Here is a 131,924-nt window from a genome sequence, read left to right as displayed (position 1 = left end):
ATGAAGAGTGATTTCCAAGTTTTAATAGCTTTTGATTTGACAATTCTATTCACTCTATTCTCTTTATTATATATTTTTATCAATATAACCTTTATATTTATTTAATTAGATATTAATATTATATTTTTCAATACCTTATTTTATTTGATATTAACAATATATAAGTACAAATAATATCTATTCACCAGCCCTAGGTATATAAAATAAAGAATATAAGTATGTAATAGCTAGCTAATAAAAAATAACAAATGAGAAACGGCTAATGAGAAACAACTAATGAAAAACGACTAGTAAGAAAACTGTAAAGTTTAGTCTTTCAAGGTGTAATATCCACTAATAACAAAGATTGCCAGCTTCATTATTCTTCGAAGAAAAATGCTATTTGTGTCTTTAATAGTTTGCCTTTTTGTATGAAATATACAATGTATAGTATTATAAATTAAATCAATAATCTATTTAATTGATAAATAGAAAGAATAGAAAACGCATTCTCAAAATGAGTAATTATAAAGAATTCAGTTGTCTTTTGAATTGCTACAAGAACAGCAGCATTCTACCTTTAATATTCTCTACCAAGTACAAATTGATCCGAAACCTTTTTAACTAAACATTGAAAAGGGGCTTTTTTCAAAACAATTCGGTCGATTTTGATACTTTTTAATTTTTTGTAATATAATTGCTATACTTAATTAATAAGAAAAAAACTTATAAATCAAGAAAAGATTTATTTACTCCCTGTTTTCCATCGGTAAGCTCTTTTAGCAACTTCTGCTTTTCCTTTTTTAGGCTGCTTTCTTACACTTTGAACCTTTGCTTTCAAAGCTTTCTTTATACTTTTATTTTTAAAAAAAGGTGACCTTCCACCTACACCTAACTTTTGTTTATTCATTGATTTCTTTCCGATATTAATATGTGATATAGCTTTTCTATATAGTGTGTTTGTAGTTTATATTATAGCTACAGGATTTCCTGGAATGTAGTGCTTTCAAGGTCTAAATTTGAATCATTTCAATCTATTATAAAAAAGGTTTCAAATATTCAAGGGGTGTATATCTAAAAAGCTTCAAGAATGGGGGCAAAAGGAATAAACATTGAAAAATTAAATGTTTAGAAACACGTATTTGTGAATTAATATATCACGTATTGCGTAATTCAATTAATTATACTACTTATTTCTCATGGAATATAGTTATTTCGAATACGAAAATATTACAAACAGCACAAACAACGTGCTTTTAGGAATAACAATAATAACAACAATAATAAGTATTATATTTATAATATTGAATCTCTTCTAAGCTTCAAAGAATCAAAAAGATGCCAATAATAACTAAATCTAATAAGAAAAAGCTACAGGGAAAGCAAAAAGAATATTTGCAAAAGCGAAAAGCTAGAAATGCATACAATCGAAAGGCAAGAATAATACCTAAAGAACTAGAAATCGAAAAAGAGAAAGATAAGAAAAAGCATCAGATTTCCTATACTTTGAAAATACTTTGTAAAACTTTTGATTTTTTAAAGATATCGAAAAATAGATAAAATGAAATAATTATACAAACTCGATTGAATATCCAGGTCTGTTCAAAGTCGTGGTTGACGTATTATATCGATACCTAGCATTGAGCAATACGACGATCATAACAAATCATATTGAAGGAATCTTACAACACCATAATACCATCAATATGCGGTCGTAAGCGACCTATTACGCCGCCAAGCGTATCGGGTCGCGACTCAATCGCTTCAACGATAACAATGACAATTATATCGATAATTGAAGTGAGTGGAGATGGTGATATATAGTCTATCTACAAAACAATAACCAATCAATTCTATAAGGAAAACGGAAAACAACAAGTAACTCTAAAGATCACAAGCGTGATCGATATATACATTAAAACCCTGAACAAGATGGAATTGAGTTATGCCGATGTGCTGAGATCTGTGTGTATCGATAGTATGATCAAGATTATAAAACAAGCTGAGTTTATACAGAGAACCCCTACATCAATCACAAGAGCAACCCCAAAGGGAACTGCTAAATCCTATATTGATGTGCTCAAAACTGGAAGGGTACCTTAGATATTAAAGAGTGCTAAAGCGAGCACGCCCAAAATGATAGAGACGATACAGGAGTATGAACAACAGAAGCGAAATAGCCGTACAATTCTTATAAAGATAGAAAGTAAACAACAGATAATCACTAATAACCTCTTTAAACTATGACTAAAGATTATAGAAGTAGTTTTTAGATTAAGGCTTGAACTAATCCCCTTGCTTTATTGCAACAAAACGGGGTGGACTCTGGAATACAAAAATACTAAAGGAATACAAGAACCTTTTGTAAAACAAAAATCGTATACGGTTGATCATTACATTTGATATGAATAATGCTTAAACCGCAGAAACCTGATATAACTATATTGTACCTCAGATCTCTTACAATACACTAAACATACTTATAACACTTCTAGATATAATTATTCGAGAAGAGATCAAGGTACAGGTAGAAGAGGAATCAATACAATACAGAGTCTCTAATACAGGGTGAATCCTTTTACAAAGAGGGTTAATTGGATTATTAGTTTCAAGAAAACAATAAAACTATTCTGGCTATTTAATATCAATAAATACTCAAAGCCTCTTAACAAATCGCGACACTCTCAATCACAACAGTACTCCAACGGGTGCCAGTTATACTGTAACCTGTATATATTATCGCCTGACTCGCTACTTAAGTATAGTGAACTGACTGCTAAATACATTAACGGAAAGATTTATAAGTAATACCAAAATAATACTTAATATACAAAATACCTAAAACCTTTCTAATCCGTATATAGCAATTATCCAGTAGCACTATAATCAGTTAATAGAAAACTGATTAAACTCACTCACCAATAAATAAAAGAAGTCAGAATTGCTAATCAAAGGAAGACTCAGGAAACATGTAAGGGAAAGGTACCTGCTCCAACACTAGCCAAACAGTCTCAAATAGTTATCCCCAGATTCTCTATATCAGGGGCTTGCATTACTATCTACAAGAACGAATAACAACTAATAGACCAATCACCTAAACAGACCCGATTAGAAAAGAGCCCCTTAATAATTCGATTTATATCCCAGATTATAACTCTTTATGTTATACTAACAAAGGGATAAACTATAATGTAGTAGCTATAACTGAAAAAACCTTCTCACTTCCCAATTCTAAAATGAATAAGGGGAGTGAGTTAAATATTGATGAAACTACCATTACCCTTATATAAGTTATACAATCAGTATGAACTCAACAGGGAGAAGGGGGTTTACAATCACATAGACAAATATAGGATACGGATATTCTAATCATATTATCCTTCTACAGGTTATTGGAAAGGCTGATATGGATATCATTTGTGTCCAAGAACCCTGATTATATGATAACTCAATAATCCAAAATCATACTGTATATAACTGATACCAGCCAATCGATATCTAGGGAGTAGCTGATAATTCTGAGTATAAACTACAAATGATTATCTATATACGAAAAGAAGGCAACTTGAAGATTAAACAAATAAAATAAACTGAAAGCAGGGATCTATTTTGGATTAATATTAACAGATATTTGATTCTCAATACCTACTGTGTTCCGCTCGATTCGCTGATAATAGAATATATACTTGGACTAGAGATTGCCTTAGGGATTGATATAATTATTGAAAGTGATTTCAATACTAAGTATAATCTATGGGAACCTGGAGTAGCAACTGTTAATCAAGGTAATACGCTTGTATAATAGACTGTCGAACAGGGAATGGAGTATATCGGGACTTCTGGTGCCTTTATGTATGTAAGGGGATATATTCTGGATCTAACCTTTTCCAATCTGATTATTGTTATGATGGTAATCAATGATGATCTGTATAGCGGCTCCGATTATATTATTCAAGTTACTACTATTTCGGATAAAGGAATCTCTAAATACAAGCAAGTGTATATCCGGATATGCGATTCAGATTTATTCTATCTAGCAGGCATAATAACTAACCGCTTAGCAAATCTCCAGAATCCGGATCTCCGATTTACTTATAATGTTAACAGACTGATTATCAAACTTATAAGCACATTAAACACTTTTGTAGTAGTTGTGGGGTAGAAAGGCTATAAATCCTATTGATTATTTCTATAATAGATTGACAAGTATAAGAAGGTATACCGAATATATACATAAATCAGGAAAACTGAAATTGTTAATAGAATAACAATTGTTCAATAGGATTTATAGAGAGTTGTATGAGTATCGAAATAAGTCTATTGAACTAAACACTTGGACAATGTATAGGACAATTAGGAATTATATAAAGTTATAAATTGGTATAAGCTGATTCTAGAAGCAAATCTCAAAACCCCTTTTTTAATAATCAAAGGCTAAAAGATCACTAATACCAGAGAAAAAGCCGAAGCACTTTTTATAACAATATTCGATCGCTTCAAAGCATCGAACAATCTATAGTACAACCTTTTACAGGAATAAGGTTATCAGATAACCTTATTATAGAAAAGAACGATTATTGCAGAGAAAATAGAAAAACATATAATAAAAGTCAGGAGTATATCATCCGAAGTCGATTGAATAATTGTTTGTTTTCTTAAGATATATTAGTCTAATATAAAGAGTGTAATATATGAGATTTTCGCAATCTACTTTAAGCTTAACTATTATTCTAACGAATAGAAACTTGTTGAAATAGTTATACTGCTCAAGGTTGATAAAAAGGACAGAACATCCCCGAGATTGTGAAAATCGATTATATTGATATTATATATTAGAAAAGGATTAGAAAGGTATATCGCTAGTCAAATTGTATAAACGGCTATGAGATACAATGTTATCAGCCCTCAGCATTACAGAGCACTGCCGAAAAGAGCCGGTATTAATCTCACAGTTGCCTTCACTTATAATACTAAGCTTGCTTTAGTAACTGACAAAATGATTATACTAGTAATAATGAATATTCAAGGTGTTTATGATATACTCCTTAAAAAACAGCTTTTATAATATATAAAGAAGTAGAATTAGCTTATAATGCTTTTACAACTCATTGATTCATTTCTGACTAGGAGATATATATATATAAGGCTTGAGGAGATCATAACACAGGATTTCCTGATTGCATACAGTACCCCCCAGGGATCGCTATTTTCCCCTATCCTATATATTCTTTATCTTGCTAAGCTTTTTAATCAAAATAAAGCACAGTGCTTTGGATATACTAACGATATAGCTATATATCATACATTTAAGGATCTATCCACAAATATATATATACTCTGCCAAACCATTCGATATATCCTATGATGGGGAGATCAGAATAAGGTCTTTTTCGCTTCAGAAAAGTTTGAACTACTTCACATATCGAGAAAATATGAAATTACAAACCCGGCTATAAGAATAAGTCAGGATCTAATCATCATACCAACCCCTCTAAGGCTTACCAACAGAGTATAACCAATCTTATACTGGCTTGACATCTTTTTTAATCAATGCTTAATGTTTTTATAGTATATCAAAATACATATTGCGAAAGCTATACGTATTGTATCCTATATTCAATTAATAGCTCATACAGTCTACAGACCATCTGCAGCCTGCTTGCGAAAAGCGATTATTATCTGTATACTCTTTATCGCCCTTTATAGCTCCAAAGTATAATTCGATAAGCTATACAAACAACGCCCAAATATAGGCTATATTCCGATCAGCACTAGAATCAAAAAACATATCAACCTAGTCAGCAAGACGATTCACAATACAGTACAAGGAGCTTTATCTATCTACAAGATAACCCTGATGACTACACTTCTTGTAAAAGCTGATCTCCTAGCTAGAATTATTGTATTAAAGCAAGCCAAACTGAGATTCGCATTTTGACTTCAAATAATAGATATACAATATCTACTTGTAAACCGATTGAAGCTATATATCAGAAAGAGAGAATGAGGTATAGATACTCTAAAAGATCCTAATACAAAACTATAAAGAATAGGATAAGCAATCCCTATTATCGAGTGCTCCAGACTTTTACAGTCTCATTTCTCTTTTGAATGCTATACTAATCCAATGAATAATATGAACAAAAAGAACACTGTAAAAGCATTCAAGGAATGATAGGATTTAATCCCCTAAGAAGATTACTCTATATTTTCAAACAGATCTGAACAATACAACGAATACAATCACTATATAGAATACGGCTTTGCAATCTACTACAACAAATAACAGATCGATACCGACTACAACTATATATACAAACAGTCACATGTTTTTGATGCTGAGGCAATCGGCGTGTGACAGGGATTAGAACGCCTCCTGAGCATCATTGATCACCCCTACCAGGGACGAATATGATTATGTATTGATAATACCTCAGTAATCTAGGGAATACAAGGAAGTGCTACTGCCTCCTCTCAATAGGCATACTACAAATGCTATCAAGCAATACAACACTACGATATTATAATCAAGTAGTCCCCTGGGCATATTGAGATTGAGGGCAACGAGGCAGCCAATCGCCTCACTGATTAGGGCACGACTGGGCCGCTTGACCCTGACCCATCCTGCCTCCCCACAATCAGCAGCTCCCGCTCTATTCTATATACCAAATGTCGGCGCTCCGAAAACAAATAATAAAAAAAAAAAAGGAATCTAATCTCTGAAACATACAATACATAGAAACCGGTATATAATACCTCGAAACTGGAAAGCCTTAAGCTCCCTTACAGAGTACTATACAGACTTATAACAATATAAACTGGATACAGTAACTTTGCAGCCTATTATATCAAATTCAATCACGAAAATAACATGAATACCTATACATATGGGATTGAAAAAAGCCCATTGTATTTCTTTCAATATTCAATCAATAATCAGATATACAGTAACTAACCACTTATACCAAATCGATTTCGATTCGAATAAAATACAATAATATATATCAACCATATCCTGCAAATACAATATAGCTTTACTGACCTTCTCGCTAGATTCAGATTCTATATTAAGATATACTCAAATTATACAAAACTATACAAATTCCAACCTATTCTAATATCCTAAGGATAAGCTCTCTATTCCAATCAACCTAAGACCCGCATTGAACAGCTATAAGCACTCCGAGCACTTTCCCGATCAACAGCGATCGATCTGATTATTCGCTGATATCCAGATGGTATACGAAACAAGGCCTTCTGAAACAGGACTATAAACCCTTAAACAGAACAGCTACAGGACCGCCATAAGTGGTATTGAACGGGGGAATACCAGAAGCAACAAGCCCCTGATTAGCTAACATTACACTACTATAAGCAGCTGGAACGCTAGCGGCCCGTAAGCCCGCTCCTTAGTACGTCTAGAATACCCCTTGGGAGGTCAGATATTAGACATTAATCACTATAAATAAATAAATAAATAAATCGATTGAATATCGAAATGCAATAATCCCAATATATAGATCTAAATGAAAATCTGATTTTAATTAACTTTATTTAGAAAAGTATTGAAAACAAAAAACCTTATTCAAAACAACGATAACCTTGTATTAGAGTCTAAATCAAATAATTCCGAAACAGATTTTGAGAATTGGGAAGTCGATATTGATAAGAAAAAGGAAAAGGAAAAGAAGGAATTTGATAATAAAGAAAAGAACAATAAAGTTAGAAAGCTTGAAAAGATTGATTTGAAAGATTTGAATATCAATCAAGAATTAAAACAAATATAAAGATATAATGTTTATTGGTTTTATAAATACTAATATATAAGTTTAGACAATTAGACTTTCTGGGATTTTGATTTGGATTAAAGTTTGGAAAGTTAGTATAAAACAGTTTATAACTAATTTAAAAAATCTAAACGAAAAAATTGATAAAGAATTTTCAGATTTTTTATAAGTAAAAGATTCGTCTAGATAGATTTATTTTGATTTTTTCTTATTAGCTATTTCTTCTTAGCCATTTCTTATTTACTATCCCTCACTTATTATTATATCAAATTATTAATATATTAATAGAGTATATTTGTATCCTAATAAACTTCCTTATAAAATATTCAGTCATCGACAACATACTGTTTGAAGAAATCTTGCTTCTTGGAGCTTTGATATTTTGAAGCTAAAAGGAGAGAGTGATATCAAGCTTCCTGAACCTGAAGAATAATGGACCTCTAATAAGAGCTATAATCCAAAAAGATATGGATTTTGGATTCCTAAAGATAGGGTGAGATATAAGCAAACTTAGAATCTACTCCATTATACAGAATGAAAAAAAGATCTCTTTCAATTCCTTAAAGAATTCGAAGAAACGTTAGAAGCTATAGCAAAAGATAATAATAAATGGAGAAACCCTAATAATTACTTTCTATTCTAATTACATGTATTTATCAAATTCTATTTCAATATAGTGTTGCTTTTCTTTCTCTCATACTTTTCGAACTCTTTTCACCTTGCAATAATCTCTCCACATAGCCTTTACAATTCCTTGTCGAAAGTAATCTATAGATTGTAACGAAATAGAATCTAATTTGTTACTGTTTGAATTCATTATTGTATCATCTATAGTGCTTGAAATACGATCGATGATACAATCAAATTGAATTTCGAATGGATCTTTTTCGAAGCTATTTTGTTGAATAAAGTTATGTAGAGTGTATAAAGCATAAACTATACATATTTGAATTATATATAGGTATTTTTGTTGTTGTGTTAGAAATGGAAAGCGTATTTTGAATATTCCAAAAATTCTCTCAATCTCATTTCATAAAGAAGAATATTGAAGGTTGAAAAGCTTTTTTGGTGTTTTGGATATCTTATTAGATTCCAATTGCTTTTATAAATAATATCTTACCCCTTTGAATAAAATAAAAACCTACCCAGTATTTATATATCCTGTATTATCTAGATAATAATAACCTTCTGAAATTTGTAAACCTTTTGAAATCAAAACATCTGAAAGCATCTTTTGATTATTTGCAAAACCTTCCCAACCGACTAATATATAATAGAATTGTAAATTGAAAGTAACTACTGCAAGAACATTTTATGCAATATACCCTTTTCGATTGAAATAAACAGATCGATCTTCAAAAAGTATTGTTGCTGGAATAAAGGTGCCATCGAGAACTCCTAGGCAATTTACAAAATATATATGATATTTTTTATTTTCTACTACTTAAAAAAAGCGAATTGTATAGTTGGATCTGATAGCTTTATTATTAATAGATATAATATTATTATAATATCTAAAACTTAATAAAACTATTTTAAAGTATATTAGAATAAACCAATAAATAGATTTATATAAAATGTTTTTCGTATCTATAGATTATTTTTTTAGAATGAGAAAAGGCTTCAGCTGTACTACGTATAGTTCCACGCTGGCCTACAATATAGAGAAATATATATAGCTTTTGATTAATTGAAGTATATTGAAAGTGTTGTAGCTTTGTTTTTTCGTAACAAAACTCGATCAAAAGTCGAAAAGTGTGTAGAGGTATACACAGTTGTTCTTGACAACGTTGAGGGTGTTTAGAATCAAGAAGAGATTGTGTTTTAAATTCACCAAAAGTATCAATTCTTTTTTTCGAAATTGGAGTACAATAAAAAGAGCCAATAACAATAGCTAAATTATAAATCAAGATAGAAATAAACTGTTCAGAATCATCAACCTCATCGTCGCTCATTGTAAATAAGAAAAAGGCAGTTTACAATCTAAATCATTAATAGAATCTAAAGCTATAATAGAAAGAATATTGAAGAATCTACTTTTAAACTAAGTTATATATATTCTAATATATAAGAAATAGAAATGTAAAGTAATCTAAATCGAAATCAGAGACGATTTGAAGAAAAATAAAGATACCCTATAAATTTAGGTATTTGAAGCACTAATATCATTATAATACTATATGGATATAGGGTGAAAGGCCTATAAGAGCCTATAAAAACGCGGATTATTTGTCAGATTGAAAACGAGAACTGCTTTTTCTAGTCCTCGTTTTCAATCCGCACCCTTGTTTTCCCATACAAATTTGGTGAAAAACGCGGATTATTTAGTGTCATTTTAGAGTGATCCACCTCCTCCCCACCTCGAAATACACTAAATTCGTTGAAATGCGGATTATTTGATGGAATCCGCGATTTGACGTCCAAACATGAATTCAAAATCCGCTTTCAAAAAGAGCGGAATATTCAGCGGATCCAGCGCGGATTTGTACATCCAAACTAGCCCTAAGCTCCTTTCCTATTGCTTTCTCTGTTTTGTTTATCAAGAAAATCAATGGAGGTCTCCGATTTTGTATAGATTATTATACTTTGAATAACTTATTAATTAAGAATCGATACCCCTTGCTATTAACAAAAGAATCTTTGAATAATCTAAAAGGAATAAAGTATTTCAGTAAGATTGATATCATTTCTGTCTTTAATAATATAAGAGTGAAAGAAGGACAGGAATACCTAATTACATTCCGTACCCGATTCGGACTATTCGAATCTTTAGTTATACCGTTCGGGTTAACAGAAGCTCCCACAACTTTCCAGAGATTTATCAATGATTCCCTACAAAGATACCTGGATATATTTTGCACTGCTTACCTGGATGATATTCTGATATACAACCAAACTCGAAAGGAATATATCCGCTATATCCAGAAGGTTCTATAAATACTGAGGAAAGCCAGCTTATTTGCTAAATTCGAAAAGTGCGAATTCCTGAAATCCGAAATCAAGTTTCTAGGCCTTATTATAGGAAGCGATGGTATTCAAATAGATCCAGAGAAAATCCGAACAATTGTGGATTGGAAACCGCCTATTAGTGTAACCGATGTTTAAGTATTTATTAAGTTTTCAAACTTTTATCGATAGTTTATTAGAGATTTTTTGAAGATTATCAATCCGATAGTAGATCTGACTAGAAAGAATGTTCCATTCCTATAGAACTCTATCTATCAAGAAGCGTTCGATTGATTGAAGCGAGTGTTTATCGAAGCATCTATTCTGGCTTTCTTTGATTGGGAAAAGGAAGTGATTATAGAAATTGATGCCTCTGATTATATATCCATCAGAATATTTTTCTAATACGATAATAATGGAGTATTTAGACCTATTGTATTCTTTTCTAAAAAACATTCGATAGTTAAATATAACTACAAGATTTACAACAAAGAACTGTTAGCTATTATCCGTTGCTTCGAAGAATAGCATCCCGAATTGAAAGGCGCCGCATTACCAATTCAAGTGATCACTGATTATAGGAATCTGGAATACTTTATTACAATAAAGCTATTGAACCGCCATCAAGCCTGTTAATCCGAATTTCTATCTTGATTTAATTTCCGAATTATTTATTACTCCGAAAAGCTAAATGCTAAACCCAATGTACTAATCAGGAGATTAGAAGATCTCCTTAAGGAGAGGAATGAACACCTCCTGCATCAAAGCCGTACTATCCTGAAACAAGAGAATCTGGATTCCGACCTGTTTCCTACTGCTATTATTCTAATCGAATCTAAAATTATTAAAAAAGTATACTTCACTATAACTACTTATAACTAGAGAAACCCTGATCCTACCGACACTACCGACCACTTGGATTCCAATAATACTATAACTTTACCAGAAAATAGCAAAGTTATAGAGCCTACAATCCCACATGCTATATCTGTACCCAATCCTGCAATACAATTAAAGAATCCAGAAAACCCTTTAAACCTTTTTGCCGACCTGTTTACCCTATTCTACGAAGACTATTAAGTCAATCCTGTATTTGAATCTGTCCTGAAATCCCTACGAAAAGGATCCCCGAAATACCTGAAAATCATTTTTACCGAGTGTATCGAAAACAATAACCTACTGTATTATCGAGAAAAACTATACATTCCTGACCACAACCCCCTGAAAACCTACCTGCTTTGCCTGTACCACGAATCGCCTGCTACTAGTCACCCATACCATACCCAAATCTTCAAATTACTGTCCTGAAATTATTACTGGTCTGGATATTATGATTATGTTACACAATGGGTTTGTAACTGTTATAGTTGCTACCGCACTGCTCCGAATCGCAGAGATTAGAAGAGAGTTCTTTGTCTGCTTTTGATTCTGCAGAGAGCTTGGCAAGATATCTTAATAGATTTCATTATACATCTGCTCGAAAGTATCGATTTCGATACTATTATAATAATAATCAATCGATTAACGAAAATAAAACATTTCTTATCTTATTATAATACCTATAATTCCGAAAAGATCGCTTATTTGTTCCGAAAGAATATCTGGAAGCTTTATAGCTTACCCCTGACTATTATATCTGATTGTGAAGCTTAATTCGTTTTTGAATTTTGGAAATATATTTACAAACACTTGGGTATAGCCATTAAGCTTTCAACTACTTATTATCCTGAAACTAATGGACAAACCGAAAGGGCTAATACAATACTAAAACAATATCTCCAGTTGTATATAGCCTATCTGTAAGACGATTGAACAGAGTGACTTCCATTCACCAAATTCTCTATCAACAATGCTTGATCTGAAAGTATCCGAATGATCCTATTCTTCTCGAACTACGAGTTCCACCCCCATCTAGACTTCGAGCCTGTATTGTCCCAGAATAACTGTTCTATTATACAAGATACCAAAAAATTTGTTATTAAAATGAAAGCCATCTTTTTATACCTACAGATCGAACTAATTGTTAGTCAAGCCCGATATTCGAAGAATGCCGATATCCGTTATTCCCCTGCCTGTAGATATTTGCTCGATAATCTGGTCTGGCTGAATGCCAGAAACATCAAGACCTTGTGCCTACAGAAAAAGCTCGATTGAAAGAACCTCAGGTTCTTCAAAATCCTGAACCCGATAGGCCCCTATACCTATAAATTGGAGTTTTCAGCTTCGATGAAGATTCATTCTGTTTTCCATATCAATCTATTATATCCTGTATACGATGATCTTGTTTTTGGATAGTATAATTTGCCATCACTTTTTGTAGAAGTAAACGGCCTCGAGTGTTTTGAGATTGCCGAAATCCTGAACTCCCGTTAGGAAAGAAAAGGTTGTGGAGGACTTTGCCTGAAATATATTATCCGTTGGATTGGCTATGATATACTAACTGAAGAATCTGTAAGCTATCTAGAAAATATACAAGAACTGATCTGCAACTTTTATTATAGATACCCTAACAAATCTGGTCCCATTTGATCGGACTTCGTTTGCTTGTAGATTATAAACCGTAACATACTGCCTCGATAGAGCTCGACCTTTAGAAGAAGGGTAATGTTATGGTGTAAGCTTACGTAATATACTAATCCTATCGGAAAAAACCAAAAGGAGTGCTTGCATTGGAGTGCAAGCGAGCTAGGGCCCGATCGGGCTAGCTCGCTGTGAGAATTCCGTATATCTTCAACTCAGAAGATCCTGTATTGTAGCTCTTTGAGCTACATCTTAATCCTCAATCTAAACCTATTACCCGAATCAATATAGCCTTGCCAGATTAGGGCAAAGTTATTAGAACCCTATCCAGCCCACCTGCCCCGTGATATAAGTATTTTAAATTGAGAATTGAATTAATTATAATTAATTGAAGTTTCTAAATATTTAAAATTCTAAGCACAAATTATGCTTAAATTCAAAATAAATCTAATATTCAATAGATTATAACTTTCGCTATAATAATCTCAAGATAATAAAATTTATATTATTAAAAAGCTTATATTCGAAATATTTTGTAATATTCATTTCAAAATTTTATATTGATATATAATGGAGCTAGCTAGGGGCTAAATATATAGTCTAAAATCCCACCAAAATTTTGGTGGGGAAATTATGTTGTGTGTGCCACTTTTCGTGTCACCCGCGAGGCACCTTAGGGGATAAAACCATATACAATGAGTGTGTGTCATGCTCATAAGCCTGTTGAGTCTGCATCTTTCCTTACTTGTCAGTCTTGGTACATGATAGCTTTAGTGTGCTCACAATACTGTCATCTCATGTAGGTAATCAATCAGTAAGAATATAATATTGCCCACTTATTCTCATTGCCAAGGGTCTGATAATACATCTATTGACTATTCGGTATATTGACTTCGTTTGTCTCACATTACTTTCATTCAAAAATGAATGAACCTTCACACAACTAAGAGCCAAAGATTGTGCACCCTCTCTCTGAATTTCCATGAGCAAGATTGATCCTAAACTCTCCCAAGTCATAACCCACATGAATGTCAACCAGTACAATGGTTGACCTCACAGATTCATGTTCATCAAAGAAAGGATCAAGCAGCAAAGGAGAGTGTCTAGGGATCTTTCATCGAAGCCTGTCAGAAGTGATAGAGCACTTAAACTTCCATGCTGGAGATTTGCATGCTGAGTGGGCATTTGAGTCTTTGCTACAGCGACTCGATGATGCGAAAGGACACCCCTCTTTCAACAATGTAGCAAGATCCAGACAGCATTTCCTATCATATCGCTGACTTCAACGTTATGATCAACTTGCTACGATGTACTGGTTCGCGCGACGTGCATTTGTGACGCAATACTCTGAACCGTCTGAAATTTTTGCTTCACTCCAATAATGGCTGGAGGTTTTATTTGGGTTGTCAGAGACTTTTGTGGTATTCCCATTCCATTCTGGAACACCACCCTTTCGTTCTACCAATAGTTGGATAAACGGGGCTCGACCATCTATCTCACTGCGAGTATCTAGTATACGTCATCTGATGTGATGGCCGTGGCAAACAGGAACAAGCTCAAATACCCAGCTTTGACCAGATGGATCTCGGGAAAGCTTTGGTGGTCATTGTTGCTATAATTCCTTCGCCCGATTCTGTCTATCTTGATGCGAGTCCGAGTTGAGACATTTGCCTCCACTGTGACTTGCATTTCTGGAGGCACAATAATGTATGAGAGATAGCCTTACGGTCATAAAGTTTTGACACTCTTAGAGGGAAGGGTTTTCACAATAACAGTATGAACAAGTCGTCAATTCCTTCCTTCTCGCATGCATGCTTGTGTATCCTGTTCTTTTCAAAGCTCCAAAGTTGTTCATTTCGGTCTTGAGATCGCAAACAAGTCATCGCTCTCAAAGGAAACTGCGTTATTGTTTTGATATCTGGTTCACCATGAGGGGTTTTGATCATGGCCTGCGACATGAGTGTTGCATCTAAGGAAGACATGAATCGTGGGGATCACGGTGCTAATTGAAGGCTAGCGTCCGGCAAATAGCCCGGGATATCTAGCTTCTTATCTTTTTCAAATCATTCCATGAAACAATCCAAAGAACCCCGAGTTAACAACGAAGCCATTACCAACCAGATTTTCCAGTCAATTGGCGCAATAATATGAAATCCTTCCTTATCATCAGTTCATGATATACACACGCATGTCAATTAGGCCTCGAAATCGGAAATACTTCGTTCCCGTCGCTATTAGTAACGGTTAGTGGCCGAACCTGGTGGACCAATCATATTCGATAATTATAGAGATAAGAAAAAAAGCACAAGTATGGTCCGCTCGGAGCCACCAAACGTATCTCATTCAAGCCCATGGCTACTGATGGGTATAGATATGGATACAGAGAAAGGTTTTCTTATCTTCTCTGCATAAAAATAAAGAGACATCCGCGGAAATCCTCAAAGATCGTACTTGGCTTCAGGATATGCAGCATTCACGATATCGTGGCTTTTAGGAAAGTCATAGTTCGACGTTAGATGATACCCTCTGTAAATTTTGTGATTGATACACTCGTCTGGAGAATCTCTAGTGGGATTTCTGCCGTGGGACTTATTGATTGAAATGATTTCAAATAATTGGTGCACTGCGCTCCATTGCTCCTTGTATCGATCTGGGTTTTGCCTCTAGACTTCCCTTGCATCATCACTCTCCATTAATGTTACCCGCGGAGAAATTTATATATTCACTGGCTTGAAACCCTCGTCGAATATTGTTTCCCTCATTTATCTGAGCGCAAGAGGATTTCACTGGATCAATACCATCATATCCTACAAGCCCTTCAGTTGTAAGATTTTACCAGCTTTTCTATCTTATTCTTATGATTTTGATATCTTGAACGAAAAAGGGAATTTCAATGGCTAGTGCTCAATTCATGAATAGACACTCTTCCGAGGCTGATGCGGAGATGTCGAAGGCAATTCTTTATTTGCCACAGACTCCGCCAGATTCGAACGAGAACAGTGCAGATGAGCTGGGTTCTTTATCAAGTCGACCTAGTTCAACCTCATTGTCATCACAGCGATACACTCTCCCACCTCCAACAAATCCACCGACGGAGATTCTCAAAGAGGATTTGAAAACACCAGACAACCAAGTACCCCGGGACCCTCGACTTATTCGGCTGACTGGAATTCATCCCTTTAACGTTGAACCTCCATTAAGCGCTTTATATGACGAAGGATTTCTCACATCGCCTGAATTGTTCTATGTTCGGAATCATGGAGCGGTACCTCATGTTGAGGACTCATCAATACCCGACTGGGAATTTTCTGTTGAAGGACTGGTCAAAAAACCATTTACTCTCACACTCAAAGATCTCCTGAGAGAATACGAACAAATCACTGTACCTATCACACTTGTCTGCGCCGGAAATCGTCGTAAAGAACAGAACCAAGTCTGGAAGTCTAAAGGTTTCTCGTGGGGAGCTGCAGGCGTGTCGACGGCATTATGGACAGGCGTACCAATGTACGAGCTGATTAGAAAGGCGATGCCAATGAGAGGAGCAAAGTATGTTTGTATGGAGGGTGCCGATAAGCTTCCCAACGGTTACTATGGAACTTCCCTAAAGCTTAACTGGGTTATGGACCCAAATCGAGGAATCATGGTAGCCCACAAGATGAACGGAGAAATGCTTCGACCCGATCATGGTAAACCTTTACGAGCTGTTGTTCCCGGGCAAATTGGTGGCCGCAGTGTGAAATGGTTGAAAAAGATTATTGTTACCGCAGCTCCCAGTGATAATTGGTACCACATTTATGATAACCGAGTCCTTCCAACTATGATCAGCCCAGAGCAGAGTGCCAACGAACCGAAGTGGTGGACAGATGAGAGATATGCTATCTATGATCTGAGTACAAACAGTGCCACCGCATACCCAGAACATGAAGAGCGAATATCTTTAAAAAGCGGAAAACAAACATATCGTGCAAAGGGCTATGCGTATGGTGGTGGTGGACGACGCATTACTAGAGTCGAGGTAACACTTGACAAAGGAAAATCATGGACGTTAGCTGATATACGATACCACGAAGACGATTATCGAGACCGTGCCTACGAAAATGAAACGTTGTTCGGTGGTAAACTAGATATGGAATGGAGAGAAACATGTTTCACATGGTGTTTTTGGGAGGTTGATTTGGAGATCCAAGACCTCGCAATGTCAGGAGATATCATGGTAAGAGCCATGGACGAGAGTATGAATGTCCAACCGAGGGATATGTACTGGAGTGTGCTTGGCATGATGAACAACCCATGGTATCGAGTAACCATTACCAAAGAAGGCGATTATCTACGCTTCGAACATCCCACACAACCAGCACTTATGCCAGGAGGATGGATGGAAAGAGTAAAAGCCGCTGGAGGGAATCTCGCCAACGGATTTTGGGGCGAGAAGATGGGTACTGAAGATGAATTTGTCGATTTGGTCGCAGTCAAGCAGGAGATAAAAATGACAAAAGACGGCCTGAAACGTGAGATATCCATCGAGGAATTACGTCAACATGACAACGAAAAGGAACCTTGGTTTGTGCTCAATGGCGAAGTCTACGACGGTGCCCCATTCCTGGAAGGTCACCCAGGAGGCGCAACAAGTATTACTGGCGCCGCAGGTCAAGACTCCACCGACGAATTCATGGCCATCCATTCCGAAATGGCAAAAGCAATGATGACCGCCTACCACATCGGTACTCTTTCCCCCTCAGCCCGTATCTCCCTCCTCAACCCCGAGTCCCTATCCTCCACATCCCAATCACTCCGTCCCATCTTCCTCCAACCCAAAAGCTGGCAGAAAGCCATCCTCACCGCTAAGAAAGTCATCTCGAGCGATACGCGCATCTTTTCTTTTACTCTCGATCATCCAGAGCAAGTCATTGGATTACCGGTCGGTCAACATCTCATGATGCGTTTACGGGATCCCGTTACCAGGGAAGCGACCATACGATCCTACACGCCTCTTTCGCTTGGGACCGACAAAGGTATTCTAGAGATACTGATCAAGATCTATGTGAAAAATGAAAAGCGACCAGGAGGAAAAATGACAATGGCGCTGGAAAGTATCCCCGTGGGACATGCAATTGATTTCAAAGGACCGATTGGAAAGCTCGAGTACCTGTCGAAAGGGGAGTGTGTAATCGGGGGTAAAAAGAGGAGGGTAAGGCGATTCGTGATGGTTTGTGGAGGAAGTGGTGTGACGCCTATCTTCTCGGTGTTGAGAGCGGTGCTTAATGAAGAGGAGACAGCAGACGGACCGAAATGTATAGTGTTAGATGGAAACCGGAGGATGGAAGATATTCTCTGCAGAGAGGAATTGGATAGTTTGGTGAAGGGAAAGGAGGAGAGATGTAGATTAGTATATTCACTAAGTCAGCCAACAGAGGAATGGAAAGGATTACGAGGGAGACTTGGAAAAGATGTTTTGGAGAAGGAAATCGGGAGATTTGAGATGAGCGATGAGGATCATGGATATGGGGATGGTGAACAATTGGTTTTGATCTGTGGACCGGAAGCCTTGGAGAAGAGTGTACATGGTATCTTGTCGGATTTGGGGTGGAGGGATCAGGATTTACTCTTCTTTTGAGCGTTTAGGGATTGGGGTGGGGTGCGTTAGATATGCTTGTATTTACTGTTGAACGTCTGAAATTATGGGAGGGAATTGTTTAAATACGGTGGCAATGGAGATGGTAATAGAATATGATTATAAACTACTCGTAGATGCCTAACAGATGTATCAGTGAGTCCACTAGTGAGTATATGAATTAACGGGATGATACTTCACAACACTTGAAATTTTCAACAGATTCAAACTCTAATGATTTAATATCAAAAATTATCTTTTCATCGTTCAATTCTTGATAAATTATTGAGATCATTCTTGTGATATACAAATCAACAAATTCATTTTCTAATAATTCGATATCAAGCTCTATCTCTTCATTGCCCAACTTTCAATGAATCATTGAAATCATTCCCGAGAAACACAAATCGATATTTCAAGAAATATTCTCAAGTTCATTTTCACTGCATCCCATCAGTCTGAACACTCACTGGTGATCCGAGTAAGAGAACATTTCAGGATTTGAAAGTTTTACATATTTCCAAAGCTAGCTAGCTCTTGCAACTATTTAGCTTCGGCTAATTATTGTGAACGCTCTATTTTGTCAATCTTACTAGCGAACCCCGCGTTAGCAAGATTGATATTTGATGGGTATGTTCGATAGCTTTCTCTCGCTTAGCAACAATTATTAATCCAATTCCTGTATCTATCTACCGAAGCCGAACCAACCTTTCTTCTGCTGTTGGTGCTGCTCCTGTGGTTCCTCCGTCTCTGTCTCCTTCACTTCTTCCTCCACAGCAGCCTTTTCAGCAGCTTTCTCGGTTGTTCTTCCTGGATAATCAATATAGTTCCACGCAGAATCGAAGAATAGTGGTTTGACAGGTACAGCTTCCAGCTTTGGAGGATAGTTCACGAGATTCTTGAGATCAACAACTCCATCAGCTGGGTACTCATGGAGACGTTCAACTAGGGGAACTTGTTGTACGTTTTCATCGCCTGGTTTAGGGGTAGTAGAGGTGAGATTAGATATCTCGACCAAGGCGCGGTAGCGTTGAAGTTCGCATTGAAGATAAGCAAGGAGGTTTTCGGTTTGAGAGGGAGAGACGGTTAAATTAGGTGGACTATCTGTGGTCGTTGTGTCCATTGAGGAAGAGAGCTTTGAGTGGGCTGCTGCGCACTTTTCTGCTGCGCGATTCAAGAGAGCCAGTGCATTTTTGGGATTTGAAAGGATTGCGTGAGAGCGGGCTATGATCAAACATCTATTCTAGAGTCAGTTGTGTGTATGTTAATGCAAAGCTATTAGACTTACTTAAGGGCTTGGAAATAGCTATATTTTGCATCTAGCTCTTCCTGTAGACTAGAATCTGCTGCAACGCCGGGAAGCTCGCTAATTGACTCGACACTTTGCAAGATTGCGTCATAGAGGACAACCTTCTCGCGTAATTTTGCGAGTTTACGTCCTATAGGCTCATCTTTGGTGGATCTCTTGCCCTTCTCCGCGGGAAATGATTGAACGTAGTCGATAATACCGTCTTGCTGCCCTACCATGACTCTGTTTCTGCCTATACGCCAGCCAATCATATCATAGCTAACAGCGGTCCTAGTCACTAATAGGCTCTGCATTCGCTTATCGCCTTGCCCAACACCTTCCGAAACTAGCTCGTCAATAGCATGCTTCGTAGCGTCTACTACCTCTTGACTAGCGATTAAAATATCGTCGTAAGCGAAACCCCTATCCTTAGGACTGGATGACGAAAGAGCGTCGGATAGTTTCGTCGTAGCTGCCTTTACTGACCCAAGGGCAGTAGCGATTGCCGCATCCTCTAAAACCACTGTCCGGGATCGCCAGACAATAGTTTTGATTGTCCCATCTGATTCCAGACTTTCAACTTCTGACAATGTTCCTTCGTCTTTCAAACAATGGGGGTCTAGCTTTTCCACCTGGCTTGTCAACTCTTGATCCTCCGAAGGGAAATTCTTGCGTGCAATGGCAGAAATAGCTAGTGTTCGAGGCAGCCCCATCTTATAAGCTCCGTATCGTATACTGGGATCAACAGGGTCGGTCAAAAGATCCTTGAAGATATCCGCTTTGGTGACCTTAGAAAGTGCAGTGTATATAATCCTAGCCTCAGCGTATCTCTTCACACAAGCCTCCCAACTTTGCTTCTCGAATTCCATTGCTCCAGCGAGAGCAGCAGCATATGCTCTAGCTTCCAATATATCGACATCGTTTGCATTGGTGGTCGATTTATCGGACAGTAATCGAAAAAGATCGTTGGCATATATCGTAGCTTTGTGTAATCGAGAAACAATGTGCGATCGAGTTGAACCAGTTATTCCTTTTGTATCGACAGTGTGCATCTCTTTCATTGACATAGCATGCGCCCAGGCTCTTTCGGAGGTGAGTAATAAGAGATGGATATAATCATGGCTTTGACTAATATCTTCCGCAGTTACAGGCTTGTTTGAGTACTTTGCGCGGGGTTTTGTGGTAATTCCAAGCTTCTTTCTCAAGGTGTGAATGCGATTTGAAAGTCGAGTTCGATAAGCAGAAGAATCACCAAACAGCTTAGCCTCGTCTCGTCCTTCGAGGACGAATTTGGTTATTTCCATTGTTTGAAGGGGTTTGGGAAGAATGGTTGGGTGGATTGCGGGATTGTGGGGTTGTGGAAGAGGTATAGATCAGTTGTAGCTCGAAATTTAATCCTGGCAGAATTACTTAGGTGTAAGGAAAGCGGTAAGCGAAATACTGGGCTGGACCTTCTTAATGCCACCTACCAGGAAGGTACTTTCAATACTTTCAATGACCTCCCTTTACGTTTGGTAGAAAATGCATCTATTGATAAGACTCAGGAGAATTCGAAGGTAACGATCGTCTGGGTGTCTTGAGATTTATATGACTTATTGGTGGTTGATTTACAATTCAATTAATTGAAGGCTTTAGCAAAGATTTAAGTGGTCAAATGCGGTCTCTTCTAATGTGCCCGGTGATGTCTCAATGTCTTTTTCTTGATAGACTGAATGGGTCGAATGTATACATACACATCATCCCCTTGAGATAGCTAGATAAAAGAAATACCTAGCAGTGGGAAAGAACAAACTACCTAGAACTCCCTCCCGAGGTCATATCTTTCTCTCTCTCTATTCCAAGTAAGCTTTTCAAGTCGATCCATTTTGAAGACCTTCATTATCAAATACAATTCGGAACAATGAAATGGTGATATCATCACTCGAGTTTTGGCTGACGGAGAATACTACCGAGACCACCCCTCCATACAAAACAAATACCGCCTGCTTACTTAAGCAACCGGAGCAAAAATAAATAATGATCCGACCCAGCTAAATTTATTGCCTACGTTGATATGTGAAGTTTTTGCCTCTTTTCCCTTTATTAGACTTGATATCTCACTGAAACCACCATAGATTGGCAGATTGACAAATTCACAGTATCTTCTCCTTATCATTTCAACTGCAGTCTAATTTTGACTGTGCAAAGCATGTTCTACGGTGAGTACAGAGCTTGTGTGTGATCTTTTTCACTTACAAAATCGGCTGATCTCGACTTAGATTTTGATTTTCACGTTAGAGCCGCACACCGGTGACGATTAAACCTCTCTTCTACAAATTCGCATACGATTCCTGTCTCTCTTGGTAGGGCATGCTCGAGCGCACGGCGGGATGTCTTGAAACAGGCAGTCTGCGGCGCCTTCTACCAGGACCAAAACACTTAGCCAAAAGTCGTCGCGCACTTCATTCGGGATTCTGGACCCACGGTGCAATTGAGCTTGAGCTCTCGCCGTTATGGCAGCTCATGTTACAGGGACCTGATTCTATCGAGGGCTCGAACTCACGATCGCCCAACGATGGAACTGTGAGCGAGAATCCTGGCATCTTCTTGGATTTTCTCTATCCAGCCGGTACCCTCAAATTCCTACGGCAATATCCAGGGATGGGCGTTGATAGACAAGATGGGAAGAGGGCCAGATTGGGATTGAGAAGTCATGGCTATCGGCTCTACTCATCTTCTGCTAAGAAACCTTCGTTAGCATTGGTTCCAGTAGATGCAGAGACGAAAGGATCCACCGAGATTAAGAAGCGTCCTATTATACATGAGGCGCCTGACGATGCAGCAACCATTGCAACTGTTCTAGGAATAACAACATCATCCCGATACGAAGAGGTATGGCGAAAATATCGGCGTCTGGAATTTGGGAGCTGGGCCGAGGAGCGAATTCGAATCCAAGTCTTAGAATATATGGCTGCTTCAAATCGGATAGTAGATGCGGAGAGGGCCACTTCATTATTCGAGCGATCTGATGAACGTCGAGAGAAACCAGAGATATACGAGATTGTGATTCGTACTTATTTGAGACTGCAGAATTTTTCGAGAGCGAATGAACTTTACCACTACTCCCTCGAAAAGTTCAACACAACGGCTGGAGGATCAGATATTATGTTACATCTCATGACAAATAATTTATGGTCGCAAGCCTTCGCTCTCTGGACAGAAGTGCAGCTGCATGAGAATCTTGCCGGTCCACGTTATGATATGTTTAAAAGTCTACATCACATAGAAGATCTTCCAAACAAAGCTTTACTTCTAGCAAAGTATATCAACAAGTCACTCCGCCTTCCCTCGGAAGTTGAAACTCTACCATCTGAAGCCCTCACGAAATTTGCCACGGCAGTGATCACGTCAGCTCTACTAAGTGCCAAACACTTTTCATATGCTACATTCTGGCCTCTTCTAAGGCATATTCAGGACTGGGGAACTGAGTCTGTTCCTCTTTATACACAGGCAACAAGCATGCTACTGTCTCTTGGTCAACTAAAAGCAGCAATCGTTCTTTACAGGCAGGCCCGAGTAAGCCCAATGAAGAATCTCTTACTTCCAAGATCCATGTTACAATCCGTACTGCAAATATTCTTCAAAAATCATGATTTGATTGGGGTCCAAGAAGTGTTTGCGGATATATTTCGCTTCAATCAGACTTTGGATCGAGCGTCGCACAGGAGATGCATGGATGAATTCGCACGCCACGGAGATGCTGACACTGTTCATGCCTTGTTTGAGCAGTTTGCAGAAAAGTATATGCGATTAGAAAGTGAATCTGCAACAACTCCTAATCCTCTGGCATCAGCCGACGATATGGCTCCTCTCTTACATGTTCACGCAAGGCGGGGAGAGCCCAAAATAGTCCTCGAGGTATTCAAAAGTATTCGAAAGAAATATCGTCTTAAGCCGACCATAACATGCTGCAACATTCTCATCAGTGCTTATGCACAGGTTGGCCAAGTTGATGATGCCTTGGAGACTTTTGAATCTACTGTCACAAAACGAAAACTTCAACCAGACGACTACACATTTGGAACACTGATGGGGATGTGTGCCTCACGTGGTGATCTCGAAAACACCATTGAGCTGTATCGGGTGTCTGCTACTTATGGAGTTGAGAAGAGTGCAGCTATGGTTAGCACTCTCGTGACTGCCTATTTGGCAGGCGATCGATTGGAAGAAGCTGAAACCATATGCGAAGAGGCCGTGAATTTAAAGTTCTCGGATTCACGAACCCGCATGTGGAATTCTTTGCTTGTTGCTTGGGCGTTGCGTTATGACCTCATCAACGTTAATCGAATCCTTCAAAGAATGTCTAAGCTTAACATAGAGCATGACGGTGATACTTATGCCGCTCTCATGCAAGCGCTGGCCATGGTAAAACAACCTGAACGTGCCTGGCAAATTTTAGCAGAAGTTATGCCAGAAGCTGGTATACCTGCCACTAGTCTTCATTATGCGATTGTGATGGGTGGCTATCTTGCTGCTAAACGCTACAGGGATGTTTTTGTAATCCAAGATCGAATGCTTGAGCAAAAAAGAATGAAAACTGCAAGTACAAAATTCTTGGAATTAAGAGCTGCAATTCACGCAGCTAGGCTTACTTGGGGAGACCCACACGGTGCCATGGAGATTTTTGAACAAGTTGTCCAAACAATCAATCCCCGCGACATAAGTGACAAAGTCAGGAAAGGTATCCAGCATGAGCCACTTGATATCGCTTTTCCTACCACGTTCTTTGGGTATATTGTATTCGTGCTTTCCAAAAACATGGAGATAACATCCGCCAAGGATATGCATCAACGTTTCTTAAGATTGCTACCAGCCGATAGAAGAGACACACAACCCGGGAATGTTACCACTGCTTTAATGTCACTAAAACTTCAAGAGCTGGATTATGACGCCGTAGAAGATCTATGGCAGCAGTTCGTGTCCGATACTAGAAAGCGAGCTCAATCTCTTCGGCTTTCAAAATCACTTTCTCGTACCAATGATTCCGAAAAGGCAGAAGTGGTTGAAGGCGAGGCCGGCCATGCACCTGGAGAGGGCGTTTTGGAGGATACTAAAGTCGATGAGAGCAAGGAGCCAATTAAGGCAGCACATAGACTCGCTCTGACAAAAGCCTTGCATTTCTACATGATGGCTCTTGTAAGGCAAGGGAAAATCAACGTTATGATACGAACTGTCAACGAGATTACGGATATGGGATTTCAATTGAGCAATCAAAATTGGAACGAATATATTCAACATCTTACCAAGTTTCGACATTTAAAACTAGCATTTAAGATATGCGAAACGGTTCTTATGGATCATTGGAAGGGATGGGCGAAGCTGAGAGCTCTAACAAGCGAGAAGAACAGATTACCTTTGGAAATCAGGAGGAAGGGAAAGCTACTGACGTCTCTACGTCCAGAATACCGCACATTCTTGTACCTTACGAAAGGATTTCTTAATATACAAGCTATGGCGGCGGAATCAAGAGCTAATCGGCTTTTACTAAATGATTTGGAGCATGATTGTTCAAGGACACTGAATGCTATCAAAACAATGGTTAGAACGGGAGATTCTCTAGAACGAGAAATTTTGGGGTGAAGCGTGTAGATACCTTTTGTACAATTATGTATTCCATGTACGATCCATAGATGTAGATTTTGTGATAGATTATTACATACAAACAAACTCAACTTTGTTAGTCTCAAGACTTCAACAGCACATATAGACAATATTTTATCTCTCATATTCTTCCCATTCCACAATCTTGAAATATTCAAGATATCCCATCAACTCCGCTAACTTTCCTCGCACTCGTGATGCCCACATCCGCCAGCCCACTCAACGCAAACATGGCAGCAGTTCCAGCATTTGCACTGTATTCCAAATGGGCTGGTAGTATGACATCTCCACCTTTACAAATATCATCTTTAGGATCACAAATCGTCATCACTTTACTCGAATCGATACCCGCCAACGCAGTACCATTCTTTGGATCTCCAAACATCACGACGGATTTCACGCGTGATGTGGTGGTCGTGGGGAGCGAACTCATGGCCAGATGAACAAGTTGTGCTCCTTGAGAGTAGCCGGATACAGTGAGATGTGTATTGGGACAACTGGTTAGAGTATTGGTTATTAGATCGGCCCTGGGGTGTGTTAATGATGAGTATGGGTTCGAGGAGTAGGAGGAGGAGGAATACATACATAGTTTTTGCACCGGCGGGGTCACCGCCCGCGAGAAACCCGGACACGCTCGCGGAATAATCGACGCCTTGGATGGACATGCTTCCTGTTTGGTTCATGTATGCGGCGAGGGCGGTGAAGAATGGAGGCCCGGTTAGGATTCCCACATTGCCTGGTTGTTGAGTTAGTCATGTTGATTCGCTTCCTGACTTCCCGTGTATTCATTTGACTCCGAGAGAGAGAGAGAGGATGGTTAATGAATCAGTAGGTAAGTGAAATAAACATACCCACTTCCCCTGTTCCACGCGCAAATAATACAGTCATCGTAGCACAACTCCCATTACTATCCAGCACATCGTTCTGCGTAATCACATTTCCTCTGTCGCCGAGAAATGTTTTCAAAGTGCTGGAGTTCTGGAGATCGCTTCCTAGAGTGCCGAGTTCACTGGCTACGGCGGAGAGATCGCGAGTTTCGATAAGATTGCTTTTGAGGCTGAGGGGGAAAAAGGGATATGAAGAGATGGAGGTGATGTAGAGGGAGATGATGAGTGGGAGATAAAAGAATGTTCGGGATGTCATGGTAGGGAGTGGAAAGGAAGGACCGGCCTTCGAGAATTGATTGGGATGAGGGAAGGGAAGAGAATGTTCTTGGCATGTGTTTGTGGAAGAGATATGGGATGGGATGGGATAGGATGGGATGGTCATAAGGAAGAGTAGGAGAACAATATGAAACTAGCTCTTTAGTCAATGAATGGTGAAGATTTAGTTTGTTAGATGCATGGTTCCCTAGAGACACATTCAGCCACGATTCTGGAGCGAGGTGTATCTGATGAAATCATGGTATTCCTGAGCAGGTTACTTGCAGGGAGATTGGTTCAAAGTGTGTAAATTCATTGTTTTGCTATCCGCATGTGGTTGCTGTCACGAATGGTGTTTGAGAGTCTGGGTGGTGTATGGGAATGATGGTTGTTTGAAACAGTCTGAGAGGTTGTGTTGTTATGTAAGCCGATATTTTCATTCGCTAATGGATGAGTGATCGTGATATATATACTCTTCGACTTGAAATTTATAATTGAAATAATCTCAGATTGACTAATTGATTCTATAATCTACAATCTATTAAAAGAATTTATGGATTCGTAGAAGCAAACTAAGTTTTTATGTACTCTATATATTATATAATTATATATCTCTATAAGTTTACTATTTTTATTAATTGATATATTTAAAATCTCTTTTAATAGATTATAAGCAATTTTCAGGATCTTAAAAATCCTGCTTGCCTATTTACGAAAGGTATACAAAAACATGATGTCCGAATTGCAGACCTCGCACATCTATTCATACCAAGGTACTACTTTCCAGCTGGCCTTTGTCTCCATCGGATAGAAACACTTCTTGGATTTGCCATTTGTAGAAGTAACTCCACGTTACTATCTTTGACAGTGTCCAAAGTTCGCTTCCTAGCTGCGTCGAGGGATTCGCCTTTGTTGGGCACTGGCTCGGCAGTATGGCTTCTGAAAAGTGCTGTCAAGGTGGCAACAAATTCAACTTGCGCAAACCTCTTGCCGGGGCAGTTCCTAATCCCTTCGGACCACGGAAAGTAAGTGCCCTTGGGTGGATTAAATAGACTTTCTTTCTCAAGATTGCCAGAATTTTCAATCCATCTTTCTGGGCGCCATGTCAGGGAGTCACCACCCCAATGATGGGGGTGTGTATGCAAAGCTTGCAAATGAGGAACCACCAAATAGTTGGCAGGAATGTGATAGGTCTGGTCATTGACTACCAGGTCGGTAGATTTGGAGCCGGTATATTTTGGTATACCGGGAAGAGGATTATAAAGACGTAGTGTTTCAAGCTGAGGCAAGTAATTAGCTGACCATCTAGATATTTTTCCCGAGAAATTATTCTTACCAAAACCGCAAGAGATCGCTTGAGCTTCGGAAACAGCTCACTATATGCTAGTGTTTTAGGATCTCGACCCCCAACATAATACTTGATTTCTTCGCGAACCCAATCCTGAACCTGTGGGTTCGCCACTAAAAGTAGCATGGCGTAGGAAAGCGATATAGCAGTCGTATCATGTCCAGCAAAGTTGAACACGAAGATGTTACCAAGAATTTCGGCGTTTGTTAAAGGCTTGAGCTTATTGTCTTCGCCGGGATCTAGGCTAGTAGAATGACTTTCGTTCGAGGCTCGGACCAAGTTACTGACCAGGTTCCCATTACCAGACTCGCCATTCTGTATTAATCTCCTCTCCGCTGCCACTTGGAAGCCATATAGTTGCGGAACGAACTGATTGCCCACCCAACTTGCTGAGAGCTGCGTGGCAAGAATGGCAGATTTAAACAGCTTCTCGGGAAGAACCATTATGAGCAGGGCATTCTCCAGGATGATCGAGATAGAATCCCGATAAGTCAGAGAGTCTTGGTCCTGAATTGTGTGGTGAGAAATGCTACCGAATGGGTATGACTTTTGAAAAGCAACATATGCAAGCACGTGTAAAGCTAAAGTTCTAGTATCGTCCGGCGTTGCATTTGTCCCATCCCTACTTTGAGAACACCATGACTGCAACATATCCTCCGCTTGGCGAAAAGATTCGTCCCACACCTGAGGGCTTTTTTGTTCATTGAATGGAGTAGCAGTGAGTTTTCTTCGTCTCTGCCAATCGTGTCCTTCTGCCTAAAACTTGTGAGCTCGTGGCAGTGATGTTGAGTTGAAGATATCTTACAGTCGAGATATTTGGTCCAAAGACATTGAGGGCTTCTACTTCATATTAGCCCATTCTCAGCAACAAATTATGGGAGAATTACCCAGCATCCATATAGGGCGTACAAAGTCCCGACCACGAGAAAAGATATCAGTAACAGTGGCAGCGTTTGCTACAAAAATCCAGTTTCTTGTGGGCGTTACCAGAACCCAAGCGTCTCCAAGACGTACGTGAGTATGGAACTTATCGTGGAATTCCCATCCCAGACGGGTGTGTCTCGTGAATGAAACTGCACCGAAGGGGAATTGCCGTACAACAGTCTTGAATATCGTTTGGAGTGCAATCCACAAAGGGTTATCAGGAGTGATAGGGCTGATTACGCGGGGCAAGCCCAATGCCGATGCATCTTTGTAATTCAAATACAGCGAGTACACGTTGTAGAGAAGAAACGATATTAGAAAGAGTATTGAGTAAACGAAAATCATTGTGTAGAAAAGAAGGTTTATTTCCTCGTTCTGAAGGTTCTATTGTGGTGACCAAGTAATTGAAGAGAGATGCTCGAAAGACTCGATGTGGAAAAGTCCAATTTGATAAAGACTTAACGGGGCGGAAAGCCTGGACGAGCGGCACAGCACGAGAAGGCTGGTTTCCATTCAAATTTAAGTGGCCCCCCAAAGGCGGGTAATTGTTGTAGCAAAATTAACATCAAACAAATGCAAGTGTAGTATAAGGGATATTCATCTTGTGTAGTTGTAGGCGGCTATCTATTATAACATTTGCGAAACGGTAAATCGCTTGAAGTTTGAAGTAGCGCCAACAGACTACTAGTTATCAATTAAGTAGGCATTGATTATATTCAATAGGAATACTAATTGATAATATCATTTTAACGTGAAAAGAATTTATATAAAGTACTAGTAATATATTCAAACCTCGATTAAAATTTGTAGTTATTATATCGTTTCAAGTTGAAATTAGTAAATTTCTAGTAAAATATAATGTAAATTTTGTGATCAAAGTAGTGTATATTGAGTCAAATAGTAGTATTTCATAGAATCTATAAGTAAAGAATACTATAGATATCAGAGAGAGAGACTTATATATATGAATTGAGCGCTAGACCTAAGAGAGAAGAGAAGAAGAAGGAGTTATTATCTAACTACTAGTTAGTAGTAGTAAAAGAGTCTTTTTTGTTATCAATTTCTAGTAATTATAAAATAGTTTTAAAGGATTTAAAAAAACTTATTAAAAAGTCTATTAAAGAATTTTATATAAAAAACTTATTAGAAAAACTTATTAAAAAAACTTATTTAAAAAACTTATATATATAAAATTTTAGTTTTTCTATAATGAATTATATTATTATACTTAAAGATATTTAAATTTGAATTTAAAAGATTATCGCAAATTTAAATCATATAGTATTCGATCAGTCCCGTACAACTACTGCCGCGAATCTTTGAGCAGTATATTGAGATTCGCTAGGCATACAAAGTCAGAATATCTAACAACCATCTGCAGTCAATTTCTGCTAGGAGTCCTTAATCGTGAAGAATGATACGTCCACCAATCTATACAAAAGAGGATGGTCTGACTGTTTCTTAACGTCAGCTACCAGGCCAAACCAAAGCTTGCACTTTGATACCGTAATGAGCAGTATTAGTCGTTCATATCAAGCTCACAAAGTATCTCGCGTCACTACAACCTCTTCTGTTCGTCGAATACCAGGCTCTTCTTTCTCCTCCTGATGCGCGGTCACTTGTTGGTACCTGCTGTAATACCCTGTCTAAATTCGACGAGAGGAAGACGAGGCATTTGACACGAAGGTCGGAGATCTTTGGCGATTAACTGATGGCCTAAAACAGAATAGCACGTTAGTTGTCTTACAAAGTTCTTATACTAGTGTGATTAGGCTCACTGCTTTCCAGATATATCAATTTCGTTTTTGCGGACGAGTCTTTACCAACTGTCTATGGTGATAATGTTGCCAGACTCCAGAAACCGAAACGGAAATATGATCCATAAAATAGTTTTGATCAATGATTCCCGCTCAATCAAGCAGCCGAGAGTTGACAGGATATCTAAAACTAGACTGCATTACTTGTCTTGATTAGAGCCACTCGTACCGGTATCTGTATGCTCCAGCTAGTTCAGATGGTAATAAGCTATAGCTAATAAAGGCCTCAAAGCTCATGTTAAATTTGCTCTTATTTATTCCTATTGAATACATCGCAGTGATTCATATCGAGGCATGGCCAGTTGCGTTTTCGGTCCTGCTTATTTCATACACACTACAGATGGCTGGCATTTTAAGATTGATTACCATACTACCAGTACCCATTCATACTCATGTCTTGAAGCGAATCTCTATGTGTCATCTTATAGCTCGGTGACGACTGGGTTCCTTCTATGAATAGGGATTTTAATGGGCGGGCTGGGATTCTATACTTTCTCCAAGCCCTAGAACCCATATTGTAGAACTGGATGGTGTTGCCAAGAATGGTAGTAGTTCATCTCCTTCTATATTGAGTAGACGAACAACGTGCTCGATGATACTAAAATCAGATGGACCTGTACCTCGAGTGATACAATCACGTTCGATTTAGGTATACTGGGTTTAAATTGTTACATTGATCCCACTCGCCCTTTGTACCTTTCATGAATCTCATTCTGATGACGGTGTCAATTGTATGAGGAGTAATGTTCTATGACTTCATATTTGCCATATGAGTTGAGAATTCCCTCAAATATGCGAGTAGTATCAGATTGAGCTTCAGTGTGCTCACTGATTTAGCTCATATGATTATTTGTTAAGAGTTCCTTCCATCATAATTATTGGCATCTGCTAATACAGCTAGAAGGCTGATGCTAGTCCACCAGGCCTTGCATAGTTCATGGTCTTTGAAGAGGAGTAACTTTTCTTAAAGTAACCGTCATATGATACGAATAGTATATTCTCCATTCCCATGAGATTCCTCATAGAACTCTTCCCCGATCAGTTTATCACTCTCCGCATCAAAGGCGACATTCTTTGCAAGGTTCAATAGACAGCCCACCCTCACCAAACTTTTCCGAGTACAGCTTGGCTTTAGAATGAGAGCACGAGAGCTCCGACTAGTCTCGAAATTTAGGGGGAAAACGAACAACATCCCTTCTCTAATCTCCCTCAGGTCGTCATCAGACTGCAAACGATCAAAAACCATGGGAGAAAATAGCGGATGAGATCTACCGAGCACCTGGATGTAGTGAACGTTGTTGTTATTCCAGGTCGCTGCATTCTGTTTAGACAATGTAAAAGAGTGACGCCCAACCTTCAATTGACCACGAAGTCGAAGAAATCCCGAAGTGACGGATCCAAATGGGTCTTTGCTAGAAATAGTGGTTCCGACATCAAGGATGGCAAATTCAGGAGGCTGGGTCCGATTTAAATCCAAAGTCATGTAATGTTTGTATTCTGCTGGAGTCCAGTCATACCAGCGCGTAGAAGCCTTATTATATTGACCGTTATCCCATGCATTTGTGATTGACCTGCCTGTTGATGAGGCCCACTAGACCATAGGATCGTCAGCAATTGCCTATCATGGAAATACTTGCAAAGGATGAATATGTTGGTGAAGTTTTTACAAGGAGAAAACGAAGAATGAATCAGGAGAAAAGAAACTAGTATCAGAAGCTATGATATGAAGGAATGAATTGCACTCACACTCCAAGATGGTGCGACGTTAGAGCTCGGGCATTCTCGACGATCAAGATCATGTCTAGAGCCAGGAATGGTTGCTAACCATCCCAATTGCCTCTCAAGCTCGAATTGCCACATTCCGGCGAGATATATCTTGTTTTTGGTCGGTAAGTATTCCCCAAATTGACGTGCCACACCAGCCATTGCCATAAGTATATCGTCTGGATACGAAAGAATAGTCTTGCTATAAATATGTAAGAGTTGACTCCAGAATCTTCGGAAAGCGAAGTTTGCGGTAAGAGAATGGGGAAATAGAAGATGATCATCGGATATCTTTAAACAAGATGATATGACAGGAAATGACTCTGATGCCATTATTTGTTGACATTTCCACATTACTTCCCCATCAAAAAACTGTAATGTTCTTTTGGTTAGAGCCCTCTCTTGCACAACCCAACCGCGCTGGTTTAGGGGTGCCTCTCGAATGATCTGAAGCCACTTGTCCTTGTTGAGAATTGTTATTCTTACTGGGTTCTGCAGACGCGGATATTTTGCTCTATCAAGATTTATACATAGTACGTCATCCACTAGAGAGTTCCTTGGAGAGAAAAGGCCCTTTGATCCATCGGTCGCAGCAGAGGCTGCGATGCAGCAAAAGGCATTCCCATAGACTTGGGACATTTTTGGTGCTTCATTCTCCCAATCTGGTTTGGAATCCTGGATGATGCAAAGACTGTCAATCCAAAGATATCTTACATTAAAGTCTCGTAAAAGTCTTTTTCCTACATCGATGGCATCCTGGAAAGTTCTACTTAAATGAGAAATGGGCAACCCTTGTTGAAAAGCTTCCAGATTTTTCGTCGTCAAAGTAAGGATCGGTGCTTTGCCCCAGCAGTGACTTAAAGTCGCGTATGAACTTGCAGGTTCTACGTTGGACGACAAGATTACACTTGGAGGATCGCATTTGACATCAATGAGACGTGTAGGCAAGCAATGCGAAGTCTTCTCAGATATTGACGCGGAGTTGCATAATTCGTGAGTTTCTTGGCACCTTCTTATTGATGAATAACAGAAGTTCCTCCATCTCTCTTCAGAAAGATGATTGGTGTTTGTAAGAGACTGTGACGCTTTATGGAAGTCTTGATAACCTGTATTGAGATTTCAGCAGATATGCTTCAACTCTCCATGTCTACCCTTGAGCTGTAACTCAGGGATTGGACACTATGAAAAGTGCTTTACCGTTTAATGTGTCTAAAACTAGCACCAAAACGCCACCGCCCTTCCATTTTGGCTTCTCATAGGTTGTTTTGTAGGACAGCTTGTAATAGCCCACAGAAATCCCCTCCTCAAGTTCAAGAGACAAAGAGCTTATGATGAAACGTTTTGCAATATCAGTCAAGGACAACGAATTAGTATTATTGTTTGAATAGAAATTCCGATAACTTCCCTCATCCCTAAATGCTCTCCATACCACGGCGCAGAAGCGACAGCCTCCATGTGCGCCGTTCAAGATCAACAACATAGTAGGTGTTTCTTCTTCGGATAGCTTTAACCCTAGCATATCCTCGATTTCACTTCCAATCTCTGTGTTGTGGAAGAGTATGCTGTTGCAAAGCTCACAAATGGTTGTGGTTTCATCTCCTTCGAAGGATTCGGAGAGACCAGGTATTTCCAGGTTGCCGCTGGCCATGCTTTCGAAAGTCTCCGAGATGTATTGAATAGATTCTCAGCTTTTGTGGGAATTGATGAGATGTTAGTCAATAGAGAATATGAATCAAGATGGACGATAAAGCCTGATTGCGGCGCACTTTTGAATGAAGATGGTTTGGACAGATGATATGAAATTGGGTGTATGGTTCTGTAGTGTCTAGGATTCTTTTATTTGCTCCAGGACTAGTGGACCTCGGACTCCATGATATAAGCAACGGATATCTAATTGGTGCTTAATAAGCTCCACAATATTTTGGACGCACCTTGTCTTCTATCAGGATAACGCTTACGCTTCGACGAAAATACAGCTTCATCTTAAAGTTTTATAGAAACAAACGTTTACTTGACTGTATTTTACACTAAGCCTTGGTATTAGTGCAAGTGAATGAAAAGCCCCAAAGGAACCAAACTTTATGCTCACCGGGAAGGACTTCCCACTTGAAAACTCAAGCAACAGCCCTTGTATCTCATTTCATAACTTCTAAAACTTTTGGTTTATTGGTATCTTTACATGTACACTCAGACTCCCTATTCTACCTCTACTCCTCCTTCACAGCACCTCCTGCCGCAGCTTGAGCAATATGACTTTGCCACCAATTAACCCAATCACTTACAAAACTAGCCTGAATCTTCACACCTTCGACATCGCACTTTGTCATCGTGTGCAGGTAAACCTTTCCAATCTTCTCGAATTGACTCTTATCCGCTCTATATATACCAGAGGCCAAAGATAAACTAGCTGTACTGGCAGCTTTGGCGAAGACCTTAGACTGGTCCTTGAGTACTTCTTCGTGGATACCCTTGATCAAGGCGATTTGTGCCTTGAAATTGACCTCTACCTCGGCTTCCGAAGACGATGCCTTCGATTTGGACTTTGCGAAAGCTTGAATTATTGAGAATGCCTTGTCACTCAAGTGTTTGGCTTTGGTAGTACGGATCAGTCGTAACAAAGGTAATAGAATTTCAGCGGCCAAGGGATCAGACGCTTGCTTCTTGGCATATATATCAAGAAGATCCAAAACTCTGCTTTTGAAGTTGACCATATTTTCCTTGGCGTCCTTTTGTTCTTGTTTCTTACTAGGCCCCTTCTTTTTCATTCTTCCGAGAACCTCCTCTAATTTTGGTGTTAGAGCATCCATCCCTGAATCGGTCATATCGGAGTCGCTATCGCCATCCTCGTCTTCGTCATTTTGGTCTAATGCTGAGGTGCCGAGAATCTTTGCTAGAGCGTCGTTGAGCTCTTTGTTAGCCTCGTCGTCTCCCTCATCTTCATCGTCTTCTGATTCTTCTTCATTCTCTTCCTCGTCGCTCTCTTCCTCTTCCTCTGCAAGATGTGCATTTAAGTGACCCTCCTCGCCGTTCATGTCAACAACTTCGACATCCGAGTCCATTTCATCATCTTCTTCATCAACGTCCATCGCATCTTCATCATCTGGGTTCTCGTCAAACATTTCCTGCTGTCCTCTCATGTTTTCGCTAGTTTCCAGCACGTCTGTCATGAGTTTTAATCCACCTTCAGTCATCTCACTCATGAAAGCCGTAAAGACATGTTGAGTGACTTTTCGGAGAAGAGCGGATGGTCTAGAAAGGAAAGACAGTAAGAGCTCCACGAGAACCTCGAAAGGCTCAACTTCCGAATCCTCTGTTGATTTGTGTTTGATCAAGTTGTCGTAACATAACTTCAATTCATCCAGAATGGACACAGCTTCAACATCTCCGTTGTACAACTGAAAGATTACTAAAGCATATAACAATGACAGGGTTTGGAAAGTTGCCTTATCCTTTCCTCCTTTCTTTGCTTTCTTCATGAGTTTCTGCAATGTACTGAATGCAGCATCTTTAGCACCAGTGATAAGCCCGTCCATGGCGACTGCATCAGGTGTGCAGGAAATAACTAAATCGCAGGTGTAATGATAACCATCCATATTAGATAATAGATGAGTAAATGCCGATGTCAATCGGTTTCTGATTAACGTTCGGGTTCCTTCAGAAATGGGAGGTTTGGCTTCTGAATTATTCGAGTATGCTAATGAGGCAAGCTGAGGTAACGCAGCGGTTTTGATCCAACTTGAGTTTTGTGATGCTTCTGTGATATCAACATGTCGAATTGCGGTTAAAACATAGTCTCCAAACATTTGTCGACGTTTTTCGGCGTCATTGGTTTCCGAGCTTGGTACGACCATAACAGGAGAGGTGAGAACATCGAGAACGGCTTCACCATTTGTGTCATCAACCATACTCAGCAATTTTTCTATTGTTTTTGTCTTTGTGACCCGGTCAAAACTGTATGCACCGTTGCCGTCAATCAATCCTTGAAGGACAACAACCAATGCTTCAGGATTCTCTTCCACTGCGTGTGTAAGAACCTTTAGCGACTTGTCGGCAGCCCGGTTTAGGAAGCGATCTTTTTCCTGAACGTGATTGATAAGGCAGCGCACGAGGTTGTGACTGAAAATACTAGTGATGAGTGTTGTACACGAAATATGGCTTTGAATCATTCGTTGAAAGACCAAGAAGCCCCAAAATTTACGCTCTCTTGATGCAGATGCAGAAAACAGGTTTTCTAAGGAATAGTCAATAATGGGTCAAAAAATTGAATGTAAATAACGTACCATCAACAGTAACCTTCCAAAATTTGTCGAATTCAGACATAATGTTCTTGGCCTTGCTATTAGCTGCTTTAACATATTGACTCAAGACAATGTCCCAAACAAAATGTAACTTCGCATTCCATGTTCCAGTTTGCTTGGCTTGTTGTCCTTTGCTCGAAGTGTCCTCGCTGGAAGAACTCTCCTTGAGGGCTTTTGCAAGGGAGTTGAGGTGCTCCAATGGGTTACCACTCTGTCCCCAAGGGTTGCTTGGAAACTTCATTTTTGGAAACTTGTCCCTTGCTCTAAGCCAGATACCAACACCTTCTGGTGAGAGTCCTAATCCAACATCGCACAATTTCTTCAAGGTAGATTCCGCATGGTCTTGGTTCATCTGCTCCAAAGCTTCCATAATAACCCAACCGCATTCCTCCCGAGTCCAGGACTTTTTGCTGGATAAATCCAATAGCTTGTCCAGAATCAATTCCCATTTTCCATCGATCGAAAAGAGTATCTTAGACCTGACAAAGCATTGCAGTCCAAACAACAATCCAAGAGCATGATCTTTCTGTTCCTGTCCACTAAGATCGCCCTCGGGTTTCGTTTTGAGGATCAAAAATTCGAAGACGTTATCGAAGGTCAATCCAGGATATTTTGTCGCACTTAAATTCGCCGAACCGAAAAGTTGGGCCAAGAGCTCCGAAAGTACAATGCTGAAGCCCAATCGCGCACCCTTTCTGCCACTTGCAAGTCCCCGAAACAATCTTCTCTCCAAGTGCTTTTGTAATGTTGATTCTTCTACTCCATCTCCACCTAACAATCCGGACACAATCGCATTGGCGGCATCAAGTCGTTGCGAATCATCCTCACTACTAAGCATATCGTAAAGATTGACTTCACGCTTCAAATCGTCCCCTCTTGGGTTGTTGACAAATGGTGATGTATCGAGAGGAGCGGGAGTTTCCACGGGCTTCTTGGTCGCTGGCTTGGAGGTTTTTTGTTGCTTTTTGGCAGCAGGAGCTGCAACTGCAGCATCTTGCGCTGAACGCTTCCTTTTGCTACCCATCTCGAATTATAGCTTGATAGTTGCAGAAATTGTAAAATTTGAAGAGCTCAGTCTAAAAACTTGACCAAAAATTAAATTCTGCCATAAGGCGGTAAGACTATGGTTCTCGGACTGGCTTAATATATTTATACCTTGCTAGCGTTTTAAATGTGGGCACGAGAGCTCCCCATGTTCTAGAGCACGCAAAAGTTCAGATGCTCTCAACTACAAATAACCAAAGTTCTACGAATTACATATCAAGAAGGTTGTCATCCAATGTCCGGAACTGAGCAGCATATACATCCACACCATACTATATCTCGTCTCCTCCTCTGCACTATTAACAAACTCACTGCTCCTCGATTCCAAGAAACATGTATGGTATCTCGTAGATGTATCACTATTGCAAAATGAACAAAACAGGGGTATAATCATTTGACTTTTAAGTAAAGCATGTACATTGAGGGGCAAAGTTTAAATGGCTCATGTATAATACACACAAATATCCTTTTCACCATCTACCATTAATCCACTCAAGAGATATCGAAAAGTGGCTTCAACTTCAGGATCAGCGCCCACTCATCTTTCTTGACTTCATCTCTGTAGAACTCCTTCAAGGTATCGATACTCTTTCTGCTAATCAATGAGTACAATGTATCAGATTCCTCCAAGTGTCTACCATATGTCGGTTGTGAACTGCCCATTTCGATTTTGATAGCAACGGAAGGTTCTCCTCTCTTGCACTTTTCAAGTTGCTTGTGATCACGTTCAATGGATGTGACTCTTCCAATACCCACGATCTCCTTGCTACCAGTGACCGAGTTATGTTTAACAGCGGCTATAGGGGTGTGCAACCTGAGATTTCCTTCAACAACATCGACACCGATAACAATAGGGCCGGTTTTGTTAAAGACAGCTACTGGTTTAAGAACGCAAGGGAAGACGGCCAAAAGCTTAGAGGCTTCCTTCTTTGCCTCAGCAATAACCTGCATATGCTTGGTGAAGGAATCGAAAAGATGATAGATAATATCTGCAGTAAAGATCTTGATGCCTTGATCATCGGCGTATTGTTGTGCCTCCTTATCAATCTTAACATCGAAACATAACATGACCGCGTATTCCTTTTGCTTCTCAAGCATAGTACCACAATTCATTACATCTCTCCTGAAAACTGGACCAATACCGACGTTGGCAACAGGAATCTTGGATACCTTCAAGAAATCTAAAAGAGCTTCCAAAGATCCAAGAGTAGATGCTTGAACGGTGACACCACGTCCAGATTTCTCAACTCGACTAAAGAGTGCACCAAGATCGGACTCAACCTCAGCCTCGACATCCGACTCGTCATCGTCAGGACCAACAACCATCAATCTCGAACCTGCAATAGCGCCTTCGAGACCGGGTGCAGAGATCTTGACACCGAGAGCTGCCTTGACCTCCTTGTTGTGGACATATTGAGATTTAAGACGAAGTTCCTTCATCTCAGCTGGTGTTAGGAGAGCTCGAATATTTGTGGTAATAGCTCCATCTACACCGCATACGACAATACGATCACCCTCTCGAAGGATACCGTTGGATAGAATGACATCGATAGTCATACCGAAACCTTCGATAGCCTTGACCTCAAGGACAGTACATTGAACTTCTGAAAGGTACATCAAAGCACCAACCATACGCTCTTGGGTGAGTTGGAGAATCAACTTGAGCATATCTGGAATACCCTCACCAGTGTGAGCTGACGTAGGAACCAAGGAAACATTCTTGGCCATAGATTTGTTCTCGTAGAAAACTTCAGCGTTAAATCCTTGTTCGGCAAAAGCAACCTTTGTATCTGCGAGACGCTTTGCGAATTCGTTTTGTACACCCTTGTTTTGAAGTGCCAAACTCTCTTGGAATCCGTTGTTATCGACCTTCTTCCAGCCATATAGACGATCAATTTTGTTAAGAGCAACAATGAAAGGTGTCTTTCTATCCCGAAGAAGTTTCATCGATTCCAAAGTCTGAGGCTCGAGACCGTGCATAATATCGACGACAAGAATGGCAATGTTACAAAGTGATGAACCACGGGAACGTAAATTAGAGAAAGACTCGTGGCCAGGTGTATCGATCACCAAGAGACCAGGAACCTTGAGATCGAAGCTCTCATCTCTGTTCACTACTGCAATCTTCTTCCTGATAGCCTCAACTGGGAAGTAAGTCGCACCAATTTGTTGCGTGATACCTCCAGCTTCTCCTTCCTGCACGTTGGTTTGTCGAATCTTGTCCAAGAGCTTGGTCTTTCCAGTATCGACGTGTCCAAGAATACAGCAAATGGGGGATCGCAAGTTATCCTTTGATCTAGCCGCCAATGCTGCTTCGTGTGCCTTTCGTTTTCTTTCCGCGGCTTCATTCTTTCTTTTGAGTTCGGCCAATTCTCTCGCTGTGGCTTCTTCGTCATCGGATGAATCTTCGTCTTCTGAATCAGATTCAGAATCAGAATCTTCTTGCTCCTTCTTCCTAACTGGTAAGGAAGAGGCAGCCTTCTTCTCGCCTTCTTCCTCAGAATCCGCATCCCAGCTATCTTTGACATCCTCATCTTCTTCGTCAGCAGCTACCTCCCAATCTTCTAGCTCGCTGTCCTCTTTAATTTGCTTGGCGGCTTGTTCGGCAGCTTCTTTCTCTGCTTTAGCTGCGGCCTCAGCAGCGATTCTCTCGGCTTCCTTCTTCGCGCGTTCAGCGGCCTCGGCAAGGGCTCTCTCTTCATCTGCCTTAATCTCGGCGGGATTCTTCTTTACGCCCTTCTTTTTGTTGCCATAAACAACCTTCTTCTTTTCTCCGCCCTCTCCACCTCCAACCTTTACACCGGCATCGATCATTTGCTTTAGTTTCATTTCATTTCGCAATTTCTCTTCTCGTTGAGCCTTGGTGAGATAGGTACCCTCTCTCTTTTGTTGTTCAATCTTCTCCTTCTCCTTTTGTTTTCGCAAGGCTCTGGTCTCTTCACGCTTCTTCTCCTCTTCAGCTTCTCGGCGTTCCTCTTCTTCGATTCGAGCCTTCTCCGCTGCAATGGCAGCGGCTCTTTCAGCTTCCCGCTTTCTCAGTTCCTCTTGTTGTTTTTGTAGCTTTGCAAGAGCAGCTGGAATCTTTTTGCCTTTCCCACCTGGAGCGGGAGTCGGTGCGGCCTCGACGGGTTTCTCTGCCTCGACTGGCTTCTCAGGCTCGGCAGCCTTTCCACCTGGAGTGGTCTTCTTTTTCAAAGCCGCCTACAAATTTTACAATTAGCAAAACTCTTAAAAGAACCTTGAATCAAGAAATTCACATACTTGTTCCTTTTTCCTCTGCTTTTCTCTCTCCTTCTTCAACTTTTCTTTTTGCGCTTTTGTGAGCATTTTTCCATCCGCACCCACTTCATCATCTCCTGCATCGTCATTCTTTGCAGGCTTGGCTTGCGCATTCTTTCCTTTTCCTTTCTTCTCTGGCAAGGCGAATTCATCGTCTATTGAAGCTTCAACGGGAGCTTTGTTGGCGAAATCATCTTGAGGTTGTTCATCGGCGGCTGGTGGGTCCTCTCCCTCAACGAAATCTTCCATCTGCTTTCCCTTTTTGCCTTTCTTTTGCTTCTTGCGCATCATAGCCATGAGACCTCCTGCAGGAAATTCCTCCTCAGGATCAGCCTCTGCAGCGTCGGCATCGGGTTCCGCTGCCTTGACAGGTTCAACGGTCTCTCCTAGCTCCGCCTCCCAGTCATCGTTCTGCTTCTTATTGTTCTTCTTCTTTGGTGCCATCTTGGTGTTTGATTTTGTCGTCAATTTCAAGAACGAAGAGTTGGAGAAGGTTGCCTTATTATAGTGGGAATTACGTGGCGAAATCAAAAATCGAGGTTAATTAGATCGAGGATTTAATTCGAGACGATCCCAAACAAATCAGCTAGCCTTAAAAAGATGAATGACAGCTGTTCAATGAATGTTAATTTGACAATCTAGTGAAAGAGTGCCAAAAAAGATGATAATTGAATAACTTTCGAGATTCACTATATCGTGAATGTATGAATGTTATTTCGAGTGGGATTGAAGATTTTGAGGTATGCGCGGGGCATTTTAATGTGCGTTCGGTGGTTTGACTGATTTGCGTTCAAATTCACACTAAGCAGGGATCTAAACGAGTTCACCCCCCCTCCTTGGAATTCTTTCACTTCATCTCATGTCTCTGGGTCTCTTTCGAATCTTTCTCTTTGTACTCTTCAGGATAACATTGTCGAGTTCTTGATATTGTAGTCTTGGTATATGGATTGTTTGGATCGGGAGTTTTTGTATAATAATTCATCTCATCTTGGGCGCCTGAATCTTTTTTCATCTCAATCTATAATCAATCATGCCGACAGGTCTCGCCTGCTTCATACTTCATTACAAAACTCTGGAAATATTACACCGTATGTGGTCTCTTATTTTAAGTCAAATTATATGGACTATTGAAATAAATAGTTTTTATGATTCATACTATCTAAAATACCATTGAGCCGTATGAAACTATTAAATGACTGGTCTCAAAAATGCTCCTAAATCGTCATAAGCCTGCTCTATATAGACATTAGGGTCATGACTAGTTTCCAACTTTCCCTCATGCATATTCTCGAGTAGCATGCAAAACCGCTTAAACTGTCTCTTGTTCTCATCAGTTTGACGATGCCCAATCCCAAACATTGCTTCGAGTTTGTCATTTTCTAAAACCCTCTTCAGAATATCACCGTCAACTTGCATACTTGTTCGACCGTGTTTTGGTTCCAAGTCTGCTGATCCATCCCATGGTCGTCCTCCAACAAGACCAGCACTCCTTGCAAGATTGGCAACATAACTGAGAAATTGCCACGCTCGGACATTAAGGGTGGTGAAATGGTACAATGATCCATCAATTCCTAATCCCAAGGTCTCTGAATTCATTTCATCATTGAAGATCGCACCAAGACCATGAAGACGAGTAGAATCCACGACAGAATCCCCGGCTTTGTGAACTTTCCAACTTGAATCCCATACAGGACGACAATTCGCAGATCGAAACCGGATTACTGAAGCCGGTAGTTGTGCTTCAAATACAGTATCGAGTGTATCAACTTTCAAGCCCGAACTAGCCCATAGACCAACGACAGATTTTGATCTGTCCGAGACAAACTCAATTTGATTGCTATCGGATCCTGCAAGAGGATTTGGTCTGCCAATCATATGGTGGAGAGATTCATGTTGAAGTTGATCAGTATGCGTATGACGAAGATGAACAGCTCCATCAGTTTTGATGACCTCTAGAATTTGTAGAGAATGATGCCTGGTGAGAGCGTATATCTTTCCAGAATCGTAAGACAGTGAAATAGCCGGTGAAAGTAGTTTGGCTTCTGCCACGTTTTCATTAAACTTTCTTTCCGCCCTGTTTAGCGTGCTATAGTATAGTTTGACCTCGTTGCCGCTTTGTGCACAGTAGTACAAGCCTTCAGAATCTCCAACGACTGAATACACAGAAGTGAAATTTTTAAACTGAGTCGTTTGCCAAAATGATATCTTGGGTCGACCAGGATATGCCACCGTAGTATCATCACTGTTGGTTGAGATAATCACAACTCTGCCTCCACTGGTACATACGACAATAAAATTCCAAATGGAAGTTCCATGACAGTACAGCCACTCATAAATGCAAAGGATTTTCTCATCAAAACGGCCCAATCCTGCTACAAAATTTGTTTGTGGCCCATTCTTCTTGACCCTTGGATCAGATAAATCTTCGCCAGTTTCGGGGTCTACAAAGTAGAGTGTACTTCGACCGTCTATAGAGGCACCAACGACAAATGCATTGCGAATCTCCGAATGGATGATTCGATATGGTGTTCCTCTGATTGGGATGCGGCGAGGTACCGTTTTTTGTTTCGTCCCCATTCTGGCAAGTAGAAGCCGATTGTATGATATCAGAAGAAGGTCAGTATCAGCTAGTGATTCAGATTCGAGCGGTAATATGGAGTTAATATTCGGTTGTTGTAGGGTAGTATTCAGTGCATCTACCAGCCAAATTTGATCCGCATTGATAGCCTTTCTCGATGTCTGCTTCCTTGGAGATTTTCCATCAGTACTTAGAGTACTTTGATCTATCTTAAAAATCTTCTCATCGCAATTCACAAACAAGCAGTTCGATTGTTCGGCTTGAATCAATGTTGCCACACTACCTCCGAATCTAATACAACAAGACCTGTGGATATCGAACTTCTGTCCGGTTTGAGAAATGTCCAAAGAAATGACTAAACCGGTGAGTGTTCCACACAGTAACGTAAAGTTTTCGGGAGTTGACGAGGGTATAACAAGAATACTGGCTAGTGCTCGAAGGTCATAGCTACACCCTTCGTAGATGGTAGGTACGCGTAAGTGAAAATTTCCCCGCCCAATGAACATCAAGAAAATTTCGCCATCCTTTCTCTCTCCAGTAATAATAAGCCCTTGGGCATCTTGTGGGTGCAGATACATCGCAAGGCACGTTACTTCTCCAACTTCGGGGGTCCACTTAATAATTATCTTGGGGGTATACAATATGGTAGGTGGCGAGGTACTATTATCAATGGCGGTATCGAGTATGCTAAGCAGACGCTGTTCCTCGTGATGTGTGGTAAACAATACTTTTCCATTGCAGATGATTGCATTGTTAATGAATGAAGTTGAAATTGGTAAGGCTTGAGGATAGCCCATCATATTCAAGCTGTCAAGTGTAGTACTAAGGAAAAGGTTAGACGGCTTGATCACATCCACACAATTTTTCAGAGTATAGTTAATGATATGAGAGACTGGAAGACATACCAATTGCCCGAGTCGAGAACAACAATGGATCGTTCTGTTACTTGTATTGCACGATTTCCAGAGACGCTGGTCACAATAGTCCGACTCATCAGGTCTAATGGGATATGACTTGGGTCAAGTTCTTCTGCATTCGTCCGGTCTAGAGAAATTTGTAAAATAGCTGATCGATCCTCGAGCGAAAGTAACAACCAGTCGTCACCGCCAGCCGAGCCCGAGTATACTTCTGAGGGCAAAATCCATGCTTTCGTAACCGCAGAATGAAATTCAAGATCCAGGCCAAGAATAGCTTCAATACCAGACCTCAATTCTGTTATGGATGATAGTGCTCCTTTTCCGCTGCAAACAAATATCGAATCTGACGAAGGAACGAAGCTCTGGGTTCTAGTATTAATGTCTAAGTTAGATTTCGAATTTTTCCTAATTACTACAAGATCCATAGCTGGCGACCAGTTTTGTGTGTCTTTTTTAACATTAGGTTGTGCTCGAGCCGTAATCTATGATGAAAAATAGTCAGTGAAGTTCCCAGCAAATTCTTTCAACTCGCCGTTGCAATAAGATACCACATTTGATACTCACCAAATAAGTCCCCCCGATACTAGCGTCACCCGCAGAAACAAGCACATCACCATGGCGGTGAATATCCGGATCGAGTGAATAGTCTGCACAAGCAAAAGCTTTCCCGATATTGCATTGCATCTCGCCAACATCGGTTATAGAAAGATCAAGATCTTCTCTACTGTGATTCACCTGCAATAGACAGATCCATCCATCCTCTCGGGCAAGATATACATCATCATATTCCGCTGTATAGTGGGGCAACCGAGTCGGTTTTGCCCATGCTATCCATAGGGGCACATCTGAGCCTTGATAGAGGTCGAGGGGCATTCTTTGACCGCATCCAATTGGTATGCATTCAGGTGCACCCTCCAAAATACCTTTGTAAGCCACCATGGAATGCTTGTTCACTAGGACAAATGCGGCTTGGAAGCGTAAAGGTATGAACAATAGGGGGATCTCCCTCAAGGCATAGCCTTTTTTGCCTCTAGAATTTCGTGATTTAATGGCTGACAGAGGTTCCCCAACTCTCCATGAATATATGAGCATCCTTATCTTGCCATTCATGGTTACTATCAGTAGCAGGATAATATCATCGTCTGATCCAGCTGGAGGATGAAGGAATTCCAAGTTCAAAATTGCTCCTTTACAGAGAATAATCTTCTCAGACTCGATATACTGAAGTTCCTCGCCATTGATATATTGGCGATTCAGCTCCGTTCTTGACTCCAAGGCCTGGACTGTGAAACATTGTTCAGAACAACCTATAACCATATATCTTGAGCTGGGGTCAACAGATAAATGCGTTCCAGGCTGGAGCTTATCCATCGCTTTGGATAACCGTCGCCTACTGGACATAAACTTCCACGATCCGTCGCCGGATTGGTGTAGCGTTAAAAAAACTGAATCGCTGGACGTGTCCGCTTCGAGTTGTAAGACTAGAATTTGAGGTGGCAAAAGCGTCTTAGAGGATGACGGGTTATCTGACGACGCCGAAAAGTTGATCATGTCAACGTCTTCGCATTCCTCCTTGACACGCACTTGCTCCTTTTCGTACTCTTCGAGCGATCCCAGGACAGTCGCATTGCGAATTCTGGAACCGAAGTCGTCCTTTCGGATGACTTCAAATAGATGCGGACCAACCCCCAATCGTCGAATCTCGACAAATGTGTCCTGAGTTTGTTAGCGGTCATTCGAATGAGATGGGTATCATGATAAAAATGAAACGGGTGCCGGCATTCGTAGTAACTTATCAATCTCTTCATACATGCTCAAGATAGAAAGTATACAAGGTACTACATATACCTGCTAGGCCTCAAACGTTTGCATTTGTATGAAAATCCACCAATACTGTGAGTACATTGGGTATCATAAATGTGTGTTACAATTTGAGTATATTAGGTGTTTAGAATTCCTGATAGGCTCTGTGTCATTATCATCTTATGATTCTCTCCAATACTTGCAGAATTTCAGTGATAACAGTTCAGTTCCTCCACAAGTAATAAAGGAACTAACAACAACAATGAACAAAAGCAACACAGCTAACATACAAAACAACAGCGTGACAACGAAAGCTAGATTTACTTACTCCAATATATGCTACATCATTGTACTCCTGACCACGAAGTCTGATGGGCAGAATCCAATGTACAAGAGGACTGGGAATGATTGTTTGAGTCAGAACACCACGGACCGGAGGTCGTATCGTTTCCATGGTATGATCGATTGCCCTGTCATCCATTCGATTGTAGCGTTGAAGCAGTGTATGGGTATCGACAGTCCTGGTAACCCATTGTCCGTCAACCAAGACTTGTGTTTGCAAAGGAAATGCCATGGGGACAATTCAAATAAGATTGATTGCCAATTAATTATCATCCGAATTAGGAAGACACGGCGTGCCTCGTATATGCAAACCTAATCGAAAGGTACTTGATAATAGGTATTGAGTAAAAGGTGGAATGATGAATGATCGATGACTTTAGGTTTTGGATGTGAACTTCGAGAGGACTGATCAATGAGATTGGACAGATATTGATTGTGTCATTACCTAACCTCAGGAACTCTATTTTTTTTATAGACTTTTAACCATAGGGTTAGGAGGAGAATAGTGATATTAATAGTTGGAGGTGCCTCGGAATATCAATAGTCCAAAAATGATACGCAGGTAGGTGAACGACATGAAAGTTTGGCCTATGAGCGAGCGAGCCTATTCATCCATGACCACCTGGTAAGGACAATATTGGTACTTGGGGTTGCTTCCAAATGCCAGTACTCCGATCATGCTCCTCAGATGAACCGCCTAAAAGTTGTATCTACCACTGGAGAATTTGAAATTCCGTGGCCAGCACCAATCGCCGTATCAATGTGAGTTTACCGGTCCAATATTTGATATATGACCTTGATGCTAGCTAGGTATGTGACCTTGATCGTGACTTCTGTATTTGTATTTAGCCTTTACAAAACAAGGCTGATTGATAGACCTCTTTCGGCCCGAAATATCATAGAAAATGTAAGACTTCAGACATTTATCTATAGACAACGTAAAATACTCTCTGAGAAAATTCATACCCTTTTCAACTCGATAATGTATTTTGGTTGTCATCAAAATGAGTTAATTGAATATATCATATTTTATTTGACATGGATGGAAAAAAATCCCTGACTGAAGACGGGAAACCATCAAGGTCGCTTCTGCTCTATTTCTACGCTAAGCTATCAAACTGGTTAACAATGGAAGGGATACTCTACGAGCCGGAGCCTTACTACAAGTGATTTATTGGCCCTTTGTCGGATTTCTTTCTCCGACTTAAAAGAGGCTATCATGATAATTCGACTCTCCAAATTTCATCATACTCAATATGGAGTCTAATGAGAATCCCATTAAGAGAGAGAAGTCCTCGGCAAGCTCCTCAAGAGCCTCGTCCCGCTCCCCCTCGCATTCCATCAAAGTGAAGCAACCACGAGAGCCTACCGAAAAGGAAGTAAAGATCTTGGAGGCATGCAAATGGAGAGATTTGGATACGATTAGAGAATTGGCAACATCGAAAGATGGCTTGGTCTCAGATGAAGTTCGTCGTCAAGCGTGTAAGATGTTCAAGCTCCCGAACAAACCTCTCGATTCGAATCTGACAATGATCAATAGGGCCTATACTCCTCGGTTGTGACAATGAACACGGCGACACAAAGGGCGATTTGACTAGCTGGAGGGAACTGCCAAAGCATGGGGACGAGGACCAGGTTGCGCTGGATGTCAATCGGTCTTTCATATACTATCCAAATGGTATGGTTATGGAAAGACAATGAAGCAGCATGCATAGCACAAGCTAATATATTTCCCAGATCAAACCTCGAAAGAGATCGGCCATAGGAAGGAAGAACTATCTGACCTCATCATCGAAGTCCTACGTCGCAATCCTTATCTCTGCTACTTCCAAGGTTACCACGATATCTGCCAAGTACTCCTTCTTGTTCTCCCACCTGCTACTCGCACCCCCTCTGTTGCCCGGCTTTCCGCACTTCGAATTCGCGACTTCATGCTTCCAACACTATCCCCAGCTCTCGCACAACTTCGCCTTATTCCATCCATCATAAATACTGTCTCTCCTGCTCTTCGCACTCATCTCTCACAAACCCAACCATTCTTTGCTCTCTCTGGCACCCTTACAATGTACGCGCATGATATACAAGAGTATGGTGATATCGCTCGACTTTTCGACGTTTTATTGGCACGAGAGACTGTCTTTTCCGTCTATATGTTTGCACAAATTGTTCTCTCACGCTCCGAAGAGCTTTTCGAGACACCCGCCGATGAACCGGAAATGTTACATTCTATACTTTCGAAACTACCTAAACCTCTCGATCTCGAATCTCTCATTTCCAATACAGTCAAGTTATTTGAGGAGCATCCACCTGAAACTTTACCCTCCTGGAGATCGATATCTTCATCTAGCGTCCTCAAAACCGCTCGTTGGTCTGATCAGATCACAAAACAGAGCCTTTCAGATGGCCAGAGGTATTTCGTGGAACAAGTCAAGGAATTACAGTGGGCTGCAAAGCGTGACGAATTGTTAAAGATGATGTGGAGATACAGACGGCCTGCTAAGGCTATTGGTATTGCAGTTTTGGTCGGAATTTTCTCATATCATTGTTTACCTAGGTCGAATGTAGTAGGAAGACGCTGGACGTCTATATTTGGGGTCTTTTGGGAATTACTGGGCGGGGGTTACAATGGCTATTGAAATATAGGTTGGGCGATGTCTACTGACTGTGTATAAGGTCTCTGGGGTATCAGGGTATCGGTAATGGAGTATAGACGGGTTCATGGATGGTTGGGTGGAGCATGATTTCTTCTACGGCGTAGATTATTTCTGGCTCTATTCCTGCCATAATAAAAGTTTTTGTTTTTCTGCACAAGTACAAAATGGATGATCAAAATAACACGCCTTGATAAGTGTACACGCTCAAAAACTTCAAATCCAATATCAAAAAGAAGTGACGGGTCAGATACCCTCTCCGAAAGCGTTCTTTAACCCCTCAAAATGCGCCCTTTGTTCCCCGGCTAATTTACCCTCCACATCCCCTACAATTGTCAAAATCAACGAATAATTATTAAACAAAAATCGTTCCTTCTTCCTCTTATCTGGCATGACCCCCGCGCACTTTGTCAAAAAGGCTTCCATCTCGCTTCTCAGTCTTGCCAGACTACTCGCTACAGGTTCATCATCACCTGCCTCCGTACTTAATTCCAAGATGCCCTGTAGAAACTGACCGAAACGTTGGGTCATGAAGTGTGGCGCTGCGGACTGTTTAGCTTGTTCTGAAGCTGAGGGTTTGCGGGTAGGAAGGGCGGATGTGAGGGTGCGGACGGATTCGCAGTGGATGTCCATTGTGAGTTGAAAGCGTGGCCAGAGGAGCATGGATGTTGCGTTTATGTAGGAATCTACGGCGGGGATCTTGCGGCGTTGAAGGGAAAATGCAAAGTGTTGATTCAAGCGCACACATAGGAGGAGACCTAGACAATCATGGGACTCGTGGACGAGAGACTTGGTGAGAGACTGGCCGAGGGAAAAGGTGGGTTCGAAGATGTAGTTGAAGTGTCGGGAGATGGTAGCGTATGTTAGGGAAGGAGAGAAGAAAGAGGTAAGAAAGGAGTATTCGGCGGAAGCATTGTCAATCAGTGCGAGGTTAAAGTTGCGGAAGGGAAATTCCATGTAATGGGTTTGTTTGTCTTCTTCAGCTAGGAAGGAGGGAAGTGCAGTTTGGTTTGGGGTTTTGAGAAGGTCGATTCGTCGACCTAGATTGAATGCGTCATGCGGTGGACCTGTTTGTTTGGATCCCGAAAGAAGGGTAGCCTTACGAGACCCATCATCTGATCCGAGCACATCGTGTCTGTCTAATACATGAAGCTTGATCTTTTCCAACGCCTTCAGATACCTCGTGAACTGATTAAGAAAGTACCATCGCATTGTATTCATATATGCTTGGCCAATCTCCTCAGCCAACTTTGGGTGATGTCTATACAAGAATGCATATAAATCTTTGTAGCGAAGGAAGTGCTGTTGTTGAATAATCTGTGCATTTATATTTGGCGATCGCAATGCTTTCACTTGAGCAACGAGGAAATCTCTGATTCTTTCCAGTGCCTAGATGTAACGTCAATATATTTGTAGGAGGGATAAGAGTAGGCAAGTCTACCTTGGAAACTAAATTCTCCAGTAAAGGCTTAAGATCGTTCACGCCCTTTATAACGCGTTGCTCCTTTGATTTAGCATCCATTGCCTTTGATCGTTTTTCAACTTCCGCTAATGCTCGAACCCAAGCTTCATCTATAGCTCCATCCACGATTTTTTTAACGACAGCTGGAGAGACACTGATCTCTTCCACTATAGGCCCAAGTCCGTTCTCTACTACTTTGCGATTTTCCAACCTTACGCTCAAAGCCGTTGATCTTGCTTGTAGAGTTTCGATCTCTGCAGAAACCATAGCAAGATCATTTTGAAAGCTGGTGAGATTTATCTCAACTGAATTAAGAACGTCATCGCAGGCGCGAATTGATCGATGGAGGTCTTCGAACTTTTCTTTATCGCGCTCATCTGTTGAAGCTATCAGCAATTGCGCATTGTGATTTAAGAAGTAGTATACATACATTCCTCCAGTGTTTGAGATTTATATACATGCTCAACCTCAACATCGAGAGGTTCTCCTGCTACAATGTCTTGTAGACTTAAACCTCCGAAATCCCATTCACCTTCATCGTCTTCCTCTTTAATAGGAGCAACTGTCCCGTTTGCAGTCCCCGGGCTCTTCGTTGATGGCAATTTTGTGCCTTCTCCATTGTTCAAGAGTGTTCCCAAAACCTCCAAAGGGTCTGGCACATTCGGAGGTGTAACTGTTTGTTTGAGGTTCGAACCATTGGGTCTCCGTGATGATAGCAAAGATGAATTAGAGTCATTGGAGACTAACGATAGTGAAGACGATCTCGGATTGAATGCTGGTCTACCACCAACTGGAGATGGCACAAGATGACTCGGTCGACGAGGGAGATTTGGGATCCTATTTAATGGGGGAGGTGGAGAGGCAGAAGGGGTTGTATGTCCGGATAATCGATCTAATGACCACATTCTGATGGTTGAAATGTAAATCAGGTAATTTCTCTCCCCATGCGCCAATAATAGATCGAAAGGGGAAAGATTTATATTTTAGACGGAATACTCGAAGTGTTACTCCTGGTGTAATCTGAATAAAGCAGTTAAGTATAGGTAAACAAAAGGGAGCTTCAGCTTATCGATATAGAACAGACCAGATTATCGAAAATGGCATCCTCAGCACCCAAAGCTTTGTAAACAGTCAACAAAGCAAAGTAATGAGAATGGTTACCTCAATTGGAGAAGTTATATCAGGAAAATGACTGAAACATTACATCTCAACACGAAAAAGTACCTACTCAAGCTGTTTTTGAAAGCTTTGTATAATTGTTGAAGGGAGTGGAATACTACCCGGTGGTACCTAGGTACCTACCTATTGTATGTACGAATAGATAGCGATAGCGATAAGGAATACGGTTTTGCATCTCAAGCCACTTCTGCTTCGTGGCTGGTGTCCGTGGCTAGGTACCTACCTACGTAGTGGAGTACCTTGATGAGAAGACTGGACGATAAAGTTGTGGATACACAAGCAAAATGATTGCGAACTTGGATATACTAATGTACTAAAATGTCTAGTATTCTTCATTCAACACACTCTTTCCCTCTTTGATCAGTACTACTTATCTTGGAAGCAATGTCACGTGATCAATATTCCCCTCACTTTGCACCCAAATCTGCCCAGGTGGCTTTAAATCAACCCGAAAATACAACTAACAGCAATAGTTGATCAAGATAGCCAATCAAAATCGGAGAAGCAGCTTGGTATTTTTCAGCCACTCCTCCATGCCCGGTTTATCCAATAACCGTAATAGGAATGAAGTTCAAATGAATCAATTTAACTGGTTGAACGGTCTCCACCCTCGACTTTTTTTCACAAAAAAACTGGAACTAATAATCGCTAAAATCTACCAATCTTTCCAGGACCAGATTCCCTTCCACACACCACATTCTATTCTTCCTCGAATTTATAAATTCTTCCACATCTCCTAATCTTTTCGCAATCATTCTCATCACGACTCCTCAACTCCATCAATTTTATTCTAACTCCCCAAATCCCCCCGAACACCTCTCAAGATGTCTGGAGAAGCCCCAGTTGATGACTCTCAAGTAAGATAGAATTTTGTCCTTTCTTTCTGTGTGTCGATTTCACCCCGCACATGAACTCTTTCCCCCCACCAAAAATCGCTTTGCGTGCATATCAACCAAAATCAACGACGACGAAGATGATAGAAATCTGATAGCTGACCTTTTTTTTCTTTCTAATAGCATGAGCACACCTTTGATTCCGCCGATGCTGGTGCATCCACCACTTACCCTATGCAATGTTCTGCTTTGAGAAAGAACGGATTCGTCTGCATCAAGAACCGCCCTTGCAAGATCATCGACATGTCTACCTCCAAGACTGGTAAGCACGGTCACGCCAAAGTCCATCTCGTCGCCACCGATATCTTCACCGGAAAGAAGCTCGAAGAACTTTGCCCATCCACCCACAACATGGATGTCCCCAACGTTTCCCGTGTCGAGTACCAATTGGTAAGAACATAAATACATGGTCAATTGTTGGGCGCGTTCGCTAACGAATCTTTAAAGCTCAACATCACTGATGATGATTTCCTCTCCTTGATGTCTGAGGGAGGTGATCTCAAGGAGGATGTCAAGTTGCCAGATGGAGAGGTCGGACAAAAGATCCGTGGTCTTTTCGACTCCGACAAGGACACTAGTAAGTAACGCATATTCGGAAAAATTCAACACATCACTGACAGGTCCCTCTTCTAGACGTCATTGTCCTCACTGCTATGGGTGAGCAACTCGCTATCGATGGAAAGGAGGCACCAAAATCTGGTTAAATATCTGAAAAGTAATATCACCGAGATTTTCGCAATAGCATGGGTTGTTTTGCGTGAATATCTGTTCGCTCGAAGGTCCTTTAAATCCAGAGGAATATGATGCTTTCGGATATCTGCATTCTTATGGTCTACGTTGGGGCGATTTGATCTACGAAAACTTGGTCATACTGGTTATCTTATCTCTCCTAGTATCCCCAGTATCATAATTTTATAGCTGAATGCTGTTTTATGATATTCTTGACCGGCGTAGTCAAGCGGACATGCTACATAGTCTGTTTTCACGAAATAAAAAATTATCTCCCAGTTATCAAGAATCTATGTGAGACGCATGAATCTATAATTTCCATCAGTGAAGTACCTGCTACGATAGTTGTATGTTAATATAAAAAAAGTTGAAGTGCTTTGTCCACCCGCTTCTAGCGCCAATTTTTCCACGTAAACGATTTCGGGAAAATGATGCCCGATTCTATGTACTGAATATGTCACTGAAGGTCATGATTCCAAAAATCTCAAAGTGCTAATCTCTGCTATAAGCTATGTCATCGGCCATTGATTATCATAAATTTCGCAGAGGGGAGACATGTAGCGAAGAAGGATGCCGCGCTCGAAAATTCTATATTGAAGATGGTAAAAAGTTTTGTCAACGAGGTCATGAGCAAGCAGTTTGTAAACGTTTCCAAACCAAAATGTTCATAAAATTAACCAATCTAGGGTTTTACACAAACTCAACAAGATGAGGATGACTGGAATCAACAAGGGAAGAAGTCCAGAAAGCGACGAGAGGAAAAAGAGCAGGTGGAAAAAGTTTTCGGGGGTCGTGATGCGACACAACTCTATTTACAATGTTACCAATTAATCCTTTGGAAACAAACCCACTGGTTAGTGACAGTGAAGGGCTTTCCAAAAGAACTAGAAACTATCGTAAGAGATTTGTGGGAATTGAGATTGAGAGTCTTACAAGGTTCGGGAGATGAGAGAAGTGAGTATGGGACAGAATTTGGGTCAACGACGGAAGGGGACGAGACGGATACGGATGGGACGGGGTATAGAAGCACGGCTTCGACTGTTATGAGTAGGAAGAGAGCATCTAGGACCAAGAAACATCTTCCAAAATTAATTGAGACTCTGGGGTTTTGCTACCTTGGAATATTACTTTTGCGACTGCCTACAAGTTTAGGAGAGATATATAAATGGGCAGCTAGGGATGAGATTATCTATACACGAGCGGTAAGTGAGGTTCGTAGACATAGTTCCATATGTACTAAACGAATGCAGATTAAAGAAATTCCTAAAGATATGAGAGCTCGATTACCAGGTCATTATTTCAGAGCACTCGAAATCCACAGCATCTTGAATGGGCATAGACTTCATCAAACAGTACTCGATATGGTTTCCTTTTTCAATTTCAATTTCGAAATGGTTTTCCCCCCAATAAACCACAAACTACTTCTATACAAGAGTATTAGAGATCTGGGTCTTCCAGGTGTGTTCTCAAGCTCAAATTCAGGGTTCTGTCAAACTCTAACATCTCTCAGTTGACATTTACATGGCTGTAAATCATCTTGCTGAGATTCTGGAATACAATTTTTCATACCCGATCCATAACAAGCGGCTACATGGAACAACTGGGTATCCAGAATATCAACTCACCAGTCTGATAGTTATTGCCACAAAGCTCAGCCAGCCATTCGATGACATACACCGTCATCCAGAAAGCAATCTAGATGCCACAGCTGCAAGAATCAACTGGACCAAATGGCAAAGTATTATGCTCGACAATACGACTGAAGGCTTGAAGCGTGGAGATGAAATCAAAATTACAGATGCAGATGTTTTTAAAATGACTGGAGAACAAATGGATGACTGGATGAATTGGTATCACAAGACTTGGATCGATGATAGAGATCAAAAAGGTGAGCAGGTACTACATTGGTTGAACATACTTTTTACTAAGATTGTGAACAGCTCCGCAGCAAATTTTGGAGCTCTTCCCATTGACGGATATCATATCTGAGACGACAATGGAAATAGTTGATCCGGATCCAATCAATCGGGCCAAAGAAGTTCACAAAACATTAACCCTTCAGAAGCCAGTAGCACGTGTGGATGATGAAGAATCCCAAGATATTGTTCGCCCAGGTGAAAAGTATAGAAGGTATCGGGCAATTGAAGAGTTACCTGAAAGTGCTAAGGCCTTTTTTGAGATTGCTGGTAAGTTGTTCTTGTTAGATGGTGTCTTCATGCTCTCATTGACTGGTATAGCGAGAAATATTGGAACATCTATTGAAAAATTGGTACAGGGTGTTTTTACTACCGAGGTTCGATTGGAAAAATGGATGTTAGATGAGCGTAGGAAAGAGTTGTTAGAGCAGGAAGAGAGTGAGGAAGAAAACGCTAATCAGGAGGAGATGATACATGGCGACGAGGTGGATGGCGACGTCGGGAAGGAAGAATTCGACGAGAAAGACGTTGATTCTCCTACGATAGAGTGAGGATGAAGCAATTAGGTTCCCTAATTCGTGTGCAATTTTCGTAAGACGGGTACGGGTAATAGTTCTGGTTCGGACGTATTGGAAAAGGGTGCGATCTTGCTTTGAATAGGTTCATTGGTGTTTAGGATTTATTGTAGATACCCAGAGAAATGATTGAATGAAACCTTCAGACTCATAACGTTTACATCAATGGGATCAATTCTATTCTAACATCATCCTATCATTTTCACCTTGATGGCTACCTACTTGATGAGTACTAGGTAGGCAGCCTCAAATTCGAGGGTTAGCACCTGGTCATGTCATGTGACTAAATGCGCTAGGGTTTTTCTCGCTTCCCAACCCACATTCTTTGCAATATTCGATCTGAGTTGGGACTTCGAAATTTAGATTTCCACGACAAGTACGACAAATCGAAGAACCTCAGCAACCAGTAAGTATATACAGCCCTTGCGGTCATTTCGAATGTTTGCGAGTAATTACTGACCTTGTTTGCGATTTTAGTGCAGATGTAAGAACCCCCGATATCCCACCCGCCACCTACCTTAAGATTATACGATTTTCGGAATTATTTGCGACATCGATACACGAATTTAAATGATAGGAAACTGATGATATAACAATAGCTTCGTCAAGACCCTTACGGGCAAGACCATCACTCTTGAGGTCGAGTCCTCTGACACCATCGACAATGTTAAGGCCAAGATCCAAGATAAGGAGGGAATTCCCCCCGATCAACAACGTTTGATCTTCGCTGGAAAGCAACTTGAGGACGGACGTACTCTCTCAGACTACAACATCCAAAAGGTACGATTATCTTACACTCCAGGTTGAACCGACAAGTTTGGATTGGATGTCTTTGGAATCTATTGGAGCTGGAGGGTGTATATGAAGGGGATAACAAGATGGAAGTTTCGGAATTGGTTGATTGACATTATTTTGCCCACAGGAATCCACTCTCCACTTGGTCCTCCGTCTCCGTGGTGGTATTATTGAGCCATCTCTCAAGGCCCTTGCCTCCAAGTTCAACTGCGAGAAGATGATCTGCAGAAAGTGCTACGTACGTTTTTCGATCTTTCTCATCAATTCATAAAATACTGATGGACGAATTTAGGCCCGTCTCCCTCCCCGTGCTACCAACTGCAGAAAGAAGAAGTGCGGACACACCAACCAACTCCGCCCAAAGAAGAAGCTCAAGTAAATGTTTCGCTCCTATGGCGTTTGGGTTCACAGGGAGATTGTGGAAGGGAGGATTGGTGCGCGGATGTATCAATGGATTCTTTGCGTGGCCGGCTCTGTATCTGAGAACAATAGCATGAGGCAAATGAAGCAATGAGACGATTATTCAGCACACCAATTACAAATATCTTCAAGAACACTCTTTCGTGTGCAGTTGAATTTGAAGTCGATATGTGCCTGCCTGTCTGAACTAATTTGATTCAGCTTTCTAGTCGATTGTGGGCCTTGAGCCAATATTGGAGGACTTCTTGCTTTGGACAAATGGATGCATCACGGGAACGAACTATCTATTCTACATAATGTCCAGTGTTGCGGCAAGCAATGACTTTGTGACAAATGGTACATTGCGACATTCTTTCTCGAGCCGGCATAATCTCCAGACGACCTAGTCGCTAAATGAGGAATACAAAAGACACAGATAAGATTCATTTATTGCCTGGTAGGCAAGCCCCCTTCCAACAGAAATCTAATCAGACTTGAACGGTGTAGGATAATGAATCTCTCAGTACGTAGTAGAACAAGGGTAATACAACAATCGGTGGTTATCTTCAAGGGTGGATAGGTATATAACAATAGGTAGGTAGTTTTTAGTCTTATTATCGTGGTGGATCAGCATAAAAGTCTTTTCAGCACTATGGCTACTGTGAAAGATATAACGTTAAGCACAAGAGATCTATTAGATCAATTTTGTTGTCATCTGAACGAATGTATCTAAGTGACTCACGTCTAGTATAACATGAAGAGGTGTCTTTGTGTGAATTTGGAAATATGAATAAGAATACCTACATTTTATTCGTTTTGGACTTTTTGATATCTCATCTCATCTAATCAGCGGAATGAACGCTCGCTTTGCAGGGATGATATCGCCTGCATCTCTTAGCGCGTCTATCTCCAGATTCGCAAGCTGTCCCAAGCTACAACATAGAACACCACTCATGCAAGAATCCTCACAACATTAAATTATTCTAGTTGCAGCAAAACAAAATGTCAGGAGCTGGATATGATGTCGTTGTTGATGTGGATGAGGAGGTATGTTTATCACTTACTTCCCCAGGACTCATTTTTCTGTCTTGAATCCAAACCCATTTTCTCATACTAACAAACCCAGGGCGATCTAGGCCACACTGATCTCCAAGAAGATCTCTCCTTCCATAATTCCAATTTCGAAAACAATCCCTCCTCATCCCGCAATAAGCCCACATCGCCTGGTCTGCCCGCTCCAGCGACTGCAGGTGGTCCCAATACCTCGAAACGTTACCTCTGGTCCCTACATTTCTACTCACAGTTCTTCGATGTCGATACTTCTTCCGTTCTAGCACGATGTTGGGCAGCTTTATATCCTCGTGCAAATTTCCTGGATGTGTTAGAGGGGAATCCGGATTTGTATGGTCCATTTTGGATTGCTACAACGGTCATTTTTATTTTATTCATGGGAGGAACGGTTAGTTTGTATCTGGCGGAAAGAGGAGAAGGAAGATTTGCGTACGATTTTGGGTTGTTGAGCGGTAGGTTATTCTCTCTTCTTGCGTGGACATTGAAGTGCATTCGTGGCTAGAGAGAATGAACATAATACTAACTTGGATCCTTCTACAGGCGCCGCGGGTCTAATCTATGGATATACATTCGTAATTCCAATCCTTCTCTTCCTAGCCCTCAAATATTTTGGCAGCGAATCTGCCAATCTTCTCGAATGCGCCGCTCTTTACGGCTACTCCAATCTCGTATGGATTCCTGTCGCATTGGTCTCCTGGTCATCCCTTACAATCATGAATTGGGTATTCGTAGGAGTTGGATTCGGGTTGAGCGTTGCTTTCCTCCTTAGGAATTTATATCCAGTTCTCAGCGCTACGGATAAACAGACAAGTAAAATATTACTTATCATGGTAGTTGTTCTACATGCAGGTTTGGCAATTGCTATTAAGGTGTTGTTCTTTGCCCATGGAAGTCCGGTAGCTAAGAAGCCTGAGGGGGAAGATCCTGCCAAGGAAGCCAATCCAAGTAGGATGTTGTTTTAAATTGGAGGTATCCCGAGGGATAATTTTGCCCCGGGTTGAAAGGTTGAAGAGAGACTGAGTAAAGGCTGGCCCGAACTAAGGGGGGAGGAATATGTTCAAGGAGTACAAGTCATTTCAAATCAAACAAATAGATCGATACCCATTATCATGTACAATTTATCGTGTTAACCTGTTATTCATCGTGTATCGATCTTCGTTTTTGGGTACTATGGCCCCTTCTATCATGGATCTATAATACACTTGAATTGCAACAGCTGTTGAAGTGTCCGAGAATTAAGATTCTAGCTCCGAATTTGGTTTTTGTAAAAAGATCTGATGTGTTTTTGTGACTCGGCAAATTATCGACTCTCTAAAACGGAGAATATTCATGTGCTTTTAAGCTCTTACATGGCAAGTTGTTCCTGGCGAACCCCTGGTGAGCTCCCGGTGAGCCCGTTTGAGAACGATGTTTAGCTATTTGTTACTCCCGGCGAGCCGCCTTGTAAATTAATGGATAAACCCAATTACTCTACAATCGCAAAATCCATGAAAACATCTTGGTTGAGTAACTTGCGATTTGGTTCTATGCCCTTTGTTTTCTTTATTTTGATGTGAATTCAATTATTTCTACGAGTTGATAATGACATGACGAAATCAAACAAGGATCGCTAGACGTACCTAAAATCCAGGGTAATAATTCATCCCTTCATTCCATCCCACCATCAAAACCACACCTCGAATAGCAAGAAAGCCTTTCCATAACCCGACCGTACACACCCTCGCAGTCAATTGAATTACTCCGCGTCGAACACAGATTTTGTTTTCACTACTTCGGCACCAAAAACCAAGAATATGTCTACCCCTCGAGTATCTCGCACCTTAGCCCGCGCGCTCCGAACGCGCATGGGAGCTTCGTCTGTAAAATGTTATTCCACATCGCAGTTGTCCACGAGCCGTCGCAAGAATTTCAGTATCCGGGTTCGAGATGGTGGGTTGATGAACGCGGGGATTTTTGGTCGAGAGTCGGCTCGAGGATTGAGATACGTTGGAAGATTGTATTCGCAGGAATCGGAGACGAAATCAAAATACTACACTTTTGAAGATGTTTGTTCTCCTCTCCCCTCGCTGTTTCTCCTGAAATGAAATGACTGACTTATTCCTTCTCTCTCTCTTCCTCTAGATGCAAAAACTTGCTTCCGCTCCACATCCCGATACTCATATTATCGATGTCCGTACACCTCTCGAAGTGCAACAAACAGGACGCATTCCCGGCGCGCTGAATATTTCTATCACGACGGATCCGGATGCGTTTAGTATTAGCGAGGAAGAATTTGAAGATCGCTTTGGGTTTGAGAGGCCGGGGAAGGACGTGGAGTGTGTGTTTTATTGTAAGTCGGGGGTGAGGTCGCGGGCGGCGGCGCAGATTGCAAAGGGGAATGGGTGGAGGAAGGTGGGGGAGTTTGAGGGGAGTTGGGGGGAGTGGAGTGGGAAGGGAGGGGAGGTGGAGAGGTGAGGATGTTGTGAGAGATGGGGTTGCTGGGGGTGTGGTATTTATGGTGATGTGGTGAATAGATCATTGATGGGCGACAGTTCGTGGATTACATATGCATTTATGGTGTACTCTCAAAGCATAGCTCCAAGATGGATTCTCTTACAGAGGAATGTGAAGTTACTGCAGACCTAGTAGTCGCTCACAGAGTAAAAGTAACTCTATGTCATGAAGCAAAGCACCTGTATTTGTATTAATCTTGTATTCAACTTTAAATGGTCAATATATATTGTTCCCGTCGATTTGCACAACTATCGCTCCCAAGTATTTCATGATGGACGGTAGATATCTATGGGAAATACAAAATTCGATAGGAAATTGGATGGTACTTGCCCGTATTACTACATTCCAAATCCTCAAGTCTTAGAAACGTGATAATTGTTCTTGCTCTCTTGATGTTTCTTACATGCAATAGGATGCGATATCTTTGCTCCCTTTCTTCCTTTATTCATATATCCATCCATCCATCCATATATTTATTTATTTATATATCCATATATTCATATATCCATACATCCATATATCCATATATCCATATATCCATCCATGTATCCATCCATACCATTCCGCTTCATCTCATGTTGTCACTCTATTTCCACAAATCTACCCATCCCCTATCCAATACATGCTATCGTCTGGCAACTTTATATATATATATATATATATATACCCATCTCATCTCATCTGATCTCAAATCCCTCCTAACTCCCCACTCCCCAATACTTACTCGCTTATCAAAAGGAGACTATCTACCTAGACCTCGGGATACTTAGTGCGCATTTACTAGTTTTTCATACTCACTTCGTATTATATATATATATATATTATATCATATTATATCATACCATAACATACCATATCATAACAGACGACAGCTATCCCATCCATATGATATAGAATATAATTGAAGATTGGTAGAAGTGGAGTCTGTTTAATCTGTAGATAAGCTTTGAGTTGTTGGGGTGGATTTTGGATTTGATATGTTTAGGTGTGGAATGTGGATTGTGGATTTGGGGATGGGGATGGGAAAGGGGGTTTTTGAGGGTGGTGGGATGGTGGGATGGTGGGATGTTTGTTTTGGAGTTGGGGATATGGATGTGGATTTGGATATGAGGTTTGGATATGAATGCAATAAGGAAAGAATAAAGTTTACACAAACGCAATCCCAATTCATGAGAAAACAAGATTCTAACCTAGAGCGAAAGACATGCATGGAAACATACATCTAACATCGTCTTTCATAAACAACCGTGAATGTCTAGGTACTTAGGTAAACATATAAAACTGTAAAACAAGAAACCATTCCAGTTCGATTAGAAATCCAATTTCAATTTTCAGATATCAGATAGGTAGGTAGGTAGGAGGGGTAAAAGGGGTAAAAGAGTAGGGTAATCAGATTAGTGGTGGTGAGTTTATATTATTGTATCTTGATTATCTAGTAGGTATCTGATTTTGTGTTTTCTTGTTTTCTTATTTTTTTTTTCGGGGGAATGAGGGGATGAGGGGATGAGGGGAGAGAAAAGGGGGGGAGGAGATGGGGAGGAAATGTTGGTTACTTCTGACTTCTGACTCTCAGCTCTCACTCTCAACTCGTAATCCGTACACGTATATGTATGCTTTTCGCTTGAGGATTGTTATAGATATTCGTATTCAAACTTGTCTTCATCTTCATACTCATCTTCATACTCATCTTCATACTCATCTTCATACTCATCTTCATCTTCATCTTAACACATATACACCCACCCCATTATATCACAAGCCGAAACCGAAACCCAAACCAAACCCAAACCCCTAAATTCCTCAACAAAAAAAGTTAAGAAACTATACCTCTCCAGCAATTCCAATAATATAATTCCAAAAACTCCCTCCTCTCCCTTCCCCTAAAACCTTAAAAGCCATCGAGAGACTCGAGAGTATGGATACCCAGCGAAGCGAGAATGAATTTTTGTGTGTAGTGCCACTGGTGAGTATCTATAGTGATTGTGAGTGGGTATCTGATTTTATGATGAATGGGGATTGGGGAATGAGATTGAGAGAGTGAGATCGGAGGGGTGAGATGTGATGGTATGGTGTGTATACTAGGGAGAGGGTTGAGAGGGTTGAGAGATTCAGGGTTGGAGTGTTTGGAGATTGTGGGGGTGGGTATTTATATATATATCTACATAGCATATTTAATTCCTCAGTTAGTAAGTAAATAAGTAAGTAAATAAAGAATATAATATAATATAGTATAGTATAATCTTATATATACATCTATATATTTTGATGAACAGATAGATAGATACCTACCTTTTTTCAGTTAAAAAAAAAGATAAAAGAAAAGAAAAGATGACAGAGAATGGAGATAAAATGAAATCAACAAATTCCGAAGAAGTGAATATTGAAATAAATACATAACTTAAAAAGTATTTGAAGAAGAAGTATTTGAACAAAAATGCTTTTATCTTTTTGTACTTTCTAGTTGAGATTGGTATATAGAAAATTTGTTGTTAATACCTAGGTATTCGTGGATGATAATGATATGATGAATTAGTACTAGGTAGTCCTATATATCTTTCTAGCAAATTATATTCAAAATTTCTATATGATGAAGATATGATGAAGATACGATGAAGATGCAGAGAGAGATATATACTTTCCGTGAGAGATGAGAGATGAGATATTTGAATATTTAGCGAGGGGGTCTGGGTGAGTCTATGGGATTGGGAAGGAATGAATGGTTTGTGTTTGGATATTGTGTATGTGTGTCTGTTTGATTGAAGATTGGGATGTTGAGGTGGGTTGGGTTAGGTTTGTGGATATTAAGTGAAAAGGGAGTATGAGATATAGGAAGTAGTTCTGGGATTGATGGATTGACAATCGATTTTTATATTTTTTAGTGTATAGTTTATAATGTATAATGTATAATGTATAATGTATAATGTATAATGTATAATGTATAATGTATAATGTATAATGTATAATGTATAATGTATAATGTATAATGTATAATGTATAATGTATAATGTATATGTATAATGTATAATGTATAATGTATGTATAATGTATAATGTATAATGTGTAATGTATAATGTATAATGTATAGATATTATTCTCAAATCAAGATATAACTGATATCCCGATATTCTACTTATAGAAATGAGAAAGTTGATGATGCTTTGGATATGATTAGATTCCATATGCGGATTTTCTGACTATTTAGATAGGAGATTTTGGGAATTGTGTAGATAGGTACCTAATGAGAATTTAAAAATCTAAGTGAAAGAGGCTTGAAATGGGATGATGGGTTGTTTATGCGGTTTGGAATTTAGAGGGGTATTATTGGGTTATTGGAATGATGGATGATGGATAGTGGATGGTGGATTGGTAGATGTGTGAGTGTGCTTGTAATGGGAAGGAATTTCTGACGTGTGGTGATGATGAATGGTCATTCGTTACATGCTTGTATTGATTTTTTGGATCTTCTCAATTCTAGAAGAAAGATTGTGGGCCGGGTTTGAGGGAAGAAAGCGGAGGGATCAATAATGGGAGATGGAAGATGGATGTTAGATCCTACGTACCATGTTTCTTGAGATAGATAGGAAACAAGATTTATATGAAGATGTGGATGAAACATTATATTTGTGTTTGACTTAGATCCGAAAATACGAATGACCATATGCAGGAGTGTTGTTTCAGGAAATTTGCAAGATACTTGAGAACTTGAAGGCACATAATGAAAATGAAGTTCTTGAAGGCATACAATGAATATGAAGTTTTTGAAACGACTGAGAAGATGAAGGAGTTACAAGAAAAAAAAGAGTAGCAGCGGAGAAAAGCAGAGAGAAAGAGAGAGAAGAGAGTAAGGAAGAAATAGGAGAAGGGAGAGGAAGAAGGATAAGAAAGAAATGAGAAATGGGAAGAGAGGAGGTAAGATGTTTTTTCATTGACTACAAGATTGTGAATTTGATTCATTCAAAGATGACGTTTAGGAGGAATGAGAAAGTGGAGGTATGTGGATAGAGGTGATACTTGATTTCATTATTGGAGATCCAATCTTTGTGTAATGATAATGGTGTGTATAAGTGTATTCAAGAGGTAGATTTTTTTCTCTTCAAATCTTCCTGGTGTGAGATAGAAAGGTAGAACTGTATTCATTGTATATAACTCAGATTGGGATATAGACCAGTACAAATTGAATCCGAGCACAGCTGGATTGAGAATCAATCTTCTGATATCTGCGATTGTATGTGAGTGAAGGAATGCGTATTTAGCAATGCGATAGGGATGTTTCTGCGAGTGTTTGGACGCGTGGAATTGACAGACAACCCAAAGTGAAGCAGAAAGGGCAGAAAGGGTAAGAATATCAAAAGGAGAGAGATGAAAAGACAGGAATATGTTATTAAAACATATCTCGTACTGAAATATCCATATGAGGGCCCGTCCCAAGAAAATCAAAGTAATGACCAAACGCCTAACAATGCACTTCAAAATATATGAGAGTAAACCAAGGTTACCCGCACCCAGTAAATACCAAGTCTAGAATCTCCCACTAGAGAGATAATTGACTCGTGATCAATATGTCACCTTCTAATCATGATGAAGGATTCGACCCCTCTTCTTCCGAGAAAGTAAGCCCATTTTCATGGAAAATGCTCCGTGGAATAGCTCGGCTATATATTCCTTCACGTGAAATTCTAGCTTGATTTGTTGATTCTCGCGATTGCTATTGAGGGGCGGGGGCTGGAAATCAATCATGGCGTAGAGAATGGATTGTGTGAAGAGGATTGAATAGATTGAGATTCTACTTTTCCTGATAGGTAGATAGATGGTTTTACTATTTGGAGGTTATTCAAGTTGGATGAAAATGGGGGTTTTGAGTCCTTGAATTAGAGATGATGTGAGTGGAATACTGGTACTGAGGTTTGAAAATTTGAGGTGGTTGTAAAATATGTATGTTGGTCAATGCTGCTGACTAGATTTTTAGACAAGACAGGCACAGAACTGACTCGAGATAGATATGTACTTCCCCACTGTTATCATTATAATATATTCCGTTCTGCATCTATGTAAGTGTGTAATAAATATACGCGTATAAGAAAGCATTCGATTCAATAACATTGCTGGACTCCTCGGTGGACTGAGCTAACACATGTTTTATTTATGAGGTGATCTGAGAAGTTGATTCAGATTAGGTTTTGGGTGGATTTTTGTGGAGTTTGGAGTTTGGAGATGGTGCGGAGGGTTTTGTTTGATGAGGAATCTGGCGTGATATGATATTTCCCGTATGTAGATACCGATTGATATATGTGTTTTGTGTTTTGAGTCGGAGGCCCTGGTGTTCATTGAAGTTGTTTGTGCTGCTTTTGGGAGAATTCTGTCGGGGGATGAAGATATATTCTTAATAGGGGATGCATGCATGCCAAGACTTGTGTTTGTTGAGTTGGTTGTACCTTATAACCAGCCACCAGTTTTGTTCACTGGGTATGGAGTACTTCATACAGATTGGGGGATCCGAGTATAGATGGATCTCTCGTGATTTAGTCAGAAATGGAGATTCATGACATGCTTTTGATATGTAGAATCTAACAGTGGCTTCATCTAGGCGTTGGCCATCAAAGTCTGTAGGATGGTTAGAACAATATATCATATCTAACAATATACAAGTATGTCGTTCCAGAATGAAATTTACTGCAAATCCTCTTCCTCCCTCCAACTTAGTATGGAAGCTTCGGAACCTTGGCTGTGGAAAGTGGTTGGTAATACAAGTATGAGTGAGTGACGGATTATATTATTTGACAAGGATTCTCCCGTATCTACAAGGTACCTGCGAAGTAGCATGTACATCTTTAATTTCTCGTGGTGGTGGGACGGATGATATGATGATGTCGATATTGGGCTCAGAAACAATAAATCAGGTCAGCAAAGGGTCACCACCACAATGGCACCAACAGAAAGCATCCGGCACATACTACGAGAACCAACCACAATCATTTCGTACCTGCTTGCTTGCTTGCTTATGCTTTTCTTTATACAAACTTTTTACTTTCTTCATTCAAATGCTTGACCTATGAACATCAACCCACAACCCTTGAACTAGGTAACATCTAGCCCTATTGTTTGCTTCCGTTATCTATTTAGGTACCTCCCTAGAGAACCTAGACACCTGAATAAATGAATTGAAAGAATCATGACGTCTTTGTGATAGGATGAGATACCTTTCTTTAACTTCTCTTTTTTGCCCTCCTTTATCTAATGCATATAAAAGATTACCGAGTACCGGTATAGAAAAAGTGAATGTGTAACCAACTACCTAGGTACCGGTACAATACGCGCATTCGCTACACTCCTCCTTTTTGAGTAGATTCTAATTGTCTGCTACTTCCAAGGTCATTACTGACCACTGTGAGTATCTCATTTCCTACACATCCTTCCTAAATTCACTCAATAATACCTAGGTCTTTTCTAGTATCATTATTATGATTAATGGGCCAGATGAATCCACCAACATCTCGCGCCACTAGTCAATAGATCATAGATGGCCTTTTTTCCCTTCTAGTTCCTCCCTAGTATGATTAGCTCTTCGAATTCCACTCCACTGATGTTCATGTTCATGTTCGAATTTTCTTTCCTTTCTATCCTTTCTTGCCGGGCGGATTCACCCTTGTTGCAAAGGTCTCTCCTCTCGAGGGTCTTTAGTGAAATCTAATCCTGGTACAATCCAATAGCAAATACGTTAGATGAATTTTTCAGATCGGTCTATTCACCCGATTGTGTCCCAATGTGCCAATCTAACCAAACTCATCAAATTGGATCCAAGATGATTGGGTCCGGTCGTCATTCAGGTCACCATGGTAGCTGGAGTGGATTACTTAATCAAATTCCGTAACTTCCCAATTGTTCCTTACGGTAATTAACTATTACCTAGTAGAGTAACAACCTGAGGTAAAAGTTCTGGTGCGAGGGTGCTTCATAATTCAATAATAATTCCCGTCTTTCCCATCCCATCCTCCCACCCAAAATTCTTCCCTTCTCTTCCTTCCCCTGCCTTCAATTCTTCTTAATCCTTTTTATTCAACAACTTGTCCTATCGTTCAAGTACCAGATATCTTCCAGATATCTTCTGACCAGAGACTTGCTAGTCCACCGTCAGATTGTTCTTCTTATAAGATTGTTCTTCATATCAACCTTCTTTGAGTGTAATTGTTACTTGCGACCATTTTCACCACCTCGTTTGGTACAGATACCACAACGAACAAATCATGGCGGACGTGGTACAAAATATCACTTATGCCTCACCTGTGGCAGATGCAAAATTTGCTCAGATTATTGGGCATCCTCAACTCAATGGTTATCTAGCCAAACTGGCAGAAGTCAGCGCATGGCAGATTGTGCTTACAATTCTTTGCCTCATGGTAGCTTATGATCAATGTAAGAAACTTCTCGACGCGTCAACCAACCAATTGCACCACCCACTAACAACTTTCAAGGTAGTTATCTCTGGCAAAAAGGTTCAATCATCGGTCCAGCATGGAAAGCCCCCTTTATCGGTCCATTTTTACAATCTGTCAATCCAAAATTCCACGAATATCAAGCAAAATGGGCAAGCGGTGACCTCAGTTGCGTATCTGTTTTCCACAAGTAGGTCAAGACTATTATCTGCCACTCCAAAATCAGGCACTAATCTCTATCAGATTCGTTGTTATTGCTTCTACTCGGGATATGGCCAGAAAAGTTTTCAACTCCCCAGCATACGTCAAACCATGTGTAGTCGATTCAGCACATAAATTGTTGGGCGAGACCAACTGGGTTTTCCTTGACGGAAAGGCTCACGTTGATTTCCGAAAGGGTCTCAATGGATTATTCACTCGCAAAGCTCTCGATTGTTATCTCCCAGGGCAAGACGACGTCTACAATCAATACAACGAAAGATTCGCCAAGGTTACCGAGGAAGCTGGAGGAAAACCCGTTCCATTCATGTCCGAATTCAGAGAATTGTTGTGCGCCGTTTCCTGTCGTACATTCGTTGGTTTCTACATCTCAGACGAAGCTATCAAGAAGATTGCCGACGATTACTACAACATCACTGCCGCCTTGGAATTGGTCAACTTCCCAATCATTCTTCCATTCACCAAGTCCTGGTATGGAAAGATTGCTGCTGATATGGTTCTTGAGGAATTCTCCAAATGTGCCGCAAAGAGCAAGGTTCGCATGGCTGCCGGTGGTGAAGTTTCTTGTATTATGGATGGATGGGTCAAGTCTCAACTCGAGTCCGCGGCTTGGCGCGAGGCAGAAGAAAAGGGTCTCTCAACCAAAGGAATGACGAAGCCAACACCATTACTCCGTGAATTCACCGACTACGAAATTGCTCAAACCGTCTTTACCTTCTTGTTCGCTTCCCAAGATGCTACGAGCAGTGCCGCCACCTGGTTATTCCAAGTTATGGCCCAACGTCCTGAGGTTTTAGATAAGGTCCGTGAGGAGAACTTACGCGCTCGTGGTGGTGATAAAAGAGTTAGACCAAACATGGACATGATGGAAAGCATGAAATATACTCGTGCCGTGGTTAGAGAGTTATTGAGATGGCGCCCTCCTGTTCTCATGGTTCCATATGTTGCCAAGAAAGCATTCCCAATCACTCCAGATTATACTGTTCCCAAAGGTATGTCAAGCTGATAAAAAACGAAAATCCAATTCTAACCACTGAAATAGGAGCCATGATTGTGCCAACAACATACCCAGCTTTACGCGATCCTGATGTCTATGACCGACCTGACGAATTCGACCCTGAACGTTATTTCTCTGGTGACGCAGAAGTAAAGGGTGCTAAGAACTATTTGGTCTTTGGAACTGGTGCTCATTATTGTCTGGGACAAGAATATGCACAAATGAACCTTGCTCTTATGATTGGAAAGGCATCGATGGAACTTGACTGGGTTCATCATCCGACTCCAAAATCAGAAGAGATCAAGGTCTTTGCTACAATTTTCCCTATGGTTAGTACACATTCACATTGAATGGCTCTTGATCATTACTAACACAAATTACAGGATGATTGTCCATTGACCTTTACAAAGAGACCTTAATCATCTTGATATCTCTGTTCGAAATTTCGAAAATTTTCATCAATCTTCAAACTACCTTCTCACCATTTTTTTATTATCGGAACGCCAATCTCCGCATACTAGGGGCAAAGTTGCGGCAGTAAGGTTATGATCATTTTAATGCATTAGACTGGGCGTTCAAATATTTCTGTCCATTAAATTATAGGGGAAGGATAGGCGTTATTCATGAAAGTAGTAATGAAGATAGGAATGGAAGAGTGGGCTTGTGTAATTTCTTCAACCTTTGACGAAGAAAGCACATGAAACTCACCAAAGGGTACTTAATCAATTGTAATTAGTCATCAACTTTTGTTTTTTAAAAGAGATGAGAAGGGAAGCATGAGAAATGAGAATGAAGATTCATTTGAATTGCAATAAGTGGCTTGATGAATACTCTGATGAATTGATTGAATAGTGTGATATGTGATTTGAATGATAGGGTAGTTGGATTTTTCTAGATGTAGAGAAGATATTGATCAAAGTTGGTCAATTGTACATTCTGTTCGTGATTATAGCTAGCCCTGGAGGTACTTGGTTGTATGGTTTGTTTATTATTTCATACCTAGGTATCTACTTTTGCTGTACTCTTTATGGGATGGGATGGGATGGGATAGTGAAGAGGCGAAGCGAAGCGAAATGAGATGAGATAAGGGAAAGAAATGAGGGGAAGAGATGAGGGGAAGAGATGAGGGGAAGAGACGAGGTGGAGAGTTGGAGAGATGGAGAGTTGGAGGGATGGAGGGATGGAGAAACGAGAAACGATGGATTCAGGGGGAGAGAGGGACGGGGACGGGGATAGAGATCAGGATATATAGGTATATTCATCAATACAGAAATAGATGGATGCCACGGGTAGTTGGCAGTTAGTTAGGTGTTTGAAATTTGGGGATTTATTTTTTGGGTTGATGGGTGGTGGGTTGGTTTGGTTTTATTTGAGGGATAGATATTGAGAGGGAGATGGGGGGAGGGAGATGGGGGGAGGGAGATGATTAGAAAGGGGGGGCAGTGGGAGTGGGAAATCGAATCGAGGGATTTCTGCTGTGTGGATATGGCTCGATGAATGCGGAGGAAGGGAGGAAGGGAGTATAAATATATACACATCATTATAGGAATCATATCATATTATGGGCGAGAAGGAAATAGGTGGAAGGGAGATGCGGATTGGGCATGTATATTCTTTTCTGTGCCGTGTGCGTGTCGCTTGTTCAGTCTTTATTTGTACATCAGAGCGCTTGGGAGTTGAAGTTAGGTCACGGAAGGAAATTAATTGCGTGCTTTGATTTGATTTGATGGATGTGGATATTGGGATGGGTATGGTCAATTTCTGTCTCTGTCTCTGTCTCTGTCTGTCTCTCTCGCTCTCACACACGCGTGAATACATGAATATGCTCTCCCCTCTCTGCGTATGATACTCGGAAATTAAAAGATAGATCTGATCTCTCTGATGGGAAGACGGAGAGAGATCTGGGGATGGAATGGGGGTGGGAGTTTTATTCCTTGTGCGTGTGGCGGCTGTTGACGTAGCTGAGTTCGGGCTCGTGCTTGGAGTTCTGGGGGAGGAGGTTAGTATTTGGGGGGTGGGATTAGTGGGGATTAGTGGGGATTAGTGGGGATTAGTGGGGTATGGTGAAGGAGAAGGGGGAGGAGAAGGAGGAGGAGGAGGAGGAGGAGGAGGAGGAGGAGGAGGAGGAGGAGGAGGAGGAGGAGGAGGGATGTGCGGGACGTACGACGTAGCTGAGCTCGGGCTCTCTCTTCGAATTGACATAGCTCAGTTCAGGCTCTCGTTTGGAGTTGACGTAGCTGAGCTCGGGCTCGCGCTTGGAGTTCTGGGGAGAGAATGTTAGTGGATGAGTTGGTGATTGGGGTTGATAAATTTACTACGTAGCTGAGTTCCGGGGAACGTTTGGAGTTGACGTAGCTCAATTCAGGCTCTCGTTTAGAGTTGACATAGCTAAGCTCGGGTTCTCGCTTGGAGTTCTGGAAATTGGAAGTTAGTAGATGGGACAGGAACTATTGGAGAAGGAGGAGGAATGTGCGGTACATACGACGTAGCTGAGCTCGGGCTCGCGCTTAGAATTGACATAGCTAAGCTCAGGCTCGCGCTTGGAGTTCTGAAAACTTGTCAATAGGGTCTATTCGAGAATGGGGAGTGCCAAACTAACCACATAACTAAGCTCAGGCTCACGCTTAGAGTTGACATAGCTAAGTTCTGGTTCTCGCTTTGAATTCTATATTCGTGTGAGCTGGATACTAAAACAACATATCTGTGAAACAAACCACATAGCTGAGCTCTGGCTCGCGCTTAGAATTGACATAGCTCAACTCCGGTTCCCGCTTCGAATTCTACACTCCCGTGAGCTAAATACCCCACAGCAACTTCACAAAACATACCACATAACTCAATTCCGCTGCGCGGCTATTCACATAAGATAGCTCTGGATTACGTTTAGCCATGAACCAATCCAGCTGCGCGTACGTAGCATCCAACACACCTCGGGCTTTAACTTCTTCTACTTAAGTCAGTCAGTAATGATTTTTTTGTTTTTAGGGAGGATATAGTAGACCTTGAACAGGGCTCAGAGGAGCAGCATATGCGAGACTGAGAATGGCTGTAGCCAAGATTGCGGTCATTCGAACCATTTTGGAGAGGTTTCTGTGGGGTGTTGGGGCTTCTGTAATGGGATTGTTGAGTTTGGTTGGAAGGATTTATGGATTAGATGGTTGAGAGGATTAAGATTAGATTTCTAGTTGTGGACTGTTTATATAGATATTCTTTTGACTTTCAAATGAGTGAAATTGCCTGAGTCTTTTCGATCTACCTGCAAAGCTGACCGGGAGATCCGAAAGTGCTGCACAAGATTATTCTGTAGAGTAACATGCTTCGAAGTATTGTAACTAACTGTTATCTTGCCGCCGATCTATTCTTTTCGTTCATTCATACAAGATAAGATCATCCCCGAAAAGAACAGTGTTGTAATACGTTCTTAAACAATTATATGCACAACCGACGTAATTTGCAACAACGAGTCGTGTAGTCTATCGGATCATGTATTCGGCAAGCAAATACAAACTCAACCCCGATTCGAGAAATAAGAAAGATGTACAAATTGTGAATTAGATCCCAGTATCGTTTCAAAGTATATCGGGCAACTCGAGTTTTGTCGAAAACGCTACAAGGATGTCAAAGCAGGTAATCATGAGACTTTTCAAAACTCTCCGCTGCGACGAAAATTGTGGCGAAGTAGAGAGCAAAAAAATGCCTCAAATTATTGTTTCTTTATCACCAAGTCGTTGTTTGTGTTTGCTGAAGCAATCCGTGCAAGTAACGGGTTATACGTCATTTTTAGATATCTATCTGCATGTGTGAGTGACTTTACACACTCACGAGAATAGAGTTGGTTTGATATGAGTTACATACCGAGAAGCAAGAGTGAAATGGGAGGATGGGAAAATTGATGGAGAACGTGTGGGTGTGCAAGCGAGGATTACGTGGGGAGTAAGCAGGGTTAGTTAGAATAGGGGGGGAGAGGTACTCTTTATCACCATGAATAGGAGAGATACACACTGATCTGACTTGGGTTTCTTTTGGGAGATTCAATGTACCTAGAATTGATGCTTAATATATAGCGGTTTCAGACTTCAAGTATTTTGGGCAAGAGACTTCACGACAAGCGTTTCTGGTACTTCCAGGAGTAAAGATAGTGTTTACACGATTCTCGTTTTTGTGACAGAGAATAGGCTAAATCGGTTATGATGTCAATAGTACTGCTATAGCCATGTATTCTTACATACTTTTGATCTGTGGCCCATCCGTTTATTCCCTGTATGAAATATGATCCATGCAAACAGCGATGCCCCTCAGATATCTATCTCTGAGTTACGAATGACGTAGATTTCACATCTAGCGAGCAGCTAGCTAAGATAAAGATGCAAAGATAATTTGGCGTTTGTTCTCTGCTGCTGATCTATCAAAGTTGTTTCCGAGTGTGAAGTTCGGGTCCAGAATATTTCAAGTCGTCAAACCCGCGTAAATGTGTTCTCGGAAGCTTTACCCACACTTTTCAAGATAATCATTAACACAGGGAATGAAATTTTAATCTACCAATAGATACACATCCACAGCATTTCTTCTCATCCAACTAAAGTCCAAAATGTATTCTGTACCACCAACCGAGAAACACAATGTTTGCCACGCGAGCGGGAAAAATTAGCCGAAACTTCCATCATGAGACCATAGATGTCGTGCATGTTACTGTCGACATGAGTTGGCTTGCATATTCGTGGATCAGTTGGATCTAGATAACTGTGCAGTATGTTGCTTATCTCTTCTTGGCTGAAAGAGAGGAGGGTGGTTTTCTCTTATCTAGAGAGAATATGGAGAGGAAGTTATGACGGGTATGTGTAACGTGTTGAGATAATCGAATGTTAGGGGTTGAGTGTTGATTGTGAGGTAGCACTAATGGGTGTACGGACTGATGAAATGCGGCAAAAATAGATTGATGAATATTTCTTAATACATCAAATCATTTATTCCTAGAATTGTTATAATTGTTGATTCGAAATAGAACAATCAAGATGTGACTTCCAATAATATAGAATTGAAAAATGAATTTGCTAAAAATATCGAAAATTGGGAGGTGATTTGTCAATCCACACACTTGCTGGTGGTCCGAAGTGCAAGCAACACGAGTCCTGATTTATGATGCTATATCATACCCATTAGCTGTATAACTTACAATATACCATCTCCCATTCCGTTTGAAAACAACTAATCTATCATTTGCTTTTTCTCTCCGCATTATACTTCTCTCTTCTCCCATTTCCAACCCCTCCACTCTTCAAAATGGGTTTCAATCAACGCATATTACAAATCTTCAAGCACAATAAGCCATTCACATATGCAGAATTGGATCCCTCTCATGTAAACTCGGACAACGAATATCAAGATGAAGATCGACTTCTTAACCGCTTTTCTGTCGGCGATGAGTTATTCGAACATACTGAAAAGGGAGAGAATGATACCTGCCATAAGCATCATTCGTTTGTGAGGTGTCTGGGTTGGCTAAATGGTCTTTTCTTTTGTCTGTCTTTGTACTTGTTCACAGCGGCTATGCTTAATTGGAAGCAAGTTCCCAGTGGAAAAGAGCGAAATTGGGCGTTGAAGCAAGTCTCCGAAAAATTTAAGATCTAAAAATCTTCCAACACTGAAACTCATCTCATTAGAAAAATCATAGCTCCAATTCTAGACGCAATCGACATTCCCCTTTCAACCTGGCGACTCAACGGCACCTTCCTAGAACGCGAAAACGAATCCATCTATCGGCAACCTCCATCCCCGGAAGTCGACGCAGCATGGGCTCGTATTGAGACTCAAGATCCCATTCCCATATCCCGAGAAGACCTCATAAATCAAGGCAAAAACCCAGATTTGTATGCAAAATTTCCCGAATCCTTCGGTTTCGGCCCCGACGCCTTCATCGGACGCATCGACGTCTTCCATCAAATCCACTGTCTCAACCGGCTACGCATGCATCTCTACTGGAGTGTAGAGTACTATTACCCTAACGAACAGATGGGGAAGTACCATCAACTCCACGCCTCGCATTGTGTATATGCGCTGCTGCAGAATCTGATGTGTCAGGGAAATGTGGATACGTATGGACATTATTGGGTGGATATGCAGGAGAATGCAGTGCCGGATTTTAATATCAATCATAAGTGTAGGGATTTTGAAGTGATTCTAGAGTATCATGACAAGATTGCGGTGCCGTTGGAGAAGTTTGGGGCGTTGAGGAGACCGGTGGATGAGCCGGTTAGACATATGACGCATGAGGCGAAGGAGGTATTTAGGTGGTTTGATAATCATGGGGATGATGGACAGGATGGGACGGAGATTCTGTGATGGAGTGGAGTGGACTGAATTGGAAGTTTGATGCTGTGCAATGGTATTGAGTTTTTGGAGTTGAATTGCTGGTGAGAACTATGATAATGTGCATCGTGTTGAGGAAAAGTTATCTCTGTTTCTGGGAAGAAAAACTTACAAACATTATAAGCCTGTCTAGTGAAAATTATCAATCCAAATAGCCAGGATAACAACTAGCCGTTAGTGACTAATATCTGATCACGTGCTCAAAGTCACCTACTCTAGCTCCATGCACAGAAATATGAATAGAAAGAATTCCCCACCTTAATTATATCGATATTCCTGCACATTCAATTCTGCATTATCACTTCGAATCCACGAATTTATCATTTGGAATAATTCTCATATTTCAACTAGACTACACTATCAACAATATCGCAATGGTAAGTATGGCAAAGAACTCAAGCAACAAGTTTTATCGTGTTGTCTGACACACACGATTACCCATTTGGCGACAACGCCTCGAGCAAATTGTAGCTTCCTATCCCAAAAGTCGATGTTCTTCTCCACTATGGAGATTTAACACAAGTTGGAGGTGTTCCTGCCTTCAAAAAAGCACTTCAAATGCTCAGCAATTTTGAAGCAGAGCTTAAACTAGTTATTACAGGAAATCATGATTTAGAGTTTGATGAAGGATGGTGCAAAGCACACCTCGAGGAAGACGAGGACTATCTTGACGACCATGCACGGGCCATGTAATGAAGGGGGAATTAGCGAAAGAACCGGTTGTTACTTATTTGGAGGAAGGAACGCACACTTTCAATCTTAAAAGGGGTGCAAACATTTAAGATATATGCTTCGCCATACCAACCCGAGTTTAACGATTACGCCTTCCCTTACAAACGTAACGAAGATCGATTCAATGCATCTGGGGCAACTGCAGAGGGCGTAACTTCCATTGCTGAAAATCCTATCCCAGCTGATGTGGATATTGTTATGACCGTGACGAGAACTTGGGCTGCGAGAATACCTTTCGCGCAGTCCAACGTGCGAAGCCTTTGATGCATTGCTTCGGCCATGTCCATGAGGGGTATGGCGCCAACAAAATCGTATCGGAAGATGAGATGAAGAGAGAGGATGAACTGGTCAGCAAGTATCCGCAGGCTATGGATTTGCATATTGAGTCTGGCAAAGAAAACTCTGATGGTTAATGCGGCGATTCTGGATGGAGAACATCAGCCTACCAATGCTCCCTGGATCATAAACTTGGACTTGCCTTCTTCATAGGCAAACGCTTTCCCATAGTCCAGACTGTAATTCAATAATATAAGGTTTCAAATATCTAAAAGCAATCAGAAATCTGCAAATAGTTCAATGTTCAACCAAATTTAGTCTCACAAATGATTTGATTATTCGAATTAGTTTGGAGATTTGATAATCTTCATTGTTGAATTGAAATCCGGACAATTACACAACCTGATTCAAAAGAACAACTGGATTAGCTCAAGCTACGCAATAAGTATTATTGTCTCAACTTACGGATAAATTGGCCCTTTTCGTTTCCCAATCTGAAATTCCCCATCTCACTTATACGTCATAATACTTTGACAATCTGCCAGACTCACAGTTCAATGTCTTAGGAGCAAGTTTAGTGTTATCCTGCTTTCAAAGTACTTCAATTACTTGGCAATTCAGTCTCGTGGTACTAGAAAGCGAGACTTGACTCTAATATCTGGAATTTTATGGGACAATGAGCACATGTCTTGCTCTGTCCCAATGTTGTACTATAACTGATCTTCATCCAACACAGACTGAGTGCTTCTTATGTACTCTGACTGCACTCTGCTTTCGTCATTTTTAAGGTTCTCGAAACTGAAAGGATTGGAAAGATCAATAATCTACCTCCAGATACGGTGTTCAAATCTGGACAAAGATTAGGCCTATGGACGAAGGCGATAGTGAAAGTACGACACGGAAGTTATTGTGTTTGAGACAAAATCTATGACACAAGTCCTAGTACGACTTCACAACTTCACAAATGCCATCCGGCGTTGCATCGCAATTACAATGCGATTTTTAATTCTAAGCTGAGCTCAGACATATCACATGAATGAGACAGTGAACGAAACATTCAGATACAAGAAAGCCTACACCCCATTTCCATTTTGATTTCTTTCTCCAAGTATTGCTGTTTCCGTCTCAAGATGAAGCTTTGAACATCTTTGCATTCATCATTATTTCAGCTGAAGCTTCTGAGGGAGGTCATCATGGCCGTCCCTTCCAACCATCTCCACCTTCCTTACGCCCCCCGCCAACTTTTCCAAGACCTCATCCCAAAAACCCATCAATTCCTGGACCAATAGTCGATCTCAGTCACGAGCGCCATCAAGCCATCTTCAATGTCAGTACCCCTTATCCATTCCCATTCGGACCAGGGTATCCTATAGTTTGGACTGCAGTTCAACAATTTAAGGTTTTGAATATCTAAAAGCAGTTGGACATCTGAAGATATCTCAATGTTCCAATTGCCTTAGAGATTTAATAGTCTTCATTGTTGGATTTCAGTTCGGACTATCAGACACCCTACCCATTCCCATACTCTTACTAACCAAATCCCCATCTAGTCCACCGGCCACTATAATAACTTCAGCAATATCCCCTACGCTATTCCACCTCTCCAAGATCTTCGGTTTTCAAAACCTCTTCCTATAAATAGTACTTCTTCGCATATTAATGATGGTTCCATCGGACATATATGTCCACAAGCTCGTCCAGATTGGACAGAGGATGCTGGTCTACTAGTTGCGTTGTATACTTTGGGACTTATTAATAATATAGATCCAAGTCACTTGAAACCAAATCCATTTGAAGACGTTCCTCATGGTTGGGAAAGCGAGGATTGTTTGTTGCTGGATGTGGTTGTACCAGAGGGAGTAGCTGAAGCGGTGGAGGAAGATGATGATTTTGCTCCTTGTAAGTACTATCACCGTATGATATTGCTGAAGAGAGAGACTTACAAAACAATAGTACCAGTAATGGTTTGGATACACGGAGGGGGTTTTACGTTCAGACATAAGAATCAAGATGGTAGTCCATATGGTTTTTTCAATGCTTCTACCTTCACATCAGAAAGCGTAGCTATCCACGATAGCATCATCTTTGTTTGTCCATCGTCCTCCTAGGGCTTGCTCACAACTAACATTTCACTCAAGGTAACCTTAAACTACCGTCTCGGCGCCTTCGGTTTCCTCTCCACTCCTGACAACTCGACCGATCCTCACCCAACCCCAAACGCTGGTCTCTACGACCAAGCTCTCGCCTTAAACTGGGTTTCCCAACACATCTCTAAATTTGGGGGTGATCCTGACCGTGTGACCGTCATCGGAGAATCTGCCGGTGCATCATCTATCCTGCACCACATCACATCTTATGGCGGATCGTCGTTCTCATTAAACCCAGATTCCTTACCACGTGCACCTTTTCAACGAGCTATTCTACAATCCCCAGCCTTTTTTCCCGCAGCCGATGCTAATACCAAGCTCGAGGCTTTTGACGACTTTTTATTCGTAGCTAGAGCAGATACTATTGAAGAATTGAAAAACAAGCCTGAGGAAGTATTGATTTCTGCCAATAAGCTTTTGGTTTCGAAATCGCCATATGCACAATTTACTTTCGGACCTACTCTAGACGTTATTTTTATCGCAAAGCCTGTTTCCATTCTATTGGGAGATGGAGATTTCTGGGATGACATTGATGGGATAATGGTTGCTCATAATTCACTTGAGGGACTATTATTTACAGACATCACAGCTGTGGAAAATGATGATACATTTGCTACATTCATACGGAATAGTTTACCAGGATTAAAAGATGAAGATTTAGAGTACATTGTTAAGGATCTATATCCTTTGGACGACGAAAATGCAGGAGTTCTGGATAAATTGCTCAGGGGTGCGAATGCAACAGCGGAACTGAGCACGATTTGTAATGCGGTGTATTTGCTTGATGCTTTTGGAGCTGAGGGGAGTTATAAGTATGTTTTTGGAGTAGAACCGGGTGTTCATGGACAGGATGTTGGGTTTTCGGTTAGTGAATCCTCTCTTGATATTCTATGTTTCCATTTCAAACATTCTAACTGTATAAATAGTTCTATCAAAAACCGCCTTCTGATCCAACAGATATATACAACACGGGAAAGGTCCTTCCATCTACCGAAATTGTTGCACAAACACTTCAGGCCTATATTGTTGGGTTTGTGAAAGAAGGGGATCCGAATCGCGGGTTGATTGGACCAGAGTTTCCAGTTTATAAAGATGGGATTGTGATTCTTGGATCGAAAGAAAATGGAAGTATGATTGTACCGGAAGGAGAAGTGAGGGTAGAAGAGGATTTGTGGGTTGATGTAGGGACGAGAGAGAGGTGTAAGTGGTGGGGTGAAGCGAGATATTGAGATGGATATAAAGGAGGTGATGAGAACGATGGGGATGATGGAAGTGATGGAGACAAGAATGGAGACGACGGAAACGAAGATGATGGGAATGAGAACGAGGGAGACAACAATGAAGATGACAGAAACGAGAATAACGATGATCAAGACAACGAGGACGACGATACGCAATCCAGCCTCAAAGTCCAAATATCTCAAAAAACAATCCCACGCCCATTAAAAAACTGGAGAAACAATCCCTCTTCACCTCAACTCCAAAACGCCGACTCCATCACACCCACATTCTCAGACATCTTCAAAACCAAGAACGATGGTAAGAAAGTGGAATGGCACGCGGAGTGGAAGTCCGATTGGATGGGCAATAGTGAAAAGGCTTTTGTGAATACTGACGGAAGTGATATCAAAGGAAAGGAAAGTGAGATTGAAGAGAAAGAAGAGTTGAGATGATACTGGAAGTTGAATTGAGATATTTGAGAGATCAGTTACTTCATAGCAGAGCCAGGTTTATGTTATATTGAGTTTGAACTTACTATTTACTTAACTAATATCATGAACAAGATGTTGTGGTTTTGAGAGTAGTTCCCATCATCCTTAGATAAGTACCCAGATAGGTAGGTATTGCATTCTTCCACTTGTTTTTCATGACATTGGGTTATTGAAACGATGATCTAACAACCAATCAACCCTGATTGTTCAAATATGTAACAGACATTAAGATGATTCAGATCACTCTACCCCTTTGAGATAATACAGTACAATGGCATTACTCCTCTTCATCACTTCTCACCGACCAGTTCACAAAATCACTAACCGTCCTCTGATATAAAAGACAAGAACATACACCCTAGCATCACTCTCCCTATATCCCAAGCTCCTCAGTAAGGAATCCCACGGCTCTCATCCATCTGACTCAAATTCCAGTCTGAAGACACATTCCCCCACCACTAATTAAAACTAGAATATCCAACTTCGATGCAGTCAACTCTCTCAACACCCTCTCCCATCACTCTATCAACATCAAGAGAATTCTCCTGCTGACCACAGCCATCATGCACCATACCCATACCCATATGCAAACTCACGCCAAATACAACCTCGCCCCAGCACGCTCTCATCTCGTGGTCCCAATGCACCCAAGCATTCACACATGCATACATACCACTCTGCTCACGAATTCCAAATCCATCGCTAAACCAATGAAAAAACATCACAAACAAAAATAAGTCTATAGACAGCGTCGCAAATATCCACATCATCTCGCATTAAACCTATTCTCCCACTCCAATCCATCATAGATGGATATATTAACATCAAGTTTCGACTAGATGAATTCCCAGTTTCTCATCATACATCGTATCATAACGAAGTGTATTCAACCATCCAACCAACCATCCAACCAACCAACCAACCATCCAGCCATCCAACTTCCTTTCACACCCTCTCGCACCCAACCCTTCAAATCCCCAATCCCCCAAGGAAGAAATGATCGCCACCATCCCTCATACCCACATACCCACTTACCCCTCCTTTCCCTTCCATCCTCCCAAATCCATATAAACAAACCAAACCACTCAGCTCAACTCCATCTCCACTTCTCTGCATAAAGCACAGATACACATCCCGACTCCGATCTCACCCCATCCAATCCACCTCTCTTTCTCTTTTCCCTTACCCGAACTCTGCTGTTCGGATCTGGGGCGGAATCCTTTAGGTTGAATCTCTGTCCTATTACATGTTAGCTTTCCCGCAGCCCCGTTTTCATGCGTATGAATATCATACATCGCATGCATATCAAGATAAAGAAACTTGGACCCGGAATTCTAGCATACACATCGAAGAATACATTCCCACTATCCAGTTTTCTAAGTACCTATCTATCTGTAACTAGATATGTAACTCCGCCGTTGACCCCGAACGATGATCACAAATAAGCTTACAAGATTCGATCGAGACTCCATTGATGCACAAAACCATTGTATTCCTATCCATCCATTCCAGGTCAACAGTGGGTATCTCATTATGGATCTCCATCCCCAAAAGTTTCATACATGGTTCCCATCTTTATGTCTCTATGGTCTTCCATATGTAGATGTCGAGGAAATGGAGATGTACGAAAACGATTCTACCTGCATTCTTCCACCTACCTATTAATCTCATCATCAGTAAGGCTAGATGCTTCGCGCTTCATTCATGCCTAATTCCGAATCTCCAATTTTGGCCCTTCCTTTTTAAACCCTTCTTTTCTATTTCCTATTTCCCATATCACTTCATCTCTTTGCTCATTTGTTTCGTACTATCTGCTTGCTTTCTCAATTCCTTCTCCTCCCCCTCCCCCTCAACCCCAAACATAAACCTCCCGTATACTCTCTCACACCTCTCACACAGACAACCACACACACACCAACCCCTCACCAAGTTCATCATTCCAATTCTCCCCGCCCCTCACACCTTCACCCTCTCCACTCTCACACTCACTCCACTCTCCCTCCCACTCTCCACCCTCCCCCTCCCCTCATGCCCCTCACACCCCACCAATCAAACCCACTCTTCCAAAACCCAACCCCAAATCCAAACCCACGTACCCCTCACACATACAAATCTGAAACATATCCTCTCGCAAGCATCCATCCACTGTTCTAAATCCTCCCATCTCCTCGTATATCCTCGTACTTTCCTTTCCGTAACTTAGATCTATAATCTTTGCATCTTAATCAATGAAACGAGAAATTAAGAAAATAAGCTTGTGCAACTCAAGGCTCATGCTCTAGCTAGCCCACCCATCTGTTCGCATAGTAATGGCATAATAATGGTGTAGTAACACCTACCGGCCTACGTCCAGAATCGCTCCCCATCAATTAACAGACACACCATACACGCACACACACTATCCGCATCCCCGTCTCATAGTATGATCTCAGCAGCTCTTATCCCATCCCATCATATCCCATCCTATCCCATCCGATCTCATCCAACCCTAATATCTCTATCTCTATCCCAATCCAATCCCTAATTCCCCTTTATTTCCCTTCTATCAATCTCCATCTCACATCCCCTAATAAACATCTACCTCCCTACCTACCTCTTTCCCTACTTACCTACCTACCCCCCAAGTTTCTATCTAATCCATCCATCCATCTACTCCAAACTTCCACGCCATAGCCTCTTCTCCCCTCATCTCCCATCACCCATCTCCCACCCCTCTCCCCCTCAAACAAAAAAAAAAGCAAACCCCGCAAAAGCAAAACCCCCAAAAGTGAAAACAGCGAGGTTGGGATGTACATATATACATACATACCTAAAAGCACAGATCATAAATCATAAATCACAATTCGTAATATATAATTCATAATTCATAAACCACATCCATAAACCCTAACCATAAATTCACAGTCATCATTCATAAATATCAAAGCTAAAGAATATTCATAAACCCCATCCGCAAACCATACCTACCTACCTACCTACCCACAAATCACAATCTTTAAAGCTAAAAAATACTAGTACATCTATACTCCGTACAACCACCTGCTATCGTACACATGTATAAAATCTTTCTTTCTTTCCAAGGTTCTTTCGCTCTTCTATGCATACATACATACTCTCATTCATACTCCCTTCCATCCATCCTTCCATGCATACAACATAACCCAAATACCATAACTCAACTACCATGAGGCAAAAAAATCAAACAAAGATACCTAGGTACATACATACATAAAATAGTTCACACACACACACGCACACACACACGCACACACGCACACACACACACACGCACACACGCACACACACACGCACACACATACACATCAACAACCCCATCTATTCACAATATGTGTTTGCCAACTTTACTAGATGAAGTTAGGTACATAGGTATCTATCCATTGACTATGATACCTAGGTAGGTACATGCCTACCTACCTACCTATCAACCCTATCAACCCTACACCCACACACCCATACATAGATACATAAACACACAAACACAAATATAAAGATAATCAATCATATTATGCCCAAGTCAAGATCAGTCAAGTCAAGTCAAGTCAAGTCAAGTTAAGTAAAACCAAGCTAAACGAAGCTACCACCCACCCCCATCTCCGTCCCCTACTCGCCAGAAATATCTCACTCTTCTATCCCTCCCCTCGTCCAATCATCCATCCATCCATTCACCACTCAATCACTCCATCCCTCCATCCATCCATCCACAACCCACCCAGCCCCACCCCGTCCAGCCCAGCCCACACCACTCAACCAACTACCCTACATGCATAAGTACACACAACCCTTCACCATCTAACATCCAGCCCGCCAACCAATCCACAAACCACCCGGCCACCCAACCTCATTTCCCAGCTCCACGGATCAAAACATCAAAAGATTCCGAGATCAAACCCTATATTCTCAACTCTCGAGGCCATACATACCATACTAAAAAGACCCCTCCCCTAGATACGAAAATGCAAGCAAGGATGTACCACCACCGCAAAAGAAAGATGCACGCATACAAAACAGACTAGCCAGACGCCCGCCAGCCAACTCGTTCAACCCATCCCAAACACCCATGACATCATTTCACCTTCCTCTTCCTCGTAACAACCCCCAAGATCCAAGTATTATATCTGCCACCCATGAAAATTTAGAAGCATACACACATATCTAGAACCGTAGTCTCTAAAGAAAAATTGTCGAAAAAGCCTTGAGAAAATGGTTGAATAGCATTTGGGTATAGAGGTATCAATATTGCAAATCTCATAGCCAAGTCATAGCCAAGCATGCCGCCCATTAGAAAATCCCGAGTACAGTACCGCCTTGTCCTGACGCTAGAAATAACAATTGAAACCTCCCAAGTACGCTAAATCATGATTAAAAAAAAATCCAAAGTAATCCCACCCAAACGCTACCCAAAAATCAGACCTAAATACAAAGGAAATTGGTCAAAACCTCGGGCTCAAGCTTCCTCCAAGTCATTGAAGATAATCGAAGTTTCGTATAGAATATCAATGCACTGTGTAATCAGTGGCCGACGATATCGAATGTGACGATGAAAACGCTAGACACAATCACGGGTACTAGCCGCGGTACATGAGATCTGTATATACCACAACATTGAATGGCGTGAAGAAGTCGATAAAGCTTGAGAGAGAATAATAGAAGAAAGAGTTAATAATGCCAAAAACCCAAACACCAACGCTGGTAAATCAAAATGTCCCTTTCTCAATAGTCGCAGAAAAATAAAGGGAAAAATCGTGATAATAAAGTGAATCTGTCTTGTTTCATGAATTCGTGACATTCTTACAAATAGAATGTAAGTCGGGTATCGTTAAAAGAAATTGACTCGAGGTGTAATATTTACACAAAAGGTATGAACCAACGAAATCAATCCTTCAAAATGCATTATTGTGTACACTGATCTGACCACTTGTTGCGGCTGCTGCCAGAGCGTCCAATCCTTCAGTGCGATAATGTTGCGTAGATGATTGAGGGACTTGCGGATACATAGTTTGAGTTGACGTAGGGGGCTTATGTGTATAAGAATGTTCATTGCCATTTGAGAGTGTGTGGTAGTGGTGAACAGCTGGTGGTTGAGGATGAATGGTTCGAGAAGGTTCCTCGTGGTATCCATTGGAGCGTACAACGGTAGGGTTATAATCTGTCGCGGTGGCACTTTGTGGAGTTATAGGCGCTGCACCTTCGGAACCAGTCGATCCTTCCGGAGAAGTTCCTTGGAATCTATTGTCAGAAGTCTGCTGGTATACTACTGGACCGTTGTACCACCCATCGCGTCTGTTTGATCTGTGCATGTTTACAGGTAAGCTAGCGGTATGCTTGTGGTGATAAGATGAAGATGCGCCTGTTCGAGGACCAAGTGCTGGCTGCTCAAACGTTACTCTTGGTTGATTGGCCTGTGATTGCTGTGCAGTTGCATGAACAGCACGAGCTGTCTCGTTAGCCCAGCTCGCAGCATCCGCATGTGGTGGGCCTTGAATTTCCAGTTGGGTAAATTGTCGATCAAGGTGAGAGCTAAGAGGTCGGTCCCTGGAAGGCATTGGTCTTGGATTAGAATAGGAGACCGATTCTGATATGGAATGTCTTGGTTGATAATAAGAGCTTGATCTATCAGTCATAATTTGACTTGGACGACGTTCAGGCACAATCGGGTTTGGCTGGTGGTAAGAATTTGGTCTATCGGTCATCATTTGACTCGGACGAGGGTCATCAGACATGGGAGTATTGGTCTGATAGTAAGGCGGTCTATCGATCATTCTTTGACTTGGACCACGATTAGACACGTCAGAGATTGGCTGATAATAGGACGCTGGTCTATCCGCAGGATTTTCTCTTGGACGTTCAGTCATACTAAGGCTTGGCTGATGGTAAGAGTGTGGCCTGTCAATCATCATTTGTTCTCGACTACGGCGAGGCGGAGGAGATTCTCCTCTACCAGGCAACAAGCTTGAGATACCAGGAAGTCTTGCATGTTCTTGTGGAGGGGCATTACTGCGAAGGATCGCGGCCGGTTCAGGTATAGGACCATCAGCGTAATGGTTTGCGTTCATAACACTATGCAGTCTCGTGGTGAATGATGCTAGTGTAGCCGCATTGGTTCCTTGGTGCCAGGTTCTCCTTCTATTATCCATATCTGAATGGTGGGCAGCCATCGATTGTCCACCATTGTTGAATGTCGAGTTTGTAGGGCTTGAAACCAAACTTGGCGAATAGGGTGCCGCTGCAGAGAAATTTGATGACGTGCCAAAAGGGTTGGAAGCGGGACCAGTGGGGGAAAACGGATTTGCGGCCGAGGGTGTAGACAATCTTCGACCGGGCGTATGATGTCCGTCATAAATGCGACCAGCTGGTATTTGTACACCTACGCCTGGTCCAGGAGATGATTGAAACCCGAGGGTTGGCCATCGCGGACTATTCTGACCAGTTGAGAAAGTAGCAGAAGTGGGCGTACTGTAACCTCCAGGTGAACTTGGGCGTCTTGTTAAGGGACTAGGCATCTGTAGAGCGAGTGGGCGTCTGAGATTGTGTGCTTGACTATAACTCGATGTGTGCGACATATTCGACATTATGCTGGAAGTGGAGTAGGAATTTCGATGATGACCACGATATGATGGTACCTGTTCGCTCACTGTAGCAGCTCGTTGTCTGCCAGGGGGCTTAGATCTATCTGTACGAGGCTGTCTAGGAAATCTTGTGCTAGTGGCTGCCAACGATCCTGGGGGGATTTCCTCCTTTTGATGTACCGTTTGAGCATGTTGGCGTAGATTGTCTCTTCGAGAGAAGTAACGCCCACAAAAGCATTCGTAGGGACGTTCTCCGGTGTGTTTTCTGCATCACACCAAGGGTTAGTAGATGAGAAGTGATTGTAGAGTGGTTCAGAATGTAGTGAATTACCTTATATGACGCTGCAAATGCTCGGTTCTGGTAAAGTTGAGGTTACATGGCGGATAATCCGTGCAATAGAATTTCTGACTCTTCTTCTTCTTGTGCGGTCTTGGGCTATTGCCATTGGAACTAGCAGCATCGGATTTGTCCATATCAACATCCTCAGAACCAATAGAATTATTTGACCTCGTCGAATTATTTCTGTTCATGGCTGTCAAACCTGCCACGGTTTCTGGAATGGTCGCGGCCACATCGAAAGGAGCTTGTGGGAGAGGTCTTTGATTGGCAAGCGCATCTGAGACTGTTGTAGGAGTTGTTGCATCTTCCGATCCATGCATCGGCCGAGGTTGGGTATTGGGTGCGGTATTGGGTCGAGGTGTCGTAACCGTCGACTCTTGGGGATTGTGGCCGCTGAATGGTCCTTCGACTTCGGAACCATTGAGGTTATTTGTACGGATGGTGTTTGTAGGTAGGAAGGAGGCACCGGATCTCGGACCAGATGCTGGCTCCCGAGTTGATTGAGGATCGGTACTCATTGTGGTCGACGATATTGATCTGATCACTACGGACTCGACGAGAGGGGTGATCGCGATAGTAGGTCGTGTAAGGGATGAAAAGGATGAGGCAATGTGAATAGTATCTCTGTCACCGCATCAAGACAAACAAGAGTGTGTTATGGAATTCGTAAGCAGGGCAAAGGTACCCAAGTAGAGGAGGCTTGGTTTCAAAAGAATCCAGCTCCGGTGATTTTCTTTCAGCCTGGAAACGAAGAAGACACAGCCTAGACCTGCAACCGAATCGAAGAGGGTATTGTTGACAGGACGATGAATTAATAATCGAGTAGTATTTCTTTTTCTTGAAAATGCTTTTTATTTTTTTCTCAATAGTTGTCCAGTATTATAAAGGTCGAGGTCGAGGTTATCCGAGGAACGGCGATAATATTATGTCGTCGATAAGAGGATGGCGGGGGGGACAAGGAAATACTAGGTAGGTAGCGGTTACAACAATAATATGCGACCGGGAGAATAATGTTGCTCTTTTGCTCTTTTCCTCTTTTGATCTTTTCCTGATGTCTTTTCCTCTTTTTGCCTTGTTTCCGCCCGCGAAGATTAAAAATCGATTTGATTGCGAAAGATTATCGCTACCCGGTATAGTGTAGTGAGTGATGCAAGGATTGTTTTCTATATATCTTTAGACGCTTTAGACGACTCTTATAAGATCTGCAAGAATTGATCTCGATATCGATATCGTGGCAAGCGGATGAATGATTCAAGAGTCGTACCTTGAATTGATGCAAAGAATAAGAGGCACGATAAGGTAGAAGTATATCTATCGATTGTGTATGTTATGGTTCAAAGATTTTATGAAGATTGCTTGTGTGCGATGATTGTAGTGGATGGTCTTTCGTTCAAAGTTTGCTTGCTTGTTTGTTGGCTGTGGCAGAAGCAAATGAAGGGGTAAAAGAATAGCTCGACTCGAGTAGCCGGGTGGGTAGCTAGTCTTAAGTGTTTCAAGAAAGGAAGGATTCGGGTCAGGACAAGACGAACACCTGAACAAAATATTCCTTGACGACTTGATAGATTTGGAAGATTCGAAAGATTTTTCTGACTTGATAAAAACGAGAGAGAAAGGGTGTAAGTATGATTGTAAGTATGAGAGTATGAGGGTACAAAGGCTTTTTCATATATATCCACTCAACTCTCTAGCTTTCATGGTATTTCATTAATATATTATATGTTATAGATTATAACGATGAAATCAGATCGTCTCGTTGCTAGAAAGTATTGATAGGTGGGATGAGTTCCAGGTACGATTACTTATCACCAGCAGAGGCAGAGGAAGAGGTAGAGAGACAGAGTTTTATCCAAAGAAATCTTTTTAGCTTTCTCACATATTATTCTATCAAATGTTAGTATTTCTTCTAAGCAGGGAAGCTGTAAGGTATAATTTAGTCTTGTTAGCATGCTTCGTAGTAGCTGTCCTCAAGCTCGTTCGAGCTGTCATAGTTGAACCGATAACCTTATGGTAGCGTAACGATAAGCGAATTCAAAGTAGTCTATCAAAATGTACGAAAAGGTACGAAAGGTACGAAGGGAAAAGTTAACGAATGACGAGAAGAAGAATAAAGGAAATCGTCGGTATGAAAGTTAGTCAAAGTCTATCTTTGATATAAAGAAAGTGACTGGATTTCCGATTGTAGACACGTACGTAATATACATCAGAAAAATAGATTTTATTATAATAAATCTAATTATTATTAAACTAGTTATACTACTTAAGGCTTTAGCATCGAACTTATAATACATTATATGCCTATTCAGACTAGCACCTTCCTCTACATCTACCTTTCCAAATCGGAAGACCAAAATAACTTCTCGGCAGAAGAAATCGATAGACGTATTCCCCCTTCATTCCGACCAGTCCCATTCTCATTCAGTCTCACGTACTAGTCTACCCACAGCTGAACAATTTCTACTTGTACATCATTTGATGGCTTATTAGCTGGTGCAGAGCTCGCTGTTAAGATGAAACCAAAAAGTCCGTACGGAGTACTCGCGGGAACATTGATTTGAATAAATGAATGGGCGTACAGATGAATGAATATAAGGAGGACCTGACAAGATGACAAGATGACAGCGGGAAACCCATATTTTCAGGAACGATACACTTTTTTCCACTTTACAACCCATCGTGCATCTTCAAAACTTTCACTCAACTCTCGAGCCACTTAAAGTGACGAGGATTAACTTGAATTCATGTTCCTGTCCCTTACCTGAACCGCTCCAGCCTGCAGCATATGCGCTTAATATAACACAAGCATCCTATTACATTTCAGCAAGCACTGCAAGTCATCGTTTTGTATTTTCATCAAGTGGATCAATATTAAATAGTACATTCAATAAGCTTCTTCTGCGATTCTACCCCTCTAGAAAAAAATACTGGTAAGAATTCTATTTGTTCACTGCAAATAGATTACACGTAACATGTTATATAACATCATGTAATCTGTAATATGTGTAATGTTACAGGATTTCGAAGATGATATGATGATATGATGTGTTGCTAAAAAGATATATAATACATTACATATGTCGACCCTCGAGAGCCGCCTCGTGAACATGGATGATGTGATATTGGGCTATCGGTATCGTATCGGATCGGGTCTTATTCTCTTCTTTCTCTACTATACGGTGGCTCGGTGGTGAGTGGGTAATCTTTCTTGCTCATTCGTTGCCTTTGAATCTCATGGCTTGACAAGATGCTTGACACTTTCTGTCCGATACGCCCTGTGCTCTCTCTACCTTTGAGTTAATGTGCCGCCACTAACTGCGATAAGCAATCGAGGGGCGGGGCAGGGCAAAAAGTGCTGGAATCCTTTTATTATCAGTCATTATCTTTGCTCTCTTACTCACTCACCGTTGAAAAGAATTCGAACAAAGCATCATCTTGACTTCCCCTGTTTTGTCGTTGACTCGAGTCAATCGATGCAGTTGGCTAGATCCGATACAATCACACCAACAAAAGAGCGAATCAAAAGTTCATCCATATACTTGGTAAGAAGGAAGAAGGTGTTCGTTCATCCAACACGTTATATATAAATCAGCCAGTGAACAATCAAGATGAAGCCAAGACAACACTACGATACTGTCAAGAAGATGGATTACAAGATACATCACTACATTGCTACATTTACTACATCCACTCCCCCCAAAACAGTAAGCTGACTTTATCATTCAAACACCACGAACGATCACAAATGATCATACACCAGTCCGGTATACTCATCTACCGTCGGCTATATAGATCAATTGTCTCATTTTCATTTTTCAACTTTTCGACTTTTTTTTAAAAAAAAAATATATTGATATTTATTTAATTTAATTTATAATATAAATATTATTAAGATTTATATAATTAAATAAAGAAAGATTGTATTTAATATAATAAAATTATTATTAAAAAAATTGAAAAAATACATATATATAAATTACTTACTTCACTCTTACTTTTTCACATTTTAATCATTTTATTCATTTTATTCATTTTATTCATTTTATTCATTTTATTTATTTTATAATTTTTTATTTATTTATAGTGATTAACGTCTTGTGGAGGACCTCCCGAGGGGTATGAAAGACGTGACTAGATCTAGAGTTACAAATACAGAAAGGCGCTGATGCGCACGCTAGTAAAACCTCATAGGGTAAACCCAGTTCCTTCTATATATCCTAAACAAGCCAGTGTAATGATCGCAAATAGGGCCGTTTTTTTGATTGGCCCCATATTCCTAGCGCTTCCTTCTGCTCATGGAGAGGAGCGCTCTGATTGTACAATTACTTCTGTCATAGAACCATGTTTTATAGACAGGAGCAGTGTGTACAGGTGTGCCGCTTCAAAGAAGCGGGTGTGTGTGTGGTGGTGCTCCAGAGGAGCGGAGGGTTCGGCTATTAGGCCGCTCAAGAGGAGCGGCCGGAACGGTGGTTCTGCTTGATAGCGGAGTGGCGCATAGGCGCAGTGGTGGTGGCTGGAGGGGGGATCACTAGTTCCTCCTCAGCACTCGATCGATCGCTTTTGCGGCCCATAATAGAGAAGCTCTATTAGGGTTAGCGGTAGATTGTCGAAGCTCAGAGGAGCTGTGTTATGAGGTCCACACTAAGGTGGCCTATGAGGCGGCATATAGAGTGGATCCATGTGGATCCCAAAGATGGGGATTGGCCCATATATACGAAAATTTCGTCGCTATAGCCTTAAGTCGTAGAACAGTGGGAGAGTGGCCCGATCACTTTACCACTGAACCAGCCGGGCTCCTTGCGGAGGACAATGGTCTTTTTGTCTATTTATTTATAATAAATATAATCTTTTTCTAATTAATTTAATAAATGTTGATAATATTTATATTATATAATAAATCAACTAAATATTAATATTTAAAATTTTCAAAAATAAAATTAAAAAAATTAAAAAATTAAAAAAGTCGAAAAAGTCGAAAAATCGAAAAACGAAAAATGAGACAATTGATTTATATAGCCGACGATACTCATCTCATTGTATCTAGCCTCATCTTGTCCGTACAAAGATATCCATCAGGTAAGCAATTCTATGTGGCAGCTTAAATGTATGAGTAGGCATAACTTGATAATGCAGATCTTTAATTGATCGTCCAGCCGGACCACACCCAGACAAGTGCGAATCCAGGTCCGAATTTACCTACCACTGAGTAGTGAGTACGCTCAGGAACCACAAAAAAAAATACTTTTGCATCTGCAAAATGCAAGGCACGAAAACAATCACAGTAAGTTTTGAAAAATAAGTGGCAGAATATTAATGGCGTACTTTCTGCGCATGATGATGAGGATGATGATGATGATAGAAGGCAAGACGACTCGTAACTGAGTATATGATTTTCCTTCTATTAAAACCACCCATCAACTGACCCGAATCCCAAAGCCTTGGGTCACACAACATCGACTTCAAATTCAGCCACTTATATATCTTGGCTCCTGTTTTTGGACAGATCCATGCCGAGGCAGGTGGTGCCATCTATAATCTTTGTTCCTGGTACCTGGAAAACATCTTCTTTCAACTCACATATATCTATGCTCTCCACTGTTGGAACAAATCTTTCGAACCTCGTTTTCTGTGTCACACCTGAGCAGCTTGAAATGCACCCGATGCATCAGCAGAACAAACTTCCGATGGATTTTGCGTCACGGGACTCGTTCGACCAATGAAATCATAGAAACTACACATAGGTCCAGGTACTAGCATTCCAATGTGTTGTGTGCTGGCAGACCTTATTGCATGCACTAAGTCTATACTTTCAAACAGATAAAGGACTGAAAGACCTGCGCAATGACTATTTTATGGGAGTCCATATAATATTTCCATCTGATGTCGACCTAGTACCAACATCACCAAATCAACACTCAAGAATGAGTGGAATATATGTATGAAAACCAATCTTGCAAATCCCACGTGTGCCATTATCTCCCGACATTCCCGGCTTGGAAGGTCCGAAATATCATACATAAGTTTTGATATGCACGAAGTGTGTGACATTTTGAGTTCGGCTAGTTGCAGACTCGGTATTCTAATGGCCTGCACAGGAAGGTTTATTTTCCTCGCAAGTCCTATATTTTCTCAGGACAATGTTACAACACATGTTAACACTATTTCCTGTGAGCTAAGTGGTCCTAATGGTTACAGACGTGCTGTCTACCAGACCATCTCATCATAGATCTAAACCTTCTACGATTTCACCATCTGAATGTACATTTGGATGTGCATGATTCATGACGAGAAAGAAATTCATGTCTAGCATCAGACTACAACACATTTCACCATCATTTACAGCCTATAGGCATTTCATATTGTAATTTCTCCCAGGCAAATCAATCGCTATATTCTACTTTACAATCAAACCCTCTTACTTCCACGTGTAAAGTTGACACTAAGCCACAAAATATAGCTTCGATCCTCCTACACATTACAAATACCAAATAGCCATCCTCATGAACCTCAATGGTATGACGCACATCGTATCACTTGGAGGAGAAAGAGATGGAGTTGATCCTACGAATTGGTATTAGCGCTTGTCGATCAACCTGGGGTAGGCTCTACTTGGGAGAAAAAAGAGACCAAAATTGATCACTCTAATAAATTCTTTAATAAATTAATCGATAACAAAAACACAACAGTTAATGATTTTTAATAAATCTTTGAATAATCTTCAATTATAAAGTAATTGATCATTTAATTCTCCGAACTGGAATGGATAATAGGATTATTCAAGGGCTTTGTTAGTAGTCAATTCCGGTCTGTTTTTCCTCCTACGAAGAGATAGATAGGTGGGTGGGTAGATATCTCTATCGATTCTACAAACTTGAGATTACATACTCTACATACTCTACATACTCCATCTTCCACTTAATCACCTAGATAGTCATACAAGCTGGAGAGTTCCAACCTAGTAGAAATTCTACATTCCCTTCTTCACATATAAATCACTCTCCACTCAACAAACATTACAAATAGAATCTCATATCCGTTAAAAAAATCACAATCGCAATCGAATACTTTAAGAAAGACATTCGACATAATGTTTATATACATCTATTCTCTTCTAATTCCTAAACTTCAAATACTAATCTAGAAATATATTCATGATACTTTTGATTTCTTTTTTATATCTATATCTATATCTATATCTATATCTATATCTATATCTATATCTATATCTATATCTATATCTATATCTATACTATATGTATATCTATATGATTACCTCACATAATACTAATCTATACTCATATTCGTACAAATCATCACATCGCATTTGTACGAATGAGGATTGATACTTATAATTGATATACTATGAGGTGCTTATCTGCTTACTTGCTTACTTGCTCACTTGCTCATCTACCTACCTACCTGCCTGCCTACCTATCTTTGTATATATCTAATAGAAAATAGAAAAACAAAACAACAAAATAACAAAACAACAAAATAACAAAACAACAAAGCCGAAATAAAAACCCCTACCTATCTCTTTCCTAAAAAGAAGAATAGAAACCGCCTGCTTCACGAGAACCTAGAATCGAGATATAACCAATCCCCTACTGATTTTCAAATTTCATAACTCTCACCTACTAACTATTTATTACATGTTAAAGTTGAGAATTCGATATTCATCAATCATCAATTATTAATCGTTCATTCATTCTTTATTATTCATTCTTCATTATCCATCCAACCTCTCCCTTTTACACCTCCCAGCCCCAAATCTAATACTATTATAATTTTCCCATCTTCCTATTTTCCCAGTTTCCCATGTTCCCATTTTCCTATTTTCCTATTTTCCTATTTTCCTATTTTCCTATCTATTTATTCAAATCATCAACCGGCCAATCGATCAATCACTCACTTAACCTTCAATCTTCAAAGTTCAAACTCCTGTTCCTCTCCCCCATCTTCCCTCGTGCCCTCTCCTCTCTTCCCTCTCCTCTCCTCTCTTCCCATCTCCTCTCTTCCCTCCTCCCTCTTCCCCCACACTATTACATATTACCCATTCCCCTCTCTATATTAAAATATAATATAATATAATATAATATAATATAATATAATATAATATAATATAATATAAGATAATATAATATAATATAATATAATAGTCAGAAATAGACAGCAAGTTACGCAGGAAGAGTGATATATTGAATATATTTATTGAGTCTGTATATCCGGGAAGTCCGGAGAGAGGAGTTTTATGGTGGTGTGCACGTGCCTCACACGTGCTATACATGTGATTCCCAACAATAATATAATATAATATAATATAATCCATCCATCCATCACCTTTCTACATCTCATCTCCTATTACCTTCCTACATCGCATCCCGCATCTCCCATCACATCTCACATTCTATACTCTCTCTCTCTCTCTCTCTCCCCCTCTCCAAACAAATCAATTTCAAATAAGAATCACTTACTCGCTCACTCACTCATCCACTCATCCACTCACCCATCCACTCACTCACCCAGTAACTCAACTCAACTCAACTCAAGTCAAACCCAACAACCCCATCCATTCAAATCATTCAATTTCCAATATATCGAATCCACAAAGTCTCATAATCATTATTATTAAATCCCATATCAAACTACCCTACCCTACCCTATTACCAAACTAAACTTTTCCACTTCCCAACTTTTAAATTTTCCCACCCCCCTCAAAAAAACGTTACATACCTCCATACATACATATAAATCTATATTACAATATATATAAACAATCCCATGATTCGTATACGGGGTATCTTTGTATTTTGTATAGAAGGCTAGGTGTATGCATATTATTTGTGTATCTCAATTCATCCCAACTCCTTCCATCCCATCCCATCCGATTCCTATACCGTTCTTTTTCATTCCTTGCCATCATTTCCCAGCCGAGCCTAATAGCTTTCCATATCATCCGAGGATCGATGTCGTCTGATTTCATGCGGTTCCATCCGAACTCAGTCCATCTCATACTGTCCCAAATCAACCCTGAACCCCGACCCATCCATCCATCCATTTTCTATCCATTCACCCAGTCCTTCTTTTAACTGCACCAATCCCTTAACCCCTAACCACTTGCTCTCCTCTCGTTTTCCTTCTCCATCTCCAACACAATTTTTCCCAACTCCTTCAGAGGTACAGGTTTACTCAAGAAAAGATTAATCCCGCTGCTATACGCCTCCCTTTGACTCTCATCGCTAGCCAACCCAGTTACCGCCACAATAACACTTGCTTTCCAACCCTCTTTCTTCTCTAACCCTCTAATCTTTCGAGATGCCTCAAACCCATTCATGATCGGCATACTTATATCCATAAAGATAATATCCGGTTTGACTCTCGCGTTTTGGTAGGTGGTTACTGCATGTAGACCATTTACCGCGCAGTAGTATTGCACAGATAATTTCTTCATACACGCAATGAGAATTTTCATATTGATGGTATTGTCTTCGACGAGGAGTGCGATCGGCTTGGTGGACAAGAGAATTTCGGATAGTGAACGATTGTAGTCTGGTTTAGCAATACTCGTATTAAAAGAAGGAGAAGTGATTCGTCGTGCATTAGGAGGCATTGCGAGGAAGGAATTATGAGACCTTTCGAATATAGAGAGAAAACAATCTGCGAGCTTTTTAGGGCCGATTCTAGAATATTGTTAGTCGTATTCAGAGATTTCAATCGAGGAAGGGACAAAATGAACGCCATGAATAATGAAGGAAAAAACGTACGGATTGCTGAGGAAATGAATATTTTGGTGATTCTCGAATAACGTTCTTCTTTCTGATTGTTCAAAGCCTGTTAAAACAATCAAATGCTTCTTCTGTGCATCACCTGTAGTTTCCGAGTAGAGAGTTTTCCAATGATTCTCCAGTTCGTAGAATTTCTCGGAAGTTACCATGAAGATATCTGCAGTCTTTGCAACAAATTCAACAGCTTCACTAAGCTTCATTCCAAACCAATTCCTGGTAATCCTAGAGATTGCTGGCCCCACAGATCTATCATGGCTAGATTCCCCACCTGCTTTTTTCTCAGACTCTGGCGGTGAAATTTCCATTCCTATCAGTACCAGCTCTAGGCCATGAGTGTAACTTCTAGCCCTTTCAATATTGTTTGGCATGCGAGGTACGTCGCCACACTGTGGTTGGGACTTGTCTAGTTTGAGAACAACCTTGACAACTGTACCAGTACCTTGGATGCTAAAAACATCGATTTTCCCATCGAGTGCTCCGACAATTTGACGAACGATACTAAGACCCAAGCCAGCACCGGGTGTCAGGCTATCTTCCTGCGCAAAAGGAGTGTATATCTGACGCTTCAGAAAATCTTCCGCAATCCCCCTACCAGTATCACTAATCGTCAAAGTAACCAACGCTTGATTGACTCTTGAATTTTTTGATGCAGCAGTCTTATACCCAAGACTGACTTTGATCAATCCTGATGTGGTATATTTTAGTGCGTTGCCAAATATGTTCATCAGAATACGCTTCCAGGCCCCAGGTTGAGTCAAAAAAGTCCAGTTGGATTTGTGGTCTACATCAAGAATTACAGATAACGGCGCCGGTTCCTTCATTCCTTGAAAATCAGAATTGGTGGGTGAGTTTAGATAGTCAATATCAGTGTAAGCATCATGTGGAGTCGAGTGAATAACATGAACGTGCCCAGCATATATACCATTAATGACATCCTCTGTGATAGAGGCAATATCAAGATCTGAGGTCAAGCTAATTGTTCCGTAGATCTGAAACTTCTCCGCCGGAACAGCTTTTCGTATCTTGGACGAGTTGCGTACCACTCTTTGTTCCGTCTTTTTTACTGTAGTGAAGTTATTGATTTTCGCATAGTCAAGTACATTAGTTAATGTATCAAGTAAAGTTGTAGAACAATGTCCAATCGTCTCCAACGCATTCCTTTGATAGTTGTTGATTTGTGTGTCTTGTAGAAGCTCGATTGATCCTTGAATTCCTTGTAGCGGACTCCTCAGTTCATGACTTATTGATGATATTAAAGCAGTCTTCGTTTGGTCAGATGCGACTATTTCTAGACGAGAAACTTCAGCCATGATACTATTTCCGAAAGCAGCCACGTAATTTAAATCGTCATCTAGACTGAGTACCCTAGTTGGATCAGAAGTCCAGAGCATAGTACTAGCAAACCAGCGCTCATTATGCGAATCCCATAATGGTAAAATCATTACGTATCTGGCGCCGGGAAATATTTTTAGCATAGTTCGGCCTTCCATGACCTTAGAAGATGCTTTCTTAACTATCGAGTTTTGGGAAGTGTCTACAACAACTGATATTTCTCCGGTCGGCGCAGCGTCGAGCATTTCATCTTCACTGGACGACATATGACCCCCTTCGTCAAAAGCAAACACTTTGCCATGAGGATGGCGCTTGAGAAGGCGGCGAACAAAGTTTTCTTTAACAGTGAGGTGCTCTGGAAAGCTTGTATCACCACGTAATGTACAGCGTGAGGCTGTGGAATATGCTAGTACTTCACACATGCGTGTTTGTGAAGCCTGTACCTTCATTTTTGACCTCCTGCTGTCAGAATCTTTTCCATTAACACTATCCGAGGTATCGTACCGCGAAGAGGTTCTTGAAACATCTTCGCTGCTGGATATTTGTGCAGCGTCATGTAAGCCAGCGGGTCTCTCCCGGTTATTTAAAGAAGACTGATGCCCAAAAGAGCTTTCTTTAGCATCAAAAAAAATCACGCCTTCCACATCTGTCGACTCACGTATGAGATTGCTCGCACGGGAAAGCATTCTTTTTAGAGCTTCGGCTTTTTCGGAAGGGGAACGAGTTTTGATATCGTTGATAGTTGTCTCTCCAGCCGGCATGGGTAGATGCGCTTGATCAGGAGATTTGGATAATGAACTCCTGGGGGTTTCGTCCGATGGCGAGTCTGATGGCGAGTCAGAAGGTATTAGCGGAGAATGAATGGGCAAATTAAGGGTGGATGGTTGATCGAGTTGTTCCTTGAAGCAGGGTGAGATATCCCTCACTTGGACAGAGGAGTGGTCATTCGATTCGTCATTTTCACCTCTCGGCCTGAGCGGCAGATCATTGCAAAGATTACTCGGAGGTGAGGATGAGGTCGGAAGTAGAGATATCGACTCCTCCATCTCTCCCAATCGATCAGCAGATGATGCATTTGCTTCAGGGCCAGCAGTCCCTAAATTCTCGATGGTATCTTCATCAGGAGCTGTCAGACCTCCTACGCTTCTTGTAGCATATGAATCTTTACCCCGAACGGATGTTTCGCGATCATTTCGAGTGCGCAGCCACCAAGATTTAATGCTAGAATGACCTTCTACAAACAATCCTAATCCTTTCACCATCTTCTCTCCTCTTTGATGATCTCTCTTTACAGCAATGTTCTCAAGGTGCTCCATCACTGTATCAGTTATGTCTGTTAAGAATTCCAGTTCTTCTGGCAACAATCCGCTCCGAGGAGTGTCATCAAACACACTGTATGCCCCTATGTCGAATCCTTGACGAGATCGTATGGGAACAGTAGCCACGAACCGGATTTTCGGGCATCCAATAATATTGGGGTCGTAACGCAAGGTTTCGTCGGACAGATCGTTTATAACTTTTGGTATTACTTTAGGTCGAAATTCAGTGTCGTCACGCTGGCTCTCTGATCGCGGTGTATTTATAACAGCAGCACATAATGAGTCTTCGCGAGGTATAGTTCGTAAGCCTAGCCATAGGGAATCTCCATCATCGTGCACATCATCATTCTGTGATGATAATGTCTTTGTCGACTCTGCCAATATATATTCATGCGTCCGATCAACGAGGGAGATCATAGCCCGCCTTGCCCTTAATCGCAGAGCACCAAGTTGCGCGAAGGCATTGAGTGCTCTATCCGATGACGAGAAGGCCTTGGGGTAGGATTTTGACCTTTCTGCATTTTTATCATCTTGTTTGAGCGGGGAGATAAGGGGTGCTGCAAAGGGGGGAAGATATCTAGATAATCCAAGATTAGGGTTGAACAAGAGTCGAAAGGACAAGGAAGATTCGTATCACTGACTTGTAAACTTCTCGTACCCTTTGAACTTCGGACACCCTAACAGATGTTTCCGAACTGAACTTTGTGGGCATCGCAGTTTGGAAGGCGAATTAATGGACCCTTTTCACAAGCGTCATGCTCGAATGTGAATGCACAATTAATTCCTCGAGAGGGGCAAACTCTACCTAGGTAGGTAGTCACGAAAGTTGGATGAGATTGAATAAAGGAATGAATGAATGGGTGAGCGAGTGAGTGAATGTAATAGATGGGAAGTCATTTACAAACAGATACCTGGGTACTTGGGAACTGTAATCATGAAAATAATGAGAATTCAATGACAAGATATTAAGGTTCGCAAGGTCCAAAGAGATTGTGGTATCAGTTACCAGTTACCAGTAGGAACTCATTAAGTTGTAACAGTAGTAGCTTGTAGCTAGGTATAAGGCGGCGGAGATCCGAGAATCTTGATTGGACGGAGCATTCGAAGTGGATGTAGTCTATAAAATGAAATCTGCATGTTGATCGCCGGCAATGGCATGGTGATGGTGAATTATGAATCCGATCATTCGAATTCGTTTAGTAGACTGAGGACGAGCTGAGGGAGGTAATTGGAGGGAGGTAAGAACTGGTAACTGAGTCAAGTACTCGGCATACGACATGATGCTAAGAAAATGACTATCGGTGGTTGGATCTTTTTTTTTTTTCTTTCCTTTCTCATTCTCTACGAAGATCCGGGCCGGGATGGATTGGAAGAGGTTTTGGGGAGGTGGGGTAACCTTGAATGCACGATCTTCACGTATCTCGAGGGGATGTATTCATGTATCACTGATCATGAAAATATCTGCTGTGGCTTATATCTTGTATCTTGTGGCTGATAAGTAGGTACCGACCTAGGTAGCTGGAGCCCCCGCCGCTCCAGCTGATGCAGGGGTGGCTTGTGGCTTGTGGCTTGTGGCTCGTGGCTCATGGCTCGTGGACTAGAGTGTGGCAAATTCGATTAGGTAACTTCCAAGGTTCCTAATCTTACTTTTACCCAAGTACCTGCCGACCTCGTAATGAAGAACACCAACCACTTCCAGTTCCATGGTCAACAGTTGAGACATTGTTGCAAAATCCAGACTACACTGTACATCATCAAACCTTAGCCTCAATGCTTCAGTATTACCCACGCTCCCATGGCAACCCAAATCATACTTCATTCCATCAATTACCTAGGTATTGATTTCATAATCCCAACTCAACCCCGCAATCCGAAGTTACCTACCGAGGTACTATCCAAGTTCAATGGATTCGTGATCCTACAATACATCCACCACCGTACATGCTTGATGCGGGGTATAGTGCATACAGAGGTGTGAATTTTGTTGAGCCACAGTCACACTTCATCCATTAAAGGGGGAGACACATCACGATATGCGTAAATATCTCCTTGTTGAGTAATCGAGGGTTAAGTATGACTCGAATAGGAGCTGCTGATTTTCAGGATATGTCACATGGAAGAAAGGCTAGTATACCACATGTGAACCACATCCGAAACATCAGTATGAGACATATTCTAATAATATAGATATATATATATACGCCGTTTCTTTACTGGATACCATGTGTTTAAAGCGCTAACAACATCGTTCACTAGCATCAGCGCGAAATCTACTCCATCAAAGCTCATCATCCTCATCTATCACCAATCCCGTTGCCCATCTTCAACGTCACTATTCTAATCAAGACAGAGCCAAACATGGCTGTGTTCAGGTTATATTATCTGGTATCTTTTGTTAGCCAAGGGCTGTCGTCGGTATAGTGTGGAAGACTGTACAGCACTTTTCTAATGATTATCTTCGGATTGATACGAGTTTGTATCGCAAGATATCCAGGGAAATTAACATCGGCTGATCCCCAGGCTATACAATAGTCCATGAGTGGAGCGAAATAGCTTCGCTACTCTTCAAGCAGCTTACCTATAGCACATTCGATCTCGAAATGCTTCTGCTTACTTGAGGAATCCTATGTCGTGAAGTTTTAGCACCTATCAACACCAAGACTTCATAGCTACAGCGGAGGATTAGAGAGTGCAAGCTTCACATCAGACGCACTCAATAGCTTAATGTGTAAAGGCAAAATTATTCTGATTCAATTTCTGTCTACAAAATCTTCGACGGCCTTGGCTGCGCAGTGGCAGTCTCAACTCAATTTCTTCAAAGCGCATGGAAAAAAACCGTTAAGAGTGCCACGAGCCTCGGCGAGACATTGAGATTATTGCTTAAGAGGATGAATTTCCTGCAAAACTTCTCCTTCTCATCATGATTTTTTATCATTCACCCCAGTAGGCTCAACAGAGGTTCCTCGTTGAAAGGAATCTCCAATGGAGTCTTGGCCACATTTAAGTTGAATGGCATAATTGTGGTATCCGACGACTTGCGAGGTTGTTTCTTGTGAGCAAACAGCTCAGCTAGATATTCCAACCACAAAGGAGTAGAAGCTGCGATTGTCGGAGAGTGATCCAGTCCCGGATATCTCTTCAAATATGCAACATTCCCTGCCTTCACGGTTGCCTGAAATGATTTTAAGACAATTTGAGGGAGAACTGAAGTATCATTCCAGCCCTGAATGATCAATATCGGCCTCGAAGCCGGATCCCCTTGTGCTGGGGCGTTCATGTCCTGGAATTTTTTGAAAAGTTCATCAGTCGCAGGTGTTTCATTTTCGACTGCGTACCGGTCCCGTGGCAAGTCTAGGGAGAGACCCATAAAAGATAAGGTACATGATTGCATCAGATTGGCCATTTCTATCCGCTTTTTCATCTCATTGGCGACCCATGGCGATGTGTAATTGGGAAAGACTGCTTGGATGCCGTAAACCATTTGGGAAAGTTCGGCAGTAACGACAAATTGATGGAAATCAGGACGAGGAACTATGCGTTCAAAGGTCTCGACCGCCATGTCAAGAATCTTGGTCGCGGGAGATATGGCAACCGTTCCAAGATACCCAGAGGTATGCTTTTGTACAAGAGGATGCTCCGATAGCTTCCACACGGCGCCACCGCCTTGAGAATGCCCTACACTCGCCCAGTCTTTTGTGAACACGCCAGGAAATGCTTTGCGAGCTGCTTGAACGGAATAAAATATATCATTGGCATGAGCCGTGAAAGCAGTATATTTGTGTAAGGTATAGTTGTTTCCAAGACCGGCGTAATCGGTGGCTACAACAGCATAGCCATTGTACATCAATGGGACCCAGCTACTATAATCAAAAAGACTTGGGGAAGATGAGGGCGCGCATCCTCGATGAACACCAATTGTACCGTGGGCGAAGGCGATCAGGGGAATTTGGCTTCCATCGGCTGGTGAGGCAAAAGGAAATGCTATAAAGCCAGTGGATGGTACTATTGTACCATCCAAATCTATAGAAGTATACTGGAATCGGAAAGTTGCAATGCCGTCGGGTATATCCAGGGTAGAGCTATTGACAGGCTGCAGTTTTAGAAGATCGCCTGGAGCCGAGGAAGAGAAATTGTTTGCTGTGCTGTAGAAATCAAAGTCGAATTCTGTACCCACGATTTCGAGGTCGGCAGCATTAGATACGGATAGGATTTCTTGACAGGCCGCATTGCATCCATATGATTGGAGCTCAGCTGTACTGATATTGAAGTTTGTGGCTTGGCCGGTTGCTGATCTGGCTGGTAATGCCAAATATAGCAATGAAAGAATCGTAGTGGCGAGCATGATGGTAGAGGGAGTATGGCGGTAGAGTGAGTATATGTAACTTGATGAAGATGGTGATTGAAAGAAGATGAGAACAGAGTCCCTTTTATAAATACTGAGAGATTCAAGGTATTCTCAGATCGGGATTTAGCGGATGTTAGGTAACTTCATGTACTCCTTTCATTGAATTGTAATCAATGATGCTCCTTAATGCCAAGCGGTATAACTTGTCTATGAGAATGATTCATTAATCCAACACAGATATTGCATAACCGACAGAAATATAGGAGGGCGTCCGCTTACAGGCCAGCCGCACATCACTTGAGTGGATCGGTCCGACCGAGAACGAGAACCGAAGTTCAGCCGTCGTATGGACATTCATCGTATGGGCATCGTGGGATCATTACATTAGCCGAGTCTACGCATGTACTGCCATGCAATGCAGGAAGATTTGCAATGCAATAGTAATAGCCGTCTTAATGGTATGAACCTCGGTCTTGAATGGGATTATGTATATCGACGGATCGGATCGTAGTTGCTTGCTGCAATAATGCAGATATTTATTGATTGAATTGAATCGATTTCGGAGATTCAATTGGTGGGTTATGCGATGTCGTATGTACTTACGATGAGTGAGTGAGTGAGTGAGCTAAATGGGTTGTGGGGTCCCTCTTTGGCTTCGTTTGGGGGGGGCGGAGGGGAGTGGAGTAGAGTAGAGTATTAGGTAGGATGAAATCGTTTGGTGGTTTTTTGGGAATTGGGAACTAGGAGATGACGAAAAAGTAGAAGATTTGGGAAAAAGGGATTTGGGAGGCCTTTGTGACGGGAGATAGGAGGTCTGTGACATACTTGATCGTTGGTCTTCTGACGAGGGATATTATGGTCTGTTGAATTTGGTAAGTGTGAAGAGTACTAGGTATATAGATGGGAAGGAAAGCGTGTGCATGCTGCTCTGAGGCATTCTTTTGGGAAAGTAACGGGAGTTTGGATGGATATTAGACGGAGTAGAGTAGTTGGCAACTGCTTTCCACATATGTCTATTGGAATTGACATGTTCGCGACCATGAACCTGGAGAGCAACAGCTATCTGCTGGGCTAGGTGGTGACTATGCTTGTACTGTGAAATCTGTTGCTGTCTACTCTACTGTCGCAGTATCTGTATCCACAGTGATCTACGTATGTCCTACATTCACAGCGCGCTAGTTAGACTTGGCGAAAGTCTTTCAACGAGAGAATCGGAGAGATATGGAAACACGGGTTAGCCTCATCATACCGATCCACATATATACTTTTGACAACAGCGTCATCAGCAATCTCACCCAAAAGCCGGAGCGGAAAAACGCCTGCAAGATTAGATCCGATGGGTTGCTCAATCTTTTCATCATCCTGTTGATCGATTTTATTTAAAACAGTGCCATGGATATCAACTGATACTTCTCCGCTTATAATCTCAGCCTCAAGATATCCGCAGCATCGGGCTTCTCAGGTGGCTGTGAGATGTATCTAGAGTCTTGGCAACTAATGATAGACCGAGAGATCGTACCGCTGTAGTGAAGGAAGATCTTTCCTGGCATGTGAGCAGACATATTTCTATACAAAGAAAGAACTTTCCAACCATCAGACATCGAGTTTTCGGTGAAGACTTCTGGTGTATAGACGACATGTGCGATTGTGATGTCGCTCTGTGAGGTGTTAAGGAGGATGGGCTATCTGAATTGCTCGTATTTTTGATCCTGTCTCGATAGAAAAGCTTCTTTGGAAATTTTGATAGCAGAGCCGTAGATTTAGTAGTAACAAATCGATACCGCTACAACGTGTTACGGGTGTAGGTAATTGCTCCATAGAACTGACTGCTGAAGCTGTATTGCTGCGGTTATTTAGAAAGTGTTCTTCGTTGGATATTTTGCAGGAGACTTACCATCTAAACTTTCCATTCCCCTTGAAAAGCTCTGGCAGATCCTCTCGCGGGATCCTTAGCATCTCAAGGGCCTCTTTCATCTTTTCCGTATCAGTGAAAGCATTTACTTTGGTAATGTCTCGGAGGGTTTATGCCTTACATATAATTCCAATACTTATATTTTGCGCTCACGACTCCGAACCTATTCTGGCATGTTTTGTGCTCATAAAAAGGGGTCACCCTGATATGTCCTCCATTACTGACCGTTGCACTGCTGCATATTGTCTTCCCCTCCAGAATGACTGGAACTTTAATTCTACATGAGGTTATTGGGAAATACCTTTCAAGCTCCTTTGAATTTTAGTATCTAAGAGTCGGTAATGTTAGCAATTATATCATAGCAGAATAGTGATTACCGATCTGATAACGAGTTATTATTATTCAGATTTCTCTCCTTTAATGATGTGATATTGCGCTGATCTCATTTAGGCTTAATTGCGGGGAGATTGACCATATTCTAGGCTCAATGCGGCTAAGTAGGTTTTGAGTTTACTGAGTTTAGACAGGATCGTCACGGGTCAAACTCAATCGCGATGCGATCGCTCACATGTAAACAGCTGATATATAAACGCGCTGTACGAGCGTTAGGCTTTCGATTCTGTAGTTGTAGATTCTAAGAGTAATTGTATCCTACTCTCGCAGTTCTTTTGAGGCAAAGCATCACACATACTCTCAGGATTTTGGACAATGCGTTTTCATGACACTTTGTTTGTGGTAATTACCACTATCTTTTCTCTAGGCGCAGCTATTACACCGTCAGCTTTGAATTTAGCCAATTTGACCAACCTAGGCCTAGAATCCGGTGATCCGGCAATATATGCCCGAATTCTAGAGCTCGGCAGGGAGTACGGAGACGTTGATAAGTGTCAATTGGCAGTGAGTTTTCTGTTTCACGACTCAATTCATGAATGCGATATTGATTTATCATAATTTCATCAACTTAGTGTAAAATTCTCTCTATCCTCTCTCCCACCAAACTCACCACCCCCTCGTCTCCAGCCTACATACCCCTCCCATATTGGTCAGTTCAACAAGCCGAAGTTGTACCGAGCTGTCGTTTCGACGTTACCATTCCTCAAGATATCTCTACAACTATCAAAATTTCTCGCTTGACGGATTGCCCTTTCGCTGTGAGAAGCGGGGGACATGCGTCGTTTGCTGGAGCATCCAGTATACAAAATGGTATCTTGGTCAATCTGCAAAAATTAAATACAGTTCAATTGAGTGCAGATAGAGGAACAGTAAGTATCGGACCTGGAAATACATGGTATGATGTCTATCAGGTGTTAGATCCATTGGGAATAAGCGTAGTGGGGGGAAGGGAAGCTGGAATAGGAGTGGGAGGACTCACGCTTGGAGGTGGAATATCTTATTTCTCTGGCAAATATGGATGGGCTTGCGATAATATTCTCAATTACGAGGTTGTTCTCGCCGACGGCAGTATTATCAATGCATCCCCAACATCACATCCAGATCTATACCAAGCCCTTCGTGGCGGATCCGGGACGAATTTCGGGATAGTCACGAGGTTCGATGCATTTGCATTTGAACAAGGACTTTTATGGGGAGGATCTAGATTTTACAGTTTGGCTTCCAATGCTTCACTCTCAGATGCATTTTCGCAGTTTATTGTTGACGCTCCAACTGATGAGGATGCCCATTTATATATTGGTTGCGGATATGTCCCGACTTTGGGAGGATTTGTGACGTTTAGTGGTCCCGTGTATGCAAAGCCGGTGGCAAATGCGACAATTTTTCATGCGTTGAACGATGTAGTAAGTTTGGGAGATATGACAGGAGTAGCGAGTATGGCGGAGTTGTCGGTGCAACTTAATCAGACGGCTTTCTTAAGGCAAGTCATTGTCGTATCATGAGACGTTGGGAGTGGTTGTGCTGACTTATTTTTAGAGAAGCGTATGTGATCCTTCCTTTAATCGTTGTTCGCGTTACCAAATAAGCGATATGTGCAATCCTCCGCGGATCTGAGATTGAAATCGTCAGCGTCCTGCAATGACTATGTTTTATTTTCATTGGCGCTCCTGATTCGAAGCATATATACATTTATTTGTTAAGAAGACAAGATGATAGACCTTCTTTCAAATCAGAAGTTGTTTGTTGCCAATATTTAGGATCAGTACTGACATATCAAATTCTCCCTGGTTATAGATGGAAAACAGTTACTTTCAAGAATAACGCCACTCTATTCAAAAAGATTCATGATATCTTCGTGGAAGAAGCAAACCGCGTCGTGGAAGTTCCAGGAATTATGCCATTCATGGCACTTCAACCTCTTTCACTTAATATCATTGAACAAATGCAGAAAAGGGGTGGGAACGTATTGGGCTTAGAGACGGAAGGAGGCCCACTTAGCAGTAAGTTAAGGAAGAGATGAGATGTGTAAAGGGAACAATGGGGAGAGATAACGGGAGAGCAGTGAAGGAGGAAGATAGGACATGGGTAAAAGCTGAATATGAAAGAAGCTAACGGAAGATAGTAATGAACCTCAACTGGGGATGGGAAAATGAAGAAGATGACGAGAAAGTTTTCACGGCATTGAATCGATTTGTAGAAAGAATTGTTGAGTCAGTACTCCCTTTCTCTGCTTGATTCTGTTTTTCTTAAAGACATATCTAACGTTAATTACTGACTCTATGATTTTGGCAGTTTGGCAAAAGAATGGGGACTTGACAATCAGTTCATTTATATGAATTATGCGAGTGAAGAACAAGACGTTTTTGGTGGCTATGGAGAGGTTAATGAGAAGAAACTCAGGGATATACAAAGGAGATATGATCCCGAGGGAGTCTTTAAAAGGCTGCAGCCGGGGTATTTCAAGCTTTGACTGGATGAGCAAAGTCGGCAGATTCGGGGTGAGGTAATGAAAATCGGCAATGCACGTACAAGATTTGCTATTTTGGGAGATCTAGATTCAGCGACTTTTTAATTTAACCAAAATCTGCATCTAGACTTTTCTCTAGAATTATTCTCATGCAAAAAATCAGATTATTGGATCTTCGCAGATCCCGATAGATCGAGGCGCGCAGCCGTTCCATGGCCATCATTTGGGTAACCTACCACAACATGAGCATTGAGCCTCAATCTCTAACTATTCGATGTTCTCATCGGCAAGCCACTGAACACATCGATTAATTTTTAATCCGACTGGTTCACGTTACATTTTTCATGTGAGTCAAGCTTTTCATTCGCGCTTGTCGTTTCATCCACTCATTTTCGGGTTCGCTAAACACATCCCCTGAAATTAATCCTAGCCAATCAAATGATTCACAACCCGACTCTTTCAGACGAGATAATTTTACTAAGCGCCAACGTCATGTTTGAGCTTTATGTTGTGTATTTTGCATTTATTGGATGAGAAACTTGGATGGAAACTACAATGAATTGTTGTGAATCGTACAGCAAACTGGCTAGTTGTCTATTTACCTGTCGATCTGGTGGAGTTCTGGAAAAGCGACAAGTTTGTAATGCAATGCACTCAGTGGGTTTGGGTCGCGTTCTCGGTCATGTTAATTGAGTTTTCGAGTATATAGAATGAGTCGAGACTTTTGGTAACATGATTTCAATTTCCATATTCTACTCATCATTCGTTTTCCTATTCTCAGTTCCATTCATTGTGTCGTGTCTTGTCTGTCGTTGATTATTTCCTTCTTTTCATTTTTTATTCACAACTTTCTTTGCTAAATTGTTAATCATTAATTTTTGATACCAAAAATTGCAATCTTTCACAGCACATATATCTAGTACACATCTAGCCTTTCTTTTATCCTGAAAACACTTCCCACGGAATAATTCTTGAAAAAATATCATCTCTACAATCATGAAGGTCTCGCCTCCACTCTTTCTTTTTGGTACAATTTTTCTTTCTCATCTTGGTGCGGCTGGTCCGTTGTGGCGCAATGGAACAAGTAGGAAGTAAGTACACTTCTTTTCTACCCAGGTCACTTTGTGTAAGTGGTTCCGGGATGGATAATTCTGATTTGACACTAGTTATATACGAGGAGGTGAACGCAAAAGAGATAGCGTTACTCCCATCGCGATCACTATCTTACCTGGGACGGTCACTTCTTCGATAATCAGTTCTACAGCTCAACCCGAATCCACATTGTCAATAGAAGGAACCACCACATCCAGTACGAGTGTAACGGCGCTTTCTTCACAGTCGAGCAGTACTTCACCGACGTCCGTGGTACAATCAACAGAGGGATCGAAGACGACGAGATCGAAAAGCGCAACAGGTACTGCTAGTACTTCATCGGACGAGGATAACGAATCCAAGACATCGTTAAGCTCCGCTACATCTTCTTCGCAGCTGTTATCTTCAATTATATCGAGTACAGGAGGCACAGCCCCGGCACGATCAAGCCAAGCTTCAAATACTGAAACCAGAGATGGAAGCGGAATTCTAACCGCAACGGAATTAACACTTACTATTACTCCACCGCTAAATACAGCGCCCACCGGAAAACCTTCTACGAAGAGTGAAACATCAAGTCAGGGTGCATCTGAATCACAAGCTAGTTCTTCCTCTTCAAACCAAGTTTCTTTGCAGACTACGACTTTTGCGCCTCTACCTACCACTTTACCTGAGAGCAGTCTTACGACGAAAACTTCTTCAACGTTATTAGATAGTTCGACACTATCGAGTCTGAATTCTGTTCAGACTACGACATTCCCACTGCTTCCAACTACCTCTTCAAAGGCTACTGCAACTCCAGAAAGCTCTTCGGGTGAAACTTCCAAGGGGTCTTCCTCAGCAACTTTAACATCAGTACCGACATCAGTGTCGAGTATATCAGTCGCACCATTTGGTACTGAAGACTCAACCACGGCAGCCACAGGAATTCCGCAAAGTTCCAGTAATTTGGGTCCAAATTCTGAATCCACGGTTGGTATCACAACGGAAGCATCTGGGATCACTCCCCAGACTTCTATAAGGGAAACGCTATCACCTATTACGGTTCTATCAAGCACTACTGGAGCCTCAAGTTTAGTGGAGAGTGTCTTGTCGACGAAGGAGACTTCAAAGGTTACAGCTCAACCGCAGAGCACTATTGCACAGTCTAGGACGACGGTGACTCAGGCGTCAATTTCTCCCACAGGAGCATCTGAGCAGAGTATTACTCCTCAAATCTCAATAACGGGAGATTCGTCTCAGGCGACATCAAGTGATTCTGTGCAAACTACATTCGTATACGTAACCACAGTTGTTCCATCTTCCACTCTTGGAGTTATCCCAACCTCTTCATCTCCATCCACAACCTCAACTTCATCTATACCTGTAAGAACCACAAAGCTTGACTCTTCTACATCATCATTTTCTTCAGCGGCAACAATTATCAAGACATCTAAGGTCTCTACGATTTCCTCATCTTCAGAGCCACAAACTACAGTTTTCCCCGAACTACCCACCACACAGCCTGCTAGCACAGCAGAAATCTTCATAACAACCGTAACACCATCAACAAAAACAAGAGAAACATCTTCTGGCACCACAAAAATACCTACCTCTACATCCTCAATCAAAGAAACCACCATTCAAGAATCTTTCCTCACACCTACAACTCCGAGGACCACAGCCAATGTCCCCAAAACTACGGAAATAGCTAGCACTGTAATCATCAGTGTAAACACTGCAGATTCGAATAATGGGGCTGTAACTGCATTAACCATTATTCCCGTTACTGCTGGATCCGGTTCTAAATCTAATTCTGGATCTGGCAGTGACGCTCCCAAAACCACAACTAGTGATAGAAATGCAGGGACAACCACATCCATAATCATCATCAACGCTAGTCCCACAGCTATCACAACAGCTGGAGGTAATGGTCTAGCACAGACTACACCTTCTCCTGTACCCATTTCTCCGACTCCTGTTCGCACATCTACAAGTGCGATAGATGATGGGCTGAAAACAACAACGCTGAGTATCTCGCCACCGAGAGAAACGAGTGTTACGATTGCTGCTGCGCATGCACTGACGTCTGCGCCTGTAGCGACGAGTATGAGCGCAGCTGGGAATGTTTGTTTGGGGGTGGGAGGGGATGGGAAGATTACTAGTATGAGTAGTTGTGTGGGTGGTGCGACGAGACGGAGACGAAACGGTGAGTGTGACGGTTACGGCGAGGGAGACGGTTACGGTCAGGGGGTAGGGCTTAGGGCTCTGATAGGGATGTGATAGGCGGACATTTTGGGAGAGGGAGAGGGAGGAGTGGAGTAATGAGATAGAATGAATGAATAAATGCATGAACGAAGCGAGGAAAGGAGGGGGAGAAATAAGGAAGAGAAAAATTGATAACTTGGCGTTTGGATATTGGATTGGGTGTAGACTCTTACGTCGTCATAGTTTCCAGCAACCAGCAGACTCACGTTACATCGTCTGGGGTGACAAGCTTTATCATTAGGTACAAAGTATACTGTTAAGCTAATCAGTGCAATTGAAATCTCAGTCTTATGGTGCTAGAAAGCTAGATCTGATTTTAATGTATGGAACGATAGATACTGCGGAGCATGTCTTGCTTCGTGCTGATGTTCACCAGTGTGACGGGACACTTCTCAACTTCAAAATTTGGCATTATTTCAGTCCTCAATCCTTTGATATTACAACCCATCTTCTGGTTGTTCAATATTTGATCAATGATTATAAATATTCTCAAGATATCAGAGATGGCTTTGCAAAAGATATTGCCAAATCCATTTTTACAGTCTATTCGTAGGAGAAAAAACAGACCGGAATTGATCACTGGCAAAGCCCTTCAACAATCCAATTATTTATATAGTAATATAATTGGAGATTATTTAGGGATTTGTTCAATATTATTAATTCTTATAGTTTTATTTGTAAATTGAGTTATTGTAAAATTTATAAGAGTGATCAATTTTCGCCTCTCTTTTCTCCTCCATATAGGCAGTACCCCGTCAGTGATGCACCCGCCAGCGCTTGCACCTGCGAAAGAGTATTTCGATCATAATGTTCTATATAGAGCCTAGCGATAATGTCATTGTGTCGACTTCATCACGGAGAGTTTATGGCGTAGGGTTTTGTATTAGAGTTATATGGTAGTAGGTATTTTATGGTATGAGGGTGGTTAAATGACATTAATTGGAACAATCAAAGGGCTCTGAAAGGGGAGGAAGGAGGGTTATAAGTAGTTTACCCGTTGTATCTGCACTCCCATCCTCACTCCAAGCACAAAGGCTCTGAAATAATGCGGGCGCCAACTCACATACAATGGTGTTATAGTGATCTTTTTACACTATGCTAAATCATATGTTCATGTAGTGGATTATATGGAAATTAAGTTTATATCGTTCAAACGTTGGATTTGTATCAGAAATGCGCTCTTTGATATGGGAAGGGAGTACAAGGGCTCTAAAATAACGGGCGCCAACTCGCTCACTACGAAACCTGAAAGCAACCAAAATTCATGATGCAACAGTGGTTACACGAATTCGTAAGACGACGAGAAGTTTCGATTTGAGGTAGATTTGAATGGTTGTCTCGAAAAATTGTGAGACTTTATTTAAAGATTTATTTCATATCAAGTAATCAACCATGAATTCTTTTATCAGAATCTAAAAATACTTAGACTATCGATGGTTTCCAACACTTCTTGGAGAATCTTCTGAATTGGTGCACTCATTGATGTATGTATTAAACCATCTATCTGACGATCTTGGTTAAACTAAGGAGCAGCGATTCAAAGCCCTATTAAGCTTGTCACTTGACTTGTTTCCAGACCATTAACTTGAGGTACATCAATGATCGTGGGTGGAAAGTTAAGCTACTGGTACAATAGGATGCTGTAAGGTAGGTCATTTTTATCAATCTCAAAATTCCATATTCTGACGATTACGAAAGACTAAGCTTTTTCTAGGCCACTGCGAGCATTCTCTTGAGTCAATTTGGACACCCAGTTGTTTGAAGTCTCTTCTGAAGTATGACTTGCTGATAAATTCATATATGGAATACTTCGACAATTCTTTGCCGGATATTCAGCAGAGAACTCGCATCAACTGATATGGATTAACCTCTGGGAGTCTGAGTCTGGCAATTCTTATGAGTATTAATCCCGAATCACCTTGTCGATAGAGCTCAGCCAATATTAGAGGAATATCCGTCTTCAAATAAAGTTAGGACAATTATGCAATTGATCTTCAGGAAATCGACAGCACCCAACTACCCCAACAAGATTGAAATACTAGATCCATCGAATCGAACCAAGAATAATATACGTACTGATTTCAAAATGTGGCATGGATAATTACTACAAAATCAAGGAGACTTATTTCAATAAATAGAAACCATCTCAAACTCATCTTCGACCCTCCACTCCCATCTAATGTCTCTCTTTGCATGATTTCCAGAACCTGAACCCGCCCCTGAGTTTATATATGCCACTTACCTATTAACACTTCCTCAACAGTACGGGAATCTATTCTCCTCCTGGTAATCACAATTCATGCTCAATTCCAATATTTTCTAGCGTCATTTCAATCTACCCGTTACTGTGATGAATCATCGCCTAATAGACTCCCATTCCTGTCGATGTCCGGGTATGAGTAAATCACTAACTCAACGTACACCCTCTTTTCTGGAAAGGTGGTGTTCAAAAGAGGGAATAATGAGAAGAACTTACACTCACTCACACAGAATGTTGAATAGAGAGGTAATTGGCACTTTAAACACCTGTTCGCGCAGGATTTGTGAAGAGTCTCATGAATTAAAGGAGTAATAGAATAGAAAGATTTTGGTCATTACATACTACCCCCTCTCTGATATTTCAATTTTCCCATGAATTCACAACTAGACTCACAACTGAAAAAGTGAATCATTGACAGGATCTAAAGCTTGAGGCCGGGTATAAAAATCGCTGAATCATCTATGCAATATTGTTAGATAAATTAATACTTCGTATTCTTGCCACACAGGATGATCATATTAGCATGACGCTCTCTTCCCTTCGCTTAGAAACATCTCTGGGATTCGGATTCGGGGGTTTCTCTTATCCTATTTCTTTTGAATGAAGTTAGATTGGATTATGAAAGTTCTTGCGAATTAAATGATAGTGATCCGTAAAATGATAGTAAAAGGAATACAATAGAACTACCATATAATATATAGAATGACAGTAATAATAACAAGAATACGACAAAGTCACTTTAGAGAAGATTTCTTCACAAAACATAAGGATCTCGAATATATACAGGTATCTATGCTATCTAATATCTTCCATAAATTCTCGATCCTTGTCTCAGAGTTGCAGAACTCAAACTTCGTTACTCCGATCTCTTGTATATATATATACACACATCTTGAAATTATCTTATTCGAAAAAATAGAGAAGTCTATAGATTCCCATTCACCCAAAAGGACACAATAGATAAGTTGTGAATTAATTGCAGATAGAGTATTTCACTATTCTATCTACAGAATCTACTTGGAGTAGGTACTCGTGTGCCACTAGAAACTTGACTATTTACTCCCCTCCCCCCCCCCCCTGAGATGTACTACTATTTCTCTATATTATCTCAATATACAACTATCAAGATATACATATACATACACAACCCATGACCTTCCCTTCCCAATCCCTTCTCTTTCCACAATCCAAACAATTCATCCCGCCTTTCACTCTATTCCACAAAGATATTCCAAGAATCCTCGAAACACTTAACCCCAAACAAATCAAATCAAAACAATCATAGAAGAATATCGCCCCCTATTCTACAAACACAAGAATAGTCATCACAACCCAAAATCTAGATAAATTACACGACACTGACATATTTGAAATACCATACCATCAACAACGAAATCAAACCATCAGGAGAAACGATAACAACAAAATCATAAGATTACATACACCACCCCCCAAATACTTCCAATCCATGGCATAATAAATCCACAAAAACCACATACTTGATCGCAGGATGCAATCGCAAACCAGACTCCCGGAATTCTCTTTCCTGTCTCTCATCATCTGTGTCTGGCTCTATTTACCGAGTTCCAAATCTCGGTCACAGAGTTTGTGTACATATGAGATATAGATTTTAAATGGAATACCTATCTAGACCTCAGGAAACTGAATGAATAACTAGATAGGCGTATATGATTATTTTTTATAAAATAAATTCATTTATTCGCATTCATCATTACTACATCTTGTTCATTATTTTCTTAGTTTCAGATCCAACTATACAATACTAGAGCACAGTTGTTTACTGAACACCAAAATTATATCAAAACTTATATAAAATATATATATATTTTTTAAAAACAAATAGATATTATTTAATAAATTCTATATAATTCTATTCATTTCCAATTAAGATTTAACAAAAATCAAATAATCTATTTTTACGATTTTTATTCATCAAAATATCTATTTAGAAAATTAATACAAACTAAAAATATTAAAATGTATTAATAAAACAAGCGAAAATTCAAACCTTTTGTTTTCTTTTGATTAGATCAAATCAAATCAAACCTTATAGATGATAATATTCTCATATTTCAAAATCAAAATAACTTTTCATTCTAGTTATATTATATCGTAGGTCATGAGCTAGTATATGAGTATATAGTATATAAGAGGGAATAGATTAATATTAGTCTATTATGGGAAGCTGGCTCGTATTAACAACTAAATAGCTATGAACACGTGATTTTCATGAAACAGTATATGATATTCTTATTTTCTTTTTCTATATTCGAGGGGAAAAGGCCTTATTTTATGCTTTTTCCTACTAATCTAGCTTTCCACTTTCGTTTATTTCTCGTAGATCTCTTCCTAATCCGGCCATTCCATCAAATAAAGCTTTTCTTTCTTATTCCTTATTCGATTTCGCTAGTACTATGTCGATCTTACTACGAATGGATTGAAAGAACTAATAAAGAGCTAATAAAGAATTGATTTTCAGGCCGTTCTAGGCTAAGAGCTCTCTTAAGCGACGATCATGTGATCTGATCATGTGATATTGTGATTTGCTCTTAGTATACTATATGAATAGAACTATATATATATATAAAAAGATATATTAATTATATTATTTTTTATATAAAAACAATATATTATTATATAATAAAACTATCTTTAAAATCCTGATTAATTTTAATGGTTTCAAAATATTTTCTTTCTCTTTATATTTATATAAATAGGACCAAATAATCATTTTTCATGGAATTTTTGAACCCGATGAACAGCTAGCTGTATACGGTACTATATACACTTTCTCTTTCTGCCCTCTTCTCTACTCTGCTCCCCTCTCCTCTCCTCTCTCACCACACCATATCATATAAAAATCACTCTATCCCCACTCTCCTATCTCATCCTATCCCATTCCACCCATCCCATTCCGCCCATTCAATTCCACTCACTCTAAAACACTACACCAATCATACAAAACCCCAACCCCAACCCCCACCCCTCCTCCCCTCCCCTCCCATCCCATCCTATTCCATTCTATTTTATTTTATTTCATCTTATCCATCCTATCCCATCCCATCCCATCCCATCCCATCCTATTCCATTCCATCTCATCTCCTCCCATCCCCTATTCCCTATTCCCCATTCCTTATCCCCATCCCCCATCACCTCACTCAACCCAACCCACCTCATATAAATTTCCCTCCTTCTCTTCCTCCTTCTCTCCCTCCTTCTCTCCCTCCTTCTCTCTCCTCCTTCTCTCATCCTTCAATCTCCTTTCTCCCTCCTCCATCTATTACTCTATTTATTACTTCCCTTCTTTAATACATTACTCCCCCCCTCTCCTGTCCCCCATTCCCCATTCCCCATTCCCGCGCTCTCTCCTCTTCTCCCCCTCTCCCCCTCTTCTCTCATCTTTCTCTCTTCCCCTTCTTCTCCCCTCGCCTCTCCTCCTCGCCCAGCTGAATAAATAAATAGATATAAATAAATCATTCCATCATTAAAGTACCTAGTACCTATTTATTAAAATAATAAAATTCCTCATTACATCACATCACATCAACCTATATATTACACAATCGCACAAGCATAATCATCTGCATACTCATTCAGAGGTTTCTACTTACTAGGCAAGTATTCAATTCAGTATTCACATATTCAAAAACTCCCATCACCCTATTCACAGCGCATCGTAACATATCATATTTCACCACAACGCTCTATTTTATTCCTATCCTATGTATGTCCATGTATCCCCACCTCCTCAATTGCCAAATCTACCCCCACCCCCACCCCCACCCCAATCAACCCATCGACCATTTCATAATCCTTCTAACTATTCATAATTCCTTCTAAGACCTATCCCATCCGACGCTATGCCCATACCTCAAAATGATTCAAACCCAACAATCCTTCCCTTGCACCTGATACGATAACCTATCTTCCTTCACCGGTACTAGGTGCGCCAGGAATCATATCTAATGCCTCCAACTTTCCCATCATATCTTCTCGCGCTTTCCCCTCAATAACACTAACCGGTCCCAAATCAGCTACATTTGTATCACCTCCTCCAAGAAGTGCAATACTACTAATAACATCCGATGGTTCCAATAGATGCCATTTAGCCAATGTTGGTTTACTTGATGCGCCCACAGTAACGGTGAAAACATGGTTTACATCCAATTCACTGTTGTTTAAAGATCTAAACATATCTTCATCTGTCGTATCATCACCTGCACAGAATATGAATTCAGGAGCTTGTCCCACTTCTTTACCGTAAGCATCAACAAGACGTTTGGCGATGGATCCTTTGTTGATGAAAGTAGGACGAACTTCGAGATTTGCTTTACCAGTCATAACTTCAACGTCCCAAGCTTTACCAACAGTAGCCATGAGTTCTTTTTGACATTCGCGAGACATTTGTTCACCGAGTTCTGGGTTAGAAGGACGGTAATGCCATGTCAAAGCGCAACGTTTGCGTTCAATGAAAGAGCCTAATTTTGTTAGCTAGAGACTCCAAAAAATCTGTTGAATAGAACTATTACTAACCTGGAGTTTTCTCAGTATATTTCTGAAAACATTCCATAACTTCCTTTTGCCAACCCATATCGGATTGTTCAGCAAGGTTTTCCCATTCTTGACTCCCTGGATAACGCATAAAACTACCATGTTCAGCACTGAATCCTAATTCTGGAATATGTCCTAGATGTTGTCCTAAGAATTCTTGATCTCTACCACTAATAATCCAAATGGCATTCTTAGGATCGGAGGCGAGTGCTTTCAGGGTGCGGTACAACTTATCAGAAGGTAAAGCTGCAGCAGGATCTCTAACAATCGGAGTAAGAGTACCATCATAATCGAACATGAACAATCTCTTATTGGCAGCTTTGTATTGGATTAACAAAGAAGTCTTATCCAAGAGGGGTGTTGCAAATGCATGACTGTTGGAACTGATTTTGGTGATTAATGTTCGAATGAGACTCTTTGTCCAGGTTGTGATATCATTACTGAAGATGTACTCGGATAACGTTTCGTGAAGTTCTGCTTTTTTGGAAGGGGGCAGTTCCAAAGCAAGTCGAATATTTTCCGCAACGGTATTGAAGTCCCACGGATTAATGTGAATGGCTGCATCCAAGACAGCAGCCGATCCAGAGAATTCGGAGATGATCAACGGACCGTGATTCTCTTTCTGACAAACCACATACTCCAAACTTGTTGTATTCATACCATCACGTACACTTGTGATTAAACCAACATCTGCAACACGAAGAAGAGCGAGATACTCCTCTTGGGAGAGATATTGAGGATAGTGTTGGACGGGTGAGAAACTCAAAGATCCATATAGACCATTGATTCTCGCAACAAGTTCGGCAACATTGGCTGCAATCTTATTTCCAGAATCCTCTCTTTCTTCCTCAACACTAGTTGGACTTGTGACTTGTACCAAGACAACCTTCTCACGCCATTCGGGAAAATTCTCCAAGAAGCGCTCAAAGGCCATGAGCTTTTGTGCAACACCTCGAACACTGTCAAGACGATCTCTACCGACAATGATTTTCTTGCCCGCATACAACTTCTTCAATGCAGCAACCTTTTCATCAACAGCAGGATCATCAAAAGCGAGCTTTTCAACATTTCGCGCATCAATTCCAATTGGGAAAGCCGCTACATCACATCTCGCACCATATGCTTCGACACCTACGCTCGTGGATGGAAATCCTAGAATACGAGTACAACAGGAATTAAAGTGCCGTGTGTAACTGAATGATTGTAAGCCAACCAAATTTGCGCTCAAAACACCCTCCAATATCTCCTTTCTTCTCGGTAAACAACGAAGAAACTCGCTACTGGGGAATGGGATATGTAGATAGAAGACAATGCTCATATGTGGAACTCGTTGTCTTAACATGCTGGGAAGAAGTAAAAGATGATAATCGTGAACCATGACAATATCTCCCGGTTTATAAATTTCGAGGATTCGGTTTGCGAACTTTTGATTCATTCGATAATAATCCGCCCAAGATTGTCGTTCTTGTCGGCCATTCGTCGGTTCGTGTTGTTTGTAATGGAATAAAGTATATAATTCATGCTCGGCGAATCTTCTCCATCTTGATTGGTCTTTCAAACAAACACTTCCGTCCTCACTAGTATCTGCATCATCACATAACCAAACTGGGACTATCTTTCCATGTGATTGATCTGCGAGTTGTCTTTCCAGTCGTTGTCTATCTTCACTAGTAACAAATAACCCATCGGTTTCTGGTGGTGTTGGAGGCATAGTAACGCCATCAACTGGGATTGGCGCAGAGCTTTTATTGAAAGGAACTCTATTTTGTGGAGGTTGCGATTGTATAGGATGACCTCCCAGAGGAGGAGTATCTGGAGGAGTAAGATCCTCAACCGAGTTGATTTCTCCGGTCCAGCCAACGAGTGTATGATGCCATGGCGATTTTTCCGATGCAAGATATCTGAAAGAGTCGAATTGCGAGGAACCGCCATGTCTTTGCGACCATGTCTATGCGATCGTTAGCATCAGAATTTTCCCCAAAACGCGTCTCCGCACTCACCCAATCTGAGCCTTTTCTGTACATCAAAGATTGTTGTATACAAAATGTCGCCGAAATAATTCCTCCCGTCAAATTTAATGAAGGATGCGCCGCTCGCGGATCAAGATCCGATAAGGAATTTTGTCTCTCGCGACCAGGAGCTAAACTCATTCTGCGAAGAACTTCTTGATTTGATAATGTGCCCGTCTCGGCATCGGATGGAGATTTTGCCATGATTGAAGACTGATTAAAGCCTTGGGTGAAATAGTTTTGCTCGTCGATCTCGATGGATTTATCTTCTGCTTGAATCGTTTCGTATGCCCCCAAATAACCACCCGGAGTGACTGGAATGTTCGTAATCGATGGGCTTAAAGCTGGGTGTCGAGTAATCTGTTTCTTGAGAACCGCTGGTCTTGGTGGTGGAGGGGTAGCTGCTGCTGATGACTCGGTGAAGCCTGCGCTTGGCGAATCTCTTGAATTCTCTGCCATGATGAATGATAAGTAAAAGTTTATGTAGGAATGGTATTGAAGGTATTTATAGAAGAAACGGTCACCAATAGATTTTAAAACAGGGTGAATCTTTGGGGAAAAGAGGAGCTGAACGGCAGATGGTTCTTTTTTTTCTTGGGCGGAAAATTATGTGAATGGAGGGGTCGTATTGTGATTGTGAAAGTTTGAATGACTCTCCAAACAAAATCTCTCAATTCAATTTTGGCAGAATGGAATGAATAAGGAAAGACCACAAAGTATCTCGAACCCAATGTGACGGTGGTTTCTTTATTTTTGGGCTGATTTTGCTTGGTTTATATCCTTTCGGGTAGGAACGTGGGTGAAGTGGTTGGCATCAGGAAGGAGCGCCATATGGAAAATGTTGGAATGAATGGAATGAAGGGAATTGGGACTGATGGCACACCTCGGAATATTCTATCACCCAAATTTCTGATTTCTGATGAAAAACAACCCACCAAGTTGCAGATTTGCCGGAGCAAAAGCTCAGGTCGTACAATTATGTGACGTAATTAAAGTTAAGAGGTATTGACGAATGATATAAGTGATCTTTGTAAATAATATGGAAATGATTATAGAAATAATTATAGATTGTCTTTGTCTCGTCCAATTTTTGTCTTTGGAATGGTGGATGTGAGATTGATGATATTGATACTATTTTGCGATTTGAAGACGGGAAGATGGGAGAGGGAGAGGGAGAAGGAGATGGGAGATGGGAAGACAGGAGAGTTTTGAAGCGAAAATTTAAAGGGAAGAAGGGGGAAGGGAAAAGGGAAAAAGGAGTAAAGTACTATAGCTAGCTGTTTATTACTTGTTACTTATTACTTATTAGAGCAGAATAGAGTTTACCTACCTACCTACCTACCTACCTACCTAGGCAAATACCCAAGGTATATTTCCAAGGAACAGGAGTGACATTAGCTAGATAGGTATACATAAGTAGGTAATAATAGCATCTACTTTCTGCACTCCTGTACTCCTGCACTCCTGCACTCTCCAATTCATCCATCCCGAGATAACTCACGACTGGTTCGTTACTAACGATGTGAAGACCTTTCCAGTTGGAGTGGAGGGGCGGTGGAGGGGCGGTGGAGGGGCATGGAGGCATAATTCCCAGCTTGGCATTGGTGCGATATGAAGATGATCAAGATTATTCCCGGGCTAATGATTGCATGAGATGGGGTCATGATTGGATAATGTCGACGAGATCCTCCGATATTGTACTTCGTACTGGGACTAGTACTGGTACTGGTACTGGTAACTGCATATTGCATATTGCATACGGTATTGCATGTGTGAATGTGGGTTTACCGTATTGTATGTACTTGGGTATGGCGGTAGGTACGAGGTACGGAGTAGGTATTCATAAAGGACAATTAAAAGAGGGCCACATACCAGCCAACAGATAAAGTGTTAGGATGTGTGTTTGGTTAGTGGTATCTATGATCTAGTATCTGCCATCTTTTATCCATGTATTGACCATGCGTCCCTACCGAAATACGTATCCCACAATATCACCCTACCACGAAACCACGAATCACGATATCATAATCCCAAAATCCCAAGAGAAACATCACACCAGAACGATGAAGGAGAAGGAAAACAAGCGAAAAGTGCCAAGCAAGATTTCTGATGGTCATTAGCGTCGGCCATAATATGAATAATCTTCCGTGATGCTTGCTCGGTTTTAATTACTCTGTACGAGTATTTATAAGTGACCTAACCTAACCTAGTAAATTCTATAAATGTTCTAGATTGCTTCGATCATTTGACACGTGCCCCAGTGTTGGGAAGAAAGATGATGACTAAATCCACCAATGATCTTCACTCTCATGCTTACCTAAGTGTGTATTCCCAAACAAGTATCAGACGGGATTAAACTCCGAATGGACAACATGCTCATGAATGTACAGAAGATTGTGTATCGTATGTTGCATTCATCAAAGATCACTTCCAAGGTTATCTATCATATCGTACACAACAGCAATCTGAAAGGTTACAGCATTCATATCTTGCATTTGGATTGTTATCGAACATTATCGAACATTATCGAACATTATCGAACATTTATCGAACATTACATCGAATATTCACATCGAAACACCCCATCTAACCCCCCCTTTCACCCCATCCCTTCTTCCCTTCTACCAGCCTCATGAATTCACCTCCCTCCCATCATCTCCATCTCCATCCCCATCTCTCATTCCCCAGCCCATAAACATTAAATTTCAAATCCAAATCCAAATCCACCATCCCCTTTCTCCATCCATCCATCCATCCTCAGCTCTAGTCCCAAGCGCACGGTTCCATACCCATCCATCCATCTATCTAGATCCTAACAGGTCCTAGATAATCCACATACACCTAGAACATCCATCCATCCACCATCTCCAGCTGTCAAAACCACCCACCACGTGAATCTATCCCCTAGATACCAGTACACTAGTATTATCCTCCGAAAATGTTTCTGCTTCACCTTCACCGAAACATTTATCATCACATCATATCCATGCTTCACATCACCTATTGAATAAATACTAGGTAGGTAATCTTAGGTGTTAAAAAGAATTCCAACCTCTCTCTCTCTCTCTCTCTCTCTTACACCGGGATACGATGACTCTCACCTGTACGTGGTGTATCCTACGAACCTTCGATCATGCGATCGGAGAGCTAAATAGAATCAGCTGGAGCCGGATGATAGTTGTATACTAATCGGAAGCCATATTGAAAGTAAAGGTACACGCAGCTGATTATTAGAAGGTGATCATAAAGATACTCGAAATAAAGGATTATCAGTAAAATGGAGATGAAAATTATTTAATAATAAAAGAAGATAAGAACGAGATTGATATGAAACTATATCTTTACAAATCTATATAAGGAGTAGAGTTAGAGCATATTACGGTAAAACATCTGCGAAACGGAATTAGCCCTTGAAACAATGGATAATGAAGCTTCTATAATATAGCTGAGTCTGATTGAAGCCTGTATTAGGAACAGAGTTGATATCCTTAACTTGATAAACGAAAATCGACAGAATACTTTTGGAGTGTTAGTATATAGAGTTTTCACAATCCAATAATATATACAATCTGCAGATATATCAAATCGGATATTTATAAATAATAAAAGAAGTAATAGGAAGTATACAAAAACTAGAATAATATCTATTAAGGCCGGCGGGAGCATATATGGAATAAAAGAAGAGACATTTTTAGCACCTTATCTTTGAATACACAAAAGCAATATAGCGATAGAGGAGCTCTGATACAGGAAGAACGCTTTTAGCAAGCTATACCTGATAATGCTTGATCAGTATTATAGTAGTGGAGGATTTCAGGCAGAGGCCAATCCTATGATATACATATATAATGTGCTCTTAATACTTTACTTTCAACTACAAACTATATATTAAGGAAATGGATTTTATAAGCAGAGCTTTAGTTAGTGGGTTGAAAACACTATAGAAGAATTACCTAGCTAGGGATCTGAAATAACAAGCCCTGCGAGACATAGTTGGTCTTGTTATATAAAAAAAGATCCGGCAAAATAACACGAAATGGCTATTAGCCATAAGGTATAGCATATAATAACAATAATAGCGACATTATCTATATAACTTGAGAGGACGGATGTATATATCAATCTATAATCGGATATTATAGGGCAAAGAGTATGATGGAGATATTAGATAAGCTTAAGGAGTAAACAGGAATAAAAAACGTAAAGGAATGGTTTTGATCCTGACCAGAACTTTCGAAGATAATCATATAATAAGTGGTTTAACATAATCAAAAGATTCTACAGAAGCCTAGTACTAGTAGCTTTATCACAAGTGAACCGGGAAAGCGTCTGTAGGTATAGCGAACCTACTTTGTATTATAATATATTCTAGAAAGTAGTTATAATATAATTCATTTCTATCAAGCCTATAGGAACCCCCTTTTGGCTTACACCCGCCTCCAGAAGAGCTCATCAACGAGAGGGTGCTATCGTTATTGCTTTTGCTACAAAATCAAAAGCAGAATTAGCTATTCGAAAGCGATTATATATTGCTGGAAGTAGTATAAAAGTAGAACAATTCTATAAATCAAAACCAACTATATAATATCAGAAATGTCAAGGATTTGAATATCAGGATGTTTATTATAGAAGGAATCCTTTTTGTAAATTATATGGAGGCAAGTATATTATATCAATACACTTGTATATAATATATAATATTAAAGGAAGTTCTATCAACATTTAAAAGTAAAATACTCGAATTGCTAAAAGAATCATATAGCAAATTCGAAAATATACAAAACCTATCAGACTATTCAATAAAAATCGAATACTATTTATTAATAAGTTATACTAATATTCGAATCCTTCAAATAAATCTCAATCAGAGTTTACAAACTATAGAGAACGTTTTACAGCTTGTAATAAAACTTAACATCGACCTCATTATAATTCAAGAACCTTGGATTATTAAAAACAAAATCGATTACTTAAATTCAAGATTTATTATACACTCTAATTTCATATAAACATTATTAATGTTACGTAAGCGGACACAATAGGAGTTGTAAGCTTTACCACTACGCCACACACGCAATCTGTCCAAAAGGCACAGTATCAGGGATTGTTTCCTAATAGCTTACTACTATATATATATCCATATAACAATTAAGATTCAATCCTAATTACCAGCTATGTATACTATTATATATATCAAAAACTCTTCAAGCTACAATCAATCTAGCTTCCGATTCTCCAATAGATTCTGATATACAGATTTTCAATTATCAAAATGGAAACAAAACCTTTCAAATCATCAATATATACAACGAAACTGATCAAGCTAAAGAGAAAGGTTTCACAATCGAAAAGTGCTTGTATAATATATCTATTATACAAGAAACCATCCTTTTAGGCGACTTCAATGCCCATCACCCATAGTGGGATCCTTTTTCGAAGAAAAACGGAAACGCTGATCAATTAGCTGAATGATTTGAAGATCAGAATCTCATTCTTTTAAACGAGCCCGGAATCAGCACTTTCTATCGAACTAATCTTCTTAATCTAAGTGTTTTGATCTAACACTAGCATTAAAGGGAATCTTTCCTCAAATTTACAATTAGTAAACGCTTTCAGATATAGAATCTGATTATACAGAAATACTATTCGAATTAAAAGAAAAAGAAAATCTAAATACTTCTAATATTGGATCGATAGCTAGATATAATATTAAAACTAGCAAAATGAGAAAAGTTCAAATCAATATTCAAATCGGAATCCTTATATTTCTCTATTCTATCTAATTTAGAATTAATCATTTCAATTAAAAAGGATTCCTTAAACCTTTTGAAAAACAAAGATAATCACTATCTAACTCTAAATCAAGTAATAAACAAACTTATTAGAATCATTCAAAAAGCAATAGAAAAGTATATATCTAAAATTGTTTCAATCAAAAGAATCAAATCATAATGGACACCTGAATTAAAAGATTTTCGAAAAGAGCTAAGAAAAGTAAAACAAAGAATTGAATCAGATCTGGAAAATTATAGCTTTAAGGAAGAATATCGAATTACTAGAAACAAATATTTTCAAGCTATTAAAATAACAAAGAAGGATCATTGAAATAAGTTTCTAGAAAAAAGAATATAAAGACAATTTTCAAAGCAATAGCCTATATTAAAGATTTTCAAGATCAAAGGATATTGGATATTACAATAGAAAGCTTTTTCGAAGGAAAATACTCTGCTTTCAGATCAATTCTGTTTCCATCTCCTTTTATTATCCCAAAATCATAATGAGAAGGGTATAAAACAATCCAAGCAATAGGAATGGCCTATCTCACTCAAATCGAATTAAGCAATACCTGTTCAACCAAAATCCAAGGAAAAACCCCTAGCCCAGATGGAATCACTCAAGAGATCATTATAAAAAGCTTACAAGCAATCCCACAAACCTTTTTTACTCTCTTAATAAACTTATTAATCTAGGATATTACCCAAAATATTGGAAACAAGTTACAGGAGCTATTCTAAAGAAAGCTTTCAAATCAGATTATTTCCTTCCAAAAGTATATAGAGTAATTTACACTCTTAAATTGTTTAGATAAAATAAGCAAAAGGATTCTAGCTTAACGATTAGGATATTTAGCAAAAAACAACTCATTTCCTTCACAAAAGTCAAATAAAAGAATATCAAAAGAAATCAATAATCGATGTTGCACTTTTACTAATTATAGAAATCAAAGAAACAAGTAAGCTAATAAAAAGACCTTAATATTATTTATAAATATAAAGGGAGTATTCAATCATGTTTCGAGAAATCGACTATTAGATATTTATAAGAAACTAAAACTACTCACAAATCTGATAGCCTGAATAGCCTCATTTCTTTAACAAAAAACAATTGAAACTATCCTTTTATATAATCAAATCGAATCTTTCAAACCAATTTCAAACCGAAATACCATAAGGCAGCCTGATTTCTCTAATTCTCTTCCTTATATATATCAGGGAGCTCTTTTTATTCAATTCGATCAAGTTTCTTTTCTATATAAATAATATTACTTTAATCACATATTCATCTATATGAAAAAAGAATATCAAAACCCTAGAGAGAGTTACAAAACAATCTATAAACTCAGTTCTAGAAATACAATCCAATTCGATTTAGCAAAAACAGAGCTAATACACTTTTCATTATCCAAATTGACAAAAAAATATCTAATCATATTATCCAATTTGGAAATAATTAGTATCCCAATTTTTTATTAGATAACTAGGAATATAATTCCAACCCAAACCTAAATTCAATCAATATGTTAATATCGAATCAACACAAGCGAAAGGTACCTTCATCGAATAGCTTGAATTAGTTTAATATCAAAAAGGGCCTTAATCCTAAAGCCCTTAGATAATTATATATAGTATGTGTAACTAATATAGCTAATTACAGATTAGTGATTTAATGAAGAGATCAAAGCTTACTTTTAAGAATATAATGTAATTGCTTTAAAACCTAACTTGTCGAAAGAGATTAGGAATCTGTCACGGGATCACCTCTGGGAGTAAGTCAGAAGCTTTAGCCGCTGAGCTAAACGCCAAAAGACTAGTAGGTAGAACTGGAAGTTGCTACCTTAACTCTCACATATATAGCAGGACAGGACAGGACAGGACAAGAAAGGGCTTAGTGGTCACCCCGTGACCCCACCCCCTCCTTAATGTATGGTCTCCATACCATCACTACTAGGAGGTTTCAGGATTCTGGATTCTAATGCCTCAGGCATTCAGACAGGCAGACAGGATCTATTATGCTAGCCCCCAAACAATGAAGGCTTGTAAGCTATAAGTGGGCCCCCCACACAGCTCCACTTATAACCAAGGGTAGTTCTACCTAATGTCACGGGATCACCTCTGGGAGTATTCAGAAGCTTTACCGCTGAGCTAAACGCCCAAAAGACTAGGAGGTAGAACTGGAAGTTCTACCTTACTCTCAATATATAGCAGGACAGGACAGACAGGACAGAAAGGGCTTAGTGTCACCCCGTTACAGAATCTTCAAAAACAGTTTCAATCCTTTTATGGGAAGTATAAGTAGGTCTAAAGTCTTCAAAAATTCGATTAGATTTAAATGTTAGGCATACGGCGTTTCGTCTAGCTAAAACTCTCGCCAAATTATTCAATCAATATCGAAAAAGAAATATCAGCTTAATATCAATTGATTTGGAAGTAATCTCTAGTCCTAAAAGAAAACGATATAAATCAATCCAACTTGATAGAATTAGAGGATTAATAAATCAGAATCTCAATCCTATTTTTACTTGAAAAGATTATTCACTTCAACTTTTCTTTATAGAAAAAAGGAAATTCCTTCCGAATTAAGATTAGCAATTCATCAAAAGAAGTATTGCTATTCTTTACCAATATCGTTTTCAATTATAGAATAAGAATACTACCTACATTATACTAATATTTTTTTATTAAAAAAGGAATAGATGTCACGGGATCACCTCTGGGAGTATTCAGAAGCTTTACCGCTGAGCTAAACGCCCAAAAGACTAGAGGTAGAACTGGAAGTCTACCTCACTCTCACATATATAGCAGGACAGGACAGGACAGAAAGGGCTTAGTGTCACCCCGGGACACCACCCCCTCCTTAAGGTATGGTCCTCCATACCATCACCTACTAGGAGGTTTCAGGATTCAGGATTCTGGATTCTAATGCCTCAGGCATTCAGACAGGCAGACAGGATCTATATATGCTAGCCCCAGACCAATGGCCTGTAAGCTATAAGTGGCCCCCCGCACAGCTCCATATATAACCAAGGGTAGTTCTACCTAATGTCAACGGGATCACCTCTGGGAGTATTCAGAAAGCTTTACCGCTGAGCTAAACGCCCAAAAGACTAGGAGTAAAACTGAAGTTTCTACCTTACCTCACATATATAGCAGGACAGGGACAGGACAGGAGAAAGGGCTAGTGTCACCCGTGGACAATAGATATAGATATAGATATAATTGTAATATAATTAAATAATCGAATTTCATATTAATAATAATTGAATATTTATAGTAATCAATTAGTGTATAATAGAGAGCTTTATGAGATTACTAGAGCTATTGAATATACTAGCACAATTACCTGTATTGGTAATAAATTCAAGATATATTCGGATAACCAAGCTAATCTATATTATTTAAAAACACTATTAGATTATTCTAAACAAACCTATCAATTCGAGTAATCAAAGTAATGGAAATTATCAAAACAAAAGGAGCTAAAGTATTTCTAAATTGGGTTTCAGGATATACTTTAGTAAAAGAAATGAATTAGTAGATAAACTAGTAAAGAAAGTTAATCACAATATATTCTATCTTAAATAAAAACAAGTTTTGAACTTCTAGATATAATAATTAAAAAATACGATTCAGATTAATAGCTTTCTATTCTCAATCAATACAAACTTAGATCAAATCAATTCTGTTTGATCTATTTAAAGCTATTTCCATGGAAGATAGGATTGAAGATTAAGCTATTAAGCGAAACCAAACGAACACTGTTAACGCCTATTTTCAATTCAAATTAGGTTATGAATATATCAAATCTTATTTATATCGATTCAAACTCTTTAATAATAAATGTATATATAGTAATATTGAGGCTCTACAACACCTCCTTATTAGTTGTTCTATATATAAAGTAGAGAGAAAGAAATATTCAAGAATATACTACTATCTAAGATTACTATACAGTTCCTATTCTATATAAAGTAGATATCGAATTAGCCATTAAATTCATCAATATTACCAAATCCGCCACAAGAGCATGGCACCTGGCTAGAGCTCTTATACAAGACGATATAGAGGAAGGAATAGTAGTAAAAGAAAAGAGAAGAAAAGAGAATGAAGAAGAAATAATTAGGGAAATAAGAGAGGACTTTGATTTCCTTACAATTTCTTGATTTTCACAAATTTTTCTTATTATATATAATGCGTATAATGAGCGGATATAGTTCCCCAGTATTTGTTTTCACTTCCCTAAATCGTATATATTCATTTTTGTAGAATAAAAAGTTATCCGCTAGAGCCTCTAGAGGTCTAGCCGTCCTATATAGTCTTAGACTGAAGGTGGACGTAAATGAAATCAATCAATTAATCAATCTCTCTCTTACACCGATTAATAGTATACGTTATAATAATAGATATATAAACCAGGTGCATAT

The 131,924-nt window shown here is 40.5% G+C and overlaps 26 protein-coding genes across 26 annotated transcripts; 12 read left to right on the top strand and 14 right to left on the bottom strand.

Annotated features, from left to right (window-relative positions):
* Positions 1-16,125: 16,125 nt before the first annotated feature.
* On the top strand, positions 16,126-18,846 carry EAF02_003501 (uncharacterized protein; the record flags this gene model as incomplete). The annotated part of the gene is made up of 1 exon (XM_038899549.1): positions 16,126-18,846. One exon carries the CDS (start codon positions 16,126-16,128, stop codon positions 18,844-18,846), a length of 2,721 nt encoding a protein of 906 aa, XP_038760476.1.
* Positions 18,847-19,528: 682 nt separating this feature from the next.
* On the bottom strand, positions 19,529-21,435 carry EAF02_003500 (uncharacterized protein; the record flags this gene model as incomplete). The annotated part of the gene is made up of 2 exons (XM_038899548.1): positions 19,529-20,081; positions 20,132-21,435. 2 exons carry the CDS (start codon positions 21,433-21,435, stop codon positions 19,529-19,531), a joined length of 1,857 nt encoding a protein of 618 aa, XP_038760475.1.
* Positions 21,436-22,480: 1,045 nt separating this feature from the next.
* EAF02_003499 (uncharacterized protein) lies at positions 22,481-25,750 on the top strand (the record flags this gene model as incomplete). The annotated part of the gene is made up of 1 exon (XM_038899547.1): positions 22,481-25,750. The coding sequence occupies one exon, from the start codon at positions 22,481-22,483 to the stop codon at positions 25,748-25,750; it is 3,270 nt and encodes a 1,089-aa protein (XP_038760474.1).
* Positions 25,751-25,925: 175 nt separating this feature from the next.
* Positions 25,926-26,914, bottom strand: EAF02_003498 (uncharacterized protein; the record flags this gene model as incomplete). Its single annotated transcript, XM_038899546.1, has 3 exons — positions 25,926-26,298; positions 26,357-26,507; positions 26,623-26,914. The coding sequence occupies 3 exons, from the start codon at positions 26,912-26,914 to the stop codon at positions 25,926-25,928; spliced, it is 816 nt and encodes a 271-aa protein (XP_038760473.1).
* A 775-nt stretch (positions 26,915-27,689) lies between these two features.
* EAF02_003497 (uncharacterized protein) lies at positions 27,690-29,530 on the bottom strand (the record flags this gene model as incomplete). Its single annotated transcript, XM_038899545.1, has 4 exons — positions 27,690-28,193; positions 28,250-29,017; positions 29,067-29,101; positions 29,149-29,530. 4 exons carry the CDS (start codon positions 29,528-29,530, stop codon positions 27,690-27,692), a joined length of 1,689 nt encoding a protein of 562 aa, XP_038760472.1.
* Positions 29,531-30,491: 961 nt separating this feature from the next.
* On the bottom strand, positions 30,492-34,545 carry EAF02_003496 (uncharacterized protein). The gene is made up of 4 exons (XM_038899544.1): positions 33,964-34,545; positions 32,749-33,872; positions 30,964-32,593; positions 30,492-30,901 (listed from the first exon to the last, which is right to left on the bottom strand). Exons 1-3 carry the CDS (start codon positions 34,412-34,414, stop codon positions 31,979-31,981), a joined length of 2,190 nt encoding a protein of 729 aa, XP_038760471.1. The 5' UTR covers positions 34,415-34,545; the 3' UTR covers positions 30,492-30,901; positions 30,964-31,978.
* A 428-nt stretch (positions 34,546-34,973) lies between these two features.
* Positions 34,974-38,088, bottom strand: EAF02_003495 (uncharacterized protein; the record flags this gene model as incomplete). Its single annotated transcript, XM_038899543.1, has 2 exons — positions 34,974-36,997; positions 37,047-38,088. 2 exons carry the CDS (start codon positions 38,086-38,088, stop codon positions 34,974-34,976), a joined length of 3,066 nt encoding a protein of 1,021 aa, XP_038760470.1.
* Positions 38,089-38,600: 512 nt separating this feature from the next.
* On the bottom strand, positions 38,601-41,831 carry EAF02_003494 (uncharacterized protein; the record flags this gene model as incomplete). Its single annotated transcript, XM_038899542.1, has 2 exons — positions 38,601-41,309; positions 41,370-41,831. The coding sequence occupies 2 exons, from the start codon at positions 41,829-41,831 to the stop codon at positions 38,601-38,603; spliced, it is 3,171 nt and encodes a 1,056-aa protein (XP_038760469.1).
* A 744-nt stretch (positions 41,832-42,575) lies between these two features.
* EAF02_003493 (uncharacterized protein) lies at positions 42,576-47,259 on the bottom strand (the record flags this gene model as incomplete). The annotated part of the gene is made up of 4 exons (XM_038899541.1): positions 42,576-44,787; positions 44,871-45,364; positions 45,447-46,598; positions 47,014-47,259. 4 exons carry the CDS (start codon positions 47,257-47,259, stop codon positions 42,576-42,578), a joined length of 4,104 nt encoding a protein of 1,367 aa, XP_038760468.1.
* Positions 47,260-48,283: 1,024 nt separating this feature from the next.
* On the top strand, positions 48,284-49,663 carry EAF02_003492 (uncharacterized protein; the record flags this gene model as incomplete). The annotated part of the gene is made up of 3 exons (XM_038899540.1): positions 48,284-48,509; positions 48,568-48,705; positions 48,765-49,663. The coding sequence occupies 3 exons, from the start codon at positions 48,284-48,286 to the stop codon at positions 49,661-49,663; spliced, it is 1,263 nt and encodes a 420-aa protein (XP_038760467.1).
* A 261-nt stretch (positions 49,664-49,924) lies between these two features.
* On the bottom strand, positions 49,925-52,045 carry EAF02_003491 (uncharacterized protein; the record flags this gene model as incomplete). Its single annotated transcript, XM_038899539.1, has 3 exons — positions 49,925-51,067; positions 51,120-51,517; positions 51,571-52,045. The coding sequence occupies 3 exons, from the start codon at positions 52,043-52,045 to the stop codon at positions 49,925-49,927; spliced, it is 2,016 nt and encodes a 671-aa protein (XP_038760466.1).
* Positions 52,046-53,143: 1,098 nt separating this feature from the next.
* On the top strand, positions 53,144-53,916 carry EAF02_003490 (uncharacterized protein; the record flags this gene model as incomplete). The annotated part of the gene is made up of 4 exons (XM_038899538.1): positions 53,144-53,176; positions 53,336-53,602; positions 53,660-53,789; positions 53,846-53,916. 4 exons carry the CDS (start codon positions 53,144-53,146, stop codon positions 53,914-53,916), a joined length of 501 nt encoding a protein of 166 aa, XP_038760465.1.
* A 469-nt stretch (positions 53,917-54,385) lies between these two features.
* On the top strand, positions 54,386-56,588 carry EAF02_003489 (uncharacterized protein). The gene is made up of 5 exons (XM_038899537.1): positions 54,386-54,578; positions 54,628-55,143; positions 55,192-55,399; positions 55,452-55,829; positions 55,882-56,588. The coding sequence occupies exons 1-5, from the start codon at positions 54,453-54,455 to the stop codon at positions 56,406-56,408; spliced, it is 1,755 nt and encodes a 584-aa protein (XP_038760464.1). The 5' UTR covers positions 54,386-54,452; the 3' UTR covers positions 56,409-56,588.
* A 2,040-nt stretch (positions 56,589-58,628) lies between these two features.
* EAF02_003488 (uncharacterized protein) lies at positions 58,629-59,659 on the top strand (the record flags this gene model as incomplete). The annotated part of the gene is made up of 3 exons (XM_038899536.1): positions 58,629-58,673; positions 58,753-59,149; positions 59,238-59,659. 3 exons carry the CDS (start codon positions 58,629-58,631, stop codon positions 59,657-59,659), a joined length of 864 nt encoding a protein of 287 aa, XP_038760463.1.
* Positions 59,660-60,338: 679 nt separating this feature from the next.
* On the top strand, positions 60,339-61,151 carry EAF02_003487 (uncharacterized protein; the record flags this gene model as incomplete). The annotated part of the gene is made up of 2 exons (XM_038899535.1): positions 60,339-60,742; positions 60,819-61,151. Exons 1-2 carry the CDS (start codon positions 60,491-60,493, stop codon positions 61,149-61,151), a joined length of 585 nt encoding a protein of 194 aa, XP_038760462.1. The 5' UTR covers positions 60,339-60,490.
* A 7,280-nt stretch (positions 61,152-68,431) lies between these two features.
* On the top strand, positions 68,432-70,255 carry EAF02_003486 (uncharacterized protein; the record flags this gene model as incomplete). Its single annotated transcript, XM_038899534.1, has 5 exons — positions 68,432-68,600; positions 68,660-68,810; positions 68,864-69,831; positions 69,882-70,165; positions 70,220-70,255. 5 exons carry the CDS (start codon positions 68,432-68,434, stop codon positions 70,253-70,255), a joined length of 1,608 nt encoding a protein of 535 aa, XP_038760461.1.
* Positions 70,256-71,763: 1,508 nt separating this feature from the next.
* Positions 71,764-72,913, bottom strand: EAF02_003485 (uncharacterized protein; the record flags this gene model as incomplete). The annotated part of the gene is made up of 8 exons (XM_038899533.1): positions 71,764-71,823; positions 72,001-72,099; positions 72,152-72,250; positions 72,319-72,384; positions 72,436-72,501; positions 72,551-72,616; positions 72,665-72,783; positions 72,838-72,913. The coding sequence occupies 8 exons, from the start codon at positions 72,911-72,913 to the stop codon at positions 71,764-71,766; spliced, it is 651 nt and encodes a 216-aa protein (XP_038760460.1).
* A 2,203-nt stretch (positions 72,914-75,116) lies between these two features.
* Positions 75,117-76,175, top strand: EAF02_003484 (uncharacterized protein; the record flags this gene model as incomplete). Its single annotated transcript, XM_038899532.1, has 2 exons — positions 75,117-75,313; positions 75,497-76,175. The coding sequence occupies 2 exons, from the start codon at positions 75,117-75,119 to the stop codon at positions 76,173-76,175; spliced, it is 876 nt and encodes a 291-aa protein (XP_038760459.1).
* A 2,080-nt stretch (positions 76,176-78,255) lies between these two features.
* EAF02_003483 (uncharacterized protein) lies at positions 78,256-81,030 on the top strand (the record flags this gene model as incomplete). The annotated part of the gene is made up of 6 exons (XM_038899531.1): positions 78,256-78,537; positions 78,761-79,109; positions 79,164-79,297; positions 79,349-80,221; positions 80,284-80,569; positions 80,600-81,030. The coding sequence occupies exons 3-6, from the start codon at positions 79,172-79,174 to the stop codon at positions 81,028-81,030; spliced, it is 1,716 nt and encodes a 571-aa protein (XP_038760458.1). The 5' UTR covers positions 78,256-78,537; positions 78,761-79,109; positions 79,164-79,171.
* Positions 81,031-84,851: 3,821 nt separating this feature from the next.
* EAF02_003482 (uncharacterized protein) lies at positions 84,852-89,653 on the bottom strand. Its single transcript, XM_038899530.1, has 2 exons — positions 87,988-89,653; positions 84,852-87,921 (listed from the first exon to the last, which is right to left on the bottom strand). The coding sequence occupies exons 1-2, from the start codon at positions 88,512-88,514 to the stop codon at positions 85,971-85,973; spliced, it is 2,478 nt and encodes an 825-aa protein (XP_038760457.1). The 5' UTR covers positions 88,515-89,653; the 3' UTR covers positions 84,852-85,970.
* A 6,723-nt stretch (positions 89,654-96,376) lies between these two features.
* On the bottom strand, positions 96,377-101,665 carry EAF02_003481 (uncharacterized protein). Its single transcript, XM_038899529.1, has 3 exons — positions 101,068-101,665; positions 97,755-101,003; positions 96,377-97,670 (listed from the first exon to the last, which is right to left on the bottom strand). Exons 1-3 carry the CDS (start codon positions 101,136-101,138, stop codon positions 97,100-97,102), a joined length of 3,891 nt encoding a protein of 1,296 aa, XP_038760456.1. The 5' UTR covers positions 101,139-101,665; the 3' UTR covers positions 96,377-97,099.
* A 1,696-nt stretch (positions 101,666-103,361) lies between these two features.
* Positions 103,362-104,768, bottom strand: EAF02_003480 (uncharacterized protein; the record flags this gene model as incomplete). The annotated part of the gene is made up of 1 exon (XM_038899528.1): positions 103,362-104,768. One exon carries the CDS (start codon positions 104,766-104,768, stop codon positions 103,362-103,364), a length of 1,407 nt encoding a protein of 468 aa, XP_038760455.1.
* Positions 104,769-105,936: 1,168 nt separating this feature from the next.
* On the bottom strand, positions 105,937-107,045 carry EAF02_003479 (uncharacterized protein; the record flags this gene model as incomplete). The annotated part of the gene is given in 6 exon segments (XM_038899527.1): positions 105,937-105,946; positions 106,021-106,225; positions 106,278-106,554; positions 106,569-106,614; positions 106,666-106,745; positions 106,805-107,045. The coding sequence occupies 5 exon segments, from the start codon at positions 106,743-106,745 to the stop codon at positions 105,937-105,939; spliced, it is 618 nt and encodes a 205-aa protein (XP_038760454.1). The 5' UTR covers positions 106,805-107,045.
* A 346-nt stretch (positions 107,046-107,391) lies between these two features.
* On the top strand, positions 107,392-109,546 carry EAF02_003478 (uncharacterized protein; the record flags this gene model as incomplete). The annotated part of the gene is made up of 6 exons (XM_038899526.1): positions 107,392-107,580; positions 107,649-108,556; positions 108,613-108,618; positions 108,871-109,076; positions 109,199-109,286; positions 109,369-109,546. The coding sequence occupies 6 exons, from the start codon at positions 107,392-107,394 to the stop codon at positions 109,544-109,546; spliced, it is 1,575 nt and encodes a 524-aa protein (XP_038760453.1).
* Positions 109,547-110,539: 993 nt separating this feature from the next.
* Positions 110,540-112,897, top strand: EAF02_003477 (uncharacterized protein; the record flags this gene model as incomplete). The annotated part of the gene is made up of 2 exons (XM_038899525.1): positions 110,540-110,634; positions 110,710-112,897. The coding sequence occupies 2 exons, from the start codon at positions 110,540-110,542 to the stop codon at positions 112,895-112,897; spliced, it is 2,283 nt and encodes a 760-aa protein (XP_038760452.1).
* Positions 112,898-119,084: 6,187 nt separating this feature from the next.
* EAF02_003476 (uncharacterized protein) lies at positions 119,085-122,182 on the bottom strand (the record flags this gene model as incomplete). The annotated part of the gene is made up of 3 exons (XM_038899524.1): positions 119,085-119,641; positions 119,697-121,662; positions 121,715-122,182. The coding sequence occupies 3 exons, from the start codon at positions 122,180-122,182 to the stop codon at positions 119,085-119,087; spliced, it is 2,991 nt and encodes a 996-aa protein (XP_038760451.1).
* Between the last annotated feature and the right edge of the window lie 9,742 nt (positions 122,183-131,924).

Source organism: Botrytis sinoallii, assembly GCF_014898435.1.
Source record: "Botrytis sinoallii strain Bc 23 chromosome Unknown BSIN_005, whole genome shotgun sequence".
In the NCBI taxonomy this organism is placed as follows: domain Eukaryota; kingdom Fungi; phylum Ascomycota; class Leotiomycetes; order Helotiales; family Sclerotiniaceae; genus Botrytis; species Botrytis sinoallii.
Note: the sequence above shows the minus strand (reverse complement) of the source record. Positions and strands in the feature narration are given on the sequence as shown.

Bases quoted from the DNA above. Each gene is read 5' to 3' on its own strand.
- EAF02_003481 (XM_038899529.1), bottom strand. From the start codon at position 101,138: ATGCCCACAAAGTTCAGTTCGGAAACATCTGTTAGGGTGTCCGAAGTT. The intron at 101,004-101,067 runs GTCAGTGATACG...TGGATTATCTAG, and splicing joins AGGGTACGAGAAGTTTACAA to ATATCTTCCCCCCTTTGCAG. The intron at 97,671-97,754 runs GTACGTTTTTTC...ACAATATTCTAG, and splicing joins ATTCATTTCCTCAGCAATCC to AATCGGCCCTAAAAAGCTCG.
- EAF02_003496 (XM_038899544.1), bottom strand. From the start codon at position 34,414: ATGGCCAGCGGCAACCTGGAAATACCTGGTCTCTCCGAATCCTTCGAA. The intron at 33,873-33,963 runs GTAAAGCACTTT...ATCTCAATACAG, and splicing joins AGTTTTAGACACATTAAACG to GTTATCAAGACTTCCATAAA. The intron at 32,594-32,748 runs GTGAGTGCAATT...CCTATGGTCTAG, and splicing joins ACGTCGCACCATCTTGGAGT to TGGGCCTCATCAACAGGCAG.
- EAF02_003482 (XM_038899530.1), bottom strand. From the start codon at position 88,514: ATGAGTACCGATCCTCAATCAACTCGGGAGCCAGCATCTGGTCCGAGA. The intron at 87,922-87,987 runs GTAATTCACTAC...GGTGTGATGCAG, and splicing joins CATTTGCAGCGTCATATAAG to AAAACACACCGGAGAACGTC.
- EAF02_003489 (XM_038899537.1), top strand. From the start codon at position 54,453: ATGTCATCGGCCATTGATTATCATAAATTTCGCAGAGGGGAGACATGT. The intron at 54,579-54,627 runs GTTTGTAAACGT...TAACCAATCTAG, and splicing joins AACGAGGTCATGAGCAAGCA to GGTTTTACACAAACTCAACA. The intron at 55,400-55,451 runs GTGTGTTCTCAA...AACATCTCTCAG, and splicing joins TAGAGATCTGGGTCTTCCAG to TTGACATTTACATGGCTGTA.